The following is a 129,481-nucleotide window of genomic DNA, read 5'->3' as shown; positions in this document are numbered from 1 at the left end:
TCGACATGCACTCTGGACATAATCGCCAGCCAGGAGAGACAGTTACGTTGGGGGTGGTCGGTCCTCAGTACGTGACGGTAATTAATGTGGTCTCACGCATCGGGGGACGATCTAGCCGTGTGCGACTCGCTCTTGCTGTTTCTCCCGTACTGTCGCACAGAGAAAACTTTCAGGACTGCGAGATAAGCCAAAGCCCCATTATAGTTCGCTATTAGGTTCCCCGCTGTGCCCTCGCGAACAGTAGTCGGTATAGTCGCGGTAAAGATCTCCGTTCTCTCCGTGTCCCTCCGACCGTGCCGTCGTACCCGCCGTTCGTTTGTCCGTCCCTCGGAGCCTACCTTTAACCCCACGATAATGGTTGGGGAGCAGTTGTTGGAGTTTAAATGAGCGTTTGCGCGCGTTCTCTGTAAATTATGACGACCTCTCTCGCAGGCACTCATTGCTATATATATGTGTATGAGCGACATTCAGAAAATCAAAGGGAACGTTATCACGTCTTACACCATTTGATTATCACGCGACGTGTGCCGATTATGACAGTTTCGCGATTTTCTTTATTAGATGTGTATCACGGATATTTTTATTTCTTTTATTTATTTCTTTTCTCGATCGTAGCTCTCTTTCTGCTCGAACTAACGAGAGATACAATATCGCTTTTCAATTAATCTCCAATTCTTAACGAAGAAAAATAACACTGCCTATTTTTTCTATCGTACGATGTGTTATTTACGTTTTTTCTCCTGTGAGAGGTAACTAACTTTTTGTTTTAGCAACCAGAGGAAAAGCGCGCTTCAGATTTTAAATGTATAATAGATTTACTCTGGTAGAGTCCGAAAACACGTAACTTCTGTCCGAAGCTTTCACGTTTTTATTGCGGTCGTGTAGTTTCGGAACGTCAGCCAGAGGCTCACGTCTTTGCATCGACTATTTAGCTGCTGGTACTGTCATCAAGAGCGGTCACGCCGCTTTCTAAGATGCTCACGCGACACCGAGTACACCTTTTCCTCACTTTATTGTGCATACTGCGCTTACGATCGCATCACGTGTCGTGCAGACACCACAGGTATTATGTCGCACTAGTAGACGGAATTGAGATTGCGGGATCCCACCGATGTTTTCGTCGAAAGTCACTTTCATCCAACGTAGATCGATAAAATAACTTTACTATTTTGTCTTTAAGATTTCGATGCAATTCATAAATTCCTGTTTCTTCGTTTCTCACTCATTTTTGATATTTCTATGAAATATAATTGATAAGCGAGCGTGCGCGCGCGCCTTGAATGCTTCATGAAGCAGTTAAGATTGAAAAGTTACTTCCCCCAATTTCGAGGGCTTTTTTCTCGTAAAGTATCTTATGTAAGAGAAATGGCTCTACGGTAAACAGTCGGCATTCCCTTCTTCCGCGGCACCAAGGGACCGGTTCGCCTGCCTGTTCTGTCTTTCCGCACAATCCCACGGGTCATTCCCGGTCCGTCTGTCACCAACATCATTCGCTCGAGTTCAGATCTTTCAGCGACGTTAAAGCACGATGCTCGCTCCCGGGAGGCCCGAAGCTTGGGGAGACATCATTATAGACGGTGGAAAGGCCCTTAGGCATTGCGGGGAGGGAAGGACGAGGAAGGGGTGAAGCCTAGTCGAGAAAACGCGGTAACGGGATGCACGAGCGACGTCTTCTTAAATGCCTCTGGATGAGGCGGTTATTGGAATGGGGATCCTCTTGGGATAGCAGGAACGTATTTGTATCTGAGCGAGAGTTGAAGACTTGATTGGGTTGCAGGTATTCCGAACATCTCCGTATATGTTTTCTTGCTGACTTTTATGACGGAAGATTCTCTCTTCTGAGTAGACGCGAAATGTAAGTTCTTTGCATCTTTTCCAATAAACGATGTTACTTGGAGAAGTAGTATTTTACGTGACTATTTTACTCGTGACTTTGACACTGACAGTACGCTATGTCAATTTTAGATGCCATCTTTAATACTACATAATTTATGAACAGATTATATAGGTTTCTTACGTCGACTTGACTAATAACTGTTTTTCTCCAAATGTAATTGAAAATTTAATCGCATAGAATGGCGATCAATATTAAAATAATATATCTTTTTCACTTAAGATCTCGTGCAAGGTAGACGGAAGTTGCACAAATTCTATTGTACGAAAGAAGACAGACGAGGATTGATTCGACGTCCGGCACGGCGATTAGTGGACGGAAAATAGTAACAGAATGTAAGGTAGGGCGATGTGAAACTTGGCTATCGGGAATTCCTCGACTTAAAGCATACCGGACGTAATTGCATTTTTCGACGTAGACGTTTAATTGTGCAGGATATCTCGTTGAATTTTATCTTTGCCGTTAGAGTGATATTCATGCGGAATTACGGATATGAAAGCACAGGGCTGTTATTTTCGCGTGCAGGACATATGCGATAACGTTATGACACTGAGTTGTGCGGTGCGCATGGTGATTTATTTTCAATGGTGTTCAATGAGGAACCCGTCCTATTCAGCGAAGCCTGGTGAGGAAACACGATAATGCTTATGGCACCGTGATCCTGTGTCATCATACTGAAACCACGATAGCCATTATGGCGAATGTATATTCCATATGTATCGCTATACCCGCACGTTTATTTAAGTGTTGCCTGCGTTTCAAGTCAAAAATCAATCAATATATTTGTTTTCCTAATTAATAATTGAGATAACCACGCACGCAAATTATATATAAATGACATATAAAAAGTCTAGCAATCAATTTTTTTTCATGTATACTGTTTTACGCGTACGCATTTTAATAAAATATATACATACGTTTTAATAAAAACATTCATAAAGTTTGATAATTGTGGAATATGCTTTTAGAATTTAGAATTTTCACATGTATTGGGTCGTCCGGAAAGTTCGTGCCGATTTTTAAGGAAAATTCAAAGGCAACATTTTTTTATGTCGATAAATATTTATTGACTTATGTATACACCGTTTTGTTTCACAACCTTTGTCCATCTTTCACGCAACTGGAAGATTCCATTCTCCCAGAACTTCTTAGGTTTCTCGGCGAAAAACTCCTCAAGGTGGTTTTTTATGTCGATCAAAGAGTTGAAGTTCTTGCCGCTAAGAGAATTTTGCAAAGACCTAAATAATTGAAAGTCTGACGGTGCAATGTCTGGTGAATACGGTGGGTGAGGTAGCACATCCCAGCCAAACTTCAACGATTTTTGTCGGGTAGTCAAAGAAACATGAGGTCTGGTATTGTCCTGATGGAACACGACGCCCTTCCTATTAGCTAATTCTGGACGTTTTTCCTGAATCGCTGTCTTTAATTCGTCCAGTTGTGAGCAGTACTTATCTGCATTTATCGTTTGGTTGTGTGGTAGGAGCTCATAATATAGGATTCCTTTCCAATCCCACCAGACACAGAGCATGACTTTTTTTGGATGAAGGCCGGCTTTCGGAGTGGTTAATGCTGGTTCATTTCGCTTACCCCAGGATCTTTTTCGTTCTACATTGTTGTAAATGATCCATTTTTCGTCACCCGTCACTAATTGCTTCAAAAATGGTACGTTTTCGTTGCGCTTGTACAGCGAGTCGCAGATGGAAATGCGATCCATTAAATTTTTTTCGGCCAAATTATGCGGAACCCATACATCATAGCAACTTACGTAACCAAGCTTCACTACATGATCGTGGACAGTGGTTTTCGATATTTTCAGTATCTCTGCTAATTCACGTGTCGTGTAGCGCGGGTTATTCTCGATCAGTGTCTTGATTTGGTCATCATCAGTAGTAGAGGGTCTGCCCGAGCGTTCTTGGTCTTTAAGGTTAAAATCACCAGCTCTAAACTTAGCGAACCACTTACGTACGGTTCTTTCAGCTAAAGCACCTTCTCCGTAAACAGAACATATCGAATTTGTTGCTTGTGAGGCATTTTTGCCTTTCCGGTAATAGAAAAGTATCAAGTGTCTAAAATGTTCTTTGTTTTCTTCCATCTTGAAAAGAGTACAAAACTGACACGAATCAATTTATCTGAAACAACTTGTTTCCTAAAGATGCGTTGAAATGTCACCTTTAAGCATATGTATATAACTCGTATGTTTTCAATAACATTGATATATTCAGACATGTTCCAACGCCATCTATTAAAAATCGGCACGAACTTTCCGGACGACCCAATATTTTGGCTATGTATTGCTTATTACAAATTTACATATTTTGATTGTTTGCGAATGCAACTCTTTGTCGGCCTTTGTGTACGTAATGGATATTGTTCTTGCATGTTGCTTCAATCGAGAATCGTCGCGTGTAACTAAATCAGCCAATTAGAGTGAAACATATGCGTTGTTTTCGTCTCAAGCGATAGAGAATCGAAAAAGAATTCTTCTATGAGACTTGCAAACAACTTTGTCAGCAAACATACGAATCCCGAACTTGCGATCGATCTACCTATCGACTCGTATTTTTTACTCGGTTTGTGTTCTCCGTATATTAAATTGCGTATTCTTAAAGGATTCGAGGGCAGTTATTTCACATCTAAATTTATCCCATATACTCGAGATATCGAAAATAGACCTGTTGTTTTCCTGTAGTACTCCGTCGAATGATTTTTGCATTTTGTGTTCTTCCAATTAGAATAATTGAACGTGTGAACAAATCTATCGAGAATGTCGATACCTGAATCGGTCTATCTATCTTTTGGATTGAGAATGCCTTAGGGAAATACGTCTAGCGCTCGGCACGCATCGGGCTGTTCATCGTTTCCACTTTCGCGCTCACGCGCGTTAACAACAGTTCCTCTTGCACAGGAATATTAATAATTTTATTACATTTATTTATAAACAACGGTACACTATAATGCAGATCGTAGAGAGAGAGAGAAAGAGGGGAGCTACAATGATTAAAGAATGAGCTATTCTTTGCGTGAACTAGCAATTTTAAGCATTTAATTGCCGTATCGCATTATAAAGCGTGCTTTCCACGCTATAAAATGACCAGCGAAGGCGAGACTTTATCGCGTCGTCGTAAAATTACCCTCGTGTAGCGTGACGAATATAAAGCGGGGCGCAATTAAAAATACTGCAAACGCGCAATATAATTTCGTGGATGATTTAAGGTGCGGCTTTTATAGACACGAGTAAACTCGTATCGCGATTGTCGACGAGGTGCATTTTCACGTACGTCGTATGTCATGCGACGACCCAGTGGTGTCGCCATAAAAGTAACACGTCTGTTAAGACATAATAAAAGAGCGCTTCTGCCAAACGCGATCGCGGCAGGAAGAGGATTGGTTGTGACCGCAGTCTTCCTGCCTGCGGCGAGTACTAAATCCAACGGCTATACCGGAAATCTCTTTCTTTCTCTTTCTCTCCCTCCCCATTCTCGTGAGGTATGCGTATGGCGTTGGTTTTCCGGTTTGCGGGGTCGGTTGCGGGGTAAAGCTCGGGATTTGGATCGCGGCCACGCAAATTCTACACCATCGTCCATCGCCTCATTGGCGCATGAATTATTGATATCACCGATCTATGTAATGTTCCATCCGGACGCGCGTGTCTCCCTTCTTTCCCCACGCTTCTCCACTCCTTACCACCCCCACGTAAAGCGTACGCGAACTCTCCATCGGCTCGACCGACTGTTTCGAATGCCCGAATCGAATTTTCGCGAGTAAGCCCCGATCAGATCGCAGCCGGGATGGTGCGGGGGCGCGTCTATTCGTGTGTCGTGCAAAGGCAACACACAATCGCCTGGCCCCTCGAGGAATTCTACTGCCTGCGTCGCGAAACAAGAACTTCACGCATACCGTTTACTTTGGGGAATCCGTGTGGATACCAGCTACCGGAAATACCTCACACATACTCCATCAAACCAGCGTGCTGCGGACCGTTACATATCTGAGGTCGTCCCGAGCAGATCACAGCCGGCCGACGAGTGCGCGTTTTCGCTAATTCGAAACATCCTGCTACGAATAACGCCTCGATCAACGTCCCTTTGCCAGGAATGGTTTCATTGGGTAGTTAATATACGGCTTAATCCACCGATGATACGAAACAGTCGCATTGGACGTGTAATAATTCCAACGTAGAATTCGGAGTCAGTTGGTGCTGCAGAATGAGAGGGTGCAAGCGAGCGTTATCGAATTATAATACATCAAAGTGACATCGCCAAGTAATTCTCGCAAGTGCCGATAAATAATCCTGGATTGATTGCTCGATGTCGCTGGGACTCGCGGAAACATAATGCATAGGGAGGGGGACACGACGAAACAAGAGGAAGATGAAGAGCGCAAAGTTGTATGTTCGATACATCCGTATCGGGGGGGGATGAAGCGTCCGTCGCGCGGATCCAGCAACAGGACGAACGGAGAGCGGAGTGCGACCGGGACAGATTGACAGAGGGAGACGGACGAGACGCGTATACACGGAAACACGAGGAAAACGCGGCCGAGGGATGAGAACGTGAGAGCCTTCCCTTTTTTTCGCAGCATCCCCCGTCTCCTCATCTCTGCGCTCCGTTCAGCACCCTCTGACGAGTCGACCTCGCACCGCCAGTGTCAGTATCGACTGGGATACCTCGTGGAGAGAACAACGGCGGAGAGGACAGAGGGGGTGGATGGGTGGTTGCTGAACACGCAGACGAGAGCGAGAGAGCGCGAAACCGAGGGATGCTGCGAAACGGGCAGAGAGAAAGAGAGAGCGACGCGGGACGATTCGCCGGCTCTCGGCAAAGCTCGCGTTCAGTGCCGTACATGAATCAGTCTTTTACTGAAACGTACACCGCGTGAACTTTTTGACGTATGATAATCATTCCCAATTAATCATCACGCCCGAATACCCACTGCTTTAACGAATCAACATCGACAATAGTACCGCGAGAGGGGCAGAGCGCTTGAAAATTTCGCATCTTTGATCCGTGTGAGAGGGATGGGCGGATTAATAACGTACCTACCTATTCCGACCTACCTGCCTCGACCGCGAAGGGCTTTATTTCATAATACCGTGTTGAAGTACAGCTTATGGACTGATAGACCTTTCATTGCAATGCGCATTTCGAGGATTCCTGTGTTTAAGAGATTGAAACGCCGCTATTTTACGTTTCGCTTTGGAACTCGAGCGCGACGGAAAGCCGGTAATCAAGTAATGGAACTCTCGGCTTTTGCATAGAACGAGATGTATGAGCGAGATTTGCTGCGCTCGTTGAATTGTTGCAACCATTTCAGGTTATACTTAGGATGTTTAATGATGATACTCATGAACCAAATGCTAAAACATGCCACGATCAATAGATGCAGCTAAAATAAAAATATCTATTTGGTCAACAAAACCAGTCGAAAATGTCTGCGAAATTATATGAATAATTTGTTGATATCGAGACGAAGGTATATTAATTGAAAATGCTCGTATTTGAATCGAATTTCTAGGCGGAAACGAGACATTATTTACTCATGCGTCCAAATCGATTTATTTTCAACCCCTTTTTAATCTCTTTTTGTAACGAATATTGAAGAAATACTCGCAGAGTTTCCCCACGAATAAGTTACTTCGATATGCTTCACTTGCGGTAGCTATATACAATTCACGTATCCCAGCCAAAACACGCTTTCGTTAAAGGCAAAGTGTGATCGCATCGTGATCATGTAGGACCGCAAGCGCTCGACACGGCGACACCGCAAGCTCGTTAGCATACCAAGCAAGGTTCATTACATACGTCGACGTCTAACCAGGCCGATTGTAAGCGCGCGAGTACCGTTGTCACGCGTGCGAGCGTGCCTCGCCAGGACGTGCGACGGTGTTGGCGTCGGCGACGATCCCTTCGCGCTTATTCGGACGACACGGGGATGACGAGATAGACGCACGAGTGCGGGTACGTCCCTGTCGGCGCGTCGCTGCCTCGAGGTTTCCACATGGTCTGGGCGTTATATCGAGGGCGAATCGTGCAAGCTCGAGCGTTCCCGTAGCCGGTCCTGTCGGTGCTGCCACATGGCCGTGCGTCGTGTTTTGCGGGCTTGGCGAGCTTTCAGGGGCGGCACCTGCGTGGTAGGGTGTCCGCTGGCCCTCTCGCTCTCGACACAGGGTGTCAGGACGAGTGGGAAAGAGGGGTGGCGGCTCGGCTGGATTCGGTCGACTTCGCAAGTCATCGCCGACGTCTCGCGTCGGGGCTTCCACATGGGTTGGTATTGGCTCCCGGGGCGCAGGGTGGCTTGTGCGGCGGGGCTCTAACCGGAGAGAGACTCTAACCGTGGAGCGGAGAACGAGGCGGCGTAGGGTAGAAGAGCGAGAGGGAAAGAGAGAGAGAGAGGGAGAGCGATAGGACGCAGGAGCGGGAGCGAGAGAGTGACCGACGAGGGCGAGGAGGAGAGCGAGAAGGAAAGAGGGTGTGCGCGGGTGAAAGAGGAAGAGAGGAAAGCGCGAGAGAGAAAGAGAGAGAGGCACGGCTCTCTCGCCACAACACCCCCCGAAACGGGCAGAGCGTCAGTGCTAAGGTGGGTTGCTCGGTCGGAACATTGCCAGAGAGAGAGACACGTCCTGGGAGTGCCTGCCTGCCTGCTGCACCGACACGACTCCCTGGTGCAGGACCCGCAACGGTGCAAGGATCGGGAGAACGCGCGCGACGGGAGAGTATGGTGACTGACTGAGTGACGCACACGCACATACGTACTATACGCAAGCACGCACGTACGCGACACTGGCAACATCTACAGCGGGACTCGCGTGAGCACGCATGTACGTACGCGCGTAGAGCACGGCACCGAGGAAGGAGACCGAGGCAAAGACGGAGATACGAGGGAGAGTACCGCAGCTGGGATCCGCCAGGAGTACGAAACAGACGGTAGCGGATCGCGAGTGGAAACGGTGAAACGCCGTATGTCGGGCCAGGCAACAGTCGCGGAAGGTGGTGTGAGCTGAACGTGGTGGCGGCTTGTGTCAAATGCGGCCAGCGAAAGCTCGAAACACAGCAGCCGGAATCATGAAGGAGGAGGCCGAGCGGTGTCCGATGTTGATCGGGATGCCCCGTACGGTCGGTGGATTAGTGGCGTTTCGTTTGGTCGGCTAGATGTCCCGAATACGCGAGCCGATCAGAAGAGAGAACGACGATAGGCAGCAGATAGATTGCTCGAGAAAGAAGAAAGAGAAAAAGAAGCCTGGAAGTGAAAGGATAGAGAGGAGCAAGGTGTGTCGAGAAGACAGGAGGTCTTCGAGGAGGTCAGCGTGGCTTCGTCGAGGTGGCCAGTGGTAATGGCAGTGGTGGTGGTGGTGGTGGTGGTGGTGGTGTAGTGGGTGCTCTCTGGGTGAATGATCGTCGTCGGCCTCGTGGAAGAGGCGGCCGCCGCTTATGCGGGTTGCCGCGTGTGCCGCATCGTCGTTCGCATATAACTGGAATACGTCGTCGAGGGCGGCGAGCAACCGTACCGGAAGAATCGTGCGACCGGGGTGGTGGTGGCGGCGGAAGGGTCACGTCGTCGCCGCGCGTGATATCGGCGCGACGTCCGGTCGTACGGTGGTGGTGGTTGTTGTCGGATCGCATTGTCGGGTGGAACTACCGATCGTCGGCGCAGCACCGGGAGGCCAAAGTAATCCGCAGTCGTCGACTTGGCGGCGGCTGGCTGGGGCCGCTGAATTCCGTGGGGTATGGCGAGCTGGCCGGCGTCACGGAATTCCCGTCCCACGAGCATGACGAAGGGACCGAGGAGGCCGCGCGCGAGCCCGGTTACCGCGATTACAACGACGACGAGGAGGAGCGTGATGCCGATGATCGCTGCGAGTGCGACCGCTACGACTACGACTACTGCCAGCACGAGGATCGCGCCGCTACCGAGGAACTCGACGACGACGATAATGACGACGATGACGACGACGACGATCGCGACGACGAAGATGACGCCCGCGCCGAGCAAGATGCTGACGACGATGTCGATGGCCCTGGCGACGCTGACGACGATGTTGAAGATGGCAGTTGTGCTTGCCGTTGTTGTCGCTGCCCCCGGAAGTTCCTCGTTCCTCGGACCATCGATGCCCTGGTAGCGGAGGCAACGGTCGCGCGTCACCTCCTCAATCGTTAGAAGCAGTGCTGTTGTGCCGTCCGGATCTCTCCCTTTCGGGGCTATCTATATCCGTCGGTGGTGCGTCTGGTGGGTGCTGGTGTGTTGGTGCGCCGTCTACCGATCCCTCGTGTTACGGGTTACTGCTGCCGGCCGGCCGGCCGTTTGCCTACGCGTATCCGCAGTGCGGTCGACCACCGGGTGACTACCGAAGGCCATTTACCCGGCTGGCGGGGCGCGCGTCGACGACAGTTGCTCGTTACGGCGCGGAACGACGACGTACGCGACGACGGCGATCGCGGCGATCGCGGCAACCGCGGCGACGACGGTGACGAGGACGAGGACGACGACGACGGCGGCGCGGACGCGGACGGGGACGAGGACGACGATTACGGCGGTAACAGCGACGACGACGACAACCACGTCGGGGATATGTGCGGGTGTGCTACGTCCACGCGGCGAGGACAGGGGACTGCTGCGGGTAAATCGGCACGGCGCGCCAAGTCCTCGTGTTCGGTACATAGGACGCCCGGGGTACGGTAGCTCGTCCTTCAGCGTTACTCCTCATCGACGCTCGCGGGCAATGTGCCCACCCGCCGGGATAGCAACGTGAGTACGCTTTCCGGTACTTTCGCCCACTCCCTTCGTAGTGACGCGCTTAGAAATGGCCGATCCCCGCGATCCCCGTTGGCTTTTTGTAACGCGAGAGAGCTGTCTGTCCTCCGTGGACGTTGAATACGGTCAATCGGTCTGACCCGATGTTGTCCATAATCATTTAATGCATTTCCCTTGATGTATTTTCACGGTATTTGTTACCGGCCGGCATTCTGCGCTGATAAAGTTTGCAGAGTTGTTAATCGACACTTTCGGAGTAAAATTGCGTGTACCGGAATCGGGTTATTCGGATATCAGGAATTCATTTTTTATATATTGTCAGTTTATTTGATATTTTCATAGTCTGAAATTTTTTCTAAAAAATTCGATTATGCAGAATATTGATTAATACTTGAATGTGTCTATCATGTTATAAAATACTATTAATACTGGTGGAAAATGTTCGTTAATGCCAGTTCAATATTGAAATATGATTTTGAAGTACAGGTATTTTTGAATAAAACTTCGTTGAAACCTTTCTCTTAGGAGAGTTCGTTTTAAGAAATTATCTTCGTCAGTTTATTCGGTTATTAAAGACTTAATTTCCGTAGCGCGATGCTCGCGAGAAATGGTTCGTGCTTAAGAAACTGAGTAAAACCGTAGGTGAATTTCTCTCGCAATAAGAAACATTGAATAACTTTCGGCGATTTCTGATATTTTCGCCTGAAAAATTCCCAGCGACCCTTTTTATGTCGTTATATCGTTTCGAAGAGCTTTCATCGCGTTTCTTCCGTTTGATCAAGCAAGGTTGACATAAATCACGCTACTACGATCGCTACAAGTCTCAGTTGCATTCCCATGGAGTTTTTCACCTGTCGAGACTGCCGAGTCACGTGACGCATATTGAAAGAAAAGTTTACTCTCTTTCTCTATCTCTTTCTTCGGTCAAGTTATAACTTGATTATCGATTTGATGCTTGTCGATTTCAATTGGTGCGCCAGATGAAAGTCCCGTGTGTTTCACTTACGAGTGACTCCGAGCAACTCGCGTGAAAAAATGAACGATCGATCGATCGAGCTCAGCCCCTCTAGTTAAATACACGCTGAGGCTATTTCTCCGCGACGCCCGCGTCCTTACTCGAAGCGAAGGATAAATTGCCTCTTCCCCGAACTTTTCTCCAGGAAAAGCCACCCGAAAGCTCCTACGAAGTCATGCGAAAACGTCGGAGTGCTTTCAAGGGGCGGAGAGAAGGCCTGGGCGTAGTCCTCCTGCCACGCTTGTCTGACCTCTCTTTTCCTCTTCTACTTCCAGTGCGTCCGCTCGGCCCTCATTCGGCGATGATTTAAGATTTTTCCAAGATAGATCAATCGCTTGCAGATGTTTCTTTTACATTGAGCCGTTTCTTAATATATTAACGTTCCCTCGACAAATCATATACGGAGCGTCACACGATAACTAGATTAAGCTTTAATGACAGGTTTTCGCTCGGGTTATCGTTCACTAAACTTTTTCAGTTTGTAAAATTAAATATCCATACTTTGACGTAGCTAAAGTATTCTTAAGTTAGAAACAATTGGCGAGTTTTTTCAAATCATCCGAGCGTAGTCTTCCACAGTAAATGTGCGTAATGTCTGTTACCCGCTCGCTAGTGTATCCGTTATTTTTGTCTGCACAAACGATGTGAATTGTACCATAGAACGTTTCATAAGTCTTTATATGATTATCTATACGTGTTTGAACTGCTCTTCTATCAATGTTAAATGTTAACTAACATGGTAAATATTAAATTTTTCTTTTACCGATCGATATTAATGTAATCGTAGGAAACAAAAGCGTTTGCGTGTTATGTGGTGCCGAGTGTTTGAATATTGCAGAAGTTATGCTTTCGCGTCAATGCCGTCGGTTTTATGCTGGAAGTGAAAAGAGGTGCGTAATGTATTAGAAGTAATGTCTCTAGAGCGTAATCGTCGTATTTTGACGTTGACGTATATGTGACCGTGATAAAAGCAATTTTAGACGGGGTTTGACAGTAAATAATAAAATGTTGCTGTTTACGCGTATTCGTATCCACTTTCTTTGCTTGCAATAAAAGAATGGGTTGCATTCCGCGACATCGTAGAAATAATGTAGAATTTTCACAGTTCTTTGCATCATACTTCTTCCTTTCTGTCACTATCGTGTCAGGCCACGGTATTCCACTTATTTAGATTGCAAACGAAAAATGTTCTCACGCGGAGTATGGAAGAATGCAAAACATGATGCCGTTATTCTTATCGCTAAAGTAGCGGAAGATTGATGAGTATAAAAGCCAAACTCGCGAATATTTCGCACTTTTTTCGATATTCAACTACAAATGCAATCTTATTCTAACCGTATATTGTGTTTCCGAATAAAACAAGCGTGTAGGTAAAGTAAAACAATATTCCAGCATTTTTATGTATTAGTTTCAAAATAAAAACGCGGAGCCAAACAATTTAGTTAAAACTTCACTCGCGTAACGGTTTTCCAATTTTTACAACGTATCCTCAAAAGTGAGGAATTATTAAAAGAGTTCCGTTTTTACATAATCCTCTGTTTTATGATAAAAGATGTTTTTTGAGTTCTCAAAGGTAATTTATTATTTAAAGAATCCCTTTTTTCGAGATTGCTCTGTTCGATTCACTACGCACAAAAAGAATTTCGTAGTGCAGTCGTGATCTAGCTTTCAGGTCGACGGTGTCTTTGCGTGTGTGTTGTCCGCGCGTACGATTTAGGACAGGATTTAAAGTGCACTTTATCATACTTCCTACATGCGTACGTGCGCGCGTGCGCGACGTGTGCAATAAATCCGTTTGCATTTGTGTCACGAATTTTTCCGTCTCTCCTCTCTCTCTCTCTCTCTCTCTCTCTCTCCTTTTATTTCTTGCTCTCTTTCCTTCTCTTTTTCGCATTTTCTCCCCTAGTTTGGGTTTTATAGCCACCCGTTGTATACCGCGACCAGGATCGTCAACGCGAAATATTGTCGATCGTGTACACTACGTTGGTACGCGATGCTTCCTTTTCAGCTGATAATTTTGAAGAATGACCCTTGGCCAACAAAGGCTGCGATAACTTGTACAAATGACGATGAAAAATCGTTGAACTCCCATCAAAGCTTCCGCGTCGAAACCGCCGACGACAGCGGAACTATAGCTTTTTTCAATTTTCGACGAGTATCACGGGGGTGCGCGCGGGGTATGAGGGGAAAGTTCTCATTTACGGTTCGGCCGAGTCGTTTCGTCGTTGCCGCGACATTTCCGGATAAAGCGCGACACTTCCGGCGTGTTGAACGAACTCGGGTTTCTATGGAAATGCGTGCGCGAGCGAACGGTCGAAACCTGCTGATGCGCCAGCGTTTCCGCGTACGTCGTCATTCTCGATGTCGTTTTGCGACGATAAATTCACTGATTTACATTGAAATCATAAATGAAAACAATCATCCGTCGGAATGTAAATGAGAATCACTCTTACATTATCCCATTTTTATCTTCCTTTCGTTTCGATGTCGAAAAAGTGTAAAATATTTTTCGGAGGAGAGATCGACGAGTAGATTAAAAGTGTTGATCGAAGAGATTGTCATCATGCTTCAGTAGTGGTAATACAGGGCGATTATAAGAAGTGCCGTTAGAGACGAGGGGAAGGGGATGTCATCGTCAATCAATTGTCTCGCCCATGTTCGACGGCGTGTGATTTAGCGACCGGGATTATATTGATATTATTCAAATTTATGATCTACCTACCTGCTGGGCGTCTGTGCCCCGGATGAAATTTACATTCGAATTAATGTCCGGCTCTCTCTCTACCGTGCTGTATTCAGTTTGCAGCTCGTCGCGCTGGTTCGCCTCGACGCGATTCTCTCGAAGAACCTCGCGAGAACTTTCTTTCTTGATTGATTGCTGCATACAGATGCGGCCGGAGGATGGATCGAATAAATGGTAGCCGATAAGCATAGCGAAATAGATGGCTGTCGAACGCCGCCGAACATGAAAACCGTTTGTAGCATTAATATTGTTTGCACGCGCGAAAGAACGTGAGCTGATATCGGATATGCAAATTGTCAGAAAATTTCAAGCAGCATATTTATTATATTTACCGTAATCCATGTATAAAATATCGGCACATCTGTCGTAATTCCTTTTAATGGATACGTAAAAGAGCGGAACAGTCGAATTGCCGACTAATTGTCACTTAATATTCGACGTTGTCGAGCGTTTCGTCCGCTTCATCACGACGTGCGCAGTTTAACGACTTTGGAGAGCTTTAATCGCGATAATATACCAAAGAGCGAAACTATTTGCAATTACGCGGGGATAAATCGTGTGGAAACTTTCATCCTACGTGAAGGTCCTTAATAGGTAATCTCTAGCTTCAAAATTCTCTTATTTCATTAGCTATTATATGCGTTTAACTCGCGTCGATTATCACCTTTTTAATAGCAAAATAAAAGTGGAGCGACCGACTTTCGCATAAACGCGAATCACCGGCAAGATGAGGGTATAAAAAAAAGAAAAATTGCGTGAGCACACTAATCACGCTTGTAAAGTCTTATTATCGAGGTAATGCGTTTCTCAGCGATGAGACCACGCACGGGATGAGGGAAAGAGGGAAAGAAGAGGGATGCTCCGACAAACTCCATTTCTACACTTTAACACCCAATTGCGACCGCGGGGGGGGGGGGAGATGCGTTATTTCGTCGGCCGGTAACTGCCGTTAAATTATATGGAGTGTTTAATCAGGTTACTAGCTCCAACCGCGATATAAAAATTCAGGAGCGTAGGAGACGGGATATCGATGGACGAGGGGGATCAATTTCCGGCCGCGGCCCACCCTCTGAAAGCTCGAGTCCTCACCGTTTGTTTATGATGAGTTTTAATGATGCTCGCGTGGTCAATTTCCGAAATTCGCGGATTCGTTTATACTTGAAAACATTGCCGAACCGCTGTGTCGTCGTGAATAAAACAGTATTTCATTATTAAATCGAGGTTTCGTCGAATCGGTTAAAAGAGGCTATTATGTACGTACTGATGGCTTCCGGATAGATACCGCGTTCCATAACAGCTTGGTGCCGACGTTTCGCAGACATTGCAGTCCGCATCAACAGGGCTGAGCTCCGATACTGAGCTCTCTTAATTTGCAATGGTCCTTATGTATCCACCGCAATTAACCGATTAATTGATTCGATCAACGTTTGTCCCTTCTTAAAGTCAAGCTATTACGTAATTTGTGTATCCACTGCAATTAATCGATTAATCGATTCGATCAACGTTTGTCTCTTCTTAAAGTCAAGCTATTACGTAATTCGTGTAATTCGCACAAGCATCATAATCATTACCGCTCGTCGGTGTCATAATGGTACATGGTATAGTACTTGGTAATTATGAAATTCTTATATCCATCATAAGTTTTTGCGGTGGCTCGCGTTACGAAAGTTAGTTTTGAGCTGTGAACTGGAATGCGTTGCGAAAACTTGATTCAGAGAACGTTGCACACGGAAAGTGACGCGGAAAGTTACGATGCTTAAAATAAAATATACGTGTGACAACGCAATGTGCATGTGCCCACTCAAGTGCGAGTGTAATGGTTGATAATTGGATGGAATAACAGATCGTAGTTGAATTCGGTACAGGTGGAGAGTCGCGATGAATGATGATCTCTCTCGACATTCCCGCACTAAGGAGAAATCCAGTCTGAACCGTCCGGGATGCGCCATTAAAAAATAATGGTGAAAGTGGAGCACTCTCTGCATAATCGTTCGCAAACAGCTCATTAATAATTCAGAGTTTTGTATCTTATGAATATTGTCATTAATTTTATGAGCTGCTATCTCTCGCGTAAACAAAGAGAAAAGAAAAAGAGAGACAAAAGGAGAGAGAAGCGATAACAAATATATTATATATATATCGAATTTCGTCAGCTGAAAATACAAGCGTTGGCAATTATAAATCGAATCGAAAATAACGAAGTAAACAGATCAATCGGAGAGCGCACAACCGAGACGTTAATTCTTCAAAGGAAGCTGAAAGCCTGTTTGCAGCTTTTTCTACTTCGCGGGTAATGCCGGTCAGTTGCGGACAATGTTTAAAGCGACCGAGTTGGCCGTTCACTGTAAAGTGGTGGTGTTACGCTGTATAGTCGAGTGAACCGCACCCACCATATTGCTCTATTTTCTTATGCGTACATAATCGAGTTACGAGCCTGCGTCGTTCGAATATACAGCACATTTATTCGACCTTAATGTAATTAGGATGTTATTATGAAGGTGCCGCGATGTCTGATGAATAATTTAGTGTTGCGAAACGTAACAATACGGTAACTTATTTCTTGTAATATTTTATTCTATTTTCAGGCATATAAAATACGATTATTTTATATAATACACACTCTCTCTCTTAAAAAATGCCGCATGATTATAAAACGAGATGAATGTAATTCATCGCAAACGTTTAGTAATGGAATCGAGGAATTGACTTAATTTGCGGTTTCCCTCATGTATTGATATTACGCGCAGCAAATACGCATTGACTGTGTTTTTCCTTTCGAGTGTGATGCACTTTGACCTAATGGTACACTACGAGCCGTGGATTAAATCGATATCAAATCAGCATATGTATACATACATACGTTTTATAAAATATTCTTTTAGAGTATCGAATGACTTGTATCGCACAAAATTGCAGTTACTCTTCGAGATTCAAGAATTTCTGACCCATCCGAAACTTGGCGCGTATGCCGATCTATCATTGTTCGAACCGTAGAATCATACGCGAAAAGAATGGCGGTGCCCAAAAATAAATAGAAAGCGTGGCAGCCCCTGAGATGACGCGGAGAAAAACGTTTACACTTCCAAATCGAAGACGTACGCACGTATAGCAAGAATAAATATTGCGCCCTTATATCATTCTCGCTTTATCCACTCGACTGTGTCGATCGCATCTCAAGCGTTTACAATACTCACGAGCGATCAATCCACGGCGAGCCGCGAATTCAGGTATCAATCACGCGCGGGATCAACGCGCGTCGACGTAGAGCCGGGTATCCATCAGGAAAGCGCAGGAAAGTTACCCGATATAAAAGGGAAATGCCAATACGGAGTCGACTAAAATTCGTAATTCCGGATCAATCGGTCGCGCAGTGTTTTGCAGTCCTGCATGATCAGCCGGCACAAGTCCGTCGTGTATCCCGCGCCAATTTCGCCTCTGATCGATCGATGTCGGGGCGTTCATCTATCCACCGCAACTCGTTTCAGGCTGGCCAGTTAATGAAATCTATAACGTGCCGGCGCACAATCGGGATGTTAATTTCGGTCCGCCGTCGCGATGCCGGTATGCGCCGAATGCATTTTTCATGCGGGGTTGAGTCTGGGGTCTCTCTCGAAAACGGTTCATCCCGGCGCGAAGTGTTGCAGACAGCGGAACCGTAACAAACGCACGAGCCCACGCGCGCGCGGCTTCATTTTTCTCTCTTTCACGAGCGCCGGCGTGGCGAACGATAAAGCACTTTGTGATGCAAATGTTTCGAAATAATAATTCCGTCCTGCGTATCTCACACAGCCGCGCTCCGCGAGCCGTCTATCGAATGGTCGCCTATTCGTGGACGAAGTTGACCGAGTTTGATCCGAGGCAGAAGAAAAAAGAGAGAACGCCGGTCATATCCTGTCAAAATGTGATGAAATATGACGCATCGAGCGCGTATCGAAGCTGCTTATTATTAATAGCTTACGTCATCAGACAGAATCACTTACCCTCGAATCAGGATATCGACTCCATTATATTTCTCAAACGAGTAGATAGGATATTTTCTCACGTCCTCCGAAGAGATCCATTTGCGGATTCTATGAGGATCTCGCAGCAGATCTTCTCTTTACGAAGTTGTCAAGATATCGATAATATGAATAGTATTGTTTACTGATGGCTGTCATTAGGAATAAACATAAAGAGAAATGAAGGAAGATATTACGCATTTTGCTAAAGAGATAGAACTTTTATTCATCATTTTTATAAGAAATAATATCCTGCGGATAACCGGAATTGATATATGTCCGTTCGGATCTCGTCTCTTGCAGCAGTAGTGCAGCAGCCGGAGTTCGAAGCGAACGCATAATCCCGACACGGTCTGTGATAAATAGATCTCTACAATGGATTATGGCCTCGTGAGCTAAATATGGCTTACGTATTTACGTATATAATACAGCTTGGGGGCGCAAGACAAGATCTAATTAAGTGTTGCCGTTTGTACGGCACTCCGTTATTCCGGCGTGTTACTCCTTTACAACGATATTCAGGTAGAATTATTGTCCTGATAACAAAGCGCGCAGCAGACAGTGTGCACCGTGGGCGATTTTCAAAGGTGCCGGGCCTGTGCACGAGTCAGGCCAAGCAGAACCTAATTACTTGTACGACTGTACGGTCTGCAAGTCTCTCGGAAGTTTCCATTCAATCGTTGGATTCAGTTGCCTTAATAGCGCACCGAATCCACCGATAACCCTTCACAGTTTTGCACGGGGACATTCTGTGGGACCGTTTAACGATTCTAGACGTTATATCCGCAGTCTGTAATCGCCATCCGGGATCGGCTCAGCACCGGATGCGACAGACAGGTTCGCGAACAATTGGCCGAACGTGCACCGCGTGTCTTTAATCAGTAGTTGCCTTAATCATAAATTTTTTAACAAAGTGAGAACGTTAGAAATCATTATTCTTTGATAAAAACTTCACGAGACAGTTATCACAGAATTATTTCGCTCGAAAGAATCGAGATTTTACAAAGTTAATATTTTTAATCGTCCATTAAGGAATAAAATGTGGACGTTAGTCGTTTCTCATCGTGATAAATAAGTTGATAAATTCGAAAAGCTTCGCGATAAATCCGTGTTATTCAAGCGTTCCCAGTCGAGACATTTTATTTCAGGCTCCCTACAATTTTCACGTATCTTACAGTAAACGCGATTAATCACAGGGGAAGCAATCTGAGTACCGTCACGCACTATCTCAGCGTATCTTATATTTTATCGGATAATTCCCAAGCGCGAACATCAAGGGAAAAGGATGTAGGCGTATCTAGATAAACGGATACTTTGGTATTGAAAGGAAGATTACGGAACGGTTCCGGAACGGCACGAGAATTTGGTGAGGGAATAGCAAAAAGGAGAGGATCGAATGATAAGGGAGAAAAGGAATTAAACAAATCTTGAGCACGGTGGTCACCAGAAAAAAGGCACATAAAACCGAATAAAAAGGGACATACGCTGGGTTTTAGGTAGGCAGATCGATCGATGCGTTTGTTTTTGCTCGAAAATTATTAGCCTGCAGCTATAAAAGTGCTATATGCATCGTTGTATATCGTAAAAAATATGTGCGATTAAGCAGAAATACTATACGACATAAAAAAATCGTGGTGGCAAATGTGGCTTTGAAAAATATCGGTTAGGCGAAATAGCTATAGGCCGAGGTTGTGAGTTTATATTGACGGAATGTGCACGAGAGTCGCTATTGATCGATGGGATCAACGATACTTTCTTCGTTGTTGTGTATTTGGTCAAATTGAAATTGACACCCGCGATTTTTCTCGTTGTTGGCGCGTTCGCGCACCGACGGACGTTCTAAGTATTGAGAATGACAGACGCAGTGTGAACGGGGAAAGGATAACGACAGTGTCGATATCGATACCGACGAAACGGAAGTCGCGACAGTATTGACGCGTCAGCGCAATACACTGCTTTATTTCGAGCCCGTATTAATATTTTTGTGCAATTAACGCCGTGAAATATAAGACTGATTAATACCGGATAATTTCATCGAATCAATTAAATATAATGAGTATCTCCGTAAGTTGGACGTATACATTTTGCGAGGAAGCGAATGATTCGACGAACGTCAAAGCAAATCTCAATTAATTATAGCTGACTTGACGAATCAATCATTATACGAAGTAATCAACGTTAACTGTGTGATTATGAATACTATCGTAATTACTATTAAATACGGATAGATTTGCGATGACAAATTTAATAGGCTCATAAGCGATTTATGAATGCTAGGCCGTAATTAATCACACTTCAAATTGGAGATCATAATTGGTGTGCAAGTTCGCGCGAGTGTGTGAGTGTCGACCAGTCGAGGCAATGACATTTATATTTTTGCCCCCGCGATCCCAAATGTTATTCCTGTCGTCTGTTCTGTTTGCCGATTTCATTTGCATTGCCAATAAAGGTATCTGATCCGCCCGTTTGAAACTTTCAAGCAAATCGTTTCTTACCGGGTCAACACGATCGATTGTTGGTTTCTATGTGTGCCGGTATTTGTAAGACTCGGATAGTCCGCCGACTGTTGATCGCAATACGCGAAAGACAGTGGAAAGTTTGAAACAGACACTTTTGCATGAGCTCGCCAAAGTTTCGAGAACTGCACGCCGTGTAACGACGCTGCTATACAGGTCAAGTCGAACTTCTCTCGGAGCTCGTATTCAAATACGGTATCAAGCGTCTGTTTTTCCCTGTTGCTCGAGAAAGTGTTTTGAGACTGTCACCATTCTGACACAACGAAATATTGCAAGTAGTCATTATTACAGCATAACATTCTCTCATATCTCTTTTCTAGTAAATGCACTGCCATTTTTCCTGCTCGCAACTTTGTTGGTGTCCAAATTTCAAAAGAGTCTTTTATCGCATCTGATGATTCATCAACGTGAATACGTCTACTCCGTTGGAGTTTGCGATAACGCTGCATAATATAACAACGTGGAAAGTACTATTAATCCGTTAAGGGTTAAATGGAATTGTGAAAAGCAAAGTTTTCCTTCCAACGCCAGCTCGGAAAGTTTGAAAAGCTATCTCGTTAATGCGCGTAAGCGCACTGATACGAGAAATTCTGTCAATCCCGAGCCCGCGTTTAATCACTCGAATGCACCGTCGTTTCCCCTCTTACGGCTTTCTTTCTTCCTTTCGCACGTCGTATCGCGTATATGCGATACCGGATTTTCACGAGCGCTACCGATATGAACGAGCGTCGCGAACTTCGGCCGTGAATAGGGCAAAAACACTCCGCCAAATTAAAAAATATGGCAGGGGTCCAATGTCCCGTACGCTGGCACGAAACTGCGCCCGTGATTTCTTTCCTCCCGTTCGCCGAAGTTCAGTCATGCGGCACCATCGGCTGAATTATTCCCAAGGAAAATCCCGGCCATTTTCGCGCGTACGTTCTCCCGCGCGAAAATGGCACGACGGTCGTCTTGAATCACGACTAGCTGTCCGTCCTTTCTCTGTCTCTCGTCTCTCGTCTTTCTTTTTCCTTGCCGACTCCTGGAAGGAATCCGCAAATCCCTCCACACGTTCTCATTAACATGTCCCAGCGAGCAGTCTGCAAATGTGAAAGAAAGAAAAACGCGATCGTTCCCAGTGGCACAAGAATTGATTGCTCCCAGAGATAAAAAAACACGCGTAGACTTCTTTCACAGAATTTCATAATACGTGTTTTAATACGCATATACATATCTCTATTGTTCGTAATTTATGAGCAACGATTTTGTATTCGTTACTTAAACGTATATTTCAATTTTTAAGTATAATTTATATTTGTACTTCGAGTCTCCAATTGTTCCTTCTACAAAATTCTTATACAAAGTTTTAATTGCTCGCATTCACCGTGATTAATTTGGCGAGAAAGCGGAATACACGATGTAACTACGAGTACGAATACTCAGTTGATTATGACGGGATGACTGAAAATTTATCGAGCTTTTCCGTTTATTAAAACTAAAAACTCTCGCATCATACAGCTCGCTCAGAAAAGATTTTTGCGATCGTGCCCGCTGCTACCGAAACGTGCTTTATATGCGGAGCCGTGACGAAAAACAGCGAAGAAATATGAATATGGAAAAGCCTTTACATCCGTGTGGTGCAAGTTGTTGCCGGTGTCTGAAGTTTTCCGTTCACAATGCATTGAAAAACGAACACGACGAGTTAAAACAAAATGCATTTGCGACTTTTCTTGGCTTCCGTCCGTACGCACATTTTTAATGGCTGGCGCATTCGTATTTTTATTTCGAATATAGAGAAAAGCCGGGCCGACCGTGTGCTCTTCTTTTTGGCTGTATGCTAGGATTTTTGCGACGTATATTTTCGCGTGGGAACAAGTGTACTAACGTACCGGTCGCTTTTATTTTTTGGGTCTCGTTTTGTCCCGAGAAATTGTGACGGTGGAAAACGGCTGCAGCATGTTTACGACGATGTTTCACTTTCGCGGTTTGGCCGCAGTCTTGCGAGAGTGCGTAGCGCTGACCATTGTCCATTACGTAATATAGCTACATGAGTATTTCAGCGGTGTGTCAGTAAAAAGTAAGATATCCAAGAACCAAGTTGGAATTTCGCCCGACAGCTGAGATACAATTTTCTTGGGAGGAGCCGAGGAGTAGAGTTGTATCGCGGAATTTCCGCACGAAACTTAATTACGCGCCAATCCACCGTTTGCCATTTATAAGAAAGAAAAAAGTTCCCACCCGAAACTCTTCTGTAGTTGAGAAAGTTAAATAAGCCGATCATAATAATGTAAGGATAAACTGATCCCCCTTAACTTAGACCGTCCGCCTTAAAAACAAACTTCTCATGGAGGCGTCATTACGTTTCTCTCCTCTTCGTCTCCCTTTTTCCCCATAAAAAATGAATGTATTCCCGCTGTCGATTTCAAGAGGCACAGGGAGGGAGAGAAAGGAAGGAAAAGATGTTACTAAAAAAGATTAGGGATTACGTTCTCATGGTAATAAGAGACGAATTAAAGGGCGGGCTCCGGGGAATTAAGCCAAGGAAACGGCGTATCATGGCGGATGCTCCGAGAATTAGCTTCTTCCATCGGGGATGGAGTGTATCCTCGCCGCGGGGTGACATCGGTCCAGGATCCGCGGGGGCGCTGTCGGGGATGCGGCGGGTGAAGGAGAAAAAAAAGGGAGGGTCGCATACTCGCAGATTTATCAATGGAACTAAGTCCTGCCACCGGGGTGCCGTAAATACGCGACGCCGCTGTCATCCGGCCGAAGCTCCCGGTAGGCCCGTCGACCCAACGGGATCGTTCATAATTCACATCCGATTTAAACAAAGTTCTTGAACTAGTGCGATTTGCTTAATACAGCCATGTCCCCCTTTTCGGAACCAGTTCCCTGTGACGCGTTTCTCTTCCTCCCTCCTTCCCTCATTTTCTCTCACTCGCTTTCTCTCTCTCTTTCTTTCTCTCTCATGCCTCTCTTTCCGTTCGCGCCCTCGAGTTGCACATCCCCAGAGCTAATTCCGGGACACGAAGCGACGCGCCCCACGGGGAAACTTTTTAATTCCATCGGTCATATCCCGCGGGCGCGTTGCGGGTTGCAGGTGACCGCATGAGCGACGCTTTATATGACACTTCTTATATGCCTCTTCGGACGAGGAAACGCGGTCGCGGATAAGAGCGTTCCAGCGCGTTCCGGATTAAGGAGGAAATTAAGGACGGCGACATTCGTAGAGCGTATTATCATACGGATGGATCTCCGAATCTGTCTCTCGAGAATTTCGCTCGAATGCTGCGTAAAGAACAATGCTAGTTTAGGGCCAAAATTTGCCTGTAAGGGAAACGTACGAAATTGGTCAATCTGTATGTTTATGGATCTGCTGAACTCAAATATGAAAGTTAAAATTCTCCAAACCTCGGGGAAAGTTGTAAAAAAATAGGTTTTTGACAGAAAAACTTCGTCTTGCACCAAATAATTTCTAATGAATATATAATATTGGGTCGTCCGGAAAGTTCGTGCCGTTTTTGAAGGAAAATTCAAAGGCAACATTTTTTTATGTCGATAAATATTTATTGACTTATGTATGCACCGTTTTGTTTCACAACCTTTGTCCATCTTTCACGCAACTGGAAGATTCCATTCTCCCAGAACTTCTTAGGTTTCTCGACGAAAAACTCCTCAAGGTGGTTTTTTATGTCGATCAAAGAGTTGAAGTTCTTGCCGCTAAGAGAATTTTGCAAAGACCTAAATAAGTGAAAGTCTGAAGGTGCAATGTCTGGTGAATACGGTGGGTGAGGTAGCACATCCCAGCCAAACTCCAACAATTTTTGTCGGGTAGTCAAAGAAACATGAGGTCTGGCATTGTCCTGATGGAACACGACGCCCTTCCTATTGGCTAATTCTGGACGTTTTTCCTGAATCGCTGTCTTTAATTCGTCCAGTTGCGAGCAGTACTTATCTGCATTTATCGTTTGGTTGTGTGGTAGGAGCTCATAATATAGGATTCCTTTCCAATCCCACCAGACACAGAGCATGACTTTTTTTGGATGAAGGCCGGCTTTCGGAGTGGTTAATGCTGGTACATTTCGCTTACCCCAGGATCTTTTTCGTTCTACATTGTTGTAAATGATCCATTTTTCGTCACCCGTCACTAATTGCTTCAAAAATGGTACGTTTTCGTTGCGCTTGTACAGCGAGTCGCAGATGGAAATGCGATCCATTACATTTTTTTCGGCCAAATTATGCGGAACCCATACATCATAGCGACTTACGTGACCAAGCTTCACTACATGATCCTGGACAGTGGTTTTCGATATTTTCAGTATCTCTGCTAATTCACGTGTCGTGTAGCGCGGGTTATTCTCGATCAGTGTCTTGATTTGGTCATCATCAGTAGTAGAGGGTCTGCCCGAGCGTTCTTGGTCTTTAAGGTTAAAACCACCAGCTCTAAACTTAGCGAACCACTTACGTACGGTTCTTTCAGCTAAAGCACCTTCTCCGTAAACAGAACATATCGAATTTGTTGCTTGTGAGGCATTTTTGCCTTTCCGGTAATAGAAAAGCATCAAGTGTCTAAAATGTTCTTTGTTTTCTTCCATCTTCAAAAGAGTACAAAACTGACACGAATCAATTTATCTGAAACAACTTTTTTCCTAAAGATGCGTTGAAATGTCACCTTTAAGCATATGTATATAAATCGTAGGTTTTCAATAACATTGATATATTCAGACATGTTCCAACGCCATCTATTAAAAATCGGCACGAACTTTCCGGACGACCCAATAATTATGAACAATATAATTGATTTTATATTGTTTTTTAATAATATTTTGAAGAGAGAGAAAGGGAAGGAAAGGCATTGCGACCGCTCATTTTCACCGAAATTCCACATTTTTATGGTTCTATGGTTTGCAAGTTTCTTACTCTTTTCATTATTCTCTAACATTTCGTATACACATTTTCTTTTCTTATTGTAAAGATATAATAGGGCGGTAATACACACACACACACACACACACACACACACACACACACACACACACACACACACAATATATATGAATATGAACATAAGTATTGGGTTGAGTAAAAAGTAATTTCGTATTTTGGGTAGATGTCATTAAGAAACAATATTGGCAGCAACTTCACTCAAGATGTGACATTACCATTATTTTTCTGAAAGGTTATGTTTTCCTGTGTGTATAAAGTTATCATTCATCAAAATCGATTCAGTAGTTTGTATTTAGTGGCATTGTAAACATGGAGCAAAACAAGCAGTATTTTCGGTATTTGATGCTTTTTTATTTTCACAAAGGGAAAAACGCAACGCAAACTAAAGAAAAGATATGTGCTGTGTATGGGGAGGATGTCGTAAGCGAACGTGTGTGCCAAAACCGGTTTGCGGAATTTCGTGCTAGTGATACGACATGTGAAGATGGAAAGCGCTCAGGTAGGCCATTGGTTGCAGATGATGATCAAATCAAGACGGTGATTGAAAATAATCCACATTATACGACACGAGATATCGCACAAATTGTCAACGTATCTCAGAAGACCGTTGTGAACCGCTTGCACACACTTGGCTACGTGTCTCGGTACGATATTTGGGTACCTCATAATTTGACTGAAAAAAATTTAATGGACCGCATCTCCATCTGCGATTCATTGCTCAAACGCAACGAAAACAATCCATTTTTAAAACAAATAGTAACGGGCGATGAAAAGTGGATTGTATACAAGAATGTTGAGCGCAAAAGATCGTGAGGGAAGCAAGATGAACCGCCGCAAACCACACCAAAGCAAAACATACACACAAAAAGTCATATTGTGTATTTGGTGGGATTGGAAAGGAATCATATATTATGAACTGCTTCCACAAAATCAAACAATTGATTCGAAGTACTGTTCCCAACTGCACCAGTTGAAGGCAGCAATCGACGAGAAGCGACTAGAATTGAGCAATCGTTATGGTGTCATCTTCCATCAAGACAACATTAGACCGCACGTATCTTTGGCAACCCGTTAAAAATTACTGCAGCTTGGGTGGGACGTCTTGCCTCATCCGCCATATTCATCTGACCTGGCACCATCAGATTTCCACTTTTCAGATCGTTACAGAATTCGCTTAATGGAAAAAATTTCACTTCTTTGGAAGCTTGCAAACAACACCTTGAGGAATTTTTCACTCAGAACACTGGGAAGTTTTGAGAGGATGGAATTCTTAAATTACCTGAAAGATGGCGAAATGTTATTGAAAAAAATGGTGCATACATTGTTTAATAAAGTTATTTTTTAATATCAAAATTTTGTCTTTGACTTTGACCAAAAAATACGAAATTAGTTTTTACTCAACCCAATATATTTAACAAAATCTAATATTACATGTGGAATAAGGATACAATGACATATGCAGTCTTAGGGTACGTTTATGTTGGAGCAGAGATAAACAATAAGAGCGGTGATACTAGCATAGTACCGCGTTGCGTATCGCAACGTGTCTACTCAGTCACTAGTTGCAAAAATTAGAGCTAAGAACGACATTCCAGTCAGTCCGCGAAGCTATCGCACGACGTCTGTTACTCTGTATTGCGTTCATCGCTCCTTACGTATCTTCGTATACTTTCCTTAAATCATATTAGTTCTATTTTTTATTTGCATATTACTTTTAAGGTTTATTTCATTTTCCCTGTTATTCTTGAACTAAGTTCGAATTAACTGTCATTATGGTTAATAAATGTGTCAATATGCGGTACTATGCTAGTATCACCGCTCTTATTGTTTATCTCTGCTCCAACATAAACGTACCCTAAGACTGCATATGTCATTGTATCCTTATTCCGCATGTAATATTAAACTTTGTTAAATATACTTATATTCATATTCATATATATTGTATATATATATATATATATATATTTTTTACCGCCCTATTATATCTTTACAATAAGAAAAGAAAATGTGTATACGAAATGTTAGAGAATAATGAAAAGAGTAAGAAACTTGCAAACCATAGAACCATAAAAATGTGGAATTTCGGTGAAAATGAGCGGTCGCAATGCCTTTCCTTCCCTTTCTCTCTTTCTCTCTCTTCAAAATATTATTAAAAAACAATATAAAATCAATTATATTGTTCATAATTATTATATATTCATTAGAAATTATTTGGTGCAAGACGAAGTTTTTCTGTCAAAAACCTATTTTTTTACAACTTTCCCCAGGGTTTGGAGAATTTTAACTTTCATATTGAGTTCAGCAGATCCATAAACATACAGATTGACCAATTTCGTACGTTTCCCTTACAGGCAAATTTTGGCCCTAAACTAGCATTGTTCTTTCTGCATCTCCGTATCGTAGAGAAAAACGTGCAAGGTAACGATGCGACACCGCGTATACCGCGATCAATTATCAGTACGCTTATCGACTTTCCTCCGAAAACCAGTCATCAACTCCGTGAAATTTCACTCGACTGAAAAATCCCTTTCGCGCGGTCTCACCTTCCCTCGTCGGATAATTTTAATTCCCGAGCATGCCAGCGCGCTTGTACCGAGTCCACCCTCGCAAGGAATATTAACGGTTCACCGACAAGGAGCGGAATATTTGTAAAACTATGCGTAGCCGTGGGGTACTCCACGGCGACATGCCAGCGCGAGGATGGAAGTATGAGGAGCTCGCAGGGAAAATACCCCGGGGAAGAGAGCATCCGAGGTGAACTAAAAGCGCTTTAAACTATACGTATATACCCGCCAAGTCGATGGCATGGGGTTGCCGCAACGGCGCCTCCATATCTACGATACTTCCGTTGCGCGTTACGCGATAATTGAACGTCGCGAATATTTTTGAATAACCCACGTTCATCCCTTCCGTCTCACTCTTTCTCGAAGGTAGCCTTTATGAACAATTGCTACTTAAGAAGGTCTCAGACGAGCGCAAACGTCGATACTACTCGTGAAAGCCTCTTAACGGCGCGACGCATCGATTATTAGGGAATCAGGCGAAGCGTAGCCTCGAGGCTTCTCGCTTTAGGAGCTTCTGAAATCTGATTAACGTTTGATTAAACGAGACGGCCTTGCGTAACAATTATAAATACGATACGTAAATACGATACGCATCTGAACCTCTCTCGCCCCAATTTGCCTTCGGATTTATAATATTTCATTGGATTCTACAAATATTATAAGTTTTCGTAGATGAAATAGCTTAAGTGTAATTTTTGTTTCTTTTTGTTTCTGTGAGACGTAAAAATATTTAACCATGTCGGTGATGATATATTTAAAAAAGAATTGAATAAGTGCGATCAGAAAAGTTACATAATTTAAAGCAAGAAACTAGGGTACAGTTATTACACGTGTGTAGTATAATCCATTATAACGTCGTCAGTATGCGAGTCGTTTGTCCGATAACACGAGTTAGAACTGTGCACGTTATCAGCGAGCCATGTGCGAGCTGCCGATTTACTTTCCGCTGTACTGGAACTTGCAGCTACTATTTTGCAGTTACGAAAGTTAGAGATCGAGAGGAAAGTACGAGGCGCCTAGCTGCTTCTGGTGTGTAAGTAAATTTGGTCATATGAGCATGTGCCGTGGATGGCGGGCGACCCTGTCACTTCCACGAGAGTTTCTATGGAGCTCGGAGCCCACTGGGACTATCCATAATTTAACACCGATGCGAAGTTCCGTGCTCTCGTATATGTTCGACGCAGCAGCTTCGCTCTTTAAACCCCTTGACACGCTTCTTCGACCGATTCGAAGCATCATTTGTTTTCCGAGTATTGGAGTATTGTAGTAGGCCCTGTTGAAAATAATCCGACTGACGGAACAACAATTTTCCTATTTTCTCTATATTTTCGTCCTTCATGCATAAAAGCGAGTCATGATATCGAGAAAATTAATCTGCACCAATGTTTGCCTTTTCTTTCGCGTCAAGACAAACATAGTAAATATAATAATTTATTCATCAGCGTTAGGTAAAAGAACATTTATGTGATTATAGAAGAATAAAGAACCTGATTTTTAAAAATGTTACTTCTTTATTTATTAGCATCTCAGACTGTGTGATTTCTTACTTGATATACGATTTGACGCACGATTAAGTTAGATATAAGGCAATAATTAACACGGCGGTTTCTCGGTTAACCGGAGTTTACACGTTGCAGCATTTGCCTCTCTTTGCTCTAATCGCGGAGGAAATCGATAGATTCGAGAAGGACTTCGGAAGCACTCGGTTTCTTCAGCCATTCATCGCTTCCAGCCACGGGTCGCTCGTGTTTGCACGACAGTCGGTTCGTTCCTTGTATCCCGACCAACTCGATGGGTTAGTGAGTCTTTCTCGTGCGCAATCTAAGTTGCAATTACGATCTCTTTGCTGATCCAGCCCGCTTTCAAAGCATCCCCTTTGTCCTCGGAAAGGTTCGCCCTGTTTCTCCTAAGGTGACTAAATTAATCCTGTAAACTCCCTTCCGGCCCTGAATTAAGCACATCTGATGTTTAAGTAATCTGACTCGTGTGAAACTTGAAATGAATATTCATATCTAATTTCCTCAATGTCGAAGAAGTCACATGCATTACATGCTTTAAGAGGAGAACAGAGAAGAGGAGAGAGAAATAGAGAGAAGAACGGTCAAAAGTGGAACAACAGCATGAAAGATTGCGCTCTCGATTACATGCAAGAGGACGATGAAGATGATTAAACATTTAGTTCGAAATAAATGGAATTCGCTCGCTCGCTAATCACGATTGACGGATCAGATGCGTATGTTTAAAACATCGCATGCAAAGGACACGGGAAAGCGTCATTCCGTGTCTAATGACCGAAGTCTATGACTCGCGCCGTTGAATAATCAAAGTCTCTCGCGTCTGTAGACGAAGACGTTCGTGGCTTTAATCGCCGGCGGAATCGATAGTCACGTCTTCGAATAGGCAGAAGCACACCGCTCGTCCATTACGCGCCAGCATGAGGACGTTTACGAGGCGGCGTGGCCGAGATATCCGGATCTTACTCGTGCACAATCGGAGTTCTAATTACGAGCTTCTTGTCGGCCGAGTTACGTAGCCATCGAAACGTGTCCTTCGTCCTCGCGAAGATTCATCTCGCTGCCGACCTTTCCATACTCATCCGACTTACCTTTCAATCGCTGCCTAGTTGACGTTCGAGATTAACCCAGTTACGCATCTCATCCCCGAAATTCGCTCTTCATGATTCGAGGGATCGTGTTTGCGAACCGGCCGAGCGAGGATTTTATTTTTCTAACGGCGACATCGTCGCACGTTATTGCATTGCGCCGTTTTTCGCTTCGAGCGATTTTATCGAGCATCTTACCGCTTGATAATACGGAGATAACGCGGCTCACGATCGCTTGAATATCGTATGTTCAATGGGTATCAATGCCGTGCTTGGACGTTCTTCTGGATTGAGCGTATTCAATCGATGGCACGTTGAGCTAGCTCTGTCAGGCGAACGTGCATGGTTTTCGAAAGAATGTTTCTCGTCTTCCTGTTTTCTGTTTTACTTCCATTGTCTCTTCAGTTACCTCGGAAAAATGGCCTTAAAAATGGGGCGAGAAAGAGCGTTGCTCTATTTGCTATACATCAGGATCTTTATATCAAATTATGATATCTGCAGATATCTTATATCAACAGGCGAACGTTCTTGAAATTGTTTGTGCCTCTCTTTATTAGATTGTTCCAGTATGGCGTTTCGAAAAGATTTAGTGTCCAGTATGTTCGAATAACGGAACAATTTATATTTGAATTCAGAATGCAATTATAACATAGCAACGCTGGATATGAAATTAAATTAAATATCGATTTGAAATGTTAATGCAAAAAGGATATTTTGCGATTAAACATGATCAAAATAGGATGATAATTGTTAAATATTGGGTGATATGTAATATAAATATCCGTTTCAAGTTACAAACTCTGTAATCTATTTAATACACGAATTCTGTCTATTTCGCTAAACGCCATTTTAATATGGCACATCACAGTGATCGCTCCATATGTCTCCATATGTCGTATATTTCAATATCGATTTAATTTGCGCCGTTCTGTGGCAATAAAATTGTAATAGCCCATAGCGGAGAAATGATCGAGAGCGATAGTGACATGCGATCTTGCTTTAGTTGATCAACTTTCATATTTACGTACGCTGAAATGTTTGTAACTGCTGTCGAGTCTAAGGAAAAAATCCACGAGAAGCGAAAAAATTTAATGCGAGCATAATTTATAGGTACAGCGTAATCCATAATCATGTCGGTGTTATTACAGTTCTTTGTATATGCATTCGTACCCACAGATCACGAAAGATTTATGTCAGAAACAAATGAACGTTGTAACAAAAAGAATTTATGCATTGAGGCATTATTTCGGTGTTGCACGTTTCACAAGCTTGTGCTATTTAATAAGCAGAATAATGTCGACATAAGAATATTTCATATGCAATATCGTAGATATGGTAGATTTGTGCTATGACGCGTTTATCAGAATAGCCGCCTAAATTAAAATTAAAATTTAACTTTTTATTAGACTTTAAATTTGGTTAAATTTAAGAGAGAAAGAGAGAGAGAGTTTATATCTTTCTACGACATAATCGCGAACATAATTATTGCGTTTTGCTATTTGTCGAAAATTAAAAATTACGTTCTTGTGTAAAGAATAAATGTGCTGTAAAATATATCAATACGATATTGTTAATGTTTCGGAAATTGTCTGAAAAATACACAATAATATTTTCCGATACTTTGCAAATAATAATTTGAGGATATTGGACCGACAATAAAATTATAATTTCTTGGACAATGGATTATACATCCGGCGGTGAATTTAATGGAAACCTTCACATTGTCTACATTGTCGGTCTGTAATGCACGTGCTCTTTGTCTGTAACGTTCAATTACGGGAGTTAATGATTCCGATGTCGTCAAAAGAGAAGAGAAACGAGAATTTCAAACGGGAAAGAAAGAAAGAAAGAAATAATAACGAGTTCTCGCGAGAGCACGGCTCTCCCCAGCTTAGTGAAAATCTGTTTTGGAGAACGGTAGATTGTAAAGAAATGTACTGAGCGCAGAATGGAAGATGAAAGAAAGGAACTTGGAAACGTGCGACAAAAGGAACTATAGGAATGTAGCGCAGAGCGACCGATCGCTTATTATTTTTTGAAACGATAAAGGCAAGTGGTATTACTGGCTGAGGGTGTCTTACCATGAAATAATTAAAGCTGTAGCAGTTGAAGATAAAGTGGTTTAGAATATCGATACTATTATTTCGTTTTAATCGTGCGACGGTAATTTTTTGCCAGCGAAATGGCACGCGTTGAAGTGTGCAGAGATCGATTTCTGTGGAAGAAACTATTTCCTCGGTAATATTCTGCAAGGGAAAGAACTATCTACCTGTAAGAGACACGGTGATTGAAGAATGCAGAAAACCTTAGACGACAAGAAAATGGGGGATGAGGAAATTAAAGGTTCTGAAATGCCTCTCTCAAGGTTCATGGATGGGGCAGGAAATGAGGGGCTCTCACTGTGAGCGAATACTCGGAGGAAAAATCTTTTAGAGAGGGATTTCGAGATATGGATTATGCTCCAGAATCTCGGTTTATATTGTGAGTAGTGAAAAAAATGCATGCATTAATAATCACAGGCGTCGTAGTCTGCGTTCGATTAATACAATTCCCTCTATATGTAACCATCGTGTCGCATATAAAAGAAAAGTTCCGATAACACTACGAAATACTCGGTTTTATTTCTATCGTGTATTAATATATTATTAATCTGTGAGAAAATATTATATATATAGAATATTAAAAATAATTTTATTCTTTCCTATTCTCGATTGAAACAATCGTTCTGTTCATGCAAATTTCTCCGATAATCCGATGTTACCTTTGTCCACGTAGGTATACGTGGACCACAAAGCAGAGGCTGTTAATCTCGTCTAGGATGCTTGTGTAGGAACGACCTATTAGCCGAGTGATCTGATTTCTCCCTAATAGACTACTTATCTCGACTAACGCCAGCCCGAAGGGTTTAATCCAACATAGTTGCTATTAACTCGTTATCTGACTACTATATCATTTAATTTATTTTCTCTTTCTTAACGATTAAAATAATATAAAAGGAAAATACATATATAAATGGAATTTCAAAACGGATTTATTGCATACGACACATGTAGTACACGTTTCAATAAGCAAAAGGATTTTAATAATAAAAATATGTATTAATAAAAAATATCGTTGGTGCATTTATTAGATTCTCTACAATAATGAACTAATAAATTTAATAATCCGATATTAATTTGGCAATTAATCGGAAGAAGGACAATTAGAGGTTTCTAACTATTATTCGCGCGATTCGATCTAGTTATACCTGAATTTAGCGTACTTCCGCAATTTCGACGACCTTTTTGTGTTACGTGCAAACGGACGACACATGTGCGCGTGCGGTTGCACGTGCGAACAAAATACATATCATTTAGGAATGATATTACGCGTTTTGTATACACTGCAATAAATAGATTATGGAAGTTCGCATTGGCAGGATGGCGAAACAGTCTGGTCGTTGTGTTACACAAATCCCTGTTCGATGCGATACCAATCCTGCTGGATTTGTCGCGAAATTTCTGTAGGATTTTCATGCTGATACAGCTGCGTACTCTTGTGTCTCACAAAGTTTGCAGAGCTATTTCCCGATGAATTTTGGCTCATCTCATGCATGTAAGAAGACGTAGCATTGATTTCAATGTTTCTCTTTTTATTGTTTCGTCTAATTCATACATTTAAGATTTATACATCTATATATTGCGTTTAATAATTACGTAAAATTACTTGAAATCGATTGCAACGTTAATTCGTAATAATTTCTATCTATATTTCGATAACGTTACCTTGTAGTAGTACAACACGTGATTTCGGAATTTGCACGAATGCAGCATTACGATTTTGTAATTTCAAACTTTGTAATAATGTAGTTCAATCTTGTTGTGAAGTTGAAAGCATCTAATTGTACAATCTGTAATATAATATATTCGGACGCTTGCTTTCATTCCTTCTATTCGAGAAATGCGTGTCAGTGGGTCACTCGTCGGCATCGACACGGCTCGCGCTCGCGTTTCGCACGCAGCTCTTTTACGACGGTACGACTCAAAGGCGGTATTCTGTGTGCGTTCGTACAAGGTGGTGAAGAAAAGAGAGACGCGGGCGGATGAAAAAGGTAGATGAGACTTTATACACGGCCGCGCTAGGGCTTGGACAATGGCCTGGAATCCACGATAAGGGTAGACAGGCCCTCACAAAGCCAACAGCAGTCCTACAGTGTCTTCTCGGCATCCCTCTCTCTCATGAACGCGAGGGTGGCAATGCTGAGAAAGATGTCCGAAGAAAAGCGCGAGTAGAATAACGAATTCTTGAATCTTTTAAGCTGGATCGCAAAATATTATATTATCCATGGCTTGCGCGTCTACCGGAAGCGGAAGGATGTTCCTTGTAACGACGTCCGATGCGCAGACAAGACATAAAATTCTATGAAAATGAGATGAGATGAGATGTAGACCATGTTATTTCCGAGCTATATTTGAAGTAATATTAGCATACTTATATTGTGGTGTATATAATTTTTCATGTTTCCGTTAACATCCCGTTGACTCCTGATTCGACGAGTGACAAACGTCTTATCAAAACATCTCGTCTCTTTTATAATAGCGCTATAACATGCTTTATAATTAAAATGTTTTATAATAACGCTATTATCATAAAGGCGATGCAAATCGGATAGGTCTTTGATTAAAGGTTCGACAAAACCACCGTTGACACACCATAAGAATTTTATCGATTGCCAGCGACCTCCCGCGCGTCTGACGTTTCGCGTAGCATATAATATACAGAGTGGCGCCAGAGCTCCATTTTCCCCGCCGACAATGGCTGAATATTCTTTACGGTATTTTTCCATTTTCTATTAAGAAGAGTGCGAGTAGGGTTTACCGAGACAGTGAACGCGGTTTCGTGAATCTACAAGTCACATAGGACTCTAACGTTAACCACCGGTGATATATTTCAGTAGCGCGCAAAAGCAGTTTCATACGTGCCAATTTGTAACGCAAAAGTCAATTCCTTGCACGTCGATTTCTCGATTATTTTATGACAACTTGCAAAACATTTTTCTGAAAAAGAAATTGTTTGGTCTTATGTCCGTTTCTCGCAAGGCAGCCATGTACAATCGTAAATAACAACGCGGTATTTCGATATTCCTGCCGCGAATATTCTAATGCATGGTCGCATCCACCTTGACGGACACGCGGATCGATCGCGTTTCCAATATCGCAGTGTACGATATCTCAGCAAAGGAGCATGCACATCTGATGGAAACGGCCCCTTGTGACACGTCCGTTGTCAGGGACTTGACTTTTCGTCCCAATTCCACGTTAATCGATTTCCGTAGTAGCGTAGCCGAGCATCGTAGAAATATATGTACGCGCACGCACATGTGTTTACGCAGCCGGCTCGCACCCATGCAACCCTCGTTCCCCATGCTCGTCCCCCTCGCTTCACGCCGGCTTTTTTATTCCGAACGCTCCCACGACTCTGCTCGAATCAAACCGCACCGCAACTGCGGCTCACGATCGGATTTTGGGTTTTTTTTCTCTGCGGTGGAAACTAAGGGGTGGAGCAGGGGTGAACTGCCGATGATAAAGCGCAACGGCAGCACTTTTCTTTTCTGTGAAACGACACCTGCACGCGTCGACATTTCGCGGAATCGACTAATAGTGCACGTATATTTTCGTGTCGTCTCTTCAAAATCGATTTTAGCGGAAAACATACTAAAATTTTACTCAGTTCTAGCTACCAAAATATTTAATATTGCAATTTATAGGATTTGATCGATAACATGTCATTTTTTCCATCTTTTTATTTAGCTGTCTGTCATCTGAATAGGAAACAGATCAGTAAGCGTATAATCTGTACGTATGTTCAGACTATACTTCTCTGGTACCTTAGATCAGACTCGGCCCGCATTTTGCGAGACCCGTACGTGCATAATTGAGCGCAAGACTCGTTAGTGGGATTCATGTAATTTCGCAATTAGCAGGACGAATTAACATTGGCATGCAACATCTTTGACAGTACCTACGATGCGTATGTGTGACGCGTATGAATTTCATTGACACACTTGTCTGACTGAAATCTCTTTGAATACAGGTTTATCTGGAATTTGGACATAGGTATCCGTGACAGTCGCAATGCTATTAATTTAATGCTATTAACTACAATGAGATACCGCATCAGTTGCATTTTATTAAATCAAAAAACAGACACATATTACACGTCTACGAATTTCACGCATACCAATCTGAATTAATTAATTTGTCACATGAAATATTAGATGTCAGAAGTCTACATCTACGTTGAAATGTAATACATCATACTGAAACATAATTTTCCGTTTAAAGCAGAGACATGAATATTCAACGTCTATATATATACATACAAGAGAATATAATATTTTTTTGCTGAAATGGATGGCAAGAAGGCAGAAAAATATTATATATATGATGGCATATATGTAATAAATAATTAAAGTTTCAGAAAAAATCTTGTTTATCATATAGGTATAAAAGACAGCATTTTGCTTAGTTTTGTTTTACTTTTGTTAACTAGGTTACTTATAAATTCTGTTATATATAGAATGTAATGAATCGAACATGCAATAAATATAAAAGTCTACCCTGTGAAGCAACTCTCGGAAATTTCCATTGAATTATTGAGCTGTCAAGGAATCAGGGAGAGACATGACCATGAAACAACAACATATCATCCCGTTACTGGTGACACGATGCAAATTAAGAAGGTGGTACTTGAACTGACAGCACTTGACCCTCGTTATATCTGATAGGAATAGGTTGTCGTTAATCCTTGATCTTATTCAAACGCCGTCACGTGGAAAGGTTGTCTGGGCGATCATACTAAAAATAGCATAGTACAATGTTTAATGTACTCCTCTCGCTTTTAACATTGCAGTCATGTGAAACAAACAACTTTGTAAATCAAAATATAGTCTAACGAGAAAAGTTCGGGTTATCATTTCCAAATATCGTTAACAAAATGCTGCTTTATCACAAAATTCTAATTATCGCGCAATGAATAATCTTTTATTCTCTTTTTTAAAACCTCGACATATAACTATATTTATATTTCATATAAAAATAATACAATTTTTACATGAAAAATGGCACAGTAATATAAAGACGGGTATCGACACATGCTTCTCCAAAATCTGTTCTGTTCTTAGAAGCGAAATGGTTGTTAAGGTAAAAATACTTATCAGCACGGTACCTCAATCTTTTCTCAACAGCGACGAGAGAAATGTTTCGAAGGACGTAGGTATGTCTATAGTACGTGAAAGCTGCAGATTAAAGTGGAATAAAGTATTAAGCCGGAGGTAGATATTGCGCGTTGCTGCTTGCCGTTGTGCTGTCGGACCAACCATGCCTTGTCGGACGAAGAGCGCGCGCGCTCTTAGGCAAATAAGGACACGAAATTGAAACCCCCGAGCACCTCGAGCGTCATTATTGAGTCTCGAAACAACCTGGTAACACGACGTGTCAACCGGCTGCGAGGCTGTTCAATGCTACCGTTAATTGTAACCAAAGTTTGTAGTCCGAATACGGCTCCCGTACTCGGGCGCAAATGCACGCGCGGTATCAGCGTCACACGTGGAATTGTGCTGTGACGAACAGTGCCCGTCTGGCGATAAAACAAGTTAGGAAAGCAAGCTAACGCGTTATTCGACATTCGAAATTTAACAAACATGTTGTACTCGCGATTCTATTTTCCGAGTTTTCTGTCACCTCGCTCGAATGATTACGCTGGTTCCTTCATCCGCGAGAATAACGTCCGGTCTGCCAAATCGAGAGGTGTCGTGGATACGACGCGTCTGGAATCCGAATCGTCTAAATTCATCCAAAAGTACCATTAATTCACGAGGACGTATCTCCGGGATCCTTGTCTAATGCGTCCAGCGTGATTCCGGCGTCGTGCTAACGAGAATCATCAGCCACGACATTGTCATGCATAAACACGATTCTGATTCCGACGTGTCCCGCCGTCGTCGAAAATTCGCCGTCCCTTTGCTGCTTCGCTCCCCTTTTGCTGGTCCCTTACACACGTTCTCGTTAGGTGTGTCAATACACGGACTGGACGGCTAACATCGTCGTCGTGAGAGTCACTCATTCGTCGCGATGTGCAACTTGCAACTCACACTCGAATATACTTTTCCGCCGTCCATTTATTTCTCCCTTTCTTCTCTCGTCGGTTCTCGTTCCTCCTGCCTTCCTGCCTGCTCTCTCTCTCTTTTCTCTCTCCGTGTCACCCCGTGTCGCTTTCTCTCCCGCTTCCTTCTCTCTTTCCTTCTCGCGCGAGTTTTTCCTTTTAGCACGTTTCCTGTTCGACGCTCAGCTCCATGTGCCGCTCCTCTTATTCTCCTATCCCGCATAGCGCTGCTTTGCATAATTTCCATCGCTGCAGGTAGACCGGAGGTACATATACCCTACCGCATGCTCGTAGGTCCCTCATATACATATTGGATGTATGCGTGCTTACACGTGGGCGCATTAATGTGGAGCGTGAGAGGAAAGTGAGTCACGGTGGTCGCGAAGGGAGAAGCGGGATCGAGGCGAGAGAGTGTGTATTGTCGATTTTTACTTACTTCGTTACACCGCTTTACGCGCACATACGTGAGATATGTACTCCCATTGTGGATACCTACCGGCTCCGTATCGTGAAATTTATAGATCGATAAAAGTGGAACAGCTCGACGATAAGTCCGCCGCGCGAGCGGGAAAGAAAGGATCTTTCCCGACATCCTCGTCGCCGCTTTAACATCGAACGCGTTAAACGTTCTTTTGCGCTGCGACTGTTTTATATTTAAATTTTATTAGTACATACTTACGAGTACATATGACACATATGTACGCGTATGTAGCTTCGTTTCGCTGGAAATTCGCGAAGTTGGAATTTCTTCTTGACAGTCGAGGCACGACATCCGGTTCGTTTCACCGGGGCGCTAGTGGGGGGATTTCGAAGTTCCAAATGAATCCACTATCTCGGCGGTGAGGTGGAAATACGTCTTCCTGGCCCCCGAAAGACGATTTTCCTCGGGAACACGTCAGTCCTCGGTATTCGAGCTCTAAATAATGTTGGAACGTGAGTAACCTACTGAAAACGGTGGCTTTATGCCGACCATCCTCCACCGCTCTCGCTTCTTTCTCCACATCTCATCCCTTTCTTCTACTTCCGACTACGATTCTTTTCGTCTCTTTCTCTCTTCTTTTCTCTGTCTGGCCCGTTATCCTCTTCGCGATTCTTCTCGTCCGCATCTTTCGATCTACTTGGAGCGCACAACCCTACAAATTGCCGACAATCCTATATCTGTCGGGCCTCTGACGCGATATTGGCCTCTTGCTCTCCAGCCATCATACCACCGCTAATTCCCCGCGTGTACACACACCGGCATATGTGTGTGAAATTTTGATGCTACGTGATATAAATGTAAAGAATGGGATTTCGCGATGGCGCGATGATTTACGAGACGATAGAAGCAGTATCGCGGGATCTTCGGGACGAGGGATCATCGTCGCTCCCTTTGATATATTGACCTGATTTGTGAGGAATTCTCGAGATGTTTGACGAATCGCACGAATTTGTGAAACAAATGTGTTAATCTATTCGGAAGCGTTATGTAAAATTGTCCGTCGTTTAAAGCAACTTGCGTAAATTAGCAAAGATGATAGCAACTTCTCCGGGTTGAAATTATCGATTTTCCGAGTTGGGAAGATTTGGGTCATTTGCCAACTTCGATAATTGCCGAAAATTTGCATAATTTGAATGCGGATAAAGTAAACTCATGGCGACATAGATTTATCTATGAAGTTCGTTATACTTCTAGCGGCTTGTGCAGTAATTTATTCCTAGTCTCTCAAATTTACTCTGCACGAGATCCGCGTACATAACGTATCTTAATAGCTTCATGAAAATTAAAGCAAGTTTTACGCTAATTGCGGATGAAGCTGCGTGGTGATTACCGAACGAATTCATTGCGTTATCGTGCATTACCCGCGTGTCTCCGTTGGGTAGTTCGTTATGTACGAACGTAAACGCGTAGGCTTGGCAACTGAACATTTTAGGAAAATATTGCGATCGACCGACTCGTTGCCACTAAATTATGATGACTATATCGACCGGGGAATTAATGATGAGTGAGCTAGTAATAATTTCAGGATATTACATCGGACAGTCGATAACGAGTGATATTTCAGCTGCCGTTTCACTTATTGCCGGTTCGAGTGATTGGTGCTTACCTGTATGTAATCGTAATGCTATTACGATTATATCGCGCGTTTTACGAATTCTCCGTTGCGTTGCATTCGACTGGACGTTAGAATGATTTTCCCGAACTGCCCGCCTGTTACTTTAGTCTGGCCAATTAATCGTCGGATTATACCCGACGATTAATTGGCCGGACTAAATCAAAATCTTGTTTGCCCAATTAGGGAGACCGTGCCGGCGATTTATTAGCCGGCAGTTAACTTCCTGCACGCGAAAATGAATTGTTTGTTGCACCTCAAGTTCTTAATTACCGCGCAATCGATGGACTTGCGAAGAGTAATGTATGTTAATTATATACCCGACTAGAAATGTTGTCAGGTTTACCTAATATGTTATAAGGACCTGACGTGGTTGGCGTAAGGTAATCCTGAATAAGGTATACCTAAGAATATCCTCATCAGGTTCAAATATGTATGACCTTTTTAGGGTTAAAATAATAAGGAACATATTAGGACCTTCTTACGTTATGCCTGATATTTCAAAGTACAAATTTTGTTGAGGTTTACATTATTAGTACCTACTAAGGATCTTATTCCTTCATCCTGATATTTTTTAAAATTTAGAGGTAAAGGTTTCCCACATCTGGTCCTGCATCGGACCATACGTAGTTTATCATGTTATAATGTACGTTATATACTTAATGTAGAAAGAATAGTAATTTCTACTTAATTTGCGAGTATTAATTATTTTTATATCATATACATTTCAATGTATTCGATTATGGAACAATAAGAGACAAAAATCAACACAAGTGTGTGTTTTCCGCCTCTGATTCACCAAGCGACCGATAGATGGCCAGGTCAGGCGTGACGTTCTCGCAAGAAACATTTGGTTAGCACCTTACAAATAACCATCTGGAAAACCGATCCGATACTCTTTTCTTCTCTTCTTTTGGACTCTTACACTCACCGAAAATATCAAGTTTTAGTAATCCTTTAGACGACTTGGTGCTGTCTGGGTAGTAAGGATTTAATAATTCAACCCGATATAAACCTGATGAGGATATCCAGATAAGGACCCAACTATTGTGCTGCGTTACATGACTGATCAGGTCCTGATAATAAAATAAGGTCAACCTGATCAGGACCACTGGATAAATTTCTAGTCGGGTAATTTGTAGCGTTGCGAACCAGTCAAGAGGCCACGATAATGCTGATTTCATAAATTGACAAATAACAGAAGGGAATATTTACTAGCTAGTATATAATTTCGCCAGAATTAATGACAGCCCTGTGAAGAATTGCCGAAATAATTCTATAAAAATCATTAATCTGTTGAGCAGAATGCATTCATTGTACAGAAGCTCATTATACACGTCCCGTGAAATTATTCTGCAATTTCAACGAAAATTCATTTTAATTAGTAGGTTCGAGCAGCCGCATAGCGGGCTAATTCCCAAAATTATCGGTTTTGGCATATTTATTTCGTTGAAATCGGGAAAATGTATTTTATGAGTTGTATTAATCTCGGTAACTGCGCGCATTCGTGTTGCTGAATCTCTTCGCGCGGACTTCTTTAATTTGATGTCCTTTATGATCTCTCGGGCATCACGGAATTTATCCAGATAGAGGTCGAAAATGTGCACTGTAAAATCATCTCGCTCGTACCGACGGTTACTCTTTACGCACGCATTACGTACACATACGCGCGCCGCTTTCAGCTCGCTACACGCGCGTTCCTTCACGATGAAATTTAAAGAGCTGGGCTTTCATGTCGATTTGTTTGTTGCTGAATATACGCGCATTCACACGCCGTCGGCGGCGCGCCGCCAGCACCGGCGAGAGCCGGGGCGGTGGCTCCACCCTTCCGTGACCGAGCCACCCCCGGCGCGAGAGTGAATAATTTTAACGAAGTGCACTCGAGCTGCAGCAGCGCGTCAGCTCTTAGCTCGGCCATATTCCGCGGTACGCCTTGACGTCTATGCTCGTCGATCGGATGAGTTAATGTTTCGAGGGCTGCTGAAAGTATCTCTGAAAAGACTACTTAAGTCGGTAGAAAGATTTTAGAAAATTAATGGCCCTCGTTGCCTTCAGGATTTGATCGAACATTTCCGTAGCACAGTTGCGAATTCAAATTAATGTATTGCGTTGCGTTTAGTTGGATGGAGAAAATATACAGTCAGTACATACGTCAATCATAGTAACAGAAGTAATCGCAGGAGAGCTCTAGTTAACAGAACGCGAAGAATTAGGTGAACTTCTGTCAGATTTTATTTAACGGGGATTTCATCCCGATCTACAAAGTCTGATGACTTGATGGAGCAATCTGATAGAAAATGCGCGGCGCTTTGTACACTGTTTGCTATTACACGCATTCATACGACTGTGCAACGTTGTGATCGTGTGCTTTGGTAGGAAAAAAGCACCACCTACAAGAAGTTTCCATATAAACTCACTACTGGAAGGTACTTCCTGATGATTAAACTTTGTTGGAACGTAACAGTTGACTGAATCGTATTGAAAAAAAAAGAATACAAGAAAGGCGAAGCGAGAGAAAGGGGAGGATGACGCGCGGGTTGGAGAGGAAAGAGAAAGCGGACTACTCTCGGATTACATGTGGCCAGCGAGGATTTATCGATGAGTTGAGCTCAGATTAAGGCTCGTCCGCAAGTGGAAGCGAAATAAAAGAAAAAAAAAGTAACAATTCTTCAGCCGGCGCGTATCGATCGGCAATGAATCGGGAGAGCGATCGGCCGTGTCATATGAACGACGTTGCTGTTAATTGTTGCCTGTCGATGCCGGCAACAGTCGCAGTCAACTGCCGTAAGATTTATCCTTGCGCTTCCACGGCGAGATGGTACGGAACCCGATTTCGAGTGCAGCCCGAGCAGGCAGTCGTTGATCCCGGGGATGTTCCGCTAGGATTAGCTCGCTCCCGACATTTCCATTTCCATCCCCCTGGATCCATATGAAATATTTAGACCTGCATTCATCTTGCTGCGTATTGTCTTGAATCGAAGGGCTCGGTGTAACAGTGCTTCTACCCTTTTTTCAAGGGATTTTCAAGGATTGAAAAAAGTTACTTTGCATTTGGTAGATTCTACGATAAATTTATCATGTTTGATTAAAGATTAAATCACTACTGCACCGAGATATTCGATTGTCGACGTTTCAACGAATAATAACGATGTTTTCGAGGATTTAAAGACTCATGTGTTGGCAAGTATGAAGTTGGGTATCAACGATGAGAGAAAATCTCCTCACTGCGAGGTGGAATTTTAATTAAATGGACGATGATTGAAACTTCCATCTAGTATACCATTTAATATCAGCCGTAATACCGAGCGCCGATTTATATGCATAGCGAATTGATGCCATCAAACGGGATGTTTGCAGACGATAAGAATTAAAAGACTTCCATCGTTGCCTCAGAGATAGCGATTTTAATAAACTTTGTTACGTGCGCGTGGGAACGCGCGATGAGGTCGTTGCTTTCAAAATGCACTTCCAAAGAGCTTGACTCTCAAGTTTACAGTCAAAGGTCCGCTCTTCGTTATCGCGGGCAAGCCCAAGCGAAACAATATGCATGCAAAACGACAACGACAACATTTGAATATCTGCAATAAAGAACGCCGCAACGGCATTATTTATTACATAACGTGGAAATGGTCGGACGAAGTTTGCGCAAGCCGGAAGTTTGGCGATACATTTTGCCCCGGATCATGTTTGAGGGATTGGATGCCCCGAACGGCCCGAAGATATTTTCCACCCTCGCGCGATAATGCTCTTAACGGTGATATGAAATTTTTCAGGGAAGTGAGATCCCCGCTTTATCGCGAATTACTTTCAGGATTAATTTTGTGTAAGAGAAGACGAATCTCTCTCTCTCTCTCTCCCTCTCTCGCTTTTTCTGTTCCTGCCTATCTCTGCCATGGAGTAAAATGCAATCCGTTAACGACGCGAATTTTGCTCGCGGCACCGGGAAAGGGTGACGCTCGAAAGACTGAGTTTTTTGAATAGCGTCCTCCTACTGCGCGATCACGGCCTTGCTTGTTCAACGGCGTCTTTCAGACATGCTCACTAATTTGCTGGATGAAAAACTCGCGTGTTATTAAGCTTCGTCACTTAATTGGATTAATGAGGCGATGGACTCGTCGCAATGAAATGACATCCCGCGTTATTCGATGGCGGCGCGAGCCAGGAAATTCATTAGGGGAATCCTCCGACCGCGCATTGCAAAAGTTTAACCACTTGGACAACGCTGTTGGGCTGATATCAACAGGAAACGCACGCGACATGTGAAATCACGATAAATAACGAGCGATTGTTTTTTTAGTGCGAGTGTCGCTGCGTTACATGATGCATCGTGCGTAAAATGACAATTAATAACTATCGTGCGAGCGAAATAAGTAATAGCGCATCACTTTGTTATATTAATCGCTCTATCGACGTTACTGTCGCGTTTTTCGTAGGATTGTCATTCTTCGCTTCCGTGCCGTCAAAATTTACAACAAATACTTGACATGACGAGAATGTTAAAGTCCTGCACACATTCGTCTGCGCGCACAATGCGTGATTTACAAGCGTGCGTATGCACATCGGGAGTCGCTGAAATACCTTTTGCCGGATATGCTGCGCGTCAGTTGGAAAGTCGATATTTCAGGGTTGTGACACGCCTAAACACGGTTAAAGGACGCTTTACACTATGGCGCTTTACCGCAGGAGTAGTTCGAGATGTTCCAAATTTACGATTTCCGTTGTCTGGAATCGATCGATCCGCGAAGTTTGTGCTGTGGTGACAATAAATCAACGTTGTATTTACATGGCACTTTGAATGCCTGATGTCAGTTCACCTGTGGCCTGCGGAAAATGGAACAGTTTTCGTAAAGAATATTACGCATATTCGTCAACATTACGTATGTTCCTGTCGATATTATTTTCTTTGATAATACGACCAAATGGATATGGAAACGAAATTCGTTTGGAGAATTTGTTTGTTGTCAGTTCTGTGTACGTGTGTGTGTTTTATGAAAACAGATTCTCTTGATGTAATTAATTACTATATGTTAAACAAGTGCGATATCTTAATATTTACTTACAAAGCTACATTCGGAAATTATGTTTTAGTCGAAAAGCTTCTCGGTTTGCAAATTGCTACAAATTGATGTCACCACCAATAATTGGGAACCTTAATTAACGTTACTTTACGATCCCAAAGGGGACGCAAGTTACAGCAAGAGGCCGTAATATAATATCGATGCTTGGTAAGAGTCATATTAATGTAGTTCAACATGTCGACATGCAAAGTACAACACTGGAGATGCTTGCGATAGCGCGTATTTTCCAAATTTCCTTTCTTTCCTTCTCTTTTTTTAACAATACAATTTTAAATTTCTTTTAATAAAATCATAAATGAAACTTCTTAAGAGAAATAATAGAAAATTTAGAATTTGCATATACTCACTGGTGATTTATCGCGTGAATTCGCGGTAGAATTTGGCGGTCGGTCGATCTTTTTAAATCCGCACAATGTACCTCGCGACGTACAATCAAACGTATTCATATCTCGACACGACAGTATCGAAAATGGGAGCGGAAGATTTACGTGATATATGCATGTGAATATACGGCAAAGGATCGAGAGGAGAGGGGAAGGGATATGGATCGTCGTCCTCGTAGAAAAGACATTGCGACAGTTTCACGATGATTCGTATCGGACTGACGTTCTCGAATACGACGTCGTTTCTTATTGTGATGCCGGCGGTTATACGGAACGTCATCTTGAATTAGTTTATCCATATGGATCGTGATTGTCGAGCTCGTATTGGCACCGCTCTCATAGATCACCAGGATTGCTTTCCCACCCATTGTGTCTTCGCTCGGAGCGCGCGATTCTCTCCATTTTGCATCTCAATACTTCACCCGTTCCGCGTTTTCCGTCATTCCGACCAACCCTGCACAACTCCGAGCTGTCCCTTATTGAATTACCCCACATCTGACGAACGGATGCTTCCTTTTGCTATACAGTGTTTATACCATGTCGGTTTAAGATTTAGTGCCGTTTATGCGGACTCTTATTTTACGAAGAATTAATCCTCTTTGTATTGTATTATACTACCAAATTGTATAAAAACGTAAAGACGTAAACATTATTAGGAAAATGTCCAAAATAAATATTCAGATTGGCGAAGAAAATCGTGTCCAATGCGATCTTCGTTAAACGCAAGTTATTGTCGAATATGCGATTTTTTTGCCAAAAACAAATATTTCATAACGATGTAGAATTAATATAATGAAAAGAGTGGAAAATCGCCTGTAGAATAATGACAGGTGTACGTGCGACTTTTCAGATGCAAAAACATCGGCGACGTGCGGCCGCAAGGATAGAACGGAAAATTTCTTTCCTCTTTCCCTGCGTTGCGGTGTGCAACGAGCACTCTCGCGTCGCTATTCGTGCGGGAACAGTTTCGCGTTCAGTAACAGTCGCGTCATTTGAATAATTACGAGCCATAAAGCGCAGTATTTGTCACTTCGCACGCTGAATTGCAACGGCAATCGTTGTCCTCCGACGAGAGAGTCGAATCTCGCAACGAGCGGGCGGAAAATCACGAGCGACGTACATATAACGCGCAACGGTTTTCTCTGTCGCTTCTCGTCCTCTCTCTTACCCTCTTCAACTCTCTTTCTCTTTCTCTCTTTTAACTTTGATTAACGATGCGCGAGCATGATCGCGGGCGTGCTGTTTCCAAATGGCAAGGAATGAATTTACATCACGCGGCAATCCATTCTCGACATCCCGCCCGAAAACGTATGGCAGTGAGTATTTCCAAACGTACGATGTAATATCGAAGCGGCGGCCGATTGATTTTTCGATATGCGGACGCACACACGTATACGCGGCCACACGTACACACATACGCGAGCCCTTTTTAGGCGAGTCAGCACTTTACTAGCGCCAACAGAGGGATGTTTTAATCGAAAATTTATCGCTTATAGGAATCTAGTAATAATTTATAATCCTGTCGCATGTGCCTCGCGCGCGCGGGCGTGCACGTGGGATAGCTTCTCTTCCGTAATTGAATACATTACGCTCTGCTACACGGTATCCCCATTCCCATTGGCGCGATTTACGACGATGTAATATATTTTTTGTGAAAGTAACCGTACACAAGCTCCGGATACCCTCGAGGAACGACGACAATCTCGCGCCAGAATGCGTCGTCCAAGATCTCGCGCGGCATCGATAGGTACGACTTCGAGGGTAGTTACGACTATCATTATAACTTTGTAGAAAGTACACACCGCGCGGATATTCGGCCGCGCGATTTACGAGTGACGAGTGTCATTGATCCCAGAGGATGGCGTCGTCGAGCGACTAGAAACGAGTGGGATGAACGTACGAGCCGGCGACTGACGCGTCGCGGTGCAATTCATTCTCCGCCGATCTGTCCGAAAAGCCGCCACGCCGAAAACTCACGGAGGGTGGCCGCGCGACAAAAGGGCTGCACGGGACAATTGATTTCTTCCCCGTCGCCAACGTCAACCCTCATGATCGTGTAGAACGTCAAGCGTTATGCAATCTATAACCCGCGCGGCTCCGTCGGAAACGAGCCAGGGAAGAAAAAGAGAAAGAGAGAGAAAATCGTAAATTCAGAGGGTTTCCTGGATTAAGCTACGTCTTCTCGGCTGAAGAGAGGTATACGACGTTATAAAACAGCAGAAAAACCCGCGCTGATTTTATTGTCAGTCCAGTCGCGACCGGCTCTACGTCTCTTACGTGTTATTCTTGCCTCCCGTGCTTCTACAAGCGTATCCATGTCCTCGGGAGGCTACAATAAACTGCGGGGTGTAACTCTGCAACGTGAAAATTTCAGTCTTTTCCGAGCATAGAAGGGTGATAAAATCGCGTCAGCGTATAGGACCTTAGTTTGAAGAGAGAAAGTCTCGTAAAGATTTAGCGACAAATTGTTTATCATTCGGTTTATAAGTTTTGATATAGTTATATGCGTTCTTTTTTTCTTCACAGTATGTAATAAAGATATAATCAATATCAAGAAATATAATACAATATTAAATCAACAGAGTCGACTTAATTTATCATTTAACGATGTTCTTCGTCATTCTAGCTACAGTATAAAAGTGATTCCACGTTGATGGAGAGGCTGTATCATAAAAATTAAAGCTTTCAAATTGTAGGACATCCCGTATGTAGGTATACGGAAATTCAATACTATCTCTGGATATTGAAACTCCACGGTTTTCCCTGCAACACGACAAAATGCTGCTCTCGTTCTCTCTTCATATCGCACAGGTCTCTCTATCCAATCGCTTCTGTACCTCTCATTCTCGTTGATTCACCCAATGGGAAAGGAAATAGACAGCCGGTCCAGCTGATACGGTTCCGCAACGGGTGCATAATAGTCTAGTTAGTAGGTGCAGTCGGTACCAGATTCGATTAGCCTCGTTGCAGTTGCAGCGAGCTGTGTGGCAGCTTTAAACGACAAAGCGATACGTTTGAGCCGCGCTGCATTACGTTCTTCTTGTTTGTATGGGGGACGTGCAAACCGTGGAAAATAGTAAACACATTTACGAAATAATCACGATGCGCAGCTCGCTCTGTACGCTATTAAGCGCAAAGTATCACTATTATTGCATTACACCTCGCTTAACGTCCTCTTTACGTTAAAGTCACGCTGCAGTTTTTCAACAAGCACTGTAGAAATCAATATCGCAGGTCCCTCGATGCTTTATCCGATCGCTCGGATTAAATTTACGTTGGCGGGAGAAATATTCGGCCTATCCCGATCTCGAAACGTGGCTTTCGACGATGGTTCCGCCATATCAGTTTCGTGAGGTGATAAATTATTACGCTGCTGGCAATACGTCACGCCGCCAGGTAGTTTAACGTTTCTCACGCGATGGACGTAATATATTTTTCTCTACATCGACATGCGTGTTGCTCGTCTGCACCTGTCGTTAACCGCTGCTAACAGACACCGTCGTTCTTCATACTTTTATGTATCGGCCACAGTCCGTCGATCGTTGCAACTCGCTCGCGTGTCAAAGTTGGAGTTACAGCTGATACGGGGTCGGGGAAAAACGACGGCACCGAGCGAAGAAGACATTCATGGATCACGCAAAAACTTCCGACACGTTTACATTGGCCTCGTTCCACCTCGCGCCAATTTGTATCCTTCGAATGGATAACGGTGCGCCATTCGTTTCTGATTGTTACAGACTGGTGCACTCAGCATTATCGCCTGCTAGCAGCTGAATTTTCGCTTGCATTTAGAGAACGAGTCTCTCGCGCTGTTTACCACGGGGCAATTTACCTTCGTCGACCTATTGGCAGTTAGGTGATGTCTTCAAGTTGAAGCTGTCGTAAACGTGATCATTCACACGAGTGATTACCAATCGTTTCTTTTTTTATCCTCCAGCGGCTGCTTGAAAAGCTCGAAGAATCCGCTTTTTCACTTTCAACATGTTTATTGTGCATTGTGTATCTCCTACGTGTATTTACGCGCGGGATGTAAAATGTAGTAGATGTCTCTGCTACGTTGATATAGCCCGTGTATCCGAGATCGTAGAATTGTTTTCCGACAACGCATCAAACGTGCGAGGGAAAGGATGGTTGAAGCTGCTCGATCCGGATTGATGGATGCGGCGGCCACGGCTCATTATTGGTATCCATTATATCCAGCTCCTCAAACCACGTCCGACCACTGTTGGACAAGCTGTTCGATCGACCTGTCCTTTTATCGCATAACGAAACTGATCATCTGTTACGCTATTATAATTGATCAGGATCGTATGCAATGTATATGCTAGTTGTACATATATAGTCTAGCCAGCGGCTCGGGTCTTCGGTCAAATGTTAATGAAGGCAGACCCCAACAGTGCTAACTGGAACGTAAGTGGTCGCACGGGAATCGCCTGGACCTCAGGGTGATTAAAATTGTGCCCCTCGATACAATAATGCATACGAAATGGGACACGATAATCTGCGCTGCTCATTTGCAGGGAGATTCTGAGAGAGAGAGAGAGAGAGAGAAAGGCTCTTTTTGAAATTTATTTGTCAAGAAACGATCCTGCCAGAGGATTATGCGTTATTACAAAATGTAATGATTATTCCTACTCTGTTCCTCGGTGTTGATCTATTTTTATTTCTAAATGTTATAATCTTTCTCAATTTTGCATTGTTAGATATGTATACGTACATATATAAAAAAATGTGGAAAAAATATAGTCATTGCGTAAAGCTGGCTATTTCCCTGGAAGGTTTCGGTAGGCCACGTCTTAAAGCACGTTCGAACTCTCTTTGTGTCGCTTTAATTTAGAAGGGAAGCATCAGAGCGCGAGAAGTTGCCCTAATACGACGAAGTAGTCCTCCGAGGCATACGGTTATGCTGATAATAGCGAGGCAGGCGAGGAGGTAGGTCAGCAAAGAAGCGATAAAACTTCCTCGAGAGCTCCTCTCTTCCTTCTCTTCTGCCTTTCTGTGACACGACAATGCCGTTCAAGCCCTCTTTATGGGCGGTTACGCTCCTTGCCACGGATAGTAAATGACTTCGTCTGACGGTCGAGCTACGTCTTACGATGGACGGTGACTCTCATGGAGAAGTTGACGTTCAAAGTATTATAAAGAATCGACAGGCGTCTTCAAGTACAAGGCAACGCCATTCCCTCGTACGTTACGTCCGCCTGTGCTCTTGTTACCGCTTTATCAATACGGACAGTACATAAAATATCATCAGGTCGTCGCAACAAGTTTTCCTCTGCGGTGGCGAGTGAGCTCAAGTGACCAGTTTGTTCGTGTTGACCCTTCCGCTGCAGAGCAATCGTACATAGTTTATCTGCATGCACGTTCGCAATTAACGGCGCCCTAAATTTAATGTTTTCGACAGCCCGGAAAATAATTTGATTTGTTCTGTTATGACATTTGTATCGACCGAATTAAACTCGACATCCAGTGCGTTTGTATTAATTTAACCGAATTATATTATTATAAATTTTCTTGAAAAGGTTGCGTACATATCGATAATAATTGGAGGTGCAGCGGTATTGAATTTATTAGGCACTGTATGCGTTTTGGAATAATGCGAAATTATCACAAATAACAATCAATCACATTTTCCTATATATGATCTATTATTTGAAAAGGCGTAATTATTCCTCACACTGAATACACACAGCTGATAACGCACTGATACAAGGAGCAGTTCATTAAATGCTAATTTAGATGATCCATCATCCGGCTCGCTTTACAACGTGACATTATCCCCTTAAGCCATAACACAGTCATTCATTCATTATGTATGGGGTATCTAAAATCAATCGTAAGTTAAAAATATCATGCTCAAGAATAGAAACGAACAACTAAATAAGTTTAACGCGGAAGCTAGTTAAATAAATTTTATCCGATAAGTACGTTGCGTGAGATCGATAGATATATTATGTAAAAAAAGTCGGTCGCAAATTTATGGCAGAAATATCAATAAGCAAATAATAATCCATGAGAAGATATTCTATTTTATGGTCCAGTATTTCATTTTTGCGCCCGTAACAACTTGTGTTTTCCCGAATAACCCGATTTATGATCGAACCTGCGTCAGATAATTGATCATAACTTCAAAGCATTCGCGAATTTTCCGTATCCTAATTTTGCAAAAGCTAACTCCAAAGCCGGTTTTTATTTCCTGCAGTTCCAAGTAAGATTTATGTTCGCTCGTAAGGCAGCATGTCCTGGAAAATTATTTGTCTTTTTGCCGATACGATCTTTTACGTTTTATTGGATAAGGCACGTCGTGAATAATCATTGTGTGTAATCAACCGCCATATTTCACGAGCGATGTCGTCTGATCGTAATGTATTTAACATCACACACTATAATTGTTTTCTTTACATTCGTCTTTCTTAGATTGTTGTATATTCTAGATGAGACGAACTGTTGTAGGCTTCGCGTTTTGACTGCCAAACTATAGAACTCACGTTTTGGAGCGCAAAATTTATATCCGTTCATAAAATTGCTCGTCTGAGTTTTTGTTCCCTCTCGAGATTTTATACCGGACGGCCATTTCTCAAATTATCGTGATAAAAGGTTTTGTCGAAGAAATTTCCACCCGCTTATAAATCATCAAGCAATTTTTTGCTAGCTTGTAGGTGATAGTTTGTTACTGCCTTCGTCTATACGTAACGTTTGATTTAATAACGTGACATATTCACCGTTCATTCTATAATATATTTAAAGCAGAGCTAAATTTTCTATAATTCTGAGTGCGAATCATAGCTTTGCAGAACGAGGTTTTTTGCAGTCTTTGACGTAGTGAGTATTTCCAATATTTTACGAGACATTTTACGGAAAAAGATATTCGCATACACTGATTTCGTGATACATTTGTATATTTGAATCGTATTCGCATGCGTGGTATGCAGACGCGAGAACGAATGCGATCCAAATGTACAAATTCTTTATTAGAACTTCCTTAATTACCACCGACTTTATTCTTTGTACTTTATGCACGTAGCGAGATGTCGCGAGGTCATTATCTCTTATCACAGCCTTCATCCTTTAATGTCGCGACGTGAAACAGCTGCAGGATAATTGACAAGAGCGAGTGAGAGACAAAGATCAACGAACTCTGCACTGGCATTCAATAGCGCGGGAAGCATTACAAAGGACCGCGTAATTTATTGTTAAAGGGGTGGACAAGGCGTACGATGCTTAGGGATGCTTGGACGAACGACGGTGGGAAAGGCTGGTGGCGATGGTGGTCCAGGTTGGGCGGATTGCTGGCGATGGCGGCAGCCATATCCTGTCTCGTTGCCCCGTTTCCGGGCGCCTCGGCCAATCCGGAAGCGAAGCGTCTCTACGATGACCTGCTGTCGAACTACAACCGCCTCATCCGCCCTGTTGGCAACAACAGCGATCGCCTCACTGTCAAAATGGGACTACGCCTCTCCCAGCTCATCGACGTCGTGAGTAGAACCCACTTAACCCATTATCCTGTCGCATGAATAGCGTTTATACTCTATATGGAGGGCCGCGCGTCCGCACGGGATGCACGCCAGATATATGGAGCAAGAGTACTTGATTGTGAAATTGTCCAACGTGTTTTATCGATTGATATCGTGCCGCGGGCTAGGAACGATACTCTCCCCGTTACGATTGTTCTGTCAACGAAATCGGTAAAGCGCAGGCATCGATAAATGGTAGCAACGAATTCCAGCGCGAATTAAAATCGCGCTTTTCTCCGATACCTATGTTTGGAATTGTATTAGAAGAGCATAGAATTTCCGAAATATCGAATTGCATTGCTCGGTTGTTCCAAATGACGTTTTTAACATTTGACATATATACGTACAATTTCGCGTGGAGCTTTAACGAAATACTGCGCATGTTTCAATTCGCATAATCCGTATTTATAATTAATTATATCGCGCCGCGCACTATATTTGCTCAAAATATTGATGTATGGCGTATGCGGGTAATACGAACGTGTTGTGATGTATGAAACTCACTTTCGGTTGTTGGGCAGTCTATCGCAATTCACATTAGAAATTCTAGTCACCTACGCTCACCCGTCAATTAAATCATGTACAATGTAAACTTCGCGGCTGTTTAACGAGATTTTTATGGCATTTTAAAATAACGTACATCAGAAAGTAAAATATTTCATAATCATTTACTCTCTTGTTATTACAAGACATAAAGTAGTCAGAAACTATTGCATTGTTCTCCGTGTATCTACGTAATCCAATATTTCATTATTGTGAGAACAATCAATTATGATACGAAACTTGCGTCGCTGTGCAGAATAGACTTCTACTTTTTCGAAACCGCAAACGATGCAATTTTACGCTCGATGATCGAACATTCATCGTAACATTTTGTTCACGCGCCATAGTTACACCGGTCGTTTTCCCCTCCAGAAAGACATTCGTTTGTGCATGCGTGCACGCGCGGAATATGGATTACGTAATGGATGACCGATAACGCGTCCACGTACTTGCGGTGATAAGTTGAATTCCGGGAGTTCCTCTGCCGGAAACGGAACTAATTTACAAGCGAAGGGATCCATGGCACTCGAGCTATTAATTGCCATAATCTGATCGTCAGTAATCAATCGCGTCTCGACGAGGCACGCTCGAAACTAAACGTACGCCTGCACACGCATGCACACGCACATGTGTATACAAGAGGGGGATGCACTTCCTGGTCGATCGATGTGTTAGAATTACGTTGATTGTCTCCCTTCCCCGCATTGTCTCCCCGGTTATTACATTCGAGTCACATGCCCACGACTCGATCCGAATTTCGGCAGTAATTGCCTCGATCATGGATCTCCATCAGCTAATACGTGCCTCTGTCTAAACCATAATTAATTTGTTATCGATCGAGTGCCTAGGATCGCGCATTATCGACACGGGATTTGCGCTGCAGGTTTGTTGGAATTACGGTACAGAAGATGTTTGTACGCGCACATTGAAACGAACAAGAGTTTGGCTTCAAGTTGTGACATGGACATCACTGAAGAGATCACGATAACACTTTCGTCAGCTGTCGGTAGTTTTAAATGAAACCTTGCACAATTCCCGGAGCTTTGCCCGGAGTTTCGTTCACGTCACGCGAACGAATATTTGTCAAACGCGTGCGAGAAATCATCCATTCGGCTTACAATGGAATTGCTCAAAATGCCGACGAATTTATGATATACCCGAAACTGCATCGTGCACGGTTGCGACGGGATGCTTTTCACTAATTGCAAATCCCGCAGCAAAGCGTAAATATTAATGGTAATTATCAACGCGGCACGTGCGTCTGCGGAACTTACGAAACGGTCGTGTCGACTGGTAGTATTGCCGCAAAGATAGACGAGAAACGGAGAATGCATGAGCTTTGTAGATCGCATTAGTCAAAGAGATCGTGATAGAAACGTGTTGCTTCGATCAACCGCGGAGAATTCGATCAATAAAGCGCGATTAACATTGGATACTCCGCGTTTCGCATCGCACACGGTGGCTGACACGTGTCAGCGCGACTTCCAACGCGTATTTTCCTCGCTGGTGGCTCGATAAAAACTGCGAAATTCGATCAATAGTCAGAGGCTAACTGGCCGGTTGTTCCTGCAGCTAAGTGGCTGTGCCATGTCGTGAACCAAGAGAGAGAAAGAGAGAAAATGAGACGGAAGAGAAAACGAGAGCTGTCGTTTAATTGTTAAAGTCATTCTTCTTTGCTACCTCTGAGATGTCGATCGAGAGTGCATTGCATTAGCAAGTTTGCATTCAACGCCTGTCCGCGAGCATTTTTTACTAACTGCTGATGGAATTAATACTCTCGAGTAAACTCACTCGTTCAGAGACGCAGTTATTAATTTTATCAAATGCGAATGCAGTAACAACATCAGCAAGCAATTACGACGAGAGTCAAGCAAATGAGATAAGCATAGAAGCAAAATAAAAATACAGTGAAAGAAACATAAATGATCGCAAGTGTCTCATGAAGGGGTGCACAGGGTAAATCTGCGCGGACGACAGCGCGAATACGTTAATGGATGGTCCATGATAGCGAGACCGGTCGCAGCGTGGAATGACTGACTCCCAGTGGGCTCATAAGAGGACTGATGCCCTGCACTGGAGTGTTCGAGCCATTATTTACACGGCCTCCTTTTCACGGGAATCACCTCCTTGGAATCGCAGTTGTTCTCCACGGAACCCACCCGCCTCCGCCTATCTGTAGCCTCTCGCTTCGATTCTACTGGGATTTACGAGCAGCAGCAGCAGCAGGCAGCGAGATTGACTTTTACTTCCGCGACTGGTTGCAGCACGAAAGCACGCGGGCTCCCTTTCCTTTATTGCGAAAGGATTTCCCTGTTGTGTAGAACGTGAGGAATCGCGAGAGCGCGAACTCGAGAGCTTTTTATTTGGCAAACAGTAAATTATACTCCGATCGCTGCGCATTATGAGCCTGCAAGTAACCGCTGCTGAATCAATGCCGCTGAATACGACCGATGGTTTCGCGATCGAAGAGCAGATGTGTTTCAGTGTTATTCTCTTTCCATTGCTTTTTCCAATTTTTCTTATTTCTTCTTATTCTCGCTTTTACAGTTTTCATTTATCTGTAAACTATAAATCATGATACTGCTGTTTAATATTGTATTATCGAAACGAAAGGCCACGTCTATTCTGTACGCGTAAAACCACCAGAGTGCCTTTCGACGAGCTCGTTGTAAGCTTTGCGACTGCCAACCGCACAGATCTCCGTCATCCAAACGAAATATGTCGCGTCAGCGTTGTCGAATGTTCACGCATGCAACAGCAGAATTCCCGATCAGCTGTCATCGGTTACGCGGCCGATTGCGCCGATTTACCCACTTTGATCGTCGGGTAGACATTCGAGTAGCGATTTTGCGACAGGTGTGTGATCGAAGTGGAGCACGGATGATTGCATCGCAAGTGGATGAGGGCACACCAGGCGCACGAAATATTTTCAGTCGGCAACATCGAGGAGGTAAGGGTTCATTTGCGGTGTTGTGAACTTACGAGCCCTCACGGTCCTTCAGCCGTCGGTTTTTTGCTTCTTTTGTTATAATTGACGGGGTGATTGTCTCGACGGGGAAGGGGTGGCACACGTCTAAAATTTTACGTGCATCTTTCTGCATCTTGAGGTTCGCAAGGAGAAGAGAATTTCTATAACGAATCGTGATTATCGATTACGCGCGATTATTATTCCTGTTAGAAGGCGCATTTATCTTGGTCGCGCTCGCCACTTCGCTCGCGGAAAATATACATTGCTGTTGGCGCGATTTTATGCGTGAATTTCAAGTCTTGATACCGTTGATATATCACGTTGTCCTATATACACGGGATTAATGCAAATACGGTAAGTGTAAACTTGATCGTTGGAAACGGCGATCAGTTTACTATTTGTAGATGACTACGAAACTTTTTACATGTGGATGCTAATATTATCTAATTTTATTACTTTAGGAAAATATTGAATTTGGAAACATGCGCGATTACATAGTTCGTTATCGGTTTAAAACGTTTAATTACGCAATTTTCATTTAATCGTGGCGCATCGTAGCGTATCGAGAAACGCAAAAATACAATATTATTTTATCTCTCGCGTGTAGTTGGCACACGAGTTAACCGATAATGCATGCGTAAAATAATTTCGACCGTTCTTTGCGCAATCACATGAGGATCAATCGAAATCCATCCTTTGATCGTTTGAGCGATAGTCAAATAACTGCTAACTGTTGAAAACACGGAAACGTTGTAGTTCCACCGATATTTTCAAAAACACTGATATTTTCGCTTTCTACCGGTTGAAATTAACTAGCAATACCAATTTATGGAATCGGCCGTGCGGAGATTAAATTCGACCGCTGCTGTGCCAGAATTTTTACATATCGACTCGGAATTTTTAATTGGACTTTTAATCGAACATTATACGCAATGTCATGTAATTGAGACATCTATACCATTATTTATTTTATCACGCAGTAATATTTGCATGTCTATCCCTTCTACAATGCAAACACGACATTAATAAAGAGACGCGAAATTGATTACTTTTGAGTCAGCGTGCTCGTCAATTGCTGATCAATTAAAAATTGGCAACGCGGGATATTATATCGTGAACGAAATCATGAACGAAATTGGATCGATATGTTTAATCGTGTTTGACGTTGCAACGGCAAAGGGTTTTCGCTGGTTGATTAAAGGACCAGAATACTTTGTTTCGTTCGACGCGGTCGACAAATTTGATTAAACCGCGCCTGGGATTATTGCCCTTAGCGGAACGAGCGTTCATTGGAAAAAAATCCTTTATCCCTTTATAATTAAAGTGAAGAATTTTCTTCTGCAGAATTTTCAAAGCCCGTTGATTAGCATCTCGAATGAATTAACCGTGAAAAATGAGCGGTGCGGTGCACACTTCTTCTTTCGCGCTCGCGTTCAGTTTCACGACTGTCAATTAAGCTGAAGTCGTTTTACGTAATCAGAGATTACAAATTCGCTTTTCTCGGGTTTCTCTTTTCTGTCGGGCGACGAAATAAATCTCATCGTCTTGGGAAGAGGACATTGCGCAGCGGTGGGGTTGGTCCTTAAGGTTGAGTTACACGGATCATGTTGCTTCGTCGTTACCGACCGCCGCGCGATAACGAAGACATGTTTTTGCTCGTTAAGATCAAGACGTTGCGGAAGACAAACTTTTTTATTAATGATTTCGATGCTTTACTCCTTCGCGCAGGGCACCGCCTTCGCCATGACGTTGAAAAAACGCTGAATCCGCACGCTATTGAAGCTGGTATTGATAATGCTGTGTCTACCATCACTTATTGCGATTAAATTTCGCTGTAACTTCACTGTTATGGCGAGGATTTTTAGAGCGATAATAAATGACGTTATATTTTATCCTAATAGCTCGTGGGAAGTACGTTAAAGTATAGTTTTTGTTATTTATCTTCCCACTTCTAAGAGAGGTAGAGAAAGATTATTACAGAAGAAATTAGATAATGATGAACTACCAACGAGTTGGGCTCATCCTCTCTCATATACTTTAAAAAATTTACTTTAAAAAAATTATTTAAATGTTTTCTTATTTCATAATTGGAAGAGCTCTATAATTTAAGTTAATTTAAGATCGTTTCTTAGAATTCTAAAAATAATTGAATTAATAATTAATATGAATATTTTTTATCTCGAACATTATCTTTTTTCTTTCTTTTATGCTGGCCGAATATACTTTTTTGTCCGCACGCGAATCTTGAACAACCCCAAAGTTGTACATTAAACAATCCTTCTAGCCGATTGTGGTCGCGCACTTTGAGAGCGAGATTGCACAGTTCATTTACATGCGCAGATAAATCCGCTTTCCGGCGGACCAAATGTTCGAAGTCGATACATTTTCGATTACCGTGCAGCGCCGCACCCGCTCTGTTCATGTGAAATTGATGACTTCGGCGGTAGGATCATTGATCCCGGAGAATAATCGTTTTCGCCCTTGTTTCCGACCACCGCCAAAGTAATTAAGTCTCCTATGGTTTTCGTAGGCCATCAGTTCGGTTTCCGATTGCTGTAACTACCACCGACGAAACTTGGTCGCTACTGCTTTCAGCGAAAAAAGGATCGTCTCTCACCCCGAGAGACGAATCCCCGTTTCGCGCAGTTACCCGGGACAATGAAAATTGGTTAGTCCATTTTCTAGGATATTCAGCGCGCCTTTCCTGCTGGCTCATTTAATTGCACGCGAATAATCACGCCAGGTAATCGCGAGAGCGCTATTGCCCGAAATTGTTATCGATATGTCGAGAGATGGTGCGCGTGGAAAAATTAATTTTTTATTCATTCCGGAAAAACACATTTCATGACGTAAGCGTCAGAGAGGGAAATTTTCCTCGATATAAATAAATTCCCTGAAACATACCGGATTCGTGTTGTCGCGCGAAAATACGTTTCGACGTTATTATACGGGCAAATACCGTTCATAATTATTATAATAAATTGCGTATTTGGATGTACGACTCGTAACATGCAATTGCGTATGAACGCTCGACTCAGCAAGTAATCGTTTTCTCCTTCATTACCGACTGCCTCCAGCAATTAAATTTCCCTTAATTTCGCACAGGCCACTGATCTCTCCACGTAATTCTAATAATTAAGCTCTCTGTTCCTGCGATTTCCAGTTGGACGGACGTTCAATAACGCGTTTCAACGGACGACGCGGCTAAAGTGACAAGCACCTGCCACCGAACTCACGCTATTCCCATCGTATCTATTTTATCCGTCGCGGAGAATCGTTCGTTCGACAATTTGCGACGATATCGCATTAAAATGGGGATTGCTGTGTGGCTCCGAACTATGGAAAGTAACCATGCTGCTTTCTGCCAATCTTTTCAAGATATTCAAGTGCACAAATATTGAATGTTCCATTATGGGAATCTCTTTGATTTGTGATTTTCTGTCCGCGTTCGTGTAATCGAGTGACTCTACGTATAATGACTAATAGCCTTTAAATGACATCCTGACCGTATATGTACACGGTGTATCTGAAATTGATGATGGTATGATTAATGACGCGATAGCATGAGATTTAATACTACTAGTAATTGAATTCTCCGTAATGATGCACATTCCGTGACGTTAATAATATCGGCAGCTCGGCTTTAAACTTCTGGGGTTTCGGCTTGTTCGTTGAGCGCATTTAATCGACATCAACTGGAACTCGATGCGGGAACGGGATCTACGAAGATTCCGAATTGAATAGGAGGAGTACCGTATTGCGTTCGATTAACAGATTCCAGGGTGGAAGATCGCTGTCACTACTGATACCTCGATAAATCGAGAAACTGTATCCGATCGCATTATGCATTCCCGGCTAAAGCTAAATTGAGATATCGGTCAAATAACGTTTGCGATATAATTTCTTTAAATTGTAATATTATTTATGACGGACAGGATTATTGCGTTACAACAGTTAATAATACCGTGGCCTGTGATACACCGAGCTGGATTAAAACCGCTTCCCTGATAGAAGAGTTTCTTATATGCGCTCGATGTCCTATTTTCTAATAATGAAATTAGAAACCTTCTCAGGCTTTGCCGCGATGTCTTACGTCACCAGTTTATATAGCAGGAAATCCACTTTACTTCTTGTCACATCATATTGCATTAAGATTTGCGCCTCGGCATAGTTCCTACTCACGAGAATAGGTAAATCGCGTTGCCCGCTAATAGAATCTTACTGAAAGCACGACTGACGTCTGGAACAAAACCGAAATATCCTCCAAGGAACTAATCTTCAACCTCTCTCCAAACTGTTTGTTTAAAGTTTACACCGCGTTTCTCAGACCTTGCATATTTGCAGCGTCAAGCGTATCGACCGCCAACTGAGAGTCAAAGTAGAGAATAAAACTTCGACTTGGCTTCCTGGACACCCCCTCGCGTTCATGATATAGTATTGATTTTTGAGAGGGATGATTAATGTCTGCTGCTATTAGCAATGTCATCGGTGCAACGCAATTTCCGCGAACAAAGCCGGCGTGCGAGCGAACGGTTTATCGATGCGGCGAGTGGTGATCTCCCGTCGTGCGTGCGGGATCGAGCTGTTTATTACGACGATATGGCACGAGCGGGTTCACCGTTCAAGGCTGAAAAGCCAATTTATGTCCCGCAGTGGTGCTAAGCGCCATGGGCGATCCGCGAATGCAAACGACCGGGGGATGCTAACGATCGCGCCGGACTCGAGCCGGCGACCGAGGCACAGAGACGTAGACGCAGAGAGAATGCTCACGGAAATTGGAAACCGCGCCTTGTTGGACGGCGGTCACGTATCGCGAGATCGTCCATTCCTGTAATTTTGTAGCTGTTCTGCGGCCACGTTGTCGGAATGAGGTTTAAGCCTGCGGTGCGCGCGCTCAGAATCGGCCATGCTCGCCGAGCTTGCGAAGGGGGTGCGAGCAGCCGCGCCAATTCGACGCTGAATATCCGTGCAGCCCGTTAAAGCCGTAGGAAACTTAATTACCCTAGATGTCCTGTGACAATGGGGGTGAAAGGGGATTACGCGTTCTGCTGAATCTCATCGCTATTCGCGTCGCGCTCGCTGCCAAGCGCCGATTTGTTACGCTTGCGTGTGGCTGCAAGTCGTCGGATCGCTGTCATCCAGCTGATATATTGGAGACCTGTCATTGATGATCGCGGTGGTGCTTTGCGACTATATGGTTATAGTTTAAACGGATCTGGGAACTGTCAGGTTCAGGTGGAATCGGAGATTGATATTTCCCGAGTAATGTATGTTCACTTTCCGCCCCTTTGCCCCTTAGCCAATTGTCAGTTAAGATTGACATTTTAATAAGTAACGCCGACGTCGGCCGTGTCTGAATACCTGTATTAATAAATTCTCAACATGGCATCTGACACGGCCTCATTAATCGTACGGCGAACAAAGCGTGAATTCCTTGAGCGAACGTATGAGGGAATAATGTGATTTACGCATCGCTAACGAACCTGCATTCTTCCTGCTAATCCTAATGCAATTTACGTGGCGTTTGTTCTTGCCCGAATCAATTTCATCGTTATAGACGTAAGGATTTCTTCTCGTAATCGTTTACTGATTTATCGATGAATTTTCTTTCTGGTCTCTCTCTCTCTAGCTTTTTATATTCAAGGTACGTTTCAATGTTCGATATGCTAACATACATTTGTCGTACGTTGTCGTCCCGCGGACGTATGATATAATCTCGGATAAGAAAAGCGGTACGTGTTCCGCGTTGAATATTAGCGGAGAATTTTTATTCATCGCACGAAAGCGGTGGCAAAATGTGCGTACGCGTTAAATATAAATGAAGCTCGATATGAGGGTTGGTTAACCCGCGGCAGGGGTTGTCGCGATGGTTGCGCGGCCTCGGCAGTCCCAAAGCCCGCCTTCAGCACCCCGTAATAATCTTCTCGGATTTACGAGTCGTTCTGTTCGAGAACCGTCAGCTTATACGTGGAATTCCGTCGCGCTGCGAGATTATAGTTTATAGACACGCGGAGACACACACGGAGCTTCCGGAGCGGAGTCCGCTTTTGCGTTTCTCGCACGTTTACGTCTCGTCGATAAAAGCCGCGCGAAATGCGATCGCGCGATCATTGATACGCGGATTATCGCGGTGAATCCGCGAGCGCGTCGGCATCCTCATGATTCCGCGCGCGGTACGCGCCGAGGGGTGCAACGAGGGATGCGAGACCGTTTAATTTCCGAATGTAACGCTCCACGAGCACGCGCTTATCGCGCCCACTCCTCGCTTCCGACAAAAGCCATGGCGCAGAAATTACGGTCGCTTTTTTTCCGCACCAGCTACCACGAAGATGATGGCTGCAACGGGGTAACGGATGGAAAAGCCGAAGCGGGAGCTGCACGGCTCCCTTCTTGAGGGGAGAAGTAATAAGATCGCGTTACGATGCATTAGCCTTCGAGCAGATTAATACGCAATTTTCCTCAGTGCAGCACTACCAGATATAACTTTTCGCGTCTGGGGGCGCTCCGTGGACCTTCCAATTTCCTGTTGTTGCTCGCCATAGACGATATAATCCGCAGAAGATACAGCCATGGTATATAGGATATTCTGTATAAACACATCGGCTGCATAACTTGATACGATATTGCGGGAAAAATATTAAAGGAGAAGCATCTACCTCTCTTTCTCTCTACAGAAGAAAGATTGCTCGCGGAATCAGAAATCGTTCTTTCCCTTTCTCTCCTCTCCTCCTCCTCCTCTCTCTCTCTCTCTCATCTTTTAAGATATGCGACTGGATCATTTTATACAAGGTATCTTGTATACAGGGTGTCCCGGGTTTTAACCGACAAACTGCGGGAGCATATTCTACCAGTGGAAATAAGAAAAAATTCTTATATCGAGTTTGCTTAGAAATGCTTTATTACAAAGTTATAAACCAATATTGAAAAGAAATATCAGATAAGTAACAACGGAACATAGTGTAGAATTTGGAAGGTCGAAGATGTTTATGTTACGTGTATTCACATGTATTCATGTTCACTATGTTGAAACGATTCAGTATGATTGTTACTTTCACAACAGTAGCTGTTAGATTTCAATCGTCGTGTCAACTAGCAATTACTATCAGAATGCCAAAAGTGTTTTCAAATGAAGAATACACTGATATTCATTTCGTGTACGGATTCTGTGACGGAAATGCACGAGCTGCCGTACGAGAGTATCAACGTAGATTTCCTAACAGGAGAGTACCAGATAGTTCTGTGTTTAGTAATACCCATTTGCAATTACGTAATTTGGGTTCATTTCGACCTATGAATGAATATGATGATGTTCGTTCAGCTCTAGACACCGACGACGCTCGGAAAGAATCTTAAATCTTTTTGATAATACTCCTACACAAAGTGTTCGACGTGCTTCAGCTCAACTGCAGATATCACGAAACACTATTTGGAGAACATTGCGTGCTGATGACAGATTCGCATATCATTACACACCTGTACAAGAATGACTTCCAATCGATTATCAAAAATGAGTCGAATTTTGTAACTGGTATGTGAATGCAGTAGAAAGGGACAATCTTTTCTCATCAATGATATTATGGACAGATGAAGCGACCTTTACAAGACGAGGCATATTCAATTCTCATAATAGCCATGTATGGGCTCATAATAATCCACATACTACCAGACAAAGAAACTTTCAACACGAATTTCGATGTAATGTTTGGATGGGTATGCTTCATGACCGGCTTATTGGTCCGTTCTTTTTACCTGACCGATTGAACGGAGAATCTTTTCGAAGATTCCTATCAAACGATTTACCAATTTTGATGGAAAATGTGCCACTGCAGTTTCGCCAAAACAGCTGGATACAGTTAGACGGTTGTCCATCGCACTATGCTAGACAAGTTAGAAACTGGTTAGATGAACATTATGCTCATAGGTGGATTGGTCGAGGAGGGCCGGTTTTCTGGCCTCCAAGATCGCCCGATTTAACGCCTCTTGATTTTTATTTATGGGGAACTTTAAAAAATAAAGTTTACAGTACAGAAGTAATCTCGCTTGAAGATTTAAAGCAACGAATTACTAATTCAGTTACTGAGATGCAACAAAATTTTCAGGAATGTCGTACTGTAACAAATTCTGTACTACGTCGATGTCTAGCTTGTATCGATGTGCAAAGACAACATTTTGAAATGCGTCACTAAAACATTGCGTACATAATTTTTATTTTTGTGAAAAAATCCATTGTTACTTATCTCATATTTCTTTTCAATATTGGTTTATAACTTTGTAATAAAGCATTTCTAAGCAAACTCGATATAAGAATTTTTTCTTATTTCCACTGGTAGAATATGCTCCCGCAGTTTGTCGGTTAAAACCCGGGATATATATCCCGGGGCAAAAGATCCACCCGTAGTTTTGCTGCAACGCGCAGCTGCGCCAAAAACCGAGAGCAAAACCGGAGTGACACGTTAAAGATAAGACCTGCGCGGCGTATCTCAACGATGATTCAGATTCATCACGAGCCATCACGGCGTTCCATATTTGCACTCGGAATATCGATTGCTACGTAAAAAACGCGCACAGACAACGAACACGCGGATCCGAACGGCGAGTCGTTACGTCGGTACGTTACATTTGCGTTACCGCGGGCGCGTTTCACGGTGAATTGAGGAAGAGGCCGTCACCGTTTATACCGTTTCTGATAGCCCATTTCCAGCTGGAACTCGTCGAGACCGCCGCGGAATCCTCGCACCTTCCACCCCGCCTACGTAACCGTATTCTTTTCACGCATTAAACCCCGCGGTCTTTCCCCGGTGCCCACGAACCCCCGTCATCGTCGCCGTCGCCGTCCGCCGCGGTCAGGTTTTTCCTCAACTTTTTTCCAACTCCTTTTCCATCTCATAATTCCCATTCTCGTATGGCCGAACAAAGGAGGACGTCCGTTCCCTCGCTCCTTGCAGACGTCGAGACAACGCCGTCTGCCCATTGTCGACTTTCTTTCGCATCGGCTAACTTCCGTTTCTCCGTGCAATTTCCACCGTTATTCCGTCTTCGCCGGACAAATCCGTCCGGCGCGGAGCGTAACGGCGAATACAGGCGTCATGGGAGGAAATTAAAAAGACATTGTGCTCCACGACGGATCCCCCGGCGACCGCAGGACCGAGGATCCTTATCCGCGGATAATCCCGGGATTCGCGCGCAAAGTGCACGCTCTTCTCCTCTCCATTATATCATTTATTCGCGCCTCGCTGTTGCCGCGAACACGCCGTGATGCGAAAACACGCGTCCGTTATATAAAATCGTGCATACTGGATGCTGTTTACGACGACTTTTCTATCGCGACGCGATTTTTAGTCGTCTGAAAATAGCGTTAGTTTGTATTACGTTGCTGTGTTTATAAAATTTTTGCATGTGGACTTTAGTAAATTATTCAGTCGCCAGTGAAAGCGTACGCTGAGATAGCGGACGTTTTTTCAATTGAAGCAATTACATTACACAGAAGCGATATAACAGAGTCGAATTTCTTGCAAATGCATGCGCTAATACGTTCTCTAATGGTAACGCGCAGCGTTATAATTTTATCCCGAAAAACCTGCCGCGGCACAATCAGCGCGCCACGAGTGCAAACGTCATATTTGCACAAACGCAAAAATTCCGTTTTAGTCCTTGACATTTGCATAACCGAGTTTCCTGAATCGTTACACGTGTCCCAACTACGGAGCGGAAACGAGATCGTCTGTGAATCCATACTCAGCATCACATACATAATTTCCATGCTGCGTGTACAATCGTGTTATATAATTGTAACTGCATCCATTACATGTGTTACACAAATGTTACAAAAAACTGTAATAAATCTTGAAATTCTTACGCGACGGCACTATCAGTATTATTTCCGAGATTGATCTCCGCGAAAAAAACTCGCGATGCAACAATGCAACGATGATCTATCTATGTGTCTATCCATCTATCCATGTACGTCAGCTGCGAGTTCACCGATAGACTTTTTTGCGGAAAGAATGAAGGCTTCGAGAATCAAGGGATGCGTCGCATTTTCGAAAACGGTTTCCTTAGAAGTTGCAGCCGGTCGATCCGCACGCTGCAGGGGTCGAGAGTCTCGGCTATACGATTAAATTAGAATGGATCGGTTTAAGTTAAATTAGAATTCGGCCGCCGACAAATTTCAGTTGGCGAACTTTGGCGGTCGGTTGCCGGATGGCCGGCGGCAGTTTTGCCAGAAACGGCAAACGAAGGGCGGTTGCCGCGTGTTCGGCGGGCAGCGTGACACGGAAGGGTGGGAAATGCAAACGCGGGACGAGACACCGCGCGCAGTGGTGATGCGGCCGGTTAATTTGCTAATGAATTTTAAAAAGGGGGTCGAAACGCGCGCGCGTGCGCGTGTACGCGGTCAGTTCTTCATCGTAATAATTCGATTTAGTCGCGCTCGGCTGTGCGGGGATCGGTTTGTTTACTCACGGATATTATCCACCTCGCGGAAGGGAAGGAACGAAAAAACTCAGAGAAGAAGAAGGCGATGGGGTTCATGCACTGATTACTCGGCCGGGGTTACTGACTCAGAGCGATCGACTGGAATCGTTCGTTCTACCTATCGCGGACACTGCTCGGGAACATAAATAGCAGCGTTACAGTGCATTTGCAGGGATGTCCGCCCCTTGGCACGACTATTCGCGCAATCTGTATTTATAGTCATAGTAGAACTCGTTATTATATGTTAATGGGTATTATCCTCATCGAGGGTCGACGTGGTTCAAGTTTTGCCGAACGAAAACCAGTTGATCTGAAAATTATTTGACCAGTGAAAACTTCTTGTTTAGATTTTTACTCATATAATTATGCAGGCTGATTTACAATTAAAATTAATATAAAATTTTGCCGCGCTCCTAACACGTCTTTAATTTTCATATCGTGAGAAGAAACTTTAGGGATTGTTTTTCAGGGTTTTTCAAAACCGTACAGATGTAACTTCGTGCCTCGAGTCAAATACTGAAATGCTATATAGGTGGGATGGATCGGCTCTTGTCGTTGGTGGAATTTTTGCGCCGAATTTCACTGCGAAACACGCGCTACGAGTTGTCCCTATCGATCACTCACTTTTTCGACATTATCGGCACGACTGTCACGTTTACGAGCGCACGTGGTACATACATAAACATAGCTTCGTAAGTGATTACGTCACGCGAGAGGCATCCCTCTTTCAAGTTGCGAAATATATTCTACAATGCGGTCGATTAAACACTAAATACTTGTAATTCAATGCAGAGCAAATACACTGAATCACCGCGTATCGATAGACACATAACTGTCGAATTTTCGCTTGACGTTGCACTGAGATGAGAGCGTAATAAATTTTATTACAGTCACGCGGTGAGAAAATAACGATGCTAATCTCACCAATTTAACGGCGCTCGATATTTCACGGCAAGTTAAATAAACAACGGATTTGTTCGTAGATACAAGGTTTCCCTGCATGTTTCGGAGGAAAGGACAAACAACAATTTGCTTTCCGCGTCGGTTTATCTGTCTCTCACCGCACAGCTAGTCTCTTTAGACGCCAACGTCACCGCCGACGCCGACGCATCCTTAATAATAGACGGCCCGACGAGGTATGTGCCGGATGGCGTCGCGCCGCGCACCCCGCTTCACTCTCCCCGCGAATTTACGCGAATATCTGCAGGGATGAAGCGACCCGAAATTTCATGCGTTGCTAACGTCAAACATTTCGCTCATTCGAAGGGATTTCGCCCGTGTATATCCAGGATTTACAGCGTGTGTTACCGCAGGAAGGGCGTTTTAATCCTATTCGCGTTTTGATAGCTCGCGAAGCTCGTTCAGCCATTCCAAATCGCCTGAGAGAGCCCGATGCTTCACATAATGATGCAACATTCAAGAGAAAGATTGATAACGCCGTAGCAACATTTTACCTCAAAAAACAAAAAACTATCGTATCAGTTCAAAATCTGCGAAGGGTGTTTTGCGCGCGCGCGCGAGGAACATCCATTAGTCTCGAGATGCTTTTTCGTGATGGCGTTACGTAAAAAGATTGTAAAAGCGCATTGCTAATGATTAAACACCAGCGATTGTCGTTTTTTCCTAGCGAAAGCAGAAACGTATCGATGCGCGAGCGTCGTCGCGCCGCGACAGGGTCATCGAACCGCGCTCGTTGCGGCAATTCCGCACCCAGTCGTGGCTCCGCGCCGCTTTTACGAGCGTACATACACAATAATGACGGGCGTGACGTTGTCAGTTACGTTACAGCGGGTTGCCTCGTTTCGCGATGCCGTAACAGTTGCGACAGCTGAATACTTTTGATTAGCGACGGTGCTTGCGTCGCTCGTTGATCACGTCGGCGACACGCGTGCCTCCGCTTGCTCTCCGCCCGCTTCAGCGCGCATGTATATATAGGTACCAGACGACGATACCGTGCGCATGTCACGCGGAAATGAGGTTCGTGAACATTCCTGAGGAATCTGAGGGTTCTTATGACGAGGAATTGTGTATGCACGGCACAATTTGGAAACGCAATGCCACATGGAACCGAGACCGTATCTCACGTTTCCCGACTAAACCGCAGTAATCTCCGTAATTTCTGTACGGAGGCTCGCGTTTTTGTTTAAACGCGAGAAATACGACGAATCTAGATCGCACCACTGCGACCGCGCGCCGCGCGATGAGCATCATTAAGCTTATTATTGTCTCTGCCACATCGATTGACGAATTAGTAATCAATAGGCGGAATACTTCTGTGGCGGCGGTGGCATTTGATTGCCATTGCGAGCGTGCTCATTGCTTCATTTTGCCATTCATTCTCATTCTCTCTCTTTCTCTCTTTCCGTTAATTTCTCCCCTCTGTCTTGATTACCGATGGTCGAGCACGCGTTCTTTTGTGCGTCACTGTAGCGTACGGAAATCATGGCAGGATCAGCGTTATTCCGCTCGATTTCATGCGGTAAATGGCCGCGCTCGAAATGCGAAGCGCCACCGATAATTAAAAGCCGAGTTATTTAATTACCTCTGATGATCGTCACCCTATTTTGGAACACTCGGAATAGATATCGTTGGAGAAAGAAAAAGAGAGGGATTTAATTTGGAAGTTGCTTGTGGCATGAATAATTATTATTTGAGAAAGGTGTACGGGCTTTTAAATTTATTGCGGTAACAAAAAATGCAAATAATTAAAATAATTTAATTAAAGAAGGAATTTTCCTGCTTTTATTGCTTCGCATTTTATGGGATATATACATTTATCGTATGTGCATACGTGTGCAATGCAGATTTGCAAAATTGGTGGGGATCTTTTTCTATCTGAAATTTCATGTATCAGCCCTGTGTGAGCGGCGACATCAGCTTTGATTGAATTCTAGGCGAGTAAAATTTCATTTCGCGAGATTAACGGTCGATCACGGGGAGAGAAGGTGTAATCCGAAAAGTAGCGGCGCGTATACAATTTCAACATGCTAGCGAAGGTTTCGTGATTTAACTAGACAAACGGATTCCGGCTAGCCAATACATTGCTCGTAAGAAGATTAAAAAAGTCTGCGAATCGAATGCATTGTTGTGTCGATCGAAAGTTATTTTGCTTTCCTCTTTTTCGGCCAGGAACATTCTCTCTTTGTATGGATTTAACGATTACACGTGAATGATTTCGCGACTGCAAAGATTTTAATTTCACCGTATACTTGTTAGAAAGCGTGAAACGCGAAGCGCTTCCACAAACTTGAATTGCAAGCTGAATACTTAAAACCCGTATAAAATTCCAGTTGCCATTTATTCGTTCATCTGCTTTTCACGTCGGTGTAGACGGAAGTTTAAGAAAAAACAAGAAAAATGCAGCGTTGGCTGGCTCGCGAATTAAACCTCGATTTTACTGGGTAAATTTCTTTATATAGGGACAGATATTTTTCAGCAATATTGACTCTCTTTAGAAGAAGAAAATAATGCTATTTTTACGGAAAATAATTCCGTAAATTCTCATAACTTATCGATTTAATATAGATACACGTCGTCGTGTGTGTTTTCAATTCTTATCGACCTTTCAGAAATGTGATTTTTTTCAAACAATCCATTCTTTGTCCAAATATAGTTTCGATATAGAAAATGGAAGAGGACACGTTTTGCGAGGTGAAGGTTGTGCCAGTGAGAATAACGGACATATTGTTAACGAAGCAATACTCCATACGTTTGTCGTTGAATCGATCGTCGAAGTCGATCGCCTGCTCGTTCATAGAGCAGTTCCATCCTCGTTGTTTTTTTCATTAAACACGCGCGATACCGCGAAACCGATTCAGCGATTTATTTGAAGTGCTCGCAGACAGATGGAAACGATATCGGGGATACCCCCGAATAAAAGTAGGTTCTGATCGGATTGCCGATTGAATAGCGGCTACCAACGGAAGTGGTTTTCCGATATTTAACTATCGCCAGTCAGAATTTGCATGGACTTAGAGGTCAGCGTTAGAGTTTTCTGTGATTGTCCTCCGCAAAAAGAAATTGGACATGTGCGCGCTGATCATTTCAGATTTCAAAATTGTACGTTCTATTTTTCGTTCCTGTTTCCACGCGGCTTGCTTCCTGATCACTTGGCAACGTTTATTCTTTCACAATCCCGAAATATTTTGCTCGGCAATATCTGTTAATTTATTAAACGTTTATTGCGGTTAATATTAACACTCCCACGATACTGTTATGGCGTGTCATCAAACTACATAAACGCGTGAGTGACATAAGCTATTAGCTAAATGCACAGAGCTTTAATATTTTATCGCACATGTAGATAACGTAGTAACGTGAAAAAAAAGATGAAATTGCTGTGGTGCTGAAGAGAATTTGTGTTTTATATTCTTCGTTTTACACTTATTTCATTAAGGTACACATTTCAGAGTGATATCATTTTACGCTGCGATCACGTATATGCGATTACTCTCAATTTTCCTCTTTGTGAGCAGATGAATTAGGTCCCTTAAAAAGAGTTAAAAGTACTTGTTAGTGTAAGGCCGTGCGTATAGGATGTCGAGGAAAGGGTTCTACGCTCGTCGAAACCTATTGGAACTTCATCTTCGTGCTTAAGAGGCGGGCAACTTAGGATTTATGAGTTTGTAGAACACTTAGAGAGAACTTAGTCTTGCTAAATGGATTACGGATCCAAGTGAGGAGCGAGCGAGCGAGCGAGAGAGAGAGAGAGGGACAACGACTGCTCGGGAGAGCACATAAAGCAGGCTTATCTATAATCTGACAAACTTATGTACACCTCCTTAGTGTCGATAGGCATGAATGAATTTATAGTTCTCAGCCTAATCGCATCAGACCCCATTAGCATTAGAAATTATTACTAGGTCTCGTTGGGATTTAAATCGGCGATGCTGAAATCAATGATGCACGAGCGCGGATAATTAAAACAGTGGAAAAAATGATGCTTTGGATCAATGTTGCGATCATGATGACACGTTTTGTCGTTTTCTGTTTCCCTTAGGCCGTTACGCAGTACGTACTCTATTCTTACTTCTATTATCACTTCCTCGGACTTGCAGTCCGCAAGTTCCGCGCAGCTCGAGGCGTGCATCGAGTATAACTGAGGATATTGCACGCTCGTATTTACAGAGGGACAGGTATACCCCACGTATCCGCGAGTTTCGCGAACTTAGAAACTCCATCTTAATGCTAAACGGCTTACAACTTGCGCCGGATAGAGAGCATAAAGATAACTACGCCCTCGGAAACTATCCGTTTCAGCGATGACATACATTGTTGGGAAATGTAATTTTCGAAAATGCGCGGTCCGCATGCGAGTCACGCCTCGCCAACTTTCGTATAATTATAATTCGCGAAGAAATGGCTGCTATACCTGCACCTTCCCTCAGATAGTTTGACACACGTGCACGGTGCAAGACACATCTTCGCTGTTTGCGATTCCGAAATAAATGTTTCTTGTTTTTCGTCATAAATCCGGCTGATATAATCTCAGTTATTCTAACACATTACTTATGTATGCACGTCGAGAGTCTGAAAATATTTTTCTTCTCGATTTACCCCCTGATTGCTCCCGTTATGAAATTACGAGGGAAGGCGAAGTTTCGAGAGCGTTCAAACTTGGTCGTAATATTAACTGGCTACTGGCCGAAAGGAAAATTGCTATGGAGTTAAGCGCGCTATTGCCAACTCTCTGCTTAGCACATGAGGGATCCTTTTTAATAAGTAACGATGCATACATCGTAAAGAGGCAAGAGCGGGCGTTACCTTGCGCGAACCGCATGCACTCATTTAGTTTAACTCTTTTAGAATCATTTGCTCATAATCCCCACGCGGCGTCGGAGTTTACTAAAGAATTTGCGCTATAATGAAGAGAGGTAGCGGAATAAATAATATAACGAGAATGATAGCATTAACGAGGATTAATTTCGCGACAGCTACGCGTGAGAAGTTGGAACATTTTTGCTCTTTAGTTTTCTCACGTATGACTCTAACTATTTAAATATTACGTGTTGAAATTATGCACGCAAAGAGAGAGTGAAACGAATTAAAATATTAATCGTACGAGAATAAAAATGTCTAAAAGTATAGAATGTACGAAAAGATCGACTTGCACATAGAATTTACTGTAATGACGGATTTTATGCAAGTCTTGAAATTTGATATTTATATATATTTATGCATATTGACATTCGGCGAGATAAATATTTTGTATTTAATATCCAGTTAACGAGCGGTTTTTCTGAGAGAGACTAAAACCGATCTCTGTAGTAAATCTCTAATGAATCTCAAAACCAAAGTTGAAAACCATTTTCGAAGTCAGAGATAACATTGTTCGAGAGCTGAGGAAAAGAGGAGTTTGTAGCTGTTGATGAGATCGTAATTAAATCATAATTAGACGACGTGTGATGAACATTGAGTATTTTATTAACTATACTATTTATATTAATATATACATATTCATTTAAATCGATTTTATATTAAAATAAATAGGTTTAAGCACGATTTTCTACAAGAATAAAAGATATTTAAAACGCTTAAATTGGCTACAATCGTACCATTTGTTTATAGGAGCACGAGATCCGCAACATGACAAGAAAAATAAAACACAGAATAGGGACATTGCATAAACGCGCAATACGCGCAAACGTAGATCGTGATGACTGACAGTGTAAAGTAGCGTAGGGTTCAGCGGCGTTGAAATCGGTAGGATTTTACAGGGAAAACGGTCCCGCAGGTGACAACTTGCAAATTGTTCTTTTCAAGCAAAACGATACGCGTGGACGGACCATTCTTTCTCATCTTCGGTCGACACCACTTTGACGTCGTTGAATTTTTAAGCGCGGCGGAGCTTCCCCTCGAAAGCTCCAGGATATCGTGCCCGTCTTGCCCCGCATCTTGCCCAAGTTTGTCCGCAAGTCAAACTGTCAGGATCGATTGAAACTTCGCCGTGAGCGTCGTCAGACAATTCTCAAGGATGGGAATTGACGGTGGTGCGTCGCCGTGATCCCGAATATGACGGGGCGTTCCCTTCATTGGGGAGTCTCGGGGTCTTGCCTGATCGACTCAGCGCATAAAAGTTCTCCAGGACAAAAATAAACCACGGTATCGGACTTCGTTGAGTGCAGAGTTGGTTCATCGGATCAGGCTTTCGTCTCGCGAATAGCAAAAATCTGTCAAAACTTTTTTTCTTTAATTTTGTTAGATTGGAAGCGACATGCAGGTTTGACGTGAGAAAATGTTGGGAGGAGGAAGTTCGTTCATGATCATTTCAGATCTTATTATCGTTAGCTGATCACTCCTGCCAATCGTGAGACGGAAAAGTTCCATGTGACGTAAGTTTCTGCTTTAATGTCCTGCCCGCGAGTTGGTTACATAATGAATTATTCTGGCGCCCCAGAAAAGGAAAGCTCGAAATTTTAGGCAACGTGAACACGATTTTATTCGACGAATTGGGATTAAAAATTATATTAGGACCGATAATAAAGCCGCGCCATAGCGTGCAATTAACGACGTTGCTGGAAAATCATAAAAAATGTCCTGGTTAGGTAGAACGAACGAACCCCCCGGGTGCAAAATGAGAAATTAGTCTCTGTTACAATTTATTATTCATTCTTTGCAATTGACAGTGTTGTTAAGAAAAGATTAATCTTTGAGGAAATTTTTTTACGTGCCTTTAATGTACCTAAGAGTTTCTCATTGCTTTATCATACTTTTAAATCTATAATAGCATTTAACGCATAATACGAACTGTAATAAACGCACATTAATTTACATATAACGTTTAAAAGTCATATTAATTATCACGAAAATGTCGATTTTGGCATGACATAGTGCATTAAAAATTAAATACTGGTAATCTAATAGCAGCTGAAATTCAGCGAAATTATTACTTACCAAAAAATCGATTTACTGATACAATTATATGGGAAACTCTAGTTTAACGAGTCACTGGTCAAATTCCGTCTCTGATAATGGACGCATGGGGGATCGGAGTACAGCGTGAGTTGGAGAATGCAAAATAAAAGAGAGATGAGAAAATGGCTGTGCCGGCTACGGCAGCGTGGACATCAAAGGACTTAGCCGATTGGATCGCCGAACGCAATTAAAACTTTTCTACTTCTACCGGTTAATTTGTCTTTGTTACTGGCGCGATGACGCGGTATTCCCTTTTGTTATGAAACGCCGTTTATTCGATCTGCTTTTTCGACGCTTGTCGGTACTTCGGCGTTTACCGCTCTTTGAGTATTGAATATTCCGTCAAAAACAACTAAACGCGCGTGAAAGTACTTCGCCAAACTTCGATTTATACAAACCACTGACTGAGACAATGAAATTTACTGACAATGAAATTCGACGTGTATCGTCGTTCCTGTGACTATCCTTTCTTTCGTTTGCAAAACGTTTTGCGTTCGTGAAAGATCGAAGGATTTTCGAGTTTCATAGAACGTTTTTTCATTCATTAGAGCACAGCTGGTTGCTTCTGGTGACGGCTGGTCTTTCGGAGTCCTGAATATTCGCGAAGGGGAGTGTCTTGACGGGAGAATCGAGGGAGAATCAGCGGAGAACAGAAAGTTCGGACGCGCCAGATGGCTACCTTTTCTTCGGGTTCCGGAGGCTTGGGTTCTTGTCAACGAGACGTTCAAAAATCGCTTAGCCTCGGTAGATAAACGGTCGATAAGGAACGGACCGGACTGACACGCGGCGTAACATCCGTTCTTATTCGCTGTCATTCGGCTTCTTTTCAGTGGCGCGAATCGATGAAAGGCCGCCCGCGGCCTCGCCCTTTGGGCAGCTTTTTACATCCCGACAAGAGAGATAACTGGGGTCTTGGATCAGTCACACAACCCTCGGACGGTAGGGGTTACTGTTATGTTATTTTTGCTGGGATATTTTCGCCGTGATTATTTTTCATCCTTCATTCACGGAGTTTTATTTGGCGTAATAAACGATCAGATGCACGCGATTGCTCAATCACATTATTAAGTCTATGTAAAATGATGAGTATACATTTATTGACACGCAGTGTAAAATGTTTGAAATCGCGAGAAACACGATACTCTATTTGGGACATTATGTCGATCATGAAAACATTGTAAGTGCCATATCTTGCACCGACACGCGAGGAATCCTAATAACACGTGCGCCAATCGATACCGGAAATGGAGATGCGCGCGTTTGCCTGTGTCTCTCGGTAACGGCGGCCGACATTCCTTCTCTCATCCCGATGCTTTCCTTTACAATTCGTATCACGATTTCGTTTCGAGACGTTCTACCTACACGTTAAAAGGAATTCTTATGGCTGCTCAGCACACAAGAAAAAGCGCGAGCATAGGACTTTTCCTCTTACGTTTCCCGACAAGCTGCGCTCCATTTGTCAAAGGATGGCCGCGTCGTACCTGACGTAAATAAATCCGCGAGCTTCTATCCTTTCACAACCCTATCGTGTTCGCGGAACTCATTACGCGAACGGCTTAAACGAACTGGGTATTCCCGTTAACTACGGACCCAGCCGTCTCTCTAGATCTCATTTACAGGCAGTTGCGTCCCATCTTTATTCAAGAGAGATCACGGACGAAAGGTAAAAAGAAAGCCTCGCGTTCTCTTAGATAGGATTTAGCGTCGCTTAATTATTCCGACGATTTCTTCACGAGTTTGTGACGTGAGGAAAAATTCCACATCCGGGTTTTAATCGGTTTTAATATAGTTAGGAAGATAAATACGCGATATATAAACACGTTTCTATATTTATACGCGATTATGAATGACTAAAACTTAATTAATATTATATATGAAATATTATATATGGATCAAATGTTGAAGTTTAATTCCATAGAATTTGCTGAGAGTTCATTTATATGAGAATAATAGGATTAAAGAATTACGAATAATGTATCCATAATTAATGCACCGCCAACGAATCTCGTGATCTAATTCGCATTAGATCACGAGCCGAAACTTCCTCTCATAGTTTTAATACTTAAGGCATCGAGGGTTGTCTGATACCTACGAGTTGCTCACCATATACTCTTGAGTAATCTAAGCGTCTTGAAAGTTTATGCAGCACACGGTTCATCCTTATAAATTGTGTATCGATTACGTTACTGCATCTAGAGCAAAGATGTTTAAGGATATCGATGCCTCCATCCATACAGGACCTCGCATTTGGTAACAAAGTCCGTCCAAATTTAGTCACAAAGTAAATTCACCAGTTATTTCACCATTTTTTTATTTTATCCACCGATAACAATTTTACATTACGTTATTTTTGCAAGAAGAATTCATGCGAGATCCTAGTACTGAACTAGTATTTTCCGTGCTCATTTTTCCTCCCTTCTTATTAGCCAACTTACTCAGATATATCTTCGTTGCGACTTCAGGACGACAATCATTCTAACTAGAAGTGCGCTGTGTTACGGTGAATAATTTCAGTGTTGCGCGTTTTCCCCGTTCCTTATCTTTGCCAGTGTTTCCATTCCTGCGACTCCCTTTTTCCCCGTTGCAGCGTATGCTCTTTCAAAGCTTTATTAGTTCCTTAACCCACTTTTGAACAATACACGGTGCGGATCGAAGTCGATGATGTTCCTCAACAATGTCTCATGACAATAAACAACGCTCTATCAACGAAGCATCCCTCGGCTATACACGAATGTCGCGAGATCATTAAGGATCACGCAACGATTCCTCCCCCTACTTATCGATTTACAACGTTGATGAGAAAAATCCGAGTAACAGGAAATTTCCAACTAATTGTAAGATTTTGTGTGTTACGTAACAGAATTATATTATTGTATTTTATCATGTCGATTTTTTTAATTGCACGTGATAAATTTGACATCACCGAGAACCGCTGCAACTGAGTTAGAAATTTTTCTTGGAGCCCTAGGATTGAATCGAAATATATAAGACTAAAAGACGCGAATAATGGTATTCTCCCTAAGTTCGTTTTCCAATTCCGCCGACCTCCTGCGTCCCAGAACAATCCCTTTGTTCTTTGGTTGGATTTCTCCGAGGTATCGTTAAAGCTACAGTCCGGAAGCGTCGTCAAGTGAAAAATACACACACAGGTATTTGTGCACATGTATGCACGAATACGCGAGCACACCAACGTTCTAACATAAACGAGTTAATAAGAGTAAAAAGAGAGCGCAATAATATACCGGAACATTGTAACGAAATTAACATTGGAAAAAGTAGAATACGGAAATAAATGTAAAAAAGATGAGAAGTAATCTAGAGGTTGAATGTATAGAAGAGAATAAAGGTAGTAATGGTTAGAAAATGCATAATAGAGCGAAGCAAACGCACAAATAAATTCACCTCCAGGTTTCTCGATGCTCTCTCTCTGTTGACTTTTACAAGCAAAATCTTTCTTGAAAATATTATTTTATAACTAACTGTCTCATTTGTCCTGACAAGCTCCTCAATGTTCCATAATTAAACAAACAACCGAGATACTTAAAGACTGCAGAAAGGAAAATATGCGAAACAATGTGTGAAATAGAAGAAACGAGAAAACGAGCCGAGAGGGGGGAGACAGTGAGTAGTTACGTCAAATAAAGAGTTACAGAGGGTGGAAGGGAAAGATTCTCTCTCTTTTTCTGGCGTTGTAACATATTTGTTTCTCGTCTCTGGAGAGTGCTCGATTCAACCCCTCTGTTACCCCCTCGACATCCAATTTCCATATCATTAGAGAGCCTATGGCCATTACGGCCACACGTAAATGTGCGCGATCCTCGCACGAGCGCATGACGCGGTTTCTCAACCACCGTGTTTAAGATCACCACTCGATGAACGTGGTCGCGATGATAACGGCCGTGTTATCAAAACCGACGAGCGGATATCCTGCGGATCACGACGCTGCGTAACGGCCATCCCGCCGACATGACGGCGTTTTTATAAACGTATAGAACGATGCGCCAGGCATGAATAAGCGTAAGCGCATGGGAGGCTGCGGCTTTAATAACGAGATTAAGCGACATTGCATTAAATTATAGTTGCACGAGCGGCCGATTAATAAGCCGCGTAACAATGTATCCGCGTTTAATGCGGACGCGTAATGACAGGGTGAAAGGATACCTGCGAGAGCAGAATCCTTGATATTGATTATGTATCGGATTTTGCAACGCATCCTCCGTTACTCGAATTAACTTTATCGATATACGTGTATATTTTTCGCGTCAGTTTACATGTTTTGTTAAAACACAGTAAACTCAATTGACAAATAAAACTAAAATGTTATGAGGACACCAAAATGTTTATCGTTTCATCGTGCGGAGTAAAATATGTCAACGATAAATAATTAAAATTGCGACAAGAATCGCTAGAGAGAGAGAGAGAGAGAGAGAGAGAGAGAGAATGAAGCTATGAATGGCATTATACGTGGGAGAAGGTGACTACTTCCATCACACTGCATTAAAGTAATATACTAAAAAAAAAACTTGAGAAATGGGTCGAATGATCATTCGATGTGCTTTTTAAAGATACGAGAGAGGATACAGCATATGTTCGGCTCGATGACGATACATACGAACGATACATCATCACCGCCGATCCATGGGGGCAAACGGCCGGTGTAAAATTGTTTTCGCGCAGCGGTATTGGTTATTAAAGAGATGTGCGGCGTGTGGATAAATGCGAATACAATGACGTGTCGGTAGAGTTGATAAACGATGTTAATAATCGGGCGAACGGCGCAACGTAAAACCGGATTACGCGACGAAGCAAATTCCCTTTGTGGCACGCGAGGCATGAAATATGAATTGGTGTTTTTGTGTGTAACGGTTACTGCCAGTCACCGCGCGGCGATTGCCAATAAAGAAAAGAGTCACATCGGCTCACTATCATATCTCTTTTTTTTTCTTTTTTTCATGGCGACGGCTGACGTTGGTGTTCGACTTGAGCGGTCAGCTAACGCGCGACAAAGCAAACGGCGTCGATACGTATTATTGGGTTTGCGATTCAGGGGTTTATTTATATCTTTCGGACGTGCATCTGTAGTTACTCGGCTCGAGAGTAGCCGAAATCAATATTGCTTTAAGAGGTATCGCCACTCGTCGCTGTTGTCGCGAGTTCTTCCTGTACGAGCCGCACGATACGAACGGGAAAAGCTTCGCAGTCAGCAGGAGAGCATCGTCGTTCCCGGAGAGGACACTCGAAAAATTCAAACGCTTTTTCAACCTACAACTTTTTACCTTTTTCTCTCTCTCTCCCAGGTCAGTCGAAAAGCTTCGAAGATTTTATGCTGCTTATCTCGATTCGCTCTTCGAATTCTGGCTGCTACGCCCGCCAGTCGGCAAACACGCTTCGTCAGAAAATAGAATCGTATGAGCTAAAAGATCTGGATGATACCGAGCTGCATCTCGGGAAACGTCCGCACTGGATTTCGGCCGGACGTTCACGTATGACAGCGTTTATCCCATCTATAATCGGTGGATTAACAGAAATTTATTTGGATGCCGGTTAATTTTCAGCGTAATCGCGCCTTAATCCGCTTAAAAAGGAGAGCAGCTGCGCTGACTTTCGCGAGTGGACGCCGGGTATAACACACGCTCGATAAATGCCGACGAAACTATGCCGCTTGATAAGCAAAGTTCGTAAAATTTTTGTAATGAACTTTCTACGGTCGGCTGCGTTTTCGCTTCTCGTTCTGTAATAACGCGTACCAGATATATTATTCAAAATATAGCGAGAGAGAGAGAGAGAGAGGAAGAGGACGAAAGAGAGCAATAAACGCATTATTGCATTGCGTTAAAAACTCGCAAATTTGTTTCCTCGCGGAAAAAAGGATCAAATATCTTGAAAATATTTTGAAAATGTGTACGCGGAATGCACTTTTAACACGCCTACAGGGACTCGAAAGCTAGAAAAACACTTACGCTTGCACAGCGAAATCTTTTTATGAGATATTAAGAGCTCCCAAGTATTAAATTCCAGATTGATCTCTTACGCGCCTCGTAAAGTTCGCTTATATGCGCGCACGTCATTTCAGGATAACGCCCGTACGGTTTTACGTTTTACCACTTCCTGCGTCCTTTCTTCTTTCGTTGGACCTTCCTCTTCCGGAGATAACAGTAAAGATTTCAGCTGATTTTTCGAGCAGATTGAAAGGAGACACGCGAAACGCACCTAGCAATGTCTTCCCAATCGCCTGCTTGTGCATTTTCAAGGAAGAGCATCGTTGCCCCCATCGAAGATCAAGAACGTATCTCACGAAGGGAGCAGAAGAGAGTAACATTCTTTGAGAGCACTGTTTGAAACTTCGTAACGGAGAAATCCCATATTTTTACGGTCTCTCTACGATGTCTCGATACGAGTGCATTTCTTGCTTCATCAAAAGCGAGCGCATTCCGTGAGTTTCTTCCCTCTTTCCCATACCTCTTGCGCGATTAAATCGACAGGAATACGCAGTTACCTACGTAACTTTCTTACGGATTTTGTCGTGCAGCTCGATCGCGCGCGGCATGCAACGATCGTTTCGAGCCATTCACGCAAACTTCCCAGTTTCATTTCGGAAAGTTTCCGCTGACGCATTCGCTCGGATCTACTATCGTGTGTAGGCGTGTGAGTCGCGATCGAAGGTTAAGGGTTGCGAAGACCTACGCAGGATCGAGACGCAGAATCCGCAGTAACGTGCGCGCACTTTACATCGGGTAAAATTAATTCCATGAAGAATTTCAGATGTAAATAAACGACATCAGAACACCGGTGTGAACCTGGCACCTGACTTTAACGAAATGAAAATTTTCGCGCATATTTCGTTTGTACCTCGTTTGTATCTGTTTGTACCATCGTTCGTTTCGTTTGTACCTCAACAGTTTAAAAGTTATAAGGAGTCAAAAAATAGCCAGCACCCGACTAAAAGATATCCGAATTTTAATAATGCCATTCGAAAGAGCATCGTTTGTACCTTCAGGAACCGTCGTTTAAATCGTTTGTACCTCAACGGAACCGGAAATACAAACTTTTAAAAATTTGAAAAAAACGTCCAAGAGGTATCTTCGTAAATTTTTGAGATATCGCAAAATGGCCAACGGCATTCGAAAGAGCTCGATTAGCACCCGTTTGTACCTCCGTTCAAATCGTTTGTACCTCAAAGGAACCAGAAGTACAGCATTTTCAAAGTAAAACAAATAGTTGTTCGTACCTCCGTTGTTTGTAGAGATATCCGAAAATGCCCAACGCCATTCGAAGGAGCATAGTTTCTACCCGTTTGTACCTCCGTTCAAATCTTTTGTACCTCAAAGGGACCGGAAGTACAGGCTCTTCAAAAAACGTCCAAGAGGTACTTTCGCCAATTTTCGAGATATTCGAAAACGGCCAACGGCATTCGAAAGAGCTCGATTAGCACCCGTTTGTACCTCCGTTCAAATCGTTTGTACCTCAAAGGAACCGGAAGTACAGCATTTTCAAAGTAAAACAAATAGTTGTTCGTACCTCCGTTGTTTGTAGAGATATCCGAAAATGCCCAACGCCATTCGAAGGAGCATAGTTTCTACCCGTTTGTACCTCCGTTCAAATCTTTTGTACCTCAAAGGGACCGGAAGTACAGGCTCTTCAAAAAACGTCCAAGAGGTACTTTCGCCAATTTTCGAGATATTCGAAAACGGCCAACGGCATTCGAAAGAGCTCGATTAGCACCCGTTTGTACCTCCGTTCAAATCGTTTGTACCTCAAAGGAACCGGAAGTACAGCATTTTCAAAGTAAAACAAATAGTTGTTCGTACCTCCGTTGTTTGTAGAGATATCCGAAAATGCCCAACGCCATTCGAAGGAGCATAGTTTCTACCCGTTTGTACCTCCGTTCAAATCTTTTGTACCTCAAAGGGACCGGAAGTACAGGCTCTTCAAAAAACGTCCAAGAGGTACTTTCGCCAATTTTCGAGATATTCGAAAACGGCCAACGGCGGTCGAAAGAGCTCGGATAGCGCCTGTTTGTACCCCGTTCAAATCGTTTGTACCTCACAGGAACTGGAAGTACAGCATTTTCAAAGTAAAACAAATGGTTGTTCGTACCTCCATTGTTTGTAGAGATATCCAAAATTGCCCAACGCCATTCGAAGGATTTGAAAGGAGGTACAAACGAGTAGAAACTATGCTTCTTCGAATGGCGTTGGGCATTTTCGGATATCTCTACAAACGACGAAGGTACGAACAACTATTTATTTTACTTTGAAAATGCTGTACTTCCGGTTCCTTTGAGGTACAAACGATTTGAACACAGGTAGAAACAGGCGCTATCCGAGCTCTTTCGACCGCCGTTGGCCGTTTTCGAATATCTCGAAAATTGACGAAAGTACCTCTTGGACGTTTTTTAAAGAGCCTGTACTTCCGGTTCCTTTGAGGTACAAACGATTTGAACGGAGGTACAAATGGGTAGAAACTATGCTCCTTCGAATGGCGTTGGGCATTTTCGGATATCTCTACAAACGACGAAGGTACGAACAACTATTTATTTTACTTTGAAAATGCTGTACTTCCGGTTCCTTTGAGGTACAAACGATTTGAACGCAGGTACAAACAGGCGCTATCCGAGCTCTTTCGATCGCCGTTGGCCGTTTTCGAATATCTCGAAAATTGGCGAAAGTACCTCTTGGAAGGTTTTTTTGAAGAGCCTGTACTTCCGGTCCCTTTGAGGTACAAACGATTTGAACGGAGGTACAAATGGGTAGAAACTATGCTTCTTCGAATGGCGTTGGGCATTTTGCGATATCTCAAAAATTTACGAAGATACCTCTTGGACGTTTTTTTCAAATTTTTAAAGGTTTGTATTTCCAGTTCCGTTGAGGTACAAACGATTTAAACGACGGTTCCTGAAGGTGCAAACGATGCTCTTTCGAATGGCATTACTAAAATTCGGATATCTTTTAGTCGGGTGCTGGCTATTGTTTGACCCCTTATAACTTTTAAACTGTTGAGGTATAAACGAAACGAACGATGGTACAAACAGGTACAAACGAGGTAAAAACGAAATATGCGCGAAAATTTTCATTTCGTTAAAGTCAGGTGCCAGGTTCACACCGGTCATCAGAACAGCTGCAATTTAATTTGCATAGATCGTAGAACATTGATTCTCGCCAGCATTATTATGCATTTAAATTAAATCGCGAGTTCCGGAAGTTTGAGATTATGTAAGTCCCGAAGGACTTTTCTACCGACATTTCCGTTTTATCTTGTTTTCTTTTCTTAACGATACTTGCTCGGTAATTAAACGTAACACACGTTTGGCTTCGAGTGAATAAATATTTATATATGAATTCAATAATTGGACATATTACAACTGGAAGATTATGACGCGTAACTAATGCATATATTGCAAAATGTAATAATTACACAGCGTAATATGATAAATAACGAAATCTCATAGAGGCATCAGCCGAAAGCAGCTTGCTCAATAAAATATGGAACACGAGTGTGATTCTGTTCATTATTTGAGTGCGCATATTTGTGTATTTACTCAAAAAATAATGCAACATATAATGGAGCCCACGTAGAAGGATAAACATTTGATAAAAATATTTTATTTCCAACATTGAGCGAAATACATCATGCGTTTATTTGACCGTTATAATAACGGACGATTGGGCGACATAAATTTTTGAGCACCCGTATTTGCACTCGCGATGGAATTATGTAATTTATTCGCGAGAATAGTTCCGGCGATAAACCTTGTACACTCGTAAAACTTCTTATTGGTATGCGCATAATTCCCATTTAAATGCGAACTCCGAACTAACAATACCTTACTGACGATTGTGGAAGATCCAACGATAAGTTCCGTATGGCTTTGCATCTCGATTTATGTCACTCTTTACGATACTCCGGTTTCGTTGAGCGATGTATCGCATTACGTTAAACCATACAAATTAACTGCAATATCTCTTTCCTTATCAAAATCGATGCATCACAAGAGTAACGCTTGCAAAACACATTTATAAAGTTTCTGATGCATTTGTGCGTTTAATAACGCGAGATATACTCGCGCTGCCGTACCACCAGGAATTCACGTTATTGTATTGTTGATGGACTCTCAATATTTAATTACGCTTTGTGCATCGATTAAAGCCCGACGATGCCACATGTCTGTAATTTCCCCCGAAGACAGCGCAAACATTACGTTTCCGACACTACATCGATATTTACATCGTTCGCACGAGTAACCAACGCGTTTTCTGTCGGCGCGATGAGAGTGCATCGATTACTTCCGATTCTCGTAAAGTAAGTTCCACGGTATTGTTATGTGCTGTAGTTAAGCGTGACGTTAACACCCGCCGTTTTGAGACCGTAAAGCGCGGCGTCGTGATTTTTCACGGCGATAAATGGCACATTACGCTTTGCACTGAAGCGCCTACAAAAGAAGAGGCTCGTGAGGATTTAAAGAAAACTTATTGCATTTAGCGTTAGTTCGTTTGCCGAGGTGCCGAGCTATCAAACCTTTATGCGTCTTCCGGAGAAAAAGAACTTCTACTTCTTTTCTTTTACTAGCAATAAAATCTACACACAGGAGGAGCGCACAGGAGTTACTTGAAATCCATTTTCTGCTAATAAAAATGTCAATAGCTTCTGCAGTGGAAATTAAGCAAGCCGCAAAGTGGCGCAAATACGAACCGACATTTAATTCGACCGCGAACTAAAAGCAATTTACTTTCGACTTTTGTGAAAATTATTATAGATACATTATAGATAATGCTCTTGCTTTTCGTGTCGGCAGACTGTTATTATCTAAGATAATCGCACTAGAAGCGCTACCGCATTATAATAACAATGCGTGCGCAACGTTTAAGCACGCAACGATACGTCCGATTCGGTAACCGTAATTACCGCTGCGGTTACGATATTCACTTGTCGCGCTTCCAGAAACGCAATCCCGTATCTGGGACATTAATATGGTTGAGTACGAAATCGTAACCGTGCTCACGTTCACGAGCTCCTGTTATTATCACTTAGCTATTACGCGACGCCCCGTGGAAACGCGACGGACGATCGTTGATATATCTGATCACACGAACGTAACGAGTTACGTTTAGCGCGCCCTCCTCGTGCCTCGGATACCTCGCGATAATTGCTAATGATACGCTTGTGTGGCAAACTTTAAACCGACGCGTAAACCGGCACCGCTCGTACAGATGATAACCACCACCATTAATCTCGAAGTACACACCGTCGCGCTGAAAATAACGCCGTCGTTTTATTTAATTTAACGCTACCGATTATTTCAGTCGCACAGCTCTCGCAACCATTCGCAACTTTCTTGCAGGATTTATTCGCGCTCATTTCAACGACGATAAGTGCATATATGTGTGTGTGTGCGCGCGTGCGTATTTTATATTCTCGGTGAATTGTTATTCATCTCTACAATGACTACTTCGTGCCGAATCGCTCGCTAATTAACTGTAGCGTTAATTACGTTAACAAATCGTGAAAGTTTAGGATTCAATTAAATCTTATCCAATTAGTTCGCAATATTCGGCCAAGTTTTCGAGATGTCGCGGATTTGCGAGAGACTCGCGAGCCTAAGTATCCTCCGAGATAAACCGACTTGGCCGTAACCGTGCGCGGTGGACGATCTCCAACATCCGACGTGAAACTCGACGAGATGACTATTGACGACGACGCGACTGATTGTGGGGATCGTAACTACGGTTATCGCGCGGGACATTAACGTGCACGTTAACATAGCCGCGCGATCCGACACGGTTACAGAGGACGGTCGCTCGTCCTCTGCTGTAGCTGTACGTCCACCCTCAGGCTGACACTTACTACCCTGACGAAGCCTTACTCGCTGTCAGCATTATCGCGCTCCATTACTGCTAGATGCTCGGCCGCGGCGGTGGCCGCTAGATTCGACTACGCTTGCCAATGATTACTGATATCGAGACGGCTCAATGCGCGACTGTAACTGCTGTAATGTTCGTTGACGTTTCTATTGGCGCGATCAGGGAATCTATTGACCCGCATGCGAGGACCAGATAACGACCATTGTCTCCCTGCAGCTTAAAGGGAACCGCGCCGCGAGGCCGCTCTTCGTCGTCGAGTACTCGGGCACAGAGATCCTTCGTGTTACGAATAGTTCGATCGCACGAAAGTTAAGAGACCTCAGGGTAGAGAGAGTCTCCTGCATCGTTCGTCGCAGGAGACAAACTGTATCTCCGATTTCAGCGTCGAAAAGTGGATGTGCTCGACGTTGGAATGATTTATTGGGATTTTCGAGCGCCGAGAGCCTCTTATATCTTTCTCCTCATTCTCTAGTATCACTCTAGTGTCTCGAAAAGCCAATAAATCCGTCTTTGAGTAACCAGAAACAGCCGAAGTAGGATAACGCCTTCTGGAGATCCGAGACGCTCATCCTTCCCTCTGTTTTCTTTTTCAGAACTTGAAGAACCAGATCATGACGACAAATGTTTGGGTGGAACAAGTGAGTATTATCTTTTACATGTATTATCTTATAGAATACTTTTATAAAAGTAATATTTTTTTTTATCATACGAGTTGTCTAGATTAAATTATTATATTTCAGATATTATATAGCATTGTTATATGTGTAGCGTAATTTTATTTTCACAAATATTTACAAAAAGATAAAATAATTGCTGCAATAAAATTAGCTTAACATTGATACTCATATTTACATTTGTATAAAGAACGCTGTATTTTAATATCCATTTTAATATATCTTACTCTACTATATATAATATACGGTTCTAATAGCTGTAAATAATTTATCGATGATACAACAAACAGAGCGCATTTATGTTTGATTTTGCTTTATTATTATTATTTGCCATTGTTAATGTAATTATTATTATCATTATCGCAGTATCTGTATTAATATCCTGGAGTTATCGAATGCGATTAGAGCTTATTGTTTTAATAATAGATTAGCGATTAATTTGGATAAATTGGTAAAATATGCAAGAGATATGTACCCTCCCGTGAATTACTGATCCGTTTGATAACAATTAACATTATTGATTTTCAATGTTTCCTCGCGAAACGTTGAATGCAGAATTGTTAACGAAAGCAATATCAAAGCAAAGATTTCAAGTGTGTGTGAAGCTGGCGTATCATTTCGCGGAAAATCATTAATTATTAAGAGTTCTGGCTCCCTTTTTAATAGTTCTAGAGTTCCTGATAGGTTAAACACATAGTTCTGGCCATTAAAGCGACAAAATCGCATAGTGCAAAGTGAGACGCCAACTTCACGCAGCGTCTCACTTTGTCCTGCGACAGTTTCCGCCATAATTCCAGCTAGATTTTAAAAGATCTACAGTTCTACATGAGTTCTAGAAAGAGTTCTAGCGAAAAACATTTTTTTTCATCTTTTTATAATTATTAAAGCAAAAAAATGTTTAAGGGAATGACGACTGGTTAATTTCAGAGAGTTCTGTGCTTTATGAAATATTTCTCGTGTAGTTCTGAACATATTTAACCATTTTCCAAAGAGTTCTGAATGCAAACTGTTCTCACAAAAATGTTCTTGTTAGTTAGGTGGACTGGCGGGTTAAAATTAGGTAACTAAAAAGTTGCAAACTAATTGAACTTGACTTTATTGTTGGAGCGTAATACAATAATGCGCGACCCTACTCGTGAGGGGACTGTCGAACTACAGAACTCGATCGCGTGTTAGCGACCGATCCTGACTCGGTATGGTAGTCGAAATCGACTCGATAGCAACTTGAAAAACATGCGTCGATAACAAGCGAGGAGAAGAGCGAAGCGTGCGGGAATGCCGTAAGCTTACGAGAATAATACACCTAATATTTCTCCGAACACAAACAGTAACAATTATTTAATAAAAAATTTTTATCGTCCGAGAAAGACGTATCTACGGAGATATATGCGAGACGCTGGTTGATTTTCGAGAGTTCTGCTTATTCTAAAACAGTTCTCGTATAGTTCGGGACATGTACAATGCCTTTCCAAAGAGTTCTGACAGGAACAACGATTAGAAAATTTTTTAAAAAATTATTTCGCCCAAAGAGTGGACGTTTTCGACTTTACCAGTGAGACGCTGGTTGATTTTCGAGAGTTCTGCTTATTCTAAAACAGTTCTCGTATAGTTCGGGACATGTACAATGCCTTTCCAAAGAGTTCTGACAGGAACAACGATTAGAAAATTTTTTAAAAAATTATTTCGCCCAAAGAGTGGACGTTTTCGACTTTACCAGTGAGACGCTGGTTGATTTTCGAGAGTTCTGCTTATTCTAAAACAGTTCTCGTATAGTTTGGGACATGTACAATGCCTTTCCAAAGAGTTCTGACAGGAACAACGATTAGAAAATTTTTTAAAAAATTATTTCATCCGAAGAGTGAACGTTTTCGACTTTACCAGTGAGACGCTGGCCGAACTGTCGGAGTTCTGGCTTCCTAAAATATTTTTCGTATAGTTCCGAAGATACTTATGAATTTCCTAAAGAGTTCTATGCACCTCTCATACATAGCACTCTCTAGAAAAATCATAAGTACGTGAGGAACTATAAAAGTATTTTAAGAAAGCCAGAACTCCGAAATTTCGGCCAGCGTCTCAACTTTTCTGTTTGAAAGTTCACTTTTCGAGCAGTTTTAATTTTTTAAAAAATTGTGCAATGTCGCTGGTGCATAGCACTCTTTAGGAAATTCATAATTACGTGTGGAATTATACGAAAAGTATTTTAGGAAAGCCAGAACTCCGACATTTCGGCCAGCGTCCACTGGTAAAGTCGAAAACGTCCACTCTTCGGGTGAAATAAGTTTTTAAAAAATTTTCTAATCGTTGTTCCTGTCAGAACTCTTTGGAAAGGCATTGTACGTGTCCCGAACTATACGAGAACTGTTTTAGAATAAGCAGAACTCTCGAAAATCGACCAGCGTCTCACATATATCTCCGTAGATACGTCTTTCTCGGACGATAAAAATGTTTTATTAAATAATTGTTAATGTTTGCATTCAGAACTCTTTGGAAAATGGTTAAATATGTTCAGAACTACACGAGAAATATTTCATAAAGCACAGAACTCTCTGAAATGAACCAGCCGTCATTCCCTTAAACATTTTTTTGCTTTAATAATTATAAAAAGATGAAAAAAAATGTTTTTCGCTAGAACTCTTTCTAGAACTCATGTAGAACTGCAGATCTCTTAAAATCTAGCTGGAATTATGGCGGAAACTATCGCAGGACAAAGTGAGACGCTGCGTGAAGTTGGCGTCTCACTTTGCACTATGCGATTTTGTCGCTTTAATGGCCAGAACTATGTGTTTAACCTATCAGGAACTCTAGAACTATTAAAAAGGGAGCCAGAACTCTCAATAATTAATGATTTTCCGCGAAATGATACGCCAACTTCACACACACAGATTTCAAATGTAAGAGCACATTGAACGACGAGGGTGAAGTGGTCTTGCTGTCGAGCTGACCTTTCTGATTCCTAGTCGAACTGTATCGACATAGAAGAGATGCGCGGTATATTCCACTTATGCATGAAGAGCAAGAAGGCGGTATCAGTCGAGCTGGTCAAAGATCGCAAAATCCGATCATCGGGACTACTCCGCTTTCCGCTCTGGCTCTACGGCGTTATACACGCACGCGATCGTATCGCTTTGGCCGTCTGGATCTTCCCTTTCGACGTAAGACGGCGGTTTGGAATTTCAAAGCAGGCAGGAATCTCAATTCGCGCTTGTCGCGCGACGAAATCCGAATTGGCGGATGGCAGATTGCCTTTATTGGCAGGGCGACACTCACCCTCGCGCCCTCGACAACTGATTCCATGACACGACCGTTCGTCGTCCGTCTTGCGAATTTATCGCTGGTACTCTTTTTTGCTGCTTGCTCCGTAAGGATTGTGTTCCTCCTTCCTCGGGTTCTCGTCCGCTGCTAATCGCGTGGGAACGTGTCGGAGAGTCGCCGCTTTGTCCTGACAGATTCTTAAGGGGGGAAGGGAATTACGATCGATCTTTTTATCCCGTTCTCTGTGCAGTCAGATGTCATCCGCGTATCCATTACGAGGAACTCGGGCGTGAAGCAACAATTATCCCGATTTCAAAGAAGCGATGGTTAGGATGTTGTATTCAGGTGCACAGTGCAGAGAAAAAAGCCTCTCTGGTGGGAAAGAGATCTCGTGATGACGCTCTGTATGATTTGAAACGGTTCGTTGGAGGGATCCGTCCCACTCGGTTCGAGATACGTTGGGATGTCAAAAAGCTCGTCTCGCCTTACGGAATCTACAAGCGGCGACACGGGCGTCGGTGGGATGCATTTTAATTGCAAAGCAGCCCAGACGCACGTACTCACCCGCTCGCGGATGCAACCCTCATCTCGCAATGCGGAAAATTTCGAATTCCCGAAGAGTCGCCGGCCGATGCTGGCGGCGATCCAAAAAACTTGGTATCGCGGTAGAATGGATTTTGTCGGAATGTATGGATATTTGTCGGTTGACTTTGATGTAACTTTTTGAAGATGTTCCAAATTCTCTGCATGCACGAAACGGAAGAAAAAATACCCAGAATTTAACAGAACATTAATTAACAGACATAATTTGTATTTTTGTATTTGCTCGATACATTTTAAATCATCATGTCCGATAATAGAAAAGTGTGTAAAGGTTGCAACACGATTGTGGCAAAGCCTGTTGTCTGCATTAAGTGTGGCATTGCTTCTCATCCAGCGTGCATCCCTCGTACTGGGCATCCGTATCTGAATGGAAAATTTCTAGATTGTACGGCCTGTCCGGCGGATGCCGGTCTCTCTGGTTCGGCTATCAATAAGATTCGCGAGCTGATAAGGTCTGAATTTGCCATTTTTCGGAGAGAGATAGTAGAATCTCTTAAGGCCGACATTGGAATTATAAGAGAGGATATGCAGAAACTGGCTGAGAGGATTGACGGACTCGAAAATGTGGAGCGGCGTGCCAGTGATGGAGTATCGCTGGCCGAGGAGGATCTGTTCGCCGAGATCGCGGAACGAGAAAGTCGAGCTTCGAATATCATTATGTTTTCTCTAGATGAACCGGAACATTCGGATAGTAACGACGTTTCGGATAAGGATCTTGTTAACGATGTTCTTCATACTATCTTGCCCAGTTTGGAGCCGAGTTATAAAGTTAGAAGATTGGGAGTGAAGAAACATGGTCAACCCAGGCCTCTGTGTGTTTCATTTTCTTCAAAACAAGAAGCGATACTGGTACTACGCAATAAGGGGAAGTACACTGGACCAGCAAAAATCTATCAAGATCAAACACCGAAACAACGAAAGTACTTGATGAATCTAAGAGCTCATCTCAGAGAGCTTCAAGACGCGGGCGAGAGTAAGACAATTAGATATATTGGTGGTGTGCCTAAAATTGTAAGTGCGAATCAGCCAATGAATTCAAAAAACGTGTAATTTGTCCTCGAGTATACTACCAAAATGTGCGTGGTCTGAGAACTAAATTGCCGGATTTGCGCTGTGCATCGAACTTATCTACGATGTCGTACGATGTGATAATCCTAGTCGAAACGTGGTTGAATAAAAGTATAAATAATGCTGAACTTGGTTTGGACCGGTATAATGTATTTCGTTGTGACAGAGAGAGCGCTTCGAGTGATTGCGTCAGAGGAGGTGGCGTTTTGATAGCGGTCCGTGAGATCTATCCATCGAGGGCGCTAAATATTTGTGAATCGGCTGTAGAACATTTATACATTGATGTCCAGATTGGTCATAAACACATTGTTTTCGGTGCGGTCTATATACCGCCGGGATCGGATACGATGACTTACGAGTCGCATTGCTCGGTTGTTGAGGACATTTGCTCCAAATCTCGCAATATTGATCTGGTCATTGCCGGTGACTATAATCTTCCACACTTGGTGGTCGGTTCTGACGTTCGGGGAGTTCTAACATATGAAATTAAAGGCCGATGTAATATGTTAAGGCAAGCAAATACACTGGTAACTCATTTCAATGAGTTGCAACTGTACCAACACAACTTTGTTAGCAGTGTGACTGGTAATACGCTGGATCTTGTTTTTTCTACCGTTCAAATGGCCCCGGTGTGTCTGGCCGTCGAATCATTGTTAAGCTGCGATAAGTATCACCCAGCCCTTGACTTTACGTTGCCGTGTTTAAAAGTGGAACTTGGATGCGGGCCACGAGTTGTGAGACGGAACTTTAGTCGCGCGAATTACGTGGCAATAAATGATTATTTGGGAGGTATTCACTGGGACGTGGAGCTTGAGGGATTGAGCGTTGAGAGCGCTGTTGGTTTACTGTACTCGCACCTGGATTATGCCGCTTCATCGTATGTACCGGTATGCACGATTCGTCCATCTGCCTACCCTAGATGGTTCACAAGAGAATCGATTGCCCTTGTTAAATCAAAAAGGAGAGCTCACTATACTTTTAAAAGAACTAATTTGTTCTCAGACTATCTGGTGTTTTCAAATGCCAGATCACAATGTAAGGCTCTGTCTGGGGTGGTGTGGAGGGATTATGTCGGTAGAACCGAGAACTCCATCCCGAATAATATCAATAATTTCTGGAATTTTATAAATACTATTACTAATAAGGGCTCCTCTCCCCCTTATGTCTATAGGGATGGGGTGCATACGAGTGATGAGATAGCTACGGCGAATCACTTTGCTGACTTTTTCGAGTCTGTGTACAATAATAATAGCATTACTTGTGGCGCGTCAAATGGTTCGATCCTAATCGACATGACGGGGCATGATGTAGGTGTGAAAACCAATAGTGAAGTAATATCCATAGATATCAGTATTGGAGAAGTCTTTACACAGATAAATAGAATGAAATCAAGCTCTAGCCCAGGTAGTGATGGAATCCCATCTATATTTATAAAGTCATGCTGCTATATTTTGTCGAGAATCCTCTAGATGATATTTAACAAATCATTGTCCAGTGGCATTTTCCCGAGTTTCTGGAAAAAATGCATTGTGACGCCTGTTTTTAAAGGTGGTGACAATGTTGTAACCAATTTTAGACCTATTAGCAAGCAGTGCGATATAGCCAAGTTGGTTGACTGCATTGTGGCGTGTAAAATGTCTTCATTGATGAAGAATATCATAGTTAATGAGCAGCATGGATTTATGGCGGGACGGTCAACGTCGACCAACCTTGTTTTATATCATGACTACATTACAAATGCTCTTGACGATGGATCACAGGTTGACTCCGTATATACAGACTTTAGTAAGGCATTTGATAGAGTTGATCATGTGATTCTTTTAAAGAAGTTACGGCTGGTTGGCGTTGATGGTGTGTTTCTGAATTGGATATCCAGTTTTTTAACAGGTAGGCTGCAGGCGGTGAGATTCAATAATGCGCTGTCGAGGGACGTAGTGGTTACATCGGGAGTCCCGCAGGGGTCTCATTTGGGTCCTCTATTATTTAACATTTTTATTAATGACATCAAACATGTATTTGAGAACTCAAATTTTTTACTTTATGCAGATGACCTCAAGGTATATAGAAGAATTTCTAACTCTGTAGATGCATGGTTACTTCAGTGTGACCTTCTGAGATTGGATACTTGGTGTGAGGATAATGGCATGAGGCTTAATTTATCTAAGTGTCATGTTGTTCACTTCAGCCGGAAAACGGATGGTTATAGGCATGATTACGTTCTGAGTGAAACTACTCTTACCAAGGTTGATTCCATCCGTGATCTGGGTGTGACGTTTTGTAGCGACTTATCCTTTAAAAAACATATAGAAACTATTACGAACAATGCGCTTAGAAGGTTGGGCTTTGTCAACCGAGCCTGTAAGTTTTTCAGTAATGTTGGTACCTTGAGGCTTCTGTATTGTTCCCTCGTGAGACCTCTGCTCGAATACGCATCTATAGTTTGGGCTCCCTATCTGGTATATCAGTGCGACATGATTGAGCGTATCCAGCACCGCTTTCTCCGCCGGGTCAGTTTTAGGTTGCTTAGACCGATGAACTTTTTTGACCACGATTATGATTATTTGCATCGCGAATTGGGCTTGTTATCTTTGAGGGACAGGAGAACTCAGGCGGATCTGGTGTTTGTGCGGAACATAATTAGCGGTCGCATTGATTGCCCAGATTTGCTGGAATGCATCGGTCTGCATGTCCCTGGTAGGACCGTAAGGCGGGCTGAATTGTTTCATGTTGAGTCTCTTCGTTCATCGTGTGGTTACCATAAGCCATTAAATCGTCTCCGTATTGCTGCGAATACATTTTCCCCATATATTGACTTTTTTATGCTTCTCCTAATGCGATTAGAGCTGCTTTTCCCCGTATTAAGATTCAAGGTGGGTGATAACAATGGTTGTATTTTTTGTATTGACCACTATTGTGGGACTGAATATACTGGACTATCCTTGCAGTGAATTTACTAATTAATGGAATGTCACTGCCCATTGATTTGTACCGCAATCAAACAACATCATGTTTTTTCGTTTTCGTTGTATCACGTGTCCGTTGGATTCTATGTACTCTTCATCTTCGTCTTTTTTTTCATTTTCTCTTGTAATCTACTGTATACTAGAGGGTTTTTCCCGTTTAATAAATAAATATATAAATATATAAATATATAATATTAATATAATTACATTGTAACAAAAAACGGAGCGAGAGAAGCTTCATAAATTGTACGGTGTATCAAATTAAGTTCTGCATTGATTCTAGGCATAATTTACCAAAAGAAATCTATTAAAATTCCACTCTGTTTCTCTATTACTGAAAATGTTCTTATTGCAATTTCGTTGCTCGTTTGTCGTAACGACCGCGCGAAAACTTTCGCGGCTAGTTACCGTGAGCGCGCGTGAGCAGAGTCTTTGTGGAAAATCCTCGTGAATGGATCTGAGTGCCGGAACACTGTTAACCGCGAACAATGAGCCCCCGGTAGCGGAATCCGAGACACGAAGTTCTCCGGAAGCTTAGCCAAAAGGCAGAAGTCTCGATATTGCGCAACCGCGTGCTTTCCGTTTGTACGTACAGCGACTTTTTTCACTGACCCTCCCCCTTTTATTCTGTTCGTTACGCTCGTTTGTCAGTGTCGATAAAGCGAGGTCGGCGGTCTTCCTTTTCTGTCTTTTTTTTTCTCTTCCTTAACGTCGACCCGCGGGATGCGATAGCGAACGAGCGAGACGAGGAACCGGAGGGATACGAAGGGTCACAGAGAGGTGAGCGCAACCCCCCGGCGTCACGTCGGTCTGCCGATGAAGTAGCGCCCCTTTATCAGAGTTTCGGAATTGCTTGCGATTACTGTTCGCCGAGAGGAGGAGTGGGCAAAGAGAAGGCCGACTAGCTGCCTCAGCGACGTCCTTTGATGGGTTCGGAAGTTTCGCAGTAGCTTCACGGGAAGTAAACAGTCGTATGTTTTTCTTGACAAGAAGATGGCCGATGCCGCGGGAGAAGCGAAAGTTTAATCGAGCCGTGTCTTGTTGTTTGTAAAACAAGGGTGGATATTATCTTCGTGCCGAAGACAAATTGTGCCGATGGAAATGGTAAGCAGACGGCAAGAGAACCGAGAGAGCCAAGAGAACCAAGAGAGGGATGATCTCCCTCGCAAGCCGATTACTATCAGCAGCGGAGACGCAAAAGGAGAAAAGAGGAAAGAACGATTGGATTATTCGTAACGATGTTTTTGCTACGTTCGCTCGATAATCATCACTAGTTCGAATTGAATCTATCGCGCCGTCATCGCGCTGGATGCTCGTTATTATTAATACTGTTACTAGAATAATTATAATGAACTGGAACGAAAACTGAAATTTAATGCATGCGCGTTCGTGCAGCATCGGTCGAATTTTCATCGTCGACAGGAAACCGTAATCGACTGCGAGCGCTGTGCAGAATTGCGCCGGGCTCAATCACGCGATGCACGCGCGAACTATTGATCCTGTCGAAAAATTATTTAATTGGGTTATCGGTACATTATTATTATCGCTTTCTATACTACCTTCGTTCTCCGCGAGGAAGAAGGAGAAAGAAAGAGAGAGAGATCGTATTCTGCGTTCGCGAGCTCTCGTTGTTATTAGTAGACAGGTTTCGATTCGATTCACTCGTCCTCATTGTCGAGCACCGCCGGAAATCGGCCGGAGTTCGCGACACCGGCCGCGAGAATCGTCTCGGGCGATATTTATACTATAAATATGGCGAAGACGCGCTCGGGATAAGTTTCCTTCTTGGCCTATGATATAGGCCCTATGTAACTGCGACAGAAATAAGTAGAAATCGGATTCTCGCGCTCCCCGCTTTTTGTTCACTAACCGATGCACCGACCGCTTGTGTTGCACTTAACTCTTCGATAATATAAAGGCGCTGCGTCCGTGTTACGAAGACGCGTCTAAATATGGATTCAGCATCGAGCGACGATTTACATAGCGCGCGGCGAGCCGCGGTGCCATTTCGTTGTTATATAATGTCATTGTACCTTAAGTCGTTTATGCAAGTTTACCTCGTTTGTTCGCGAGCATTATATCGCGACGTTATTATTTCAGAGCGCCTTATTAAAACGGATGTATTCACGTTTAACGATTATATAATTGTAATGGATGTGCGTTGCTTGTGTATCGTGCACACGCCACCGTAAATACGAGAAGTTAACTATCCTCCGCGCGTGTGCCACGCTTGATTCGAAGTTCAAATATTTTTGTCCAATGTGTACATGTCCAATGCACACCGTGTCGTAACTTTGCGTCGAGCATTAAGCTCGTTACGAAAGCATTCGCAGTATTGCGGTAATGCTATTACAATAATTTGCGCTCTACAAATATTTCTCGGGAGTGACGTTTGCCTCGAGATGTACATATAAATAGACTCTACGCTGTTGCTATTGTCTTTCGCTATTTTCTATGGCACGGTTGATTTAGGGATCATGGACACGCGCGACCCGGCTTGTTCAAACAGCACGGATAAGACGTTCGCATCTCGCTCGTATTTATTCTACTGTTCTACTATTGTTGCCCGTGGCTGGTGAGTTTTACGGCTTCCAAACGTCCGACATGGACGATTGTCAGCTTTGCCAGGAAACAAGCCGACAGCTCCAGTCGTGCCAAGTTTTCTCACCTACTTTGGTAACAACGGATTTCTTTCCTCTCTTGTTTCCCACCTTTCGCGAAATGTTCTGACACGAACCTCCTGTAGGAGAGTTAAGAGATTCCGGCTGACCTGTCGTGCGAGGAAAAGGGACCAAGGCATCATGATATTTCAGCAAACCGTTCGTGCGAGCGCGCGATGCAATTTGTTTTCCTAACGATGCAATTATTTTTTCGTGGCAAATGCTATTTTGTGTTGCGGTGAATGACAAATATCTGGTTTCAGCTGCTTGTCAATCTTTTTTATTTAAATGATAGTATTCTATTCTATATTACTTTACAATTTCATAACGTCATTTTGGTCTCACATGTGATCTCGTAAAGAGAAAAGTTTATAACGAGATCAGTGCTGTTTTTTAATTGATAAAAGAATATACGGTCATATTGAAAATAAGCAATGCTTGTATTTTAAAGCGCTGCTAGCGGCTAGCTTCGCGGTTTTGTTATCAGTAGTAACATTCCGCTGGTATGGCTCGAAAAATATTACGGTTAAAATTACAATTGGCGAACGAAATTCATGCTCGTTTGTTTCCGCGTTTACAGCTGCGAGAATTTTTTTCATGGGAAAATGTATGGCGGTATATGGCGACTGGAATCTGAGAGCGCAAGGGCCGATTAACGGCGGCGACTGTGTCGGCTGCGGATGCGTTCTATTGCGCGAATGCGCAATAATCGACGGTGAATTTCGCCATTGCACCATGCCCGTTTTATTCCGGGCATTGCATTGTAATGGAAGAATAGCGTGATCTCTCTACGATCCGAAAGCTCCCCGATTGTCAGTCGCGATACACGCACGACTTTAGCGACGTCGAATAAACCGTGCCAAGTCCCCTCTGCCTCTTGCGGCTGTGAATTCCTTCTTCTCTGAAATCTCTTTTCCTCTCTCCCTTTCTCTCTCTCCTTTTCTCTCTCTTTCTCTCTCATTCTTTGCGCAGGATACACTGACAAATCCTCTGGGTGCCGCGCGACAGGAGGCGCACGATGGCGCGACCGAGAAAATACGGAGATTCTCAGCTATCCTCGAGTTTAAAAGGTTGCGCCAGATAGTCGTCGATTTTGCCTTCTTTGGTCTCGTCGCGCCGATTTCTTTCTTCTCTCCGCGCGACGATACGTTTCTTAACGTAACGCAAATCGATTTACGATTCACCTCGGTCTTGCCCGTTCGATTTTCGACGTGTACTCCTTTAGCGTGCGTTTAAAGAGATAAATTTGAGGGAAGGGACTGTAAGTAACTCGGAGAAAAGGCAGTATAAAACGTTCGGGGACAATACGCAATAAAGGAAAATAAATGGTTTGAGGATATTTACGATACAAGGAAAGATTGAAGTCTCATGTAACGCATTTTTCTCAAACGGCTGATATCGCGAGAGCATTTTGCGCCGTGAGGAGGAAAAATATTGCCACCAAATTGTCGGCGTTTTTTCTTCCGTGTGCACGCGGATGGATCGGTAGCAGCGTTACATGTGATTTTACGACGTCATACAATCGACTTCCATCCATGGTAAATCGCTTCTCGTGGAGAACGTGGCGTGTGAGTAGAAAAATTCGAATGCAAATGACATGCACCGTAATTTACCGCCGGTATTGAAAAATACTAAATTTTTATGATCGAGGCTTGCGAGTCGCATGCGACTGGATTCTTCGAGTTAATCGTGAGGGAGAGAGAAACAGAGAGGAGTGCTGTACAAAACACTTCTATCGCATTCCTGCGCAATAGCTTCAGATTAATTAGCGTCCAATTAATCTGCTCGGCTCGCTTTAGATCTCGAGTTCAAAAGAGCGCTTCAAGAGAACCCTCGCAAAAGTTCACTCGTCGATTTATTGTGAAAATTTTGGCTTCTAAACCGTTTTTTTTCCCTTTGATTGCAATTTGCTCGCCCTCATACGTTCTACAAAATTGTATCCCAGAGCAGTTCCCGCATTCCTAGCGCTGGTTCCATTTTAGGACTGCGTACTAAATTAACGCCGGAATTATCTGAGCCGTCCGTGTAATCGTTTTAGCAGGAAGATAATTTTCCATGGTGGATGTGTGACAGTTTATCATCTCGTTCTCCACGAGCGAGCGAAACAACGCGGAGAAATTGCTAACTGCATGCATCTGTTCGCATTATGCATAGCTACCTCAAGTCGATAATTCATTTGTATTCCGTGATATTCTATTCCGTTCTGTTTTAATATAAATAACATATTTCTGTAACAAACAATGTGATGAAATTCTGTTTAAATTTTGATGAAAGACATGTTTGCATTAATCCGAAACCAGGATTTAAATACATCTCTCTCCTAATTTTTGAATGTAATTTTTTAAATGTTAGATAAATAGCATTTGCTTAAATACTATCTTTATTGCGTGTATTTTTATTTAAGGGCGTTCGCAGCCGACATTCGCCCGATCCAAGCAATACGCGAGAAATAAAAGGACTATGAGAAATTAAAATCCCTCGACTGGTTTCGCTCGTTGCGCGCCACGATAATTGATTTCGATCCGAGTCTGCTGGATCGTGCGCGGAATTTTAGGCGCTGCCCGTGGTGATGCCAGATACGTGGCGAACTCGGCTAATTGCGAGCGGAATAATTAATGCCTGCAGGAGCAACGAAACTCGACGGTTGCCGTTGAACGCGAGCGTACATCGTAGGTGTACTTGCAGCGGTTGTTTCCTGTCATGCGTTGCTGCATGATATAATTTCGTGTAAGATGATGAAATTAATTATAAGACCTCGTCGCGTTACGAGTAATCTTTAGTTTCCGTCAATTTTCGATAGATAAGCAATCCGAATATGGTCAGGTCCGACTTTTATTTTCAGTTCTTTTTCAATTCTGTAACAAACTATGGATATAAATTTAGGATATAAAAGCAGGCACAAATTGCGAGCAAATGAATTTTATTTTCGTACATAACAATTTTTGGTGTTTTCAATGGTTTTTTGTAATTTAGGACGGGCACAAGATGGGCAAAAAGTAAAATATCAAGCGTTACTGTGTTACGTGTGCAACGGGCGAGAGCTCTCAAAATTATGAAGCTAGCCGTTTTTGTAGAAGCGGCACTATTCATAAAAAGCGTTTATTTCTGCCACAACGAGCGAGAGAGATAGTCCATATTCCATTTCATAAAGTCTGTCCCTTCCTTTTGCACACTGATGAAATCTCTATACACACAGCCACGTACACATCGTGGTTATTTAATAACGAAAATGTAGATTTTGTTAGCAAATAAATTAAGACATTAAATAATTAAGACATTAAGTAATAAAATTATTATACGCAGCATTACATTAGCAAACTATTCTCGTCCGTTTTTACGGTTATTATTTCATATTTTATATTAAATACAAAAATTAAGAGATAGAGGGAGAGAGAAAGAGAAAGTGAGAAATGACATCTCTTGACATAATTGCACGAGTTAAAAGTTTCTTACTCGAATTTCCTACACGAATCTACTCATACTATTCGCGCCGTCAATAATATAATTATTGACAGCTAATGTTCGGTTGCTCAATCGGCGATCGGCGGATCGAATCAACAGAGTTCAATCTATCGGGGCGAAGCAGAGCGTCACGACAGCCGGGCGTCGCTCGAGTATCGATCGGGCATAAGAAAAGCGTCGGCGTCTCCCGTGAATTATGCTCCGCCGCCGGTTCGGGCATCCATCTCGTGCTGGGAAAATATCGACGTGTCTCGAATCGAGACGGAGGCTCACGTAGCGCACGTAAATATCTGTCCCGACGTAATATCATCTCGTCGATCGGCTCGTTATCCAGCTCGATAATTTCGCCTTTGCACGTCGCCATAACGAGTTGGAAAAAGCGCGCCGAGCGTAGAAGCAATTCGCGGAGATACCACCGGAATCCGATCGGTACAGGCATCGCGATGCATCCTTTGCTCACGGCTCGCTTCTCGTTAATGAGACGTGTAACGAAAAAGAGGGAGAAGACTGTCTTAGGAATGGTTCCGTTTCCGTAACGCGCTGGTACATCGCTGTCTTTTTCAAGAGAAGCGAAGAAACTCTCGCGGCGAGGGCAATTCGCGACGCTGACGACGAGGGAGACGAGCAGGGAAGAGAGAAAAATCGCCCTTCCGTAATTACTCTTTTCTTTAATCGTTTCATTTTCTTCGGACGCGCGGGCTGCTGAGAAAGTGAATCTCACAAATAAAATTCCGCGTCTTCCTGCTCGCGGTGGATAACATTTTTCAGATATAATTATGGGGATTGCCATTGGGGGAGTAAAAACCTCAGTTCGATGAGATGTATTGATACGATAGTATCAAGAGTAGCAAAATGAATTAGCGATAATAATGGAAAAGGAAGGCGAGAGATAAAACAAACGATATGGAAAGAAAAAGCGGTTCCACGTTCTCCTCATTTCGAGGCATTTTTCTTTGCTCCGGCAAAGGCCGCTCGGCATAATCGATTAAGACTCTTTTTATGTCCGTTAAATTGATTTGACATTCACGATTTTTCTCCCTGCTTCCAGGAGTGGAACGATTACAAGCTGAAGTGGAATCCGGACGACTATGGTGGTGTCGACACCCTTCACGTACCATCGGAACATATATGGTTACCTGACATCGTTCTTTACAACAAGTAAGTAAATTTGATCATTTCTTTGCTCTTGCTATACTACTATAAAACCATTCTCATATTTTTACCATAATCTTTTTGTTACTTTAACAACGACAACACTATGTGGACGTAGTCTCCGCTTCAAATTATTCATACGCTTCCTTCGCGTCTTCTAAAACAAAAAACGATGTTTCCTAATGTCGTAAAGTTTTTATGTCGCGTAAGTTTTTCGTCTATCCAGCGATGTCATCGTCTCCCACGTGCAGCTGCTCCGTTTTCGTCTCTCTTACCACGGATCATGTATCGTTCGCTGCGAATCGATCGCGCTTCATGCAGAATTTAGCACGAAGTGCAAAAGGAACCCGTAAAGCCTCGCGCGAAATATTCCTAAATATTTCTCGGAGGTATAGCATGTTCTCGTTGGTCATTTCGAAAATCCATGCAGCGGAAACGAGCGCGGGATATCCGATGCCTAGTCAGGTTGAGAGATAGGATGTACTCCAGTATGTGCACATTTTATGAGGGATCGGCAGAAAGAGAGAGAGAGAGGATGAGAAAGAGAAAGAGAAATGGACTAATTTGACGTCTCGTATTCGCGCGTCCACTCGTCGTTGCACTCTTAATCGCGCGTTTGTCTCTTTCGAGCAATCGTATGCGTGAAGTAGAAAATTATCCAGATGCATGCCTCAAAATAATAGACGTGGTCGGCGTTCAAATTACTCCATAGGAAAATACCTCGCTGCCTCGCGATAGACTGAAGCAAATGAGAGTAATTACGAGGCAATCAAATAAGCGGTTACCGTGTTGGTTACCCGTTAACGGGAAACGCGGCTGTAAAGAGAGATGCATTTTCGAGTGCCGTTCAACGATCCGGGTCATATCATTGTGCGCACGATCTCGACATCTACGATCGCAAATTTCATCCGGCGCGTGTAGGTCTTCACCGTGCACACACAATGCTCAGCAGACGTGATGACGTGGCGCATAATGTGCGGTTTGCTGGGCCGCAAATTAACGAAACCATTAATTCAAGACCGATATTAATTACTCGTCACTGTAATCTTCCATTTCGCGGTAACGAGAATTTGGAACCGTGCGTACTGGAAAAATTACTTGTACCTCGACACGTTTTCATTTAAGAAATATTTCAATCAATGATTCCGAGAGATACGGAAGTAACGAATTCCCCGGAGGTCTATCGAATACATTCGAGAAACGAACGACATCGTTCGACTCCGAAAGAACCCGCCCCCTATCGATACCGTCGACGCCACCTCCGTGACGCCTGGGTAAGCAGTGATTTCCGGTATCTCCTTCACGAACAATCGGGTCTCGAAGGGCGAATCTCAGCAGGCGATCTCGTCTGAGGCGACGAGGCGGTGTATCAAATAAACTGAACTTAACCCGCCCTATTAAGCTCCACTCGAGCGCGCGACGTTCAATCCGCCCATTCTCATTTCCATCGGGACTTCGAAGGCTTCCAGCAGCCGCCCGTGAGAGCCGCGTGCTCTTCTCGACATCCCTCTCGCCTCACGACGCAAGATCCCGGCCTTTCATTCCTACCGAAGGTGAGAGGGGGTGGTAGGGACGGAGAGAGGCAGAGGAATACGTATGGCGTTGATACATTATGTAAAACTCTGGCTGACGTGCCAAGACGGTGCACTCACCGCCGATATATTTTCCCTTATTTTCCGTCGACTGCGCAAAGTGCACTCCGTGGTAAGCCACTTCCGCGGTCTGATACAATCGGGGAACGTCAAATGGACCAAACGAACGCGCGCAAAATTGCTCCACATACCATAAAGAGGCACCGTGCAATCAGCGGGATAAATAGGCGTCTATATGTACGCAAAGGGCCCCGGGCATGAGCGCGGTTGCTGCACGGACCCGCGTGCACGCGGCCGTGCCGCGAAATGCGGACTTAAAATATTCAGGAAACGTACGTGAGAGCGAATCCCGTTACTCCATTATCGCCGGATTACCGCACCTGCACCCTCATCCCGGACTACCGCGCCACGATAATCCACCGCTCCGCGCGATAGGGTGGGCCAACGACGAAGCCACCCCCGTCGTATTCCTTTCGAGATAATCGTAAAAAGGACGGTTGCATCGACGGTTGCGATTGTTTCCTTGAGCAACTCGGAGATATTCGTGGAGATACACCAGATGAACCGGAGATGAACCGGAGATGATGAGAGATTCAGCGAGAGGAAAACACTCTCACAGCGATAAACTATTCACGTGCACGTTCAAATCCACTTTCGCTATATTTACGAGACACAACTAGTCGCTCTCTCAGCTCAACTTCGCGTACCCCAAGCGTTAACCGCAAGCTTGCTTAACGTTCTCCGTGGAACAAGTTGTTCCGCAAGAAGCGCGCGTCGTAACGCGTTATCAATTGCGGGATCAGTTTGTCTTTCGAGTAAATGGGCGCCACGTCGTAAGCATCGAGATCCACGACAATGGGGAGCTCTTCCACGGAGCGATCGTCCGTGACGCTGGGAGGGCGGGTGTAAGTAATATTGTCCATAAAGGGTGCCTTAGCGCGAAACGCGGTTGCAACAATTCCGCCGTTCAGGCTGGAAATATATCGGGCCTTGTGCCTCGTCGAGACGGGACAAACTGCCATATAAGAGGACACCAATGGTCCAGACGGGTCTGCTCGTTCTCGAGTAAGCCGCGGGAAAGATTATCGTGGACTTGGCCGGGATGACCGGCGATCCACGACATAGCTCGACGTTGGAAGTCTTACCCGAGCCTCGAGGAAACGGTTTCCGCGCGGAACGGTGGATATACCGTGGCGCGCAAATGGCCGTCATATTTTTCCGCCACGAGCGAGCGACCCTTCGCGAAGAGCGGTGCTTCCTGTTACGTTCCTGTGCCGCGTGGTTATAAATGAACGTAATCTAGACAGCCGCACCGTCTCGTTACGCGTGGCTCAACCCTTCGTGTTCCACGCATCGAGCGAAAGCCAAGTTTGCCAACGCGTATATATTTAATGTTCTTAAAACATGATGAGATTGTCGAAAAATGTACAGCCCCTTGTGGAAGATTCGTCGGTAGAATTAGAATTATATATCCATGTAATGTATACATGAAATTTCTCTATGTTCCGTTTATTACAAAAATTTTAAAATATCGAAGTCAGCATGTAGCATGTACACGCAATGTATCTGCCAGTTAATCAGATTTGTGGATACTCTTAATAGTTTAAAATTAAAAACAAAGTTGTAATACATATTCACACGGAATTCAAGAAGAACTTTCTCGACACTATCCGCACTAAGATAACGTAATGAATAAAATGCATATCAAGTTAATTAATGCCACAGGTATAATAATTCGGTCATGACGAGTGTCGCGACGAGAAACGTCGACCACCGAGAGGGCGGACGTCGTCTTTCATTATGTCATCGCGCGGGTTCTTGCAGAAATTTTTTCGCGAACTTGTCTAGCTTCCCTTTCTTCGGAAAGACCGTCGGGGAGAGAAGAGAAAAGAAAAGACGGCGACGTTATCATTAAGATTTGCGACGATGTGCTACGGCTCTCTCATCGCGGCTCGAAGCCGTCGGAGGTTTTACCACTTGCACGGAGTTCCGAGATTTACATGACCGGTGACCGTGCAAGAAGCGCACCATAAAGCACGTCGAACGAAAAACCGTGATTAATTGAGTCTTCGAACTTTCTTGACGTAACTGGCGGAATGTGCCCGGCCGTTTCTTACGGCGCTTGTGCAACGCGTCGTTCCCTTTTGTCTTTAACCGGCGAAGTACAAAAATTATGGCTCTCAGTCTGTGGAACATAGTAATTTCGCGCTTTTTCTCTTACCTTAGTTTTATATGAATCACGATACAGAACTTTGCGGCGCAAAAATATGGCATCGCGCGCGTGCGAAGGAGAGAGACCATGTTTTATTATTTGCTTCCATCTATCCGAAAGATCCGACACGAAAGTTTACTTAAAGCACAATTATATCGTTTACTTTTGTTTTCCTACGCGAGAATTCGCGCGTTGCATAGAGTTTCTTAGAGCTTACTTATGGGATAATCGCGATTACAAGGATGATTTTGACTCTTGTCGCGTCGTTAAACAAACCGGTATCTTTCGCCGACTGGCGGTCGGAATAATGCCACGGTATCCTAGATTATGTAACGCTCGTCATAACAAGATATCAACGTATCCCCGACCGACAAACCCTATTCGCCGTGAGAACAAAGCTTCAGCATCGTCCGACAACGAGCGGCGATTAAAACGTCACTTTTGAGCCTTCGTCGTCGTGCCGCATTGTCGACTGCGTTATCATTGTTCCGTTCTGATGCATGCGCGCCGACTTTCGACTGATGAACGCTTAGCGCGGCTAATTTGCGGGGTTAATGCGGACGATGTTGCACGCATGGGCTGATCTTGGATGCTTCCTGTCCTACTTGCCGGAATTATGACGGCTGCTTTCACTATTCATGAAGATAATCGGCCGATCGGCCGTAATTGGCGGCCGCACAGTTGGCCGGCAGCGAACAGCATCGACGTACGATCGATTCCCGGAGAACTCACTACCGCGGAATATTGTTTGTGCATGGTTGGCTAATTCAAGATTACAGCTAATTGAATGTGCAAGAGACTCGTTGCCGTAATGACGAAAATGTTAGGAATGTAATCTGACTCCAAAATTTGGAACGATGTTACGTTCGACAAGTGAAGAGAAACATATACGAATTGTATTGTAAAGTTATTGAGTTAACCGGAGAGTCAGATTCTTTTTTAACAAAATTCAAACGCAAAACTTCGTAAGAGTTAATATAGTTTTGCGTTTGAATTTTGCTAAAGAGTCAGCACGGACTTTCTGGTCAACCCAATACATAGAGATATGGATAAAATAAAAAACGCGAAATGTGATTTTTAAAAAATTATTTCAACGTTCGATACAGTTGACTTCTTTAATTTAGGAAGTCTATTTTGCGATTCGCTGCAACCTCTGCCCTTGTATTTTTAGCTCGGGCTACGCTCCAAATGTACGGAGTTTGATAACAGAAATATAATTATCGGATGACCACGAAATGCAGGAGACCTACATTAACACGCAGAGAAGCTTGTGTAACAGGATTCGCAGATGCCGAGAACTTTATCCAATATGCGGCTCTTGTTACGAACAAACGTCGCTCGCGTTTCACGAGCCTTCTACCAACGTTAAACATAGCTCTTATATTATACTTGCCCTTAAAAGATCCTAGATTGCATTTTGCTTTAATGAGATCTTTTTAATCAGTTATCTCCACTCTTTTTATTTGCTGTAAATATTTAACTTGTAGGAGGCACTTTTACGTTTGAGTACTTTGAGAATTTCAAAAATTATGTTTCTAATTATTTATAAATAAATTATAAGAGACAAAGAAAGAGAGAAAAAGACAATACATATGCTTCATAAAAATTCATACATTTAAGAATTATTGTAAAATAATGATCCCCTGAAAATGACCGTTTTCTTACTTTTGCTATCCCCTTTCTCTCTTTCTCTCTCTCTCTCTCTCTAATATTTGCGGATAAAAGGATGTACTGAATAGCTCACATATAAATGCGCATACACATGCCCGATGCTACATCCACATTGTATCAGCACGCCGAAGCCATGAATTATTTCGTCGATCGACAATTTATATGTCAAAGAACGCGTCTCTCGTCCCGACCCTCGGAAGATATTGCGGTCGGTCGCGGGGATAATATCGTCACGCGGGGCGAGACGCCGGATGAAAAATTCACGAATTGGCGCGCGAAACGAATCGACACGGCGCAGCAGAATTCAGCAATAACCGTCAGCGACGGGATGTCGACTAATAAGACCGCCACGACTCGGCTGACCGACCAAACGAACGACCGACCGACCGACCGGACGACCCAAAATAGCGCAACAAGTGCAGTCGCGACAGCTGCGACGCTGCAGCCACCGCATCCGGGCGAACGGGTCCACCCTCCTATCATATTAGAAATCCGACCGCGTTATCTCGGCGAGTTTATTCCCTCTGAGCTGTACTTCCCTTAGCCCGGTAGCCCGTAATAATATTGCCGGCCGACTGTGCGCACCCCTATGCGCACTCCTGTGCGCTTTACCCGTATTATTTATTCGGTGGATTTTCTTATCTCGCTCAGCCGCGAGTTCGAACTTGCCGTAACGTAACGTCTCTCCCACACGTTAAATCCGAGATCTCACGGGTTGCATCGACCACACGAAATAATTGTATAATCAAACGAACTTACCTGTAAGTGAAGTTCGATTGTGATTATGCCTGGTGTCTCGTCCGGATGGACCTTTCCCACCCACAGCCTTTGGCTTCTTCCCTCCCTCTATATTCGACGATTTGCCTCGCAACTTTGAAATAATGAGGTTCCGGGCGCGCACAGCGCCGCGGGTCGCGCGTGGCGCGACGGGCGTGGGCGCGATTTTTGTTTTACTATGAACTCTGTTGGAAATGCAGTCAAGAAAGCATGCCTACATAGTATTTCCATCCGGACGAGACACCAGGCATAATCACAATCGAACTTCACTTATAGGTAAGTTCGTTTGATTATACAATTATGCCATGGTGTCTCGTCCGAATGGAAATATTATGTAGTTGTTTAAAGCACGATTTGCCATAATGTTGACATTTATTACCAAATGTAAACATTCCAACTAAATATAGGAACTTAAACCACACTGTTCGAGAAGATATAATATATCACCTATGACACATCAGACGAAAGTAAGGCGTGTTAAATGAAAGAGTTATCTTAAGTATAAAATATGGAACCCATGGTCCGTGTCGGCTTAAAATCGTCCTAGACGAGACACAAGTTGAAAATTAAAACACAAAGCACATTGGGTGCTCCTCAAGAATAAGGTCAAAAAGAAAAGAAAAAGGCCGGTATCTATATGATCTACTACGAGCAAAGAGCCGTGAGGCATGGTCGCTGTAGCTTAAGATAACAGAACCGATCTGCTAAAATCTGTAGGGTTAATTATCGGGCGGTTATAAAACCTAGCAAAAGCTCGTGAGTCACCCGACCAACCTGCAGCCCGTTTAATGATATCCAGAGCCACTCCATTTCGAGCGGCTAGCGAGGTCGATGCATGACGAGTGCTATGGGCAGAAAACAAATCGCCCTGTACTCCGCAATCCTCTAGTCCCGCGCGAATCCAACGACCGATCGTTTGTACCCCTACAGCTTTATGGGGTTTCGTGTAAGCTAGAAATAAAGCGTCGCAATCGGGTGCACGAAGACCCTCGGTGATGTTAATGTAATGTTCGAGAAGAGAGACAATGCATAGCTCTGGGCGATGTAAGAACCGGGGGAAGGTAAGTAGCGGTTGCGATCGACCGGGAGCTGACGTCTTTAAGCGATCTGGTATACGAATGATAACCTTATCAGGAGAAAAAGATATGTGCGAAATTTTAATAGCTGATATTGTTTGAGCACGCTGACCAGAGCCGAGCGCGAAGAGCAGCGTTAACTTCTTAGGAATAGTGGCCAGCGACACGGAAGAATACGGAAATATGATAGCTAGTTTCGCGATAACTGGCGCAGGATCCCATACGAAATCGTATCGAGGTTTCTGCGATTTAAGAACACTCGCACCTCTACAAAAGTGCTTAATCAACGGGTGATTACCGATCATCGTAGTAGAAATGAGAGAAACTGCTGAGCGTATATTGTTCAGGGTCGAGTAGGATCCCACGTGCTGGAGCTCCTGAGACAGAAAATCCAGAACCTGGTTGACTTCCGGCGCATAGGGCGATATCTGATTCCTCTGGCAAAACATCCACCAGCTTCGGAGAGGTCGAGTATATTGTTTAATCTCCGGGTACGATTAAAGTACCCGGAGAGAGTGAAGCGAGAAGTGTGTCTAGAGCTGCTGGAGGGACGGCCTGCAATTGGAAGGCCTCCCTGATAACCTCCCTGCTGCCAGGGAAAGGTTTCTCCACTCCGGGTGACGGTCCCTGAAAGGAGATGATAGTAAAAATCGCGAAGGTGGTAAAATGATAGGATCAGAAGCCAGGAGATTAAGAAACATCGGGAATCACGATTGGGCAAGCCACCAGGGCACAACTACAACTCCTGTGGCTTCCTCATCGAGTATCCTACGCAATACCCTGGGGATCAGCACAAAGGGAGGGAAGGCATAAAAATAAAATTGATGCCAAGACAAGGTGAACGCGTCAACCGCCCAAGACCCGGGATCAGGGAACCAAGAGGCGTAAACCGAGTGTTTAGTATTTGCCACTGATGCAAACAAGTCTATATCGAAGGGGCCAAAGTCTCTGTCAATTCGCTTAAACGCCTGACTAGATACTGACCACTCAGTATCGGTATCCGGGACTCTCGATTCCGCATCTGCAATAACATTGTCGACGGAAGCGATATATGAAGCGAAGAGGTAAAGATTGCGCTCCTCGCACCATTTCCAAATGTCTCGAGCGATATCGGACAGGAGTGGACACTGGACCGAGCCAAATTTATTTACGTATGCTATGGCAGTAGTGTTGTCTAAACGAAGAAGGATGTTGCAGCCCCGGAGATCCGTCGCGAAGCATCTCAAAGCATAAAATGCGGCCAACAATTCGAGCGCATTAATGTGGAGGGTCCTAGTGTCGGCTGTCCACCAGCCGTGTGTACGCTGGTCTCCACATGTAGCACCCCAGCCGGTTAGAGATGCATCGGAAAATATTTCACGGGCGTAAGCGCTCAAACGGATTGTATTATTCTGATTTTTGTCAGAAAAAATCCGAAGCCACCAATCGAAGTCTTCTTTAAGGAAAACTGGAATTGACATCTGCTGGTCAAAATCCCCAGCGTGGGCCTCCAGAGCCAAAAAGTTCTGTCGCTCAAACCTCTTTGTATATAGAAGTCCATACAGAACTGCAGGACAGACAGATGTGAGTAAACCAAGCATGCTTGCGAACTCTTTGATAGTGCACCGAGATTTACGCGACATGTTCAGTATTAACGTTCGAAGACGTCGCCGCCTATCAGGTGGGATAGATACCGATTGTTGAACGGAATCGAAAATGAAGCCTAAATATTTGCGTTTGGAAGAGGGTACGAGCTCCGATTTAGAATAATTGATGAGAAAGCCCAGAGACGAGAGTAAGTCCAGTGTTTCACGAACATTCTTCTGGCAACTCTCCTTTGAATCTCCTAAGAGTAGAAAATCGTCGAGGTGTGCGACAGATGGAAACCCCTTTGCTCGCAACACTCTGACCACGGGGCGCACAATCTTCGTAAAGATGTAAGGCGCCGTGGATAGGCCAAAAGGCAGAGACGTAAACTCGTAGACTATATTTCGCCATCGGAAGCGAAGGAATCGTCTATGGGAAGGATGCACCGGAACCAGCAAATGCGCGTCCTCAAGATCCACCGAAGCCATCCAAGAGTTCGGTGTCATGAGACTAACAACAGTCCGCCAATCCTCCATTTTTAAGTGAGGAGGAGAGATATACTCATTGAGATCACGCAAGTTTAAAATAAACCGCATACCGCCTGATGATTTCGGGATCAAGAAAAAAGATGACAAAAATTGGCCCGCGGTAAGTTCAGCAATAACTAGAGCCCCTTTCCGGCAGAGACGCTCGATCTCTGCTGTGCAGTGAGCCGCCTCTCTCACGGAGAAGGCTGGCTCCCGCAGGAAAGGGCGAGGTGGGGGAAGCCGAGAAAAAGGGATCTTGTACCCGGTGATAGCTTCTAATACCTGGGGGTCGGAGGTTATCTCTCGCCAACTGCTCGCGAATCCGGCTAAGCGGCCTGCTGACCGTTCCGGGTTTAGCGCCGAGTCCGCGTTCGGAAACGGGACGCCGATCTCCTGGAGTGGCTCGGCCTGGAGTGGTGCTGGCCCCTCCTCGCGCGATGAGCCGAAGACGTCTGACGAGGGGGCTTCCTGTTTTCCGACTGCTGTTGGCGTTGCTGTACCTCTCGAAGCGGTAAGTTCGTCTGTTTCGGACGATGCGGTGCGGGCTTGCTGCGACTGAGGTGTTTTCCGCGCCATCTTACGAGCAACCTTCTCGACGGACTGAGCAGCCTCAACGTCTTGTACGAAATTGCTTCCAAACAGACTGTCATCGATGGGAGCCGAGTCCGAGGCCGTTTTCCCCAAAAAATTCAGAGACGGAACAATAAATGCCCGCCTCGTTTGCGAAAGCCGAAAATGGTGGTCAGCGAGCAAATGTATGCCTTCCGCAATTTTAGCAACTGCGGCCTTTCCATCCGGCGACGCCAAGAGACCCTCAATTTTGGAAAGGTCGGACAAGCCGCTGCCAAGGGCGTTCAGTGACGCTCCCACCTGCGCCTGGGCCTTCATTTGATGTTTGTCCCGGGTGAGAGCTGTAGCGGCCAGATTCGGAAGAATTTCCTTATTTAGGCATGGAGGGCGAAGAAAGGCCACGTCTTCTTTCGGTTCGTGCTTCACGAGATCAGATTTCAGCTCCTCCGTAAGACCGGAACGAGCTTCACTTCTGAGGGTGTTTAAGATAACGGGCAACCACGACGTCGCAGCGGGCGGTTGTGACTGTTCCTTGAACAGATCCTGAAGCAACCCGTAGAACTCAGAAGCAGGTACCGCAGGCGTATCAGGTTCAACCACCTCCGTGACCACCGGATCGGGAAAGGAGACCACCTGCGATTCTCCAGCATGAGGAGAAGGACTACTCACTGCAACAGAAGAGACGAAATATAGTAGGAATGAGCAGTCGGTTATGTCATCTCCCGGAAACATCACGTTACCAAGGGAAGAAGACATACCTAGGTCGCCGCCCCGGCTGTCCAAAGCCGTCTGCTCGTCTACATTTCGCTCAACAGGGACAGAGGCCTCGCCGGGCATGTCCGCTGCAATGTCCGCGCATGGGACGGGACTCGTCGGTCGTGGAATATCCCCCGACGTCTCGCCGGATGTCGGAGGGATACGATACTGGAAGCGCGTAAACAAGTCGCTGGAAAAAACGATCCCGAGATGAAGAGCGGCGCACAGGCAAATCCCGCGACGAGTCACTCAACGGTTCCCTCGTGTAGGAGAGGTTAGAACGTGATCGCGATCTCCTATTATGACGTTTTGTGCGATGCTCGCGCCTGCTTCTCCTTGACGAGCTGGATGAACGATGACTCTTGTACTTCGGCATGGCTAGCACAATGTGAAAGCACACGAAAATACACAAGCGAAAGAACTAAAGTGTGAACTCAGTTGTAATCTGCGAGAACAGAAAACATAATGAGGTTTCGGGCGGGCCGCGCGTGGCGCGGCGGGCGTGGGCGCGATTTTTGTTTTACTATGAACTCTGTTGGAAATGCAGTCAAGAAAGCATGACTACATAATATTTCCATCCGTACGAGACACCACGGCATAATCACCCTGACGAGAGTCACCCCTGACGACTCAACCCAACAGGATTTAGAGATTGCCTTGGTGGTTGATGCGAGGACGATTTCTACGGTTCTCCGCGAATCAGAATTTTCACTCAGGATATTCATTATAGGTCACACGTTATGAGTCATCGGTGCGGATTCGCAGACAGAAAGGGGAGCGGGTTAATTTCCAATGGAATTTGTAGGGAAGGTGGTTCGCGGCGACAGATGGTTACAACCGTTCGATGCACGCACCGGAGCGTACATCGCTTTGTCAAATTTTCCCACAATAACATTCGAAGCGTCGCTTTATTCGCGATATCGATTGGTACCGTTTCTGTTCGGCTTTACGTATGGCAGGAATCTCTTTCAACTTTCTGCTGTGACGCCGCAGTTTCGCTATACTGCGTTTCGTTAGCACGGCTTCTCGCCCGTACACAAAGCACGGGTACTTTGCTAGTTACTCGTTAGCTTGTACAATGAACAAAATATTTAACCTAACACGTGGTGATTCTTTGTTTTCAGCGCCGACGGTAATTACGAGGTAACCATCATGACTAAAGCGATTTTGCATCATACCGGGAAGGTCATATGGAAGCCACCAGCGATCTATAAATCATTTTGCGAGATCGACGTGGAGTACTTCCCCTTCGACCAGCAGACTTGTTTTATGAAATTTGGTTCGTGGACTTACGACGGTTACACGGTAAGCATGATTAATAGATCACATTAATAGTCTCATTAATAGTCACATTGATAGATTAACGTAATTATTAATCGTTACATGTGGAAACCATAAGTTATGAAGGATATTTGCATCGAGAATAACTTTAGTCTATATATTATGCAAGAAACGTGCAATAATGCACGTTACAATGCAGGGAACGTCCGAGGACAGGTAGAAACGAGGCAAACCGTAACACTACGTGTACAACATTCTCCCGCGCGTATTCCGATCTCAAAGACGATCTCTGTGAGAGATGCAGGTTTCAATGGAACGTCCCGATCCGCCGATTATGATTCCGCAGTCGTTTCCTTCGCTCTTGGTTCGATGGATAAGCTCTACTCGCGGACCGACGGATATATCCGTCACTGACAAATCCGCCTGTCTGCGAGAGTTTTACCACTGTACACCGTCGCGGATATAAATCCCACGTCTGCGCGGGATAAGCCATTTCGACGGAAAGAGCTCGTCCGCTAGCTACTCCGGAAACACACTGCCGCCGCTGATCAACCTTCGCGTTCACCTGCGTGGCGGATAAACGTTGTTTCCGTGCTTCGATATCAATTTGCTCGTCGGCATGCCGGTACGTGTATTTTCTAGAAAGTCCTCGGGAAGCTCGACGATGTTCGACGATGATGGAACGCGCCTATAATATTCCGGATTTCAGCTACATTAGATTGGCTGCAAGGTAGCCTGTGCAGACTGATCGATATTCGCGTGTCAATTTAACCGTTATGTATTAACATCGTAACGTGAATAAATCAGTGTAACAATTAGGTACATCGCCAATGTACTTTCATCATGAAACAATAGAAGCCAACGTTACATGAACGCATTGAAATAAGAGATTCTTACGGGGGAAATTTGGATTAGGGAAAATCGTACCGTGGTTTTCAAAGGAGCAGTGCGTGTACTTTAACATTATTATTTAAAAATTACTTCGAATTTTCGGAGAACTGGTAATAATAGCTCGCGTAATCTTCGCTCATAACTTTATTTCACTTTGCGGAAGCTGGAATGTTTAATGACGCTGAGCAAAGTTGGAATAGGTCGTTACGCCGCTACGTCGGCTCCTTCTGTAACTCGAATTAAAAGAGGGGAGTCCCGACGAGGGATTGAATTGAGAAAGCAGGAAGCGAATCCGAGTAAGGCACTGCTGCGGGTAGGAAACGCGCGGGAAAAGAGCGCGGTGAATGAGCAACGATCGTTCACCGAACAGCTATCGGCGGATCACCAAAGTGGTCCAGGGTGGATCAGCCAGCGGACGTCGAAGCTCCAATGGCGGCTACGATTCGGCTCTTCAGACTTTATTCCGATTCCACGGTCCGCGAGGCTTTGAGATAGCCAGAACCTATCGCGCCCTGCCATTAGAGGTATCCAATTTCTTCCGTTCGCTCCATCCACTCTTTCTCCTTCCGCTCCATTCCTTTCCTTTCCTCTCCGCGCACTCCTCCTTCTTTCTTTTTTCTCTTCTTTTTTTTTAAACAATCGCGTAGCCCTCCGAGAATCGATTGCGGCGAGGGATGAAATGGATTTGGACGGCGGCGGTCGCACCCCTACTGGCGGATCGAGCAAGTCCCTCCTTCGCAGAGCACAGCGAAAGCGTATACAGGGTGGTCTTAGATGGTGGATCCTTTTCCCCGGCTGTAGATCCTCTCTAGCAAAATTGCGATCGGATTCCTCGGTGACCTGCTTGGACAGCATCTCATTTCTCGGCTTCACAATTTTTGATGTTAAACGACTGAACATCAAGTTGGAATTTTCCTTGGAACAGGATCCACCTAGTGTTAATTGAAGAGCGAACGTTAAGAAGCAAGACTCCGTCGTTTGCTGTGCAGCCATGCATACATTACTATCGCGTTTTATCAAGAAGCTCCTTCCATTATGTGGATTATCCGAGGCACTGATTAGGGACAGCGCGCTAAGATAATAATCTTTGGACTCTTCAAGTACCTCAGAGTCGGCGTTTGCCGATTTATCTCTTATTGGTGTGCTTCGATTACGTGTATGTACCGCATCGAGCGCCAAGTCGAGGATCAGAACATTGGGACGCAGTCGAGTGGAATAACAATTTAGATTTGGCCATTCTGGATTAGACCTCGAAGATTGTTTCGGCGATGCGTAGCTTGAGAGTTGGGGATTCGTTCTGAAGATTAGTTGGATTACGAATCTCCAATTGGAATAATCACGCTAAAGAGAGGAGATACTTTGAATTACGTTTAGAATTACGTTTTCAGTGGAGTTTAGAATATTGCTTTACTCATAATGCCATTTTATAATCATACGTATTATTTATAACTGGAGTTGGCATCGCTGTTGTAACAATTGAACTTTTATTTCTCGACTGCGGCACGGTATGCACAAACTCCCGGTATCGCGTTACATTACGCAATACTAAATATCCAGGTTGTACTAAATATTTGCTGATGTAAAGTATAAATTTATTTCAATGATATAACACGCGTGTGTCGCGGTAAAACGCGCGTGTTTCGAGATAAAATATTCATGCATACGCGTGCATTTGCGTGCAAGATACTTATTGCGCGCATTTCATTACGCCAGCATTAAAAAAGTAACGAAACCTCGCTATATTAAAATATAAAGCGAGAAAATACTTTGAAAATTTGAGATATTTCACAATGCTGCATATCCAGAAATGATTATTCGCAGTTGCAATTTTATTCGCGTTCGAGGTGCTGAGGTAAGTTTCGGACGATGAAATTTCTGGATGCACTTTCTACCCGTCCGCCCGAGATGTATTATCGTTAATGAGCATTTTGCGTATCTGCGAAAAACTGTATTCCATTGACGGTCGCTCACGTTCTCTGGTCATCGTGTTTCCAGGTCGACCTGCGGCATCTCGCGCAGACCGAGGACTCGAACGAAATCGACGTCGGGATCGACCTGACCGACTATTATATCTCCGTCGAGTGGGACATCATAAAAGTGCCTGCCGTAAGGAAGGAGGCATTCTACATATGCTGCGAGGAGCCCTATATCGACATCGTGTTCAACATTACCCTGCGCCGCAAGACCCTCTTCTACACGGTGAATCTGATAATACCGTGCGTGGGCATATCCATCCTGTCGGTGCTGGTGTTCTACCTGCCGAGCGACAGCGGCGAGAAGGTCTCCCTGTCGATCTCGATACTCCTCTCGTTGACGGTGTTCTTCCTGCTGCTGGCCGAGATAATACCGCCCACGTCGCTCACTGTGCCGCTCCTGGGAAAGTACCTGCTCTTCACGATGGTGCTAGTGACGCTGTCGGTGGTCGTCACGATAGCCGTGCTGAACGTGAACTTCCGCTCGCCTGTCACTCACCGCATGTCTAGATGGGTGCGGGTGGTATTCATCAACGTGCTGCCGCGGTTCCTCCTGATTAAGCGACCGAAGAAGGACGACGAAGTCGACGAGGACGACGGCAGGAGCGCCGGCATCAGTGCTGCCGGTGGCACCAGCGACGACGACGGCATCGACGACGACGAGGACGACGACGAAGACGATGTCGAGGCGGCGAACGGCAAGCCGCCCGAGGGCATCCTCACCGATGTGTTCCATGTACAAGAGACTGATAAGTACGACAAGTACTACGGCAAGAGGTTCAGCGGAGAGTACGAGGTACCGCCGCACGGGCCGCCGCCGCCGGCGACGAGGTACGACCTCGGCGCCGTCGGCACCGTCGGCACCGTCGCACCCTGCTTCGAGGAGCCCCTACCCTCGTTGCCACTGCCCGGGGCGGACGACGATCTCTTCGGGCCGGCTAGCCCCGGCTACGCTCACGAGGACGTCAGCCCCACCTTCGAGAAGCCGTTGGTACGCGAGATCGAGAAGACCATCGACGACGCCCGCTTCATCGCCCAGCATGCCAAGAACAAGGACAAGTTTGAGAGCGTGAGTACCAAGTAGTAGTCTTGCCGGCGTTTTACATGTCGCTTTACTGCACAATCTGTTTTACGGCTAATGTTGTTGCGCGTCAGGATATTATCAGAGGAAACAACGCGCGCGTAAAGTGGCCGTAATGAGTTTCGCTGAGCCAGTAATTGTCCAATACGCACGAAATATCTTAATTACGCTGGATGCGTTGTTTGCACGTCCGATAATTGCGAGGATCGAATTATCGGTGCGGCTGTGATCAAGGATCATGGTTAAAGAGATCAGCGCGCAAATTGCACTATACATGACGGATTACTTTTGCTTGGGGCTGTTAATAGCGCTTTGGGAAACCGCGATCAGGATTGTCACCGGCAGTGGTGGCGCCGGCTGCGAGTGATAATCCAGAGACGAGCGAACGCGTTTGATACACCCGGATTCGCACCCGTACGCGAACGCTTTGCCGAGGTTCGTGTAAACGCGATTCTACAGCGATCAATGTTTCGGGAGCAGGAGGAGGTAATAGCGTCCGTGCAAAAATACCGTTTCGATTGGTTGTTATCGTCGCCGTGCGAACGATTTTTCGCGGTGTATCGAATTTTATAGCGTCTAACGTACCGCGACCCGACGCTCGCGCGTTTCGCAATACCCCTGAGATTTGGAAATCTCCTTCGTAAAATCGAAGAAGCTTCAACCCGTCGGGTCTCCCGACGATAGACATAATCCATGGCAACGGCTATGAAATAACGGCGCCGGAAATATTGAGAAAGATAGAGTCGAATAAATGGGAGAGATTTTCGGTCTTGTCTCCGCTCGATTCCGCCGTGCCGTTTCCTCCTGAACGCGCAATATAAGCATGAGATATTCTTACTTTTCGGGCGTGGACCTGATCGCATTTAAACCGTTCGGAATACAGCTCGAAATGCTCCCTAATAAATATCGATCCCGAACTTTACGAGGAATGACTCCGCGTGTCCAGCTTCCGCAGGGATTTCGGGGCATCTTGCTCACCACCCCGATGGCTGTCTTCGGGCTAAATTGAAACCCCGTGATTCCGGATGCGGCTTAATTTCCGGATACGCAGTTTGCCAGAGCGGATCTGCGGATATCCCCGGTATCCTCAGCGCGGCGAGCCAAGCTCAATGAAGCTTCACTTAAGACCACCCCTCGCTCGCATAACTTATTTGCGCAAAGTACATGCCGGAGAACGCATTGCGGCACAGTGCCGTTCATTGCCAAATGCACCCGTTTTACGACAAGAATATACACTTGCGAGCGTACATACGAAGTGCCCTGAAAATATTATCCCACGGAATTAAGATGCTATGTGTCAGAGAAACACGAGTAATATTGTATAATATAACTAATACTGTGACAACTTAAACAAACATTTTGAATTCACGGAATTATATCAGCATATTGTGAGGAATTTTCTTTTTTCGTTAGCTTGTATTCTGTCCGACAATAATTCATGAGAAAGCTTTTCCAAGTTTCGATGTTGTTTTGTAAATCTTAGTTGAATCGGTAATATTATTCTGAGAGAGACACAACACCAGGTTTCTGATATCTATTTAGTTATGCTAAAAATACCATGTAATGTTATTTTGGGCACGTCTTATATAGAACAATACGCACGAATACCTTTACAGTAAATGCATTATATGCTTATCGCTATGTATGCCATCATAGAATACTGTGTATACGATTATATATACGTTTCCGCGCGAACGTAGAATATGCAAATACGTTTGCATGTAACACGAGAGGTGGAGGATGATGCAGCAGCCAATTCCGTTGTTGTAGCCAAGTTTTGGCTCGATTTGATAGAACCGCATAATGCTATCCCATCTTGCTACGTGAAACTATACATGATCGAAAAGACGTGAAACGATCTTTAATGGATAAACAACATAGATAGACATTCTCAAACTTTAAAAGAATTTTTAATAACAAGAAAATACATCAGGAAATTAGTTGGTAGAATAATTGTAAAATCAGCGTTAAATCTCACGCTTTATTCAAGCATTAAACGATCTTTGCAAACTAACTTTATTTTTTTTTAAATAAAATGTGTTCTCAATTTATTATCTGTGATCACGAACGTGATGATTGTTCATATCAAATTTCTCAATGTTCTCAGTTAGTTATATATGCATTATACATATTGTGTGGACATAAGTGTCTTTTCACGACGCATTAGTGGTTTATCCGTTTTCTCTGCTTGTTAATCGAATATCCATCCAAGAAAGCGAGATCACGCGCTAAAAGCGCTCTCGGGGCAATGATATTTCCCCGGCAGACATCGCGACAAGTCAGAAAGAGCGAAAGAGATACGAGGTAAAATGGTGATCGAAGTGGTAGCGAGCAACATTCGGCGCGTCGTACTCGTGGAGATATCATAAAAGTATTGGGTGACTGTTTTATCGTCTCCCGGCTGCCGCCCTGTCGCAGTGGGGAATCTAAGGAAGTCAATACACCCCCTTGGCGCAAGGGATCGATCGTTCCTTTCCCTCGTGTCTCCGGACGTGCGAGACCTACGGGGGTGCGTTGCGAGAGTGCTCCAGCGGATCACGTGAAAACAGAGACTCGTTTTCCCGGTTCGTCGTATACGCTTTTTGTTACTCGGGTAACGGATACGCCCGGCGAGCTCTTGATACTAAATATGCGCGGAAGGCTCTCTTGATCCAAAAGATTTTCCCCATTTTGTGGGTTCCACATCCGCGGGACTTCCATATAAACGGGGCGCCTTCACGCGCGCCTCTTTCGCGATTCGCGATAGGCAGATCTGTGATAACATAAGCGACTCGGAAAAGCATACGATCATCATTTACGATTAAAAAATCTCATATAAAATAACATAAAGGTCTTAGATATTGGAATACGTATTAGTATGTCGGATATTCTGTTTGTGATAAAATTATGTTCTTTTATACAATTAGACCACGAATGCATTAGGCACGCGATTTCAAATGATGTTGACGATGATTGCGAAAATAATTTCGCACTTTGTTAATCCAACTATGACGCACGTGTCTTCCGTGTTGTTCCCAGGTGGAGGAGGACTGGAAGTACGTCGCGATGGTACTCGACCGGATCTTCCTCTGGATCTTCACGCTGGCCTGCGTGTTCGGCACGGCGCTGATTATTCTGCAAGCGCCGAGCCTCTATGACACCACGAAGCCGATCGACATCAAGTACAGCAAGATCGCCAAGAAGAAGATGATGCTGATGAACATGGGCCCCGAGGAGGACTAGTCGACGATCCCGCGCGGCTTCGCGCCGCGTCCACGATGGCGGTCGGCCGATCGTCGCAGGCGCCGACGACAGCGTCTTCCACGTCGCCGTCGTCGTCGTCGTCGTCGACGTCGCCGTCGCCATTGTTGCCGCAGTCGTCGTAATCGTCGTCGCTGCTGCCGCTGCCGTCGCCGTCGCCGTCGCCGTCGTCGTTGTTCCCCGCGGCCGCCCATCATCGAAACTGCCGATTTTCGCGTCGACGTGGAAGAGGACTCTCTCTCGATCACTGGTGCCAAAGGACACGACGTCGTGGTCCCGACGCCACGGCTCCATGGACGGACACGCATGTGAGGGATTTTGCGATGCGACAGATTGCCGGTCACGAGCGAGTGGCCGTCGTCGCGTCTGAGCGGAGCGGAATACCGTTCCCTCCTCCGAAAAGGGCGGATCGATTGAACTTTTTAATCCGACTACCCTTCGGGATGGAGATAAGGGCGTGCGACCGCATGGTACACGAGAGTAGGAGAGCTTTCGTGACAAAGTGAGACGATAGCGAGTTGGAGCGCGCATGTGTATGCGTGTGCGGGAGAAACAGGAACAGAGCGCGAGAGGGAACGAATGCGAGGATGAGAAAGTCAGTGAAGAACGGACGAGGATGCAAGAGAAAGGGAGAATGAAAGAGAGAAAGAGAGGGAAGGGAGGAGAGAATGCGTGCGAGAAGTATGCAAGGGGAAGAGGGAGAGAGACAAGCGAGATGCAGAACGAGAGGTTGGGCGAGAGAGAGGTGAAAAAGTGCCAAATACGCGAAAAACACGCGCACCGTATTTTTGTAAATCTGGTTTCATACGTAAGGCTAGAGTCGTGCGGCGAGACGTCGAACTGCCCGAACTGCCGATTTTATATAAGAAGACGTTTACAGAGAGCGCGCGAGGAGATGCGTACACTCCGAGATACACACACGCGTTCACACCATACATACATATTACATTACACGCACGTTTGGCATATATGATACGCATACATATATGAATACACGTGTACCAGCACCAAACGCCACCCACACACACGCGCGCGCGCGGCATACCTCCATAATATGGTATATATGATACATGTGTTGGACACGCGCGTACATCTTCCGGCGCCAACCTGGACCCATTACGGGCGTATACGTAAAGCTCTTTTCGCGCCGATATAGCGAGGGAGAATCTCCGCGCACTCCCATGAAAGAATTTTGCATGAGGCTCTTGCCTTTCACAAATTTTTCGCAGTGAAACAAATTTGCACGCGACATTTTCCATTTATTGAAATAATCTCCGATCGTTTCGAAATTTGTTGAAATATCGAAATTCGCCTCGAGATCCTTGATTCCACAATCGCTGAATCTCTGAAATTCGGTAAAAGCTTTTTAATTTGCGGCATTTCCAACCGATATTACCAAGAATATCAGCTAAACTTTCTATTGATCTGCTGGTTCATCTTCTATCGGTCCATTAATGATTCTTGATGGAATCATCAACGCATTTTTCCTCTGAGTAATGATCGCCCACTTGATGCGGATATCGACGTGGATATGCCGTTATCGATGCGGGAGCGATTCGACATTCGAGTAATTTACACGAGCGCCCAATTATCGAAGCAAATTATTCGGTTGATCGATTATTCCGACGTATCGAGTGCTCCGGACAGCATCCGAGCGCTTGACGAGAGTGGTATGACTACTGGGAATAATTGATTGGCAAAATAATTTGCGCGAAGAGCGTCCACTCTCTCGTCGATTTGTCCCATAATTAATGTCATAATTAATAGCGGCTTCCGAAACAGGGTCGCTGGGTCCTGGGAGGTGCCACACCTTCGCCGTAGACGTGCGCGCGTCTCCGAAAATCAGGGTTATCAGGAAGGCCGGGAGTCGCGCGAGAGGAACAAACATAAATCGAACGACAACCTTGCGAACAACTGCCAATTTTAGACGCGGTCTCTGTCTAATCTACTTAGTCAACTTGTAAGGGCAACGATGACGGGGTGAGTAGCGCCGGTGGAGTAAACGGCGGTCGATAGGACGGATGAATAGAACGGATAATGGTGATAGGATTCACGTCGTGCCAAAAAGCGGTTTCAGCCACGAGCCAGCTCGCCCACGTGCCAAAAGGTTCGACGTACAAGTTTCCTTGCTTTCTTTCTCTTCCGATACTTTATTATTCCCGTCATGGGAAGAGAGCTCATCTTACGGGAAGTCTCGCAATTATCACTGATAACCGCTATTCAACCAATGCCCGCGTATGGAGCAAAAAGAGACTTTGCGATTAGGTGGAATCGTCGAGAATCGATTACATGACGATGACTCACGATTGCCTGAATAACTAATCGCACGCGTGTTTACGTGAATAAGTAATCGCGATGTATAATTCCCCCGCGTGTAGCGAGATTGATCTATGCTCAACGTAAATGTGGACGTTCAACTTGAAACGTTAAAGATTCTCGTGGATACATGTAATTGATGTCGAACACGTGTAGGTATCTTTATAAATACGAGGCATTATTTCATCTGAACAATATTGCGGCATAATTTACGATGATCGATTTACATCATTAAAACAATTCAGCTAAAGCGAGGAATGCGATTTAATTATTAATCACAACGTCGGGAAATGAAAAAGCAATCACGGAAAAAAGATATAAATTAATGCTCGCGCGTCGTGCATTAATTATTTCGGGCACGAGAATTATCGTCATAAAAACACGGAAAGCCACTTTACTCATGCATACTCATGTATGCAATTTCGCCATGAAGCACAAGGGTTGAAGAGTTGGCTCGTCCGTGGAGGAGATGGGGAAAGACTCGAGTATCAATCATAACTCGTCGTGGATCATAACTCGTCGTTCGTCTCTTCTTCGGCTTCTTCTCTTCGATGGCGGTACATCGACCACGGTACTGCGCGCGCGAGTGTTACGTGCGTCTGCGTGTGTGGATGTGTAATTTCTTCTTTCTGTCCCGCGTACATAAACGTGGATCAATACAGACTGCATACTTGCGAGAAGACGAGAGAGCGAGAGAGAGAGCGCACGTGAGGCGGAACGAATGAGAGGAGTGGCAAGAAGAGATGAACAAGAGAGACACCGCGACGACGAGGGATGCGAGAGAGTTTCCGGCATGCATGCTCGCGCTCGTTCACGATTGGTCGTGACGCAGAGGTTCGTCGTGGCGTTTCACGGCGGCCAGTAAAAAGCGGGGATAAGTTTTAACGGGAGTCAAAATGACGCAGGACTGGGAAATGCGAAACGCGAGACGGTTACTACTGCGGGACGGCGAGGAATAATCCCTCGGTAAGAACGCGACGCAAGTTAAAGATGACACGGTTTCGAATAGTTTTACCCCACTGGGGACGAGAGGGAGAGGAAGAGGGAAAGGCAAAGAAAAAAAGGAAAGAAAAGGAGAAGGACGTAATTAGAGCCGCTGAAGATTAAACACACACGAGCGACCGCGCATACGTATCACACAGCTATGCACATCATGTACATACACGCACATAAAGGTACACGCATACACGCGATACGACGCAAGCGCTTGACACACAAGATTCGTAGGCACACCGAGAGAACGCCACTCTATCTACACATCTGTACACACGCATACATGCATCACATACGTACACGTTGTTTATACGCCGATAAGGGGAACGAGAGGGGGCGAGGGCCGACGGAGCGGTAGGGCGCTCGCGTGGCCCGCGCCGACGATATAATAATCAATTTATTTGCTCACGTAAAAGGTAACGGTATAATATATTTCATATATGTGTATAATAGGTGTAAAGAGATTAATTACATATACTAATTGATTAATTGTATAATCTGCGGGAGAGTCGGAGAGGAGGGTGAGAGACATTTTACCCGCCGGGGCCCGCGCGCGCGGCAGCCGCGGTGGTGCTGTTGACGGTGCTTGTTGGTGGTGCAACAGAGGGATGCTGAGGAGGCTCGGTGTTGCTGTTCGCGTATATACGGATCGCCGAGCAGAATCAGGATACACATGTTAGGGGTGCGAAAACGCGGAGGGGGAGGGAAGGGTAAGTGAACCGGATCGAAGGAGCCAAATTAGCGCGCCGGGACTCTCTCGAGGACGAGAGAGAGAGAGAGAGAGAGAGAGAGTACGGTCAGTCCGCGTGAAGAGCAAGCGATGAGGGATGCGAGGGAGGGGAATGGAGAACGGCCAACGAAGACGAGGGAGCGGATGAGACGAATAGAGAGACGGAATAGAGAGATAAGGAATCGGAAGGGAACTGTGGGAGCTTCGATAATCATCGCTTCGGTTCTTACTCGATCGCTAAGGGGATTAACCTTCCTGCACAACGAGGATAGCGGGCACGGCAATTAATTAACGGAGCAGCGCGATGTGGTACAGGCATATATGTATGTAGGCAGCCACCGAGAGGGCACAACGCCATCGATGGAGTCGACGAAACGCTCGCACGTGTCGCATCGAGGATGAAAAGGACGAAGGAGGCTGTAATCGCGGGTGAAGCCGGAGAGTGCCGCGCTGAACAATGGCTGGTGAGTCGACAGAGCGGCCGCAAAATCATCGCGTGTCCGGCATTTGTCGGTTTTGTCGCTTATGCGCGTGCGAGAGGCTTGCGTGAGAGCGTGCGATGGGAGATGAGAGGCGAGAGGCGACGTGACGAGAAGTCGTCGGCGGAAAATCGGGATATACCGCGGAGTGACCAATTTTTGATGATTAGTTTGACCGATATTGATCTTTTTTTTACCAGTGGTCTTCAATATTAAATTTTGGTTGGACATTTCTGTTTGTTGAATGTTTCATTGAAATTAAATGCCAAGCAACTGCTAACGAAGTTAATTAATCTGTTCTCGTCTGACTACTAAACCAAAAGTAATGAAACACATCACTCGATTTATGAACATCAGATTGATCGATTGGAACTACAATAATAATACGACACGCGTAATCTGCAAGAAAGTTTTTTTTGTCTATGTAACGATTATACCTAAACGAACCCCGTTTCGCTTTCGTATTTCAGGTGTCTATTACAGTCTAACACAGTTGTCTATTAAAGCGGTAATTTATTATGCATTGTATGAAGCATGAAATTATATTATAAGACACGTGCTACACGTGCTACCTTTTTGACGTCATTGGCAATTTTTAACACGATATATTCTTCTTTCCAAGAATAGCAAGAAGCTGCGTAACAACGGACATTTTTTTTGGTCCGTTTCACAGATACAGTTTCTGTACACCTACATGCACCTTCTCGCGATTCCATTCCCGGATTCGATCGATAGCTCGCGCGATAGCCATCATCGCGCGGATTTATCCTAGCGGCGCCGATATATTTCGGTCACGTCAGTGACCGCGCGCTGATTCGTTATGAATCCGCGATCGCGAGGAGATAAATCGCGAGGAGAGCGTTACGTCGCGCGAGCTTCGCGTTCGCGAAACGGCGTTTGTCACGAGAGAACAAATACAAGCGAAAGGGAATACGCGGCTCATTCTCGTGCCGGTCGCGCGTGTCATCGAAAATTGGTCGGAGCCAGAAAGAGTGGCAGACGCATGCACACACAGAACGACCCGATTGCACGCCCGTCGACCACGTTAATCGATATCTGCGTGGCTGGAACACGAGCCGATAAAGCGCGCGCCAACGACCGTTACTACGATAATAAATAAATATCGATTATCGCGACGGTAGGGGAGGCGCGCGGCCGCTTCTCTCATCCCTTAACGGCTCGCAGCCCCGTCGCCATTCTCTCGAGTGATAACCGTATCTAACGGTGTAATTAATGCGATCATAACGACCTTCCGCGCGACGCGAAGGAGAAGAAGGACGGACGAGGCGGAGAATGATAGCGACAATGATAGCGACGACGATATAATATACTATTAATTGTAGCGCGGTTATACAGGCTGTTTCGTAATCGGTGATAATTGGATGTAATGCGGCTACGAGTGTACATAGCAGCGAGGAGCGTTTTCGCGGAATTGTTGGACTTGGCATCCGCGATTTTGCGCGCGAGTGGCGCGTTAAAATCCCGCGAGTTCGCGAATTTCCGCTCGTGTCAGCTCGATTTGACACGATCGATTGGAAAATTGTGGTGCCGTTAATCCGCACGATGCCCGATTTATTATCATCGTAGAATTGTTAATAAGACGGGCCAGTTAAAGCCTGAGCTCAGTTGTAAGTGCGTAAATGCGTATGTAAGTGTAATTGTAATACTCGCGTAAGTATCTCATTGACGGACGAAAATGCCAAACGCGTCTCGGTCCATCCTGGACCTTTTAATAGCTCAAGAGGTTGAATCGTTGTGAAAAGTTACGTAAAAGTTGTGTAACTGAGCTGCGCGTCGTCTAGATTGGCATCGAGCGAACTTGGAATTGGGTTAATACAGTTATTCGATTGGATCATTAATATTATTAGTAAATTACGCACAGTTTGTTACATGCGCACGTAACAATGTGCCGTCATTTGAAATGGAATCTTGCATACCTACGTA

General features: G+C 44.0%; 3 protein-coding genes across 3 annotated transcripts; all 3 read left to right on the top strand.

Annotated features, from left to right (window-relative positions):
• Positions 1–10,082: 10,082 nt before the first annotated feature.
• Positions 10,083–126,408, top strand: LOC105281430 (acetylcholine receptor subunit alpha-like 1). The gene is made up of 7 exons (XM_011342684.2): positions 10,083–10,636; positions 53,902–54,177; positions 88,566–88,610; positions 103,703–103,812; positions 115,678–115,858; positions 118,721–119,767; positions 122,798–126,408. Exons 2-7 carry the CDS (start codon positions 53,920–53,922, stop codon positions 122,999–123,001), a joined length of 1,845 nt encoding a protein of 614 aa, XP_011340986.1. The 5' UTR covers positions 10,083–10,636; positions 53,902–53,919; the 3' UTR covers positions 123,002–126,408.
• On the top strand, positions 25,917–27,193 carry LOC113562190 (histone-lysine N-methyltransferase SETMAR-like). The gene has a single exon (XM_026970700.1). It carries the CDS (start codon positions 26,150–26,152, stop codon positions 26,651–26,653), a length of 504 nt encoding a protein of 167 aa, XP_026826501.1. The 5' UTR covers positions 25,917–26,149; the 3' UTR covers positions 26,654–27,193.
• Positions 93,611–96,689, top strand: LOC113562189. The gene has a single exon (XM_026970699.1). It carries the CDS (start codon positions 93,635–93,637, stop codon positions 95,036–95,038), a length of 1,404 nt encoding a protein of 467 aa, XP_026826500.1. The 5' UTR covers positions 93,611–93,634; the 3' UTR covers positions 95,039–96,689.
• Positions 126,409–129,481: the final 3,073 nt, after the last annotated feature.

Source organism: Ooceraea biroi, chromosome 6 (assembly GCF_003672135.1).
Source record: "Ooceraea biroi isolate clonal line C1 chromosome 6, Obir_v5.4, whole genome shotgun sequence".
In the NCBI taxonomy this organism is placed as follows: Eukaryota; Metazoa; Arthropoda; class Insecta; order Hymenoptera; family Formicidae; genus Ooceraea; species Ooceraea biroi.
This window is presented reverse-complemented; position numbering and strand designations above follow the sequence as displayed.

Coding starts and splice junctions, on each gene's coding strand:
- LOC113562190 (XM_026970700.1), top strand. CDS start 26,150: ATGGAGCAAAACAAGCAGTATTTTCGGTATTTGATGCTTTTTTATTTT.
- LOC105281430 (XM_011342684.2), top strand. CDS start 53,920: ATGCTTAGGGATGCTTGGACGAACGACGGTGGGAAAGGCTGGTGGCGA. Junction 54,178..88,565: donor TCTCCCAGCTCATCGACGTC/GTGAGTAGAACC, acceptor TTTCTTTTTCAG/AACTTGAAGAACCAGATCAT. Junction 119,768..122,797: donor ACAAGGACAAGTTTGAGAGC/GTGAGTACCAAG, acceptor TGTTGTTCCCAG/GTGGAGGAGGACTGGAAGTA.
- LOC113562189 (XM_026970699.1), top strand. CDS start 93,635: ATGTCGTACGATGTGATAATCCTAGTCGAAACGTGGTTGAATAAAAGT.